At 43.5% G+C, this 120,384-nt stretch overlaps 2 protein-coding genes across 5 annotated transcripts; one reads left to right on the plus strand and one right to left on the minus strand.

The window, feature by feature from the left end:
• The first annotated feature begins 7,403 nt into the window (after positions 1–7,403).
• SIGLEC15 (sialic acid binding Ig like lectin 15) lies at positions 7,404–16,490 on the plus strand. Its single transcript, XM_032768965.2, has 4 exons — positions 7,404–7,872; positions 11,945–12,304; positions 14,005–14,035; positions 16,390–16,490. Exons 1-4 carry the CDS (start codon positions 7,404–7,406, stop codon positions 16,466–16,468), a joined length of 939 nt encoding a protein of 312 aa, XP_032624856.2. The 3' UTR covers positions 16,469–16,490.
• Positions 16,491–36,603: 20,113 nt separating this feature from the next.
• On the minus strand, positions 36,604–118,861 carry EPG5 (ectopic P-granules 5 autophagy tethering factor). 4 transcript variants are annotated; one of them, XM_032768969.2, is made up of 44 exons: positions 118,718–118,861; positions 110,001–110,933; positions 107,024–107,267; positions 105,912–106,048; positions 105,229–105,336; positions 104,720–104,793; positions 102,080–102,188; positions 99,752–99,866; positions 99,101–99,251; positions 97,191–97,346; positions 96,561–96,718; positions 94,781–94,935; positions 93,311–93,451; positions 92,804–92,968; positions 91,754–91,876; positions 91,154–91,413; positions 88,650–88,790; positions 86,232–86,376; positions 85,188–85,385; positions 84,448–84,558; positions 83,602–83,721; positions 82,123–82,289; positions 81,675–81,902; positions 78,007–78,130; positions 76,828–76,972; positions 71,845–72,016; positions 67,077–67,239; positions 65,614–65,756; positions 63,353–63,509; positions 61,518–61,712; positions 60,572–60,785; positions 59,514–59,668; positions 59,158–59,365; positions 58,179–58,254; positions 56,933–57,036; positions 54,654–54,829; positions 52,199–52,384; positions 47,440–47,649; positions 47,163–47,307; positions 45,470–45,712; positions 44,280–44,499; positions 42,676–42,891; positions 40,822–40,936; positions 36,604–38,951 (listed from the first exon to the last, which is right to left on the minus strand). In XM_032768969.2, exons 1-44 carry the CDS (start codon positions 118,778–118,780, stop codon positions 38,769–38,771), a joined length of 7,752 nt encoding a protein of 2,583 aa, XP_032624860.1. In that variant the 5' UTR covers positions 118,781–118,861; the 3' UTR covers positions 36,604–38,768. The 4 variants fall into 4 exon arrangements, 2 of the variants coding, with proteins under 2 accessions (XP_032624860.1, XP_074922936.1); XR_004372118.2 differs by lacking the exon at positions 36,604–38,951 and having other exon boundaries at positions 40,849–40,936; positions 42,676–42,764; XR_004372119.2 differs by lacking the exons at positions 36,604–38,951; positions 44,280–44,499 and having other exon boundaries at positions 40,849–40,936; positions 42,676–42,764.
• Between the last annotated feature and the right edge of the window lie 1,523 nt (positions 118,862–120,384).

Consider the following 120,384-nt stretch of genomic DNA (forward strand, 5'->3'; position numbering starts at 1 on the left):
CTTGTCTTTCCTTTCTCCTTAACCAGAGAAACTCAAACAGGTTTTTTAAAAAGAAAGCTTTTATAAAAAAGAAAGAACAAAGACATCAAATGTATTCTCTGCCATTCAAGATGACAAAGTACAGGGCTATTGCTTATAGAAAATATGAATAAACAGTCTGATTCAAAAAGATATCAATTTGAAACATTCCAGCAAGTTACACACATGGTAAAACACCCAAAAACAACATAAAAGCCGTATATTGTTTTTTCTACCTGTCTTACAAGTTGGACACAGAAGATTAGTAAGAAGAAAGAAGCTTCTCATGGCTGAGAGACAGACAAAAGACTCAGAGTGCCAAAAATTTCCCTCCATTTGACTTTGAAAAAATCCAGTTTCCTGAATTGGTCCGTCTGGTTCAGGTGGTTTGGTTCCCGTTTGTTAAACCCTTTTACAGGTAAAAGAAACATTTAACCCTTAGCTATCTATTTATGGACAGATCGGTCACTGCTCTGCAGGTTCGTGGTGGAAAAAAAATCTAGATGAAGAGTGCAAAAATATGTATCTTTAATGACATGTTACAACCAAGGCTTTTGTTGTATGCCTTGAGGAGGTTTTTCCACCCAACAACCTGTAGTTGTCTGCCTTGTGGTTTCCGAGAAAAAATTTATTGCCACTAACTGGGCAAGGCTTTTCCTGCCGTCTTTTCCTTGCCACGCGGCATGGTTCAAATGCATTCATCTCGAAGAAGTTCACGAATCTGAGGACCAACAAAGACACCTCCTTTATCTTAGCTGTCACTAACTTGGAAATTTTCCACAAGAGGTACTTGAAAAGCTGTTTGTGTTTTGTCAATGGCCTTGACAAAGTTCTTCATCAGATCCAGCTGTGATGTGTCAGGGTGGTAATCCAAAATCGTTCCTTTGATTCAACAAGTGGTGGATAGCTGAACACTTTTCCCCAGGCTCAATGACGTGGTCGGAAGTGGCCAGTCTTCTTGATGGGCATTGGGTAATCTCTTGCACGACTATCCCATTCACAGAAAGAAAAACAGCAAGTACTTTGTGTATTCCAGTCTTGCAGGACCAAGCAATGAAGCAACAACCTTGCAAATCGCCACAAGATCTGCCACTGATGTTGGTTCATAGTTTTGCACCTCAAAATGTTGTGTTCATGTTTGTCATTAGGTTCCTTCATATGGACTTCACAACCAACTGAATTGATAGGCAAAACATTGCCATTTGCAGCGAACAGCTTGTAAGACTCGTCATTCGATGAATCAATGAAGAGTTCCTCCACTTCAGCTGGATCGTGAACGATGGTTGAGGGACTGCCATTCACACCATCGAGTTGTTGCAGGCTACCAAGATCACCTATCCATGGAAGAAAATGGGACAAGATCCTGTTTTTGACGGTCCACGAACATGGGGAAACCTAACATCACCTGCCAGGAGATTCCACTTGCTGTAGTCTGGAGCCCAAGAGCTCTGCCTTACTCGTTGGGTAGTTCCAAATCCCTGACAAGGTCATTTCAGTTCACCTGTGTGTTATGAGGTGTGCGTTCAGAGGAGGAAGATGGAGAACAATGTGGTTCCTGTGACATTGATGGTTCAGGACCAGAAGTTTCATCCTCTTCCTCTTCCGCATCTGACTTCAAGTGTGAATGATTCTGGGTGCATCAGAACCGGCAGTCCTTGTCCGTGGGTACTGGGCGTATAGCTGATGGATGTTTGATAATGCCACAGTCCACTTTTCTTCTTTGACACACCTTTCCCAAACTGGAGCACCTGAGAAGTAACAATTGCTGGTATTTTGATCTGTTGCTCTCTCCAAATCATTGGCACTGCAAAAGGACATAGCATTTCCTTTCCCTGTTCAACCACTGGCGAAGAAGATTTGTTGCACAAGTGTTGCAGCATATGTGGGGGCCCACCTCTTGTCCTGATCTCCAATTTTGCAGCCAAAATAAAGGTGATAGGCTTTCTTAAACCATAGCGGTTAGTACTGCACTTTTGTGATTGATGCAAAGTCACTTCACCACAAACATAGCAGAAGTTATCTGCACTGTATTCACACAAGTTTCGAGGCATCTCTGCTCACATTGCCTAAACAGATATGTGTCCCTTTGCAAAATCCAAACACCTTGACAAATAAATGAGAGCATGACACTGGTATGATTTCTAGAGCTGATTAGTTGGCAATTTGTTTCAGCACAGTGATGTAAGCTTCATTAAATGATTGTATCATCCTATGAATTCTAGGAAATAACATGATGCAATTCATATCATGTTATTGACGCAATACCAGCTTCAGATTGCAGTCATTCATTTGTTTTTGCCTAAAAAGCAAGTACTGTCCAAACCCAGTCATGATTTATTCATAGGTCCAGTCAAAATGTGTTAGTCATTTCTGGTTTAAATTGAGATCCCTTCCCTTTATAAGTCACTTATCCTCCGCCATTCCCAAGTCAAGGGTCATATATACTGACCCAATAGCATATCTTGAAAACTAGAGCCAATCAACAATTTTAAGCATCATTTTCGTTCTCAGTGACCCAGAATTAGTAAAGTTTGACTACATTTATTTCAGAAGCATTTTGGCTGTAGAGCAGTGAAAGAAACACAGACCGGCACGATGTCATTGCTAAGGCATCCTTCTAAACCAGAGATCCCTTTCAGCAGATCTGTGACACTGAGCAGAATCCAACCCATGGTGACATAGTCCATATTCTCCTAGGCTCTACAGAGTATCATGCCCCCAAAGCACTGATCACTGATTTCAGTCTGAGGAGGCAGCCTGAGAAGGAGAGAGACTGAAATAATGAAAAACAGCTACATATTGTGCAAGTGCATTCTGAAGAGCAACAGCCAGCTGTGAGGGGAAGCAAGGATCTTTGATGTAGCTACGCTCCTTCACCTTCTGCTGCACAATGAATCACAGCAGAGTTCCTTATTTGCTCCCTTAACTATCTCCTCACTCCTCCCTGCAGCTGCTTCCTGGACAAAGTGAGTCGTACAAAGAGATTATCTCAAAAGCTGCTTCAGGCCACAGAACTCATCCTGAAAGGCTTGAGACCAACACTATCAGACAGACAGATGGTTCGGGGTTAAGAGAGGGACCTCCGGGATCATTGGATCTGAATCTCTGTTATTTATTATTGTAGTTAGTGTCTAGGGACCCCAACCAAGACGGGAGCCCATTGTGCTGGGTGCAGTGCATACACAGAGTAAATCCACTTTCACTCACCCCACTCGCACAGTCTCTGAATGTCTCCAGTCATGGGGACTTGATTCCTGCGCACGATGATTTATTTCATTGTCAGATCCTCCTGACCTCTATTGTTAAGAAACATTTCTAATATGGGATATAAAGTGTCCCAGTTTTGTCTTTTTAGGTGACTAATTTCCTTAGATCTCCACTCTGTAAATAGCTAGTGAAATATCTCCCCAATCTAAGCAGCTTTGTTCCAGTTTACAGCCCTCCCAATAATACTTTTGCATGTGTTGCGTTCTCCAGTTCTCACTTGACCTGTCTTTGTGTTCTCTCCAAATGTTTTCATGGTCCTTCTGTGGTCTTTAACAGATCGGCTTCCCCAGCCCTCTTCACCAGTCTCCTCCCATTCTGTCCCACTCCTCCTTCCCATGGAGCCAGGCCGTGCTCCGAAGGGGCCCAGGCCTGCCCCTCTTGCTCTGCGCCCCAAGACCCCACTCCTCCCCACCCACCACTTGCTCCTCTTGGCCTGCCAGCCAGCTGGCCAAGGGCTCTTCTACATCCCCTGGCCCCACCCCCTGCTCCTTTCTGCCCCCTGGCAGGACCCCAGTGCACCTCTGGCTCCAGGCCTGTGGGGCCCTGCCTATCTCCCCAGAGCTCAGCCACCTGGGACCAGTGCAGAAGCCTGGCCAGTCTCAGCCGGGAGGTGGACGGGGGAGAACAGCCCCCTTCAAGCCACAGGAGCCAGGGTGCCACTTTTCAGACTCTTATAACTTCCCCATGGGTCAATGGGTTTGGAGCACTTAGGTCCTTTGTTACTTTGGCTCACCCGTGTACAATAAAGGTTACAAACAGAGATGTTCAGCAGAGATTTCTTGGCCCCTCCCACCGGTGGAAAATGATCAGATGTTGAGCTCCCTTTGTGTTTTCCACATGACTGACCACAAAAGTATTTTTAACCAACCCCATCGCCAGCTCTGCTGAACTCACTCATTCCCTCCAGAGAGAGGGAAACCACTGAGGCTTCCATTCCCCAGCCAAACAGCCTGGGACTATACGTCTGACCACTCGGCTTTGGCATTAACAATGCTGGTTTGCTGATCCGAAATTCGTCAATAGTGAGGAGCACCAGAGAACATGAAAGGGTTTAGGCTATTTCTCGCGTGTCTACTTTGCATCTTCAAGAAGGGTGAGTTCTGACTGCTATCCCTGCCTCTGTATGGAACTGTGCAGTGCAATTCATTCGATAGGGACTGTAGCTCCAGAATACTGCTTTATAGTGCCCTGAAATTCGGTGGCAATAATTACAAAAAATGGCTAATAACTTATGGAAAAGACCAATGTTCTGATTCTTTGCGGCCATGAGAGAGACCAAGACTCTGCCGACCATCTAGGGGGTTTAATCCCAGTATCACAGCCAAATTCCAACTCAGGAGTTTATATTTACCTAAATTCCCCCTGCATTTTCAACCGGTTACAGCATTTTTCTCTGCCTGCCCCACTGTTGTGTAGCGTTCCTGGGAGCTATTGTACAATGAACATAGTTTGCTCTAGAGTTGACTGCCCTTCAGTGGTAGGCAAAATTAATGCATGTGCACGCATACCCACCACCCATACATACACGGCGCTGCAATGCAATGCTTACACCTGTGATTCATAAATCAGCTCATCAAATTTAGGATTTCTATGGATGGAGGACATTGTGGCTCAGATTTAGCAAAGCTTTAAAGCACATGTTTAAGCACATGCTTAAAGTTAAGCCTTTCTTTAAGTGTCTTCTTTTCTGGACCGAGGCCCACCTGAGTATAAGATTGTTATCAGTGTGCAAGGAGATCTCTTTTGCCTGATCTTTTCAGGATCCAAGATGAATGCTAACCAAGCTCATCATCATAGGTTTCGATCTGTAACCTCAAAATTAAGACATTTTCCATTGACAACACAGCAGCCTCTAAAATATAAAACACTGCAGGCCAGAGAGAGGCAATCTATAGGAAACCCAATAAAATAAATAATAATTTGCATATATACTTGCCCTTATATTGGCTTTTGCCCCTCAGAAAGCATTCGGTTGGCTGATGCTAGTTGTACAATCCCAGAGATACCTGCCAGGTACCATGGAAGAACATCACGTATGTAAATAAAGCAACCTGTAGTCTCTACCTAACCTAGCTAGGCAGTTACCCCGTGTTCACTAACCCACAAATCCCAGGGAAGTCAAGTGGAGCTGAGAGTGCTCTGCCCTTTGGACACCATTCAGTTTTTCCATCTACCCCAGTCTCTGATACTCAGGGAAAAGTTACATCTGAAGTGAGCTGTCAGGGAAGATCTATAGCAGAGATGGGAAAACTATGGCCGGGGGGCCGCATCCGGCCCTTCAGACATATTAATCTGACCCTTGAGCTCCAGCTGGGGAGCAGGGTCGGGGGCTTGCCCTGTTCTGTGCATGCAGGGCTCTGCTCGGCTCCCAGAAGGAGCAGCATGTCCCCACTCTGCCTCCTACACATAGGAGCAGGCAGGGGACTCCACATGCTGCCCCCACAGCTCCCATTGGCCAGCAACGACAGCCAATGAGAGCTGCAGGGGCAGCACCTGTGGACGGGGCAGCATGCAGCCACCTGGCCGTGCCGCTGCATAGGAGCCAGGAGGAGGACATGCCACTGCTTCCGGGAGCTGCTTGAGGTAAGCGCTGCCCAGAGCCTGAACCCCTGACCCCCAACCACACTCCAATCCCCTGCCCCTGCCCTGATCCCTCTCCTGCCCTCCAAACCCCTCAGTCCCAGCCTGGTGCACCCTCTTGCATCCTCATCCCCAGCCCGACCCCAGAACCCACGCTCCCAGCCAAAGCCCAAACACCCTTCTGCACCCAAACCCTAATTTTGTGAGCATTCATGGCCTGCCCTACAATTTCCATACCCAGATGTGGCCCTCGGGCCAAAAAGTTTGCCCACCCCTGATCTATAAGATACTGAGCCACATGTTCCTGGAAGCATTACCTAGTGCCACAGCTGTTATTGCTTCCACCAATATGAATAACTGAGACCAGCCTTCCCAAAAGCTCTATTTGTGGCAGCTCAGTTATTAGCTGCCCGTCAAGGTGATGACCTCAGATTCTGACACTTTTATGTATATTCCACTCAGGTGAAAGCTGGTTTTGTGGAAAGGTTTCGAGAGAAGGATTATCAGACAGCAAAGATCAAATCTGGCCCTGGCACGGAGGAATAGCTGTTCCCAGTAACTGCAACTAGATTTTTATCAGGGCTGAATTTGGTCCAGAGAGAGAAGGGGGGGGGGATTGTTTCCCGCAACACTTCTGTGTGGGGAACTCACAGTGTAGTTCTGGGGAAAGGGATGGTTTACAGAAGTTACAGGAAGCTGTAGGGTAACATTCCATTGCTGTTGTGCCAGTGCTCTGCCTCTATCACTGACTGCTTTCCTCTAACCGTCAAAGGCCACGTCTAGACTACGCGCCGTATCGGCGCATTAAAATCGATTGCTCAGGGATCGATATATCACGTCTGATCTAGACGGGATATATCGATCCCTGAGCGCGCTTATATTGATTCCGGAACTCCACCAAAACCAACGGAGTTCCGGAATCGACATGGCGAGCCACGGACATCGATCCCGCGCGGTGAAGACGGGTGAGTAAATCGATTTTAGATATTCGATTTCAGCTGTGCTATTCTCGTAGCTGAAATTGCGTATCTAAAATCGATTTTTGCGCGTAGTGTAGACCTGGCCAAAGACTGTCTCTCTCCTTCAAGACACTTGGGGGAAGGTGCTGGGAACTGGCATGCACACTCCAGCCTTGCCATGTTCGTTAAATCAGTATTGCCAGCATCTCTTAAGTCTGCCTTTAGAGCCCATCACTGTGTGGTGACTCACAAATAACATGTCCCCGTGTCGACAAGAAGGTGGACTTCTGGAAATGTTAGAAGCCACAACCTCCCTACAGAGAATGCTGCCACTCTAAATGAGTGTGCAATGAAGGCGGCATATTAATGTGTGCTCTCCTGTTGGAGCTGCTCAACCCATTGTGTGAAAAGGCTTGATCACCCTCAAAAGACAAAAGCATAACATAACCTACAGATCTGTGAGATGGCTCCTAGCACAAGAAAGAGAGGATATAAAATGCACGGAGCCAATGAAGTATCGATAAGCTCACTAAGGATGGATCAGGTAGGACTCAGGATAAGGAGAGGATCTCTTGATTTATGCGGGGGGAAGTCATTCTTCAGGTTTGGGACATCAGCCTTTATGGTCTATTCAGGTTTCTGAAGCCAGTTCCTTTGGTTCCAGGTTTGCAATCCAATGGCTGGTCCATTCAGGTTCCGTCAGATGCTACTGGTGAGATTGGAAAGGGGGTTGTTCTGCCCTGTACTTTCACACACCCCCACAAAACATATGACCGGACTCTCACAACCATTTGGAGGATCAAGGAACCTTACGATGGGATGGTGGTGTTCAAATGTGTTACTCACAGCTTGAGTGACCTCTGTAAAACTGCAGTTAGCTACAAGAACAAGTACAAACTGATTGGGAACCCCAGGCACAATAACCTCTCCATCAGGATCGACAACCTGACCTGGAGTGACAGCAACAGATACTTCTGCCGGGTGGAGTTTTCTGGGGATCTTCATGACAAGTACGAAAGCAGGACTGGGATAAGACTCCATTTGATAGGTAAGAGAACATCAGCTCTAAAGGTGCTACCGACAGAGGTTAGAGAGCTGGAAGAATGTGGAAGCTGGAGGGACCACTCCATGCTAGTTGCCACTGAACTTTACACTGAGACCTTGTCTACAGTACGAGGGTAAGTCGACCAAAGTTACGCAACTCCAGTGACGTGAATAACGTAGCTGGAGTCGACATAGCTTAGGTCAACTTATTGCGGTATCTACACCGCGCTGGGTCAATGGGAGACATTCTCCTGTCTATGTATCTTACTCTTCTTGTTCCAGGTGGAGTACCGGGGTTGACCAGACAGTGATCTGCTGTCAATTTAGCGGGTCTTCATTAGACCTATAAAATCGACCCCCAGAGCATCAGTCACCTGAGTGTCAATCCAGTGGTAGTGTAGACAAAGCCACAGCATTGAACCAATCTAGTCATTCCTGAGGAGCCCTACAACATCAGTACAGGACATTTTCCTGAGCATCTAAGTCCTCAGATACTATACTGACATGTACAGTTTAAGAACCAGAAGAGAATCTAGGGGAAACTGTGGCAGAGAAAAGGCCTGGCTTCTGGCCACCAGGAGTAAGAACCAGATTGGGACACCTGGACAATGCCAGTCTTGAACTTCCCCGCTTTCCCCTCCACAGTGTGAGATTTGCTCCACCTCCCCATACTGGGGGTCATCCCCTGCCTCATACTGGGAAACACGGTGGGAGGATAGCGGTGGCTCAGGGCAGTCCAAGCAGATAATAGAGGACACTTTGTAAATCCCAGAAGCTGCTTTGTGCAGAAGATGTGCCAGGTGGGGAGACAAGATGAGGCTCTCCATCCACTGGGATAACCCTCTTTGTCGGGACTTGTAAGAGCACCAAGTGGGAGCTAGATTGGAGTTAGAACAGTCTTTCAAGAAATTGCAGGGGGGAAGAGTGCAGAAGGAGGCAGAGCTGATGACAGGGGAGCAGAGAGCCAGGAGCTGGGTATATTTACCTCCTGATACTCAGATCAGGATTCTAAGGCTGGACAGACTCGTCCTTGGGGCAATAAAGGTTAAGTATGAAATGCGACATGATGAGAGCTAACTCTAATTGGCTGATCAATGATCCTGAGAGCTGGCAATTGCAAATTAACACCTTCATGGCTGTCAGACAGCTGTACAGAGCCATTCACTCTGACACCAGTGCTAATGTCCTGTCAGACTGTCCTTCACAATGGTGTCTACCATGATGTGTGAAAAAGTTATTTCACCGTTTAAAAATGGGAGCAGGCCACAGTGAGGGCTAATTTGCTTCCCTGAACCGTTAAATCCACAACTCAGCAAGACGGATGAAGAGGAGCCTGCACTGGGCCTCGTTTCTAAGGAGTTTAGCCCTTCCCCAGTTTAAGCCCCAAGACTGCAACGAGCACCAAGCAGTAAGACCCTGCACTTGTGCAGAGGTCTGTTATTAATACTTGTATTACAGTAGCGCCTAAAGCGGGGGGGGGGGCAAACTTTTTGGCCCAAGTGCCATATCTGGGAATAGAAATACGTGAATAACGTAGTTGCAGTCAACATAGCTTAGGTCAATTTTCTGCAGTGTCTACACCACGCTGGGTCGACGGGAGACATTTTCCCGTTGACTTACCACACTCTTCTCGTTCCGGGTGGAGTACCAGGGTCAACCAGAGAGTGATCTGCTGTCGATTTAGCAGGTCTTCATTAGACCCGTTAAATCGACCCCCAGTGCACCAATTGCTAGAGCATCAATCCAGTGGTATTGTAGACATAGTCACAGCAATGAACCAATCTAGTCATTCCTGGGGAGCTCTACAACATCAGTACTGGACATTTTCCTGAGCATCAGATACTATGCCAATGTGTACAATATAACAATCTAGGGGGAACTGTGGCAGGGAAAAGGGCTGCCTTCTGGCCACCAGGAGTAAGAACCAGATTGGTTTGGGGTGCAGGAGAAGGTGAAGTCTCTGGGTGGGGATGTGGGCTTTGGGGTGGGGCTTAGGTTGTTTGGGGTGTAGGAAGGTGCTTCAGGCTGGGATCGAAGGGTTTGGAGGGCAGTAGAAGGATCAATGGGTTGGGATGTGGGAAGGGGTTCAGGGTCCGGCTGGGGGTGCAGGCTCTAGGGTGGGGATGAGGGGTTTGGCATGCAGCAGGGTGCTCTGGGTGGGGATCAAGGGGTTTGGAGGGCAGAAGGGGGATCAGGGGTGGGGCACGGGGAGAGGCTCAGGGGTGAAGGCTCTGGGTAGCAATTACCTCAAGCAGCTCCCGGAATCAGCAGCATGTCCCTTCTCTGGCTCCTATGTGGAGGCGCAGCCAGGCAGCTCTCCGCGCTGCCCCATCTGCAGGCACTGCCCCTGCAGCTCCCATTGGCTGCGGTTCCTGGCCAATGGGAGGTGCTTTGGGTGGGGGCAGCAATGCAGAGTGGAGGCTCCTGGTGGTCCCTATGTGTAGGAGCCAGAGAGGGGACCATGCCGCTGCTTCTGGGAGCCGTGTGGAGCAGCCTCTGACCCTACTCCCCAGCTGGAGCTCAAGGGCCAGATTAAAATGGCTAGCGGGCTGAATCCAGCCTGCGAGTGGTAGTTTGACCATGACCTAGAGCCCCAACTGAGCTTGAGGACTCATCATACCGGGCTCTGAGCAGACAAATAGTATGAGAGAGTCCCCACCCTGGCGGGTCTGCAGTCTAAACAGACAACAGAAAAGACGGGAAGCAGAGACCAGACAGGTGAAGCAATTTGCCCAAGGTCACATGGCAGCTCAGTGTCAGTAGCAGAACCCAGGTCTCCTGAGTCCCGGTGCCATGCCCTATCCACTAAACCATGCTGCAGCCATTGAAATCAATAGGGATTTCATGGATGCAGGGTCCAAATGTACAGAGCTCACTGCAGTATCAGGGCCACAGTTCTATTAGTTCAGTGGTTTTCAGGCTGCATATCCCTTTCCAAAATCTACCGTGTACCCCATCTGAGATAAGGTCATAATATACCTAGGCTCAGCTTGCCAGGCCTAACTAAACAAAGTGCATTGTCCGCCATTACAAGATTTTTCTCAAGTACCCCTTGACCCGTAGAGGGTACCCCTTGACCCGTAGAGGTACGCATACCCCCATCTGAAAACCACCATTGGCTGATAATGCACCTGAGTAACACCCCCGTCTAGTTTCATCTGGAGAAGTTTCTTCACTTCCCTTGCAGTGTGCAGCACTACTGGTATGCATTAGCAGCAGTAATGCACCCCCAAAGACTGTCCAGGGTTCAGCAATGGATAAGTGATCCCTGCGTGTGGCACGCAGTCTGCAAAGCATTTCTGGCTATTTTTAAAAAATAGCAGTAATACCTTGGAAAGAACGTATTTACCTGCACCTGGGTGACATTTTACACCTGAGGAAGGCACTTCACACCCATTAATTCATTCACACAACTCCTCCACATATGGGATACGCTGAATTTGCAGTCCAATCACTGCAGGCATAAGAATCAGGCCGGGTCCCCTCAGAGTTCCAAATGCACTAATTATTGAGGAGAAATCTAGCTTTCATGTGCATAAAAACAAGTTGCGAAACTTATCAAATGCCAAAAAATATACAAATGTCTAAATTTGAAAAAAAACCCTGGAGCTTAAGGCCAAAGCCAAATGGCCCTCCTGCGCCCGCCTCCGATTGGCCTTGAAACTGACTAGTCTATTTTCACTGCTCAGGCTGCATGAAACACTAACAATAAATAAACCAAACCACACAGAGAGAGAAGGGGAAATTAGATTGACGACATTCTTTCTATTTTTAATCACCCCAATAGCAACTGTCGTAATAAAACAGGGAAGGAACTCAGATCCCCTGACTCCGAGGCTTGTGGCCTATTTGCTCGAACCCGGTGCTTCTCTCTGAAGCCCAGGGGTGATGAGGAAATCAAGAGACAGGAAATGTAGAAGGAAAAGGAGTGATGAGAGACTTGATCCCGAAGTTACAAAATCCTAGCAGTCTAGGAATCAGTTCAGGCCAACAAGGGCACTAAATGCTTTGAGTCCCAAACCAGCAAGGGATTTGAATCTTCATTTGATTTTAATCCCTTCTTGTGACCCGCGCAGCTGCTCCCAGGATTGTTAACATCACCATCGGCTCCAACCAGGACCACACCTTCAGAGCGCAGTGTACCGCCGAAGGGGAACCGCTGCCCTCTCTGACGTGGACCGGCCCTCTTTTCAGCAATGCCACGTCGGTCACAAGCTTGAACCACCAGATAACCAAAGAGTTGCACTATCTGACTCACGATGGAAAATACACATGCACAGCCGTTAACAGCCATGGGCGTGCGGAGGGAGCCGTGTACTTCTATAAATTCAGAGCAGCAAGCAGCTCCTTGATTCTGATCCTGATGTATGTAACGCTAGGAATAAAAGTACTGCTGTTGCTGGGGATATTAGGAATTGCTGTTTTTTGGAAGGCAGGTATGTGCTGTTATTTATTTGCTTTCATACCATTCACTGTGTTCAATCAGACTGTTAACTCGTGGGATGACTCAGCTGAAAGAAAAAGATGCAGTCAGCCAGGATTTTCCTCCTCAGGGGATGTTTATAACTGAAAATCCAAGCAAAGTAACATAAGCAAAGAAGGAGAAACGCAAAACTCCCCAGTTTCTAGTTACGAGGTTGCTGGACTGGGCCCTTGTATTTTTTTAAAAGACACAGTACACAGGCGTTTCCATATGTCTAACACTATGGGTGTAGGAAGGAAGATGAATGGCTGGGAGATGCCATTTTAAAACAGGCTAATTATTAATGTTTTGCACCTAGGCACTGGCACAGCTTGCCTTCAGTACACTTCACAGAATGGTTTAATCCTTACAGTATCATCATCCTCAATTCCCAGATGGCAAAACCGAAGCAGAGCAGTTAAGGGACTTGCTCAAGGCCACAGAGAGTACGTCTACCCAGCCCACGGCACTGCGTTTCAGAGCCCAGGTCAACAGACTTGGGCTCATGGTACAGCACTGAAAATAGCTGTGCAGCTGTTGCAGCTCAGGCTCTGAAGCCCAGGATTGGGGTGGGCTTCAGAGCCCAAACTCCAGCCCAAGCGGCAATGTTCACCCAGCTGTTCTTAGCACTGTAGATCGAGCCCGGTTCCGAGACTTGCTGCATAAATGTACCATGGATGCAGAATCACTGTCTATCTGGGTACTCCCATGGCCCATGTCACCATATTAGCTGAGTGCTTCACAGTCATTCATGGATTTTCATCCTCACAATGCTCCAGTGAGGCTGGAGTAGGGAAATATCCCCATTTTACAGGTGGGGAATTGAGACACAGGGTGAAGTCAGGGACATTCCCAAGGTCACTCAAAAAGTCTGTGGCTGTGCCAGGAAAGTCTCTCAAGTCCCAGGCCAGTTCAGCATCCTTATTATCAGGTCCACCCCAGAGAGGAGGAGGCAAGTGGGGCAATTTTCTCTGGGCCCCACAGGGGCCCCACAAGCCCTAGCCGAGAATCCCTTCCCTGGCTAGAGGCACCTTTTTAATTTTTACTCACCTGGCAGTGGTCCAGGTCTTCGGCAGCACTTTGGTGGCAGGCCCTTCACTCACTCCAGGTCTTTGGCAGCACTCCAGTGGCGGGTCCTTCAGTGCTGCCGAAGACGCGGAGCGAGTGAAGGAACCGCTGCCACCACAGACTCAGAGCACCGCCCAGTGAGTACAACTGCCACAGTGGGTAGCGCCTTTTTTTATGTGCACTTCCCCCGCTTTGCCCCAGGCTCCTGAATCCTCTGGGCGGCCCTGCTTCTTATGCTGCGTCAAAGCCAGGACTCATCTGAGGAGCTCACAGCTCCCAGTCTGAGCTCAGAGTAGATCATGCTGCACTCTGAGTCTTGTGGCTCTAATGACACTTTCTTGTGCTGAAGCTGTACGAGAGCCACTAATCACCTTGAAAGATAAAAAGGAAATTACAACAAAGCAAATCATATCTAGGAAGGAGCAGCGAGATGCTTTGCTCCCTGTATTTAGACATCATTCCCACTATATTGAAAGACTAACCAGAATCTAAGGAATTTTTTCCCATTCCTTGTGGTTCAGAAACCCACCATCAGTGCTGGAATCTCAGATCTTCCCAAATGAAATTGGCAGGAAACTAATTTACATCTTTATTCTCACCTCACAGGTCATGTCACAGCCCCATCCAGACTGTGCAGGTAAGAACATCATGTTTTCTGTCACGTTAACCCGCTTGGACTTCCTTTTAAAGCAGGGAACTGCCGCTGATCCTTGACTTGGTAACAACCTTAGAATCTAAGGGCTGGTCTAGACACAGTTTTTGTTCCAATGAAGCTAGATTGCTTTAAAAATAGACTCGAATCAAGGCTGCTGGACTGTTACACCAGTATAAAGGTGCTTGTATCAACGTACCAAAATAAGCTATACTGATATAGGCACCTTTGTATCAGTATCATGGTCTGCACACCGGAGGGGTGAATCATTTTTATTGCCTGCGACCTGTCCGTGACTTTCACTAAAAACAGCCATGACGAAATCTTAACCTTACTGGTTGTCAGTCAGCTCCAGGTAGGTAATGCAATTTTTAAGGCAAATTTGGACACTCCCAAAACACTTGTTCCAGGCTGAGACTTCAAAGTTAACTACAAACATCTGTAGCCTGGAGGCAACTTTTGGGAGTAAACTAGTCTTTAGAAATGTGCTAGCTGACTCCCACTGAAATCATGACTCATGAACTTACTGACAACATGGTAAATATTATGGAAAACACCTCGCTGTGCCAGAAACACGGCTTCCAACCCTGCCAGGAGTGACTCAGCCCTTGACTTTGTTAAGGTTGATGAACTGGATCCTATGCATTTGACTGTGTCTGTGGGCTTGGTCTACACCAGGGGCGGGCAAACTTTTTGGCCCAAGGGCCACATCGGGTTTCATAAATTGCATGGAGGGCCGGTTGGGGAGGGGGTCTTGATCCAGCCCCCACCTCCTATCTGCCCCTCTCCCAGACTCCTGCCCCATCCAACTCCCACTGTTCCCTGACAGTCCCTCTGGGACCCCTGCCTCATCCACACCCCCCCGCTCCCTGGCCCCTAACTGCCCCCAGATCCCTACCCCCCATCCAACCCCTCCTCTCATTCCTGATGGCTCCCCAGGACCCCTGCCCCATCCAACCACCCCTTTCCCTGTCCGCTGACTGCTCCCGGAACAACTGCCCCTGACAGCCCCCTGCCACCCCATCCACTCTCCCTCTCCTTCCTGACTGCCCCCCCAGGATCCCTGCCCTCAATCAATCCCCTGCTTCCCCCCAACCCCTATCTACACCCCTACCCCTTTACCACCACCCCGAACTCCCCTACCCTCTATCCAACCCCCCCGCTCCATGCCCCCTTACCACGCTGCCTGGAGCACCGGTGGCTGGTGGTGCTACGGCCGCATCACTCAGCTGGAGCTGGGCCATGCCACCGCCATCACCATGCAGCACAGACACTGGGTCAGGCCGAGCTCTGCAGCTGCGCTACCCCAGGAGCTCACAGCCCTGCCGCCCGGAGCATTGCGCCGGCAGCGAAGCGAGCGAGCTGAGGCTGCAGGGGAGGGGCCGGGGGCTAGCCTCCCAGGCCAGGAGCTCAGGGGCCAGGTATGATGGTCCCGCAGGCTGGATGTGGCCCGTGGGCCATAGTTTGCCCCCCTCTGGTCTACCCTATGAAGTTTTCTGGCATAGCTATGAGCCTGGGGGGAAAAAAATCACACACCCCATCTGCCTTCTCAGCCCACATTGTTATGTCAACAAAACCCTGGCACAAGTATAACTGTGCCGAAAGAAGAGAGCTTTTGTCGACATTGCTATGTTGTTCGGGAAGGTGGCGTAGTTATGCCGCAGAACAACTTTTGCTGCCATACTCTGCATCTCCAATAGGGGGCTTGGTGACACTGCTCTACTGCCGAAAGCTCTGTGGGGTGGAAACGCCCTGTGTCACTTTATCAAGTATCGGGGGGTAGCCGTGTTAGTCTGTATCCATAAAAACAACGAGGACTCCGGTGGCACCTTAAGGCTAACAGATTTATTTGGGTATAAGCCTGGGTATAAGTGGAATTTTTACTCACAAAAACTTATACCTAAATAAATCTGTTCGTCTTTAAGGTGCCACCGGAGTCTTCATTGTTTTTGTCTCCCTTTAGATGGCAGCTTAAAAACCAAGGTCCCGGATGCTCCACATGAATATTAAAGATCCCGTGACACCTCTCATGGGTGGAGAGGTTTGTCCCTGTGGTCTGAGGCTCCAAAGCTAGTTTGTGGAATGCTTTTGGATCCTTGAGAATGAAAAACACCATGTACGAACATTTGAAACTAAAAAAAAAAAAGAGACGGTAGGACCAATTTCAAATAAAATGGGTTATTATCAAGTTAATTCTGACGCCCTGGAACTGTGATCTGAAATCAGCTGAGTTCTCAAAGATCGCATCATTTCTGAAGCCCTGCATAGGGAAGCCAGCATTTATATTTACTGCCAACGGACACATTAGCCTTTACCTTTCTCAACTCTTTTGTTGGCAGGCAGCAGGCGCAAGACTCCACATATGAAAATCTTGACCGCAGAAACAACTGTGTCAGTCAGAGTTTGCCGACAGAATGACCTGCAGCAACTTGGCCTTTGGAATCTGGACCACATCATTTTCTCGTTTACACATGTTAATCTACTATTCATTACATGTAGAACAAAACAGGTTCTGTTTGTGTATCTTTTCTCCAACAAGGTGCATATGTACTACGGGGCTCTGATGCATGGAATGTCAGACTGGTCATGCGTGAACTGGTTGGCCCCTACTGGCTGCAACCTACCAAAAATATAAGCTGTGGGGAAAGAAAAATGAACAGTAGGTAAAGAGAGTGAGAAAAGGGAAGGAATATCCAGGGCCAAGGAGAAGACTTTGGATGTCACTTCCAATCAACCTGCATATTTTCAGCCTGTACCACTCAGCAATCAGGACATGGTTAAAAGTCAAATGTCCTCCTGCACTTTCCAAAAGAGTCATCATCCTGCATTTTCCAAAAATTATTTTAAAACTATTTTAAAACCACTAGAACTTTGCAAAACACATGCAGCTTATTAAAGACAACAAAAGGACTGAGGCTGCCATTTCAAACTTCAGCCTTTCTTCAGATGTGAAGAAAAAGGTTGTGAATTTTTTTAAGTGGGAGGGAAATGTATTTTTTTTATATCATATATATTTACTCTTTCATCTTAAAAACTGCTGAAAAAAGTTATTCCATCTTTAAAAAAAAAAAAAACCCACCACCACCTTGGCCTCCCCCTCCCAAAAAATACTTCCCTTCCAGCAGAGACTAACTATGTTAGCCCAAGAGGGAAATGTATTCAGAAAGCTGTGGGAGTGGAAAACAGGAAATTAGAATGAGAACTCGATTGCAGCCTTAATTCTAGCAGCTGCTGTTAGTGGATATTGTGTATAAACACACACGTGTATGTAAATTATATGACGTTTCCTCATGATAAGAGGCTCCACAGACTACACAGCAGTAAAACTTGTGTTAGCTATATCAGGGCCGCCCGCAAGGGGGGGGGGGAGAGGCGCCAAGTGGGCCAATTTGCCCTGGGCCCTGCAGGGCCCCCCACGAGAGTTTTTTGGGGGCCCTGGAGCAGGGTCCTTCACTTGCTCCAGGGGCCCCGGTAAACTCTCACAGAGCCCGGGCCCCTGGAGCTTCTTCAGCTACGGGTCTTTGCCAGCGGGGGTCCTCCCAAATTACCGCCAAAGTGGGACCTGCCGCCGAAGTGCAGCCGGGTCTTCGGCGGTAATTCGGCAACGAGGGGTCCTTCAGCTCGGGGACCCGCTGCCAAATTACCGCCGAAGACCCAACTGCACTTCGGTGGCAGGTCCCTGAGTGGAAGGACCCCCCACCACCGAATTATCGCCGAAGACCTGGCTGCACTTCGGCGGTGGGTTCTGCTTTGGCGGCGGGGGGCCCCCGCCTCAAGTCTCTGGGGCACTTTGGAGGCGGGTCCCGGAGCAGAAGGACCCCCCCTGTCAAAGACCCCAGGCCCCCCGGAATCCTCTGGGCGGCCCTGAGCTATATTATCAACCCCCGCCCCCCCCCCCTCTCTTTGTCTCTCCCTCTCTCTCACACACACACACTCTAGATCATAGCTGGTTAAAATTTTTCTGTCCAGCTGTTTTTACAATGGAAAATGGCTATTTGACTAAATAGAAATTTCTGCAAAAAGCTGTTTTGGTTTTTATAAAAAAAATTCAGGTTTTGTGGGGAAAAAAGCCCCAATCACCTGGAAAAAGAATTGTTTCCAGTTTTCAGCCACTGAAAACCAACATTTTTCAATGTTGTCCAAAAAAATTCATTTTTCTATAAAAATTCCAAAAATATTCTAATTTTTTTTCAAAAACAAAATTCCCAGCCAACTCTCAGATGTAGCTGCGTTATGCAGAAAGGTTCCTTCAGCATACTTACCCCACACTTTATATTCTGCTCTACGGTGGTCACTATTAAAGAGTCATCATTTTTGCCAACCAATACCACTGATGTACCTGTTACTTGTTACTACATTTTGATATTCTGGTAGCATATCAAGGCCTTGAATGAGGCTGAGGATGCCAGCATGATGGCTGCTGTGCTAACCTGCATAAAGAGTGTCCCTGTTCTGGATGGCTTAGAGCGTACACTTGCAATCCTGACGTGCTATTGCATTGCATGTAGATACAAACAATCCAGCTTTAATCTAGTTAGCTCAGCCTCATGGGCATCACCATGGCTAGCTGCATGAGTGATTCCCCGGAGCCAGGCAGGCTTGCAGAGCCAGCCTGCGGATTCACGCCTCTGGTGCCCAAGGTAGTTCTGCTCAAGCTGCAATCACAGCCGGGGATTCCAGTAAGGACACACTCTTAAAGGCACAAACAGATGACAGGCTGGGGATAGGGAATAACAAACGAACTAATGACCATGGTGATGACAGGCAGTGTGGTTGCTATTGGCTTTTGCTGCTTTTAATTGAGAATAGAGGGGAGGTAACAACAGGATTCCATATATCTAATTACATGGCCTCCCTTACCCTGGTATATGAGTGCCTCACAATCTTTTTTTAAAGCAAAGTTACAATGAATCATTAACATACAACATCGCCCATGACCTATTCTGGATGAGGTTAATATTCAAAGAACTTGGCTAAAGATTCGGGCTTGCCGGCTTCTCCGCTGAGTATGTGAGGTAGGGCAGGACTGTAATCCCCTTTCAATAGCTGAGGAACAAAGGCATGGAGAGAATAAGTGATGTGCCCAAGGTCACACAGAAACTGGGAGGCAGAGGAGGGACTTGAAACCAGTTCTCCAAAGTGCTAGGCCAGCGCCCTAAACACCAGGGGAATTACCAGGTGTAAGGGAGATAGAAAAGACAGGAATGGGAACAGCGATCGTCACAGCTGGTCACAGGACCCAGCTGGCTGGGTTTTGTAGGCACCACCGCTGAGCAGTATTTTAAGGGGGGCTGTGGAGGAGGAGCAGGGCCGGTGCAACCATTTAGGCCAACTAGGCGGTTGCCTAGGGTGCCAAGATTTGGGGGCACCAAAAAGTGGCGCCCCCCCAATTTTTTTTAAATGGTTGCAGCCGCTGCTGCTGGAGGGGCTGAGCTGCCAGCGGCAGCAGCTGCCTGCAGCCTGCAGCCCAAGGTGTGCCCCGGGTCAGTGCGCCGCCGCCACCTTACACTGGTAACAACACGAGATAGGACAGATTGGCGTGTAAAATCAAAAGGAATTCAAATCAGCTGCAGTGTAATGAGTAATTAAAGCAAGCAGTGGCTCATCCAAAGAATGTGATACGCAGCATTAAAACAACAACAGATACTACTTCACACAACAGAGCCCTTGACACGAGATGTGCATCCAGATTAGTCCATCAATGGCCTATTATCGAGGAATCTATGTGAGGCATGCCCTAAAACCCAGTAGGGCAAGTCCGAGAGGGGCCTGGGACTGGGGGGCAAAAAATGCGTCGGTGATTTGTTCCGGGAGCAGGGTGGAACTAGATAACTCTATCCCGGCCAACCCGGAAGGGTCGAGAAGAAGGCAGGAAGCAACCCCAGCCCGTGGTTCCCCCGAAACCGCGCCGGCCTAAACTGAGGCGAAACGACTGGATGGATTCACTTGATAGGCCCCGCGGTAAGTCCCGCTGAAGATATCAGACACCACCACGTCAGGAGAGAGAACGGCCCAAGAGGCAGTGCTGGCCCAAGTAGCGCCATCTGAGGACAAGGATAAAACAAGAAAGTATGTAAGAAAAAAAGAGACAAAAGAACAAGGGTGGTAGAAAGGTACAGCCATAAACAATAATGAAGCTACACAGAAATGAATAGACCGCGTGACAGCGACGCAGCCAAAGCACATCCCAGATCAGGCTTGCGGCTCAGCCGGGCCCAAGTGAGCAGTACAGATTCGAAAAGTGCTGCGCAAGATGACCACGAAGGACCACTCCCCCCATCATGGACCAGGAATCGTTCGCGCGCATCCCCCTGATAACCGGGAATCATCTGGCCCTCAAGGCACGAAGCGCAGGGAGCCAAGATCCTTTCGACGGGCAGACGTGAGGCAGGCAGCGCGACCACAACAGGCGCTCTTCCTGAAACGTTATAATTGGCGGGCGCTGCCCAAGGGACTGGTCCATTGCCCAAGTGACACACGGAGATCGGAGCAAGGATAAAGGCAACTAGGATTGACAGCCCGGCTAACCTAAGACGTCACCAACAAAAGATCCCGGACCAGACGTCACTCCAGTGCATAAGAACAAGAATAGTACAGATTCCGTAGATGCCACAACACACAGCGCAATGAGCAAACATGGAAAAGTACATAAACCTCATAAGACCAACAGACCCTGGAGGGAAAAATATAGAAAACCATCCTGATTTGAATGAGGCAGAAAGAAGGTACGGAAAAAGGCAGAACGGCCAGTGCACAAAGAAAGGGCACCCAAGGCCCCATGCAAAATTGGATAACAACACACCAAGCCACAGCTGTTGAAGGATTAAAGTCAACGAGGCAAAAAAAAACGAAAGAGAATCAATACAGCACCAGGGACACAACAAACAACCCAGTAGCACTACCCCTCTACACACCCACAGAGGCCACCAAGAATGGTGCTTGAGTCGAAAAACTCGACTGCGGAATCGCACAAGAGAAAGCCTAAGAACACCACGCTAGACGACGGACGTGTCCCAAACGGCGCTACCCTACGTAGCGATACTAGGAGAAAGAGGCGCGTACAGAGCAATAAGACACAGAACAAGTGGGACCGCACAATCGAAGGGGATGGTAACCATCGCAAAGCAAGACAAGCTGATGCTCAGCCAGGTCAGCAAAGTTATTCAGCATCAGCTGTAAGTGGATGCTCTAGGGCCCACAAGAGAGCGTTCGAGCGGCCAGAACAAAGGATTCGCATTACACAACAGACGCGACCCACCGCGGGTCAGGGCTAGCACGCAAGAGCCCACGCTGCACACGAAGAATTGGTACTAGGGTACCGCAGGCAAACACATGCTAGCCACAGACAGGACAAGAAATCGGCGGCTGGGAGGCGGGTGGCTCTCCCTCACCAGACAGGGACCACCACGAGCGCCTTCGGGACGTGAGAGCGGAGAGGAGACGCTCGCAACGTGAATGACGCGAATTTTCACGGCCCACACTCGGAAGACATGGAAGGCATCAGGGACCTAGGCGAGGGCGATTAGAACCAAACGTACCGACCGCACAAATGCTAGCAACCGAGGCGCCCCTTGACAGGGCGCAGTTAAAGCGGAGATAAGGAATCCGAACTAAGAAGACACGATCAATCACTTCCCGGCAGGTCCATTCAAGTGGTGATGAGTAGCTAAACCAATCAGGGCTTCGGTGTTAAACTGAAAACGGGTGAGTTAAGTGCCGAGCTTTAACCATGAATAGGCAAACCAGGGCACCAGGACCACAAAAAACGGCACACTTCGAAGTCAGCAACGGCGCCGAGGAGACGCGCGAGAGCATAGGAAGAAGGCATTAGGCTTGGGCGTGCGACGGAAGAAATAGACTGTAAGGGGTGGAGCACAAACCTCTCTCTAGACTCTATCGTAACACCGAATTAAACTGGGCAATTCGCAAGTGACAGAAGAACGCAGGGAGAGTGTGTTCTGCAAGATGACAAAGCCGCCAGTTGAGCAGGCTAAACACTAAAACGACGCAGTGTGACGACATCGTTGTTTAGGAAGAGGAGGTGGACAGCACGCGAGGGAGCAGGACAGACGAACGAAAGGCGATGTGCAGAGACATCTTCAGGTACATAGGTGTTCTAGCATGAGAGCTAAAATCCCTACGCACCTTCATTTCGGCTGCAGATATTGTTACCTCTTGCAAGCTATTACCATAGAGAGAAGCAGTCCATAAGAGAACTAGATCCAATTTGACTAAGGAGTTGCACAAATGGCTGGAGGCCAAGATAGATGGAAAATGAGGGATATGTAAATTATAAGGCGCATAATAGGCTCGGACCACACTGAGCTATGAGCAGGAAAAAAAAATGCTATGATATAGACATTCACACAGGCTCATGGTAGGGGCACCAATTCCCAATCTGACCCCCATTCATCTGAGAATTGAGCTACCAATCTGGGGGACAAAAATAGAAAATACATATTACACGCGCGATCAAATGTCACACACACGACAGCAAGAGTGAGGCGATAGGTAAAGATAAGGCCATATTAGCAACCATGACGAGTCATATTGAGCCGAGAAGATTAGTGCTACAAAATCGTGTGAAAATATGGATATCAAAACTATCATGGCACACCATGCAAAAGTACAGCTAGAAACTCGGCCAGGACACGCGAGTTCGAGCGAGCAGCTGCAAAGCGAGATTGACATATTAATATATATATATTATATATCGAGAGAATGACAAGACCTTAGGCAGTATAAACATTTACAACACCAAAGTTACAAAAATAGAGGAAATACTGTGTAAACACCAAGGACGGCAGGACGAAGAAAGCCTACGTTGCGCGAATAAACGGAGTCTATCGAATTAAAAATCCTAAAAATTGGGCGCACCAGTAAGGCACAATATAAATAATCTACAGTTGACGGTCCTACAAACACACCTCTTGCCGGGAGATGAGAAACGATGTCGTAACTAAACATGCTTATGTCCTTAATAGAGGATAGAGCAATTTAGGCCACTGACGCGGGAATAATAGTTATCAACTAGTCTTGGTATCAAAAACTTAAGGTGATTGGTAAATCCACACTCAAAGCAGGCTGTAATCATATCGAGTACTGAATTTGAACTTTGGGCTGCATACTCGGTCATCTTGAGCTAGATGAGACAAAGTCTGATCGCCTAAGATACTGCGGGTCTTAGGTAGTCTGATGCCCCTCTAGGCACCGTGGAGGAGTTATGACTGTGGAGTATCACATAAAGCAGCAAATTGCTTGCCTGGCTAAGTCACATGAAAGTACACAAAAATAAACATGCCTAGTGAGAGCAAAAAGAGACATGGAAAAATCGGGAAGTAATTCTCGTGAGTACAACACCAGGCGCAAAGGACCAGAGACTTTGCACATTCTAGTGACACACAGACATTCGAAGCACTGGAATTGTACCACATTCACAAATCGAAAGCACTGGCACTTTCCGTATATTACCACAATCTGCTACAATAAATCGGCGCTACAAGTCTTCGTCTGGCCCTTGCTTAATGGTTGCGACAAGGACAAACGAAGAGCAACTCCATTTGGGGAAGTAAGGCAGTAGTTATCACGCAAGATGTAAAGAAAAAAATTTAAAAAGATACTAAAAAGTGTTAAATTAATAAGTTAGCCCAGAACTAGACCAAAAAGGTCATTCCAAGTAAAATACACTCCAAGAATCAATGATTCTAAAATTCAACATATATGCTCACAATATCCCTCACCAAACAAGAGCAGCTATCAATTGTAGAAACCCCGCTCCCCTCTGTATATCGAGAGAATGGATCGAATAATGGAGATGTACACAATTGTGGTCTGAAGTAAGAGAGTTTGTGAAACCCTGCTGAAGATAATCACACTGAACACACTAAAACTGTCACTAACACTGAACACTAAAAGCACAAGAATGGTCCATCAAGGCTGGCCCTGATTCAAGGGCACCCTGCCTGATATTGGAGCACACTGTACTCGTCACTATCGCTGGATGATAGCGCCACAAGTCATCTCTGTGAGCTCGCACTTTGCAACAACCCTTAAGCACCGTGCATGAGTTTTTAAACTAGGGATGAGCTAAGAAGAATAGGTTGCTTATGACACGGAAATTTTGATATAAAGGGAGGATTTCCAACACACTCTCGAAACAGGACGCACACAGTAGACATAGATGAAGTATCAAAAGCAATGTGGAGCGAAACCGTTGAGAGCTAGCCTAGACGGGCTTCTTGTTTTGTGCCCGCGAGCGCGGTGATAAGAGCACAGAAGCAGCTCTAACTCCTATCTTTATGCATAAATCATACCGACAATAAAGGGATAGAAAGAACCTAAAGGGCAACAAACCGCGCGTCCTGAGTGCTGGTTGAGTACAAGTTGATTCTGAACGGTCTGAATTTGACACCAGCCAGGAGAAATACAAAATAGAGTGGTTCAGGCCATATGTGTTCGCAAAACCTCCCCTTAGGAATCGTCTAATGCACGGATTATGAGAGGACAAGTGTGCTTCTCTGGAGTCGTGGAGAGATCACCTTCACAAATACTCGGCAGTGTCTGAGGCCTACCGAGGCAAAGAGGATTTAGGAAACGAGAGACCAGATACTGCCACCCGCACGGAGAAACAGGACCCGGAGACGAAACAGCGCGTGAGCTTACCTAGTGAGCGCCCAGGGCCGGAAGCAGCCAACCGGAAAAGAGAAAGAATGCACACTCGGAACGCCGTGTAAGAGAGGTGTCTCACAGTGACTCCGCACTAGTGAGCAAAGGAGGGACCCAGTGTTCGTAGTTGGACCAATGGGAACAGACCCGAGGTAGTCTAAACGACTTCGCGGCCTGGCCACACTTTCACGATGCAATTGGAATACTCACTAAGAGCGACCGCATGACCTAACCCAGGGAAAGGGAGGAGTGAACAGGGAAAGAGAGAAGGAATATCCTAGAGGCGCTTGCGCTTGAGTTGCTCCACTCCCAAAGAAAGGGGGACAACGCTGGAGGCCAAACCGCGAAAACACCAGACTGAAAGGTTGCAGCTTCGAGAAGCACAGCAAAGGCTTGAGTTTGGGAAAGACGGGGGAAAGGCGACGAAGAGAAAAGCACCATAAATAAAGGAATTACCATCCGTCCAACAACTCGGCAATCAGAAGAGATACCGTTACCACAGCACCTCCCCCCTCGCCCGAACTCCATCGCTCAAGTCCTACCCTAAGGTAATAGCTGGCACTCATCTGCCCACAGATAGGCGCACGGACCTAGATGCAGGTGTCCCGCCTTTTTGTCCACTGTCACCTCCTCTCTTGGCGTTCACTCGGCCCTCACACCTCCTCGTCAATATCAACCACGACCGGGGAGCACTATACACCGTGAGAGTAAGAAGGTTAAACACGCAGTGTCTCGCTAGCAGTGGTGCGCTAAGGGGTGCAGAAATTGGGGGCCACAATCGTTGTACTACTCCCGGCGCGTCAAGCGTGATTAATGGGCAGCTATTTCCGGACCACACACCGAAAGTCTGTAGTTCCAGCCGCCAACCGCAGTCACACGTCTATACTCAGGTCCCATTTAGTTGTGCGCCCATTGTCTCAACACCACCAGTGGGTTTTGCCCTATGTTCATTTCCAATATAAGCACACTACAACAAGAGACAGTGACTTACTGGTTCAATTGTGGTATCACCTAGGGATATATAATTCATAGTTTAAAAATGGTCGATCACAACGGTATGAAGAAGATGGAGAATATATACTATACGACGCCCAGGTCACACTTACATCGCGATAGTAAACAATCCCATGGTCCCACGAAACGAGAGATAGTCAAGTGATACTTTGAAGAGTGGACTGATAACTGCAGTCTTCGATACAACTGAAGCAATATTTCCACGTTCAAGTTACGCAGGCGAGGCATCAGGGTGAGTTGCTACTTTCGCGCATAGAGCACACTCTACCTGAGATCAACTCCACTTCAACTTCGCACTGCATCTATGCAGAAGCGCGGTGAATTGGGAGCTTGCGAGCGTGTCATTCCAATTTACATCAGATTACACGATTAAGTTACAAATACAAGTCCTAGAGAATTTCACAAAAAGAAAGGGAGGATTTAGCATACAATATATTAGACGCAAACTAATTAATTTCATTGGCACACCTATTAAGAGAAAAAAAACAAAACTAAGGTATGCCTTAAGATTTTACTTAATTCTTGACTCCAAGAGTACCTTTGCGACGAACTGTAGTCCTCAAACCCTTTTCACAATTACTTTGGACAAACAAGCTAATTGTAACCACGTTTCACTGCAGGAGAGAGAGTGATGGAATCCAACGTACACCTGCCACTAAAAGTGGAAATGTGCAGCCTCAAGGTAGCATCCCTAATCTTAGTTGAAGCGAAGTCACCTCCAATATGTTACACTAGACATATGATGTGAGTGAAATAGGATGAGAGAAGGAACTGAACAACATTAAATCATCAGCAGGGACCAGTAAAGAAAAAGTGTCCATGACGAAGTCACTCTACCTCCTGTAGCACACTAAACATATGTAGCGAGTCTGGCCACGCAGTGGGAGAACGGCACAAGATTCACATACGGGGGCTCTAGCTGAAGCGCTTCGCGAATGCACTTTCCGCGCACTTTAAAGGCTTGTACCAAAGTAAAATAAGAGTCTGGAGATAATAAAACACTGAATCACTAATTAGTTAGCTTATCAATATCAATTGGTATATTCTATAATTTCACTGATTTCTTGCACCAAAAATTAGCACGAGCATAACATGAATAGGATAAGCACTACAAGTACATCACGGTACAACAATCAATAGAATGAGAAGAATAATATCCAACATTGCATGTATACTAAAACCAAAAGCCCCAGCATCGGAAGACCCACGGGAATGAAAGGACGTCTCACCGCCAAGCTATGTGAACTGGGCTCGTTTGGCCGGTTGGCATGCCCCCCAGCATTGAAGTCCCAACGAATCGTCCTGGCTGATAAGTAACACCTCTCGAAAGCAGAGTTAAGCCTCGATGATACTGGGTGCTCCAACAAAAAGCAGAACGGAACCAAGTTAGGCAAGCCCTCAGTGCTGACAGAGGGGCAAGATTCCAAAGGAACCCCTACGGAGGTTATACAACACAGGAAACCCAGCAAATGCATACAAGAATCCCCAATGGGACAACACCACAATTAACTCGAAATGATTAAAGCATGCAATTAATCCTCAACCAAACCCAAATTCGCTCTCCCCCCCGGCAGGACGGACCAACAGAACGGAGTCACGGGGTAGGTACGCAAAGGACGCATGGAGAGGGTTGATCGCGGGTGGGCGAAACCCCTGGCTCAGCAGCCCGAATAAACCGCAGCACTCCACGCTTCCTTTCCCTCCGACCTGGGGGCAGCACCAAACAAACTACCCATTCAAGAACACACTGGCCACCCAGCCCGCACCGGAACGGCCTTAATCCCACGGAAACCTCTCCACCCACCCCCGTGGTTGGAAGGACATCCTCTCGCCAAGAATCAGCACCACACAACCGCGGGGTCAAGAGTATACTGTCACCGCCATTGGGATCGGGCAGCAAGAGCCAATCACCGGCTACCAAGCCAACTCCACAAAGGGCACAGTCCAACGTGGAAAATGGGCAGGCCCTTCCCGCGCCACCAAGCACGGCTTGCAACGAGACAGAGGCTCGGGCACCCACGACCGCAGCTAAGCCATTTTAACCCAAAAGTGAAATTGAAATCTCCGAAAATACAGCAACGAGAATCTGTCGTAAACGAAAAGAAATCGAGAGGGAAAACAAAAAACCCGGCAAGAGTTGCTAGTGCAGTGTGCAAGATGGCGGCCGAAACCGAGTAAGAACAGAACACTTCACCAGAGAGAAACCGCCAAGAATATGACTTAAAGCAAAGCACGCGACATACAAGGGCAAAGGCTTGACTGTTAGAGAAAAACACACTCAGGAAGCAAACAAAGGAACGGCAAAAACGCACTGGACCGAAAAATACGGTGTCGTAGGAGTTCGACAAACACAAGCTAAGCAGCCAATTATGTTATAAGATACTAGACAGAAGATAATTACGCATAAAATAACTCGCAGCAGGGGTTACATAGAAATATAATATGCATAACACAAAGTGAACATGAAAGCCTAACTGGCTACATAATCTTTGTCATATCAATTAACCCATAAACCTCATGCGAAGCAATATTTGGTAAAAGCAGAGAGGAAACTTGTCAAAACAAATACTAGCTAATCATTTCATGGCTTACTACAACTAGAAAGTTCTCGTGAGCAGTACCTGTAACTGGGACCAAAGACGCATAAAAGAAAAAAAACAAACAGGGAACTGGAATATAAACAGATATCACAACTTCCACACACACCCCCAACCATTAGCTGTGGCAGACAGACATACCTAATATAAAGATCGCATCCAAATTCTCAAGTCTCATCCGGATGGGGAAAAGAATTAGCACAAAAACTAAGAGTAATAACCAACAAACTTAAACATTAAAAGATCTGACCAATATTATTTTGGGAGAAAAATAAACTTTTGCAAAAATGAAATTTTTTAAAATGAACAGTTTTTAAAACATTTTTCAAATTTTCAAATGCGGACTTTGAAAAACTACCGGTGTTTTTATGGAGTGCATTCTGAGATGACCCTCCTCCCTCCTGGTACCACTGGCAAGCAATCTCTCCCTGCTTCCATTGTGTTCCCTGTGTGTCTACTCCATACTTGTTGCTGGAGTTTCAACTTCGTGTTTTGTTTTGACAGTTACCTTTTTTTCCTGTCTGGGTGTTCCAAAAATAAAAAGAAGTGGCTCAGAGATAATCCAACGGACTAAAGTAATACAACTCTATAGAAGAGAGACAGAAACAACACTGGCCTGGCACATCAACGAGATTGAAAAACAAAATAGTATACAAAACAAAGAAACGCAGAGGTAAATAGAACCACACCCTTCCATAATTCAAGAATATGGACACTTCAAGAAGTAATGGGGGGGGGGGGAGGTTGAAAATTAAAACGATAAATATTTCATCACAACACAATTACCTATGGATCCAGCCAACAGCCATAAGCTCAGTAAAGTGTTTCGGTTTTAAAAAAAAAAGAAGACATCTATATGATATAAACATCCCAAGAAGAAATAATAGTTAAATATTATTTTAAAAAGGATATTGCAAAATTAAAGCAATGGGACTCAATACAATTATTTTAATCTTTAAAATGTACTTGCATGCACACTGTTTCAAATAAGATGGGAAAAATCAGTTATAGGAAAATGTAATTAAATGGGCTCCTCAAAGGGAAATGAGAAACAACAGGACAATGTAAGGTCACAAAACTGTTTATCTGAATAGGCAGTGTCGATTGATCTTCACTGCAGAGAAAAACCAGGCGCCCTCAGTAAATAATGAACCATAAATTCTGGATAGCTACTCCATTAACACACACATGTTAAAAATAAAAGCTAATATTATGTACCCATGAGGTTGGCAAGATTAAACTTGTGCAGTTGTTCTTATTTAGTATGCTATAGTTTTGTTTCAGTGGTAAGCTATTTTAGGCATAAACAGAAAAAATAACTGACATTGCATGTAAAGGATATTATCGAAACTGAAGAAAAATTTGATTCCAAACGGATAAGATGAAAACATGTTTCCTCTGTGTAAAAAAAATAGTGTACTAAGCAATGAAGACCTTGGAGCCATTAACATCCGGGACTGTGCTCAGGGTAGGCATTCGCAATCCAATAAAAATGCAACTGTTTTTTTTTATTAATATTGAAATAGGTTGACTCAGATTGCCTGTCTGGTAAATACAGCCCATAATTCTGGCAATGCAAATGACTGCACATAGTGGACATCCTTAACTAAATGAACAAAGGGCCATCTCCTTCCTGCTCTGGACAATGAATAATTCACTCTGATAAAATACGATGATTGCGAAAGCCTCAGAATCCCTGTAAAACTATAACTGAGAATTATTTGCTGTTTCTTGACAGCCTTCAGTCAGGGCAGAATGCTGGTAGACAGTACAGACCGAAGTCGCACGATTACAAAAATAATAGGACCCAAGAAGCAAACCTGTCATACTCTACTCTACGCAAAACTATGATGCAAATTCTCGCGTGTTTAACATACATCTCCCTTTCAAGTGGTAATCCTGCTCAGGAGCAACGAATTTAGTCCCTGTCACATGTCAGTAACACATAGCCATCCAATAAAAGTAATTAGCTGGGAGATTATTAAGAAGGTGAGGTTAATAAAGAACTGCCAGAGATCAATACTCTTGCAATAACAGCGCCAGGAAAGGTAATTCCCTGATCTTCTAAAGTTGTTTATTCATTAAATAATGTCCAAATCTAAAAGAGCATGGAGAAGTACCGGGTCCCATGAAGTAAATGCAATACTCCAATTAACGTCACAGGGAACAGGAATTTACCCAGATATTTAATAGCTGTTCAGTGTGGTCAAAGGTAACTAATGCGTCCATCGGATTGTCTGCAGAAAAAACATAGCAGCAAAATTAAAATGAAAGGAACCACAACGGACTAAGTATAAAAAGAGAAAATAAACCAGTTCAAGAAGCAATACTAAAAAACCTAATTATCAAGATAGTAACTTATAACCTTATCAAAACTAAAAAACACTATTCCAACGAAACCATCGATAATATTACAAACAATCTAATCCAGTGATTTGTTCATACTCATACCACAATATCAAAGACATCACTCTTTGTCCTTGCATCTCCAGACAACAAAGGACATCACAAAACCAACCAACTAATCACCTTAACCCACCACTGTCAGCCATCGACACCTGAAGAAACCACCACCATCAAGTGTCCACCCTAGATTAAGCTCACAACCAAACATAAAATGCTTCTACAGCTGATCCCACCATGAATAAGACAGCAAACTAGCGGGTGAATCAACTGTACAAACATAATTGTAGATATCTGAATGAAAAAAAGATCACAAACCCGTAAAACAGTGAATATTATCAAACGTATTCATGAAACTCTTTGGGGGGGGTACTATGTGCCCAGTGCAAAATGATAAGTGCAGCCACTAAATCTAGGCACTCAAACGATTTTTTAAAATCATATCTAAGAAATTCTTGCCCGCCCCCCCCCGGGGTCAGGGAGCCGCCGCCACAACCCGGCACCCCAGGGCACCCCCCCCCACCCCCCGGGGTCAGGGAGCCACGAGACCCGCGCGCGGGGCGGCAAAATGTCCCGGCGCCTAGGGCGCCAGAAACCCTAGCGCCGGTCCTGAGGAGGAGGAGGTAGTTGCTGCACAGATATTAATTGGGGAATTTTCCCCTTCGATAAAGGGCATCATAGAAGAAAGCAGGGAGTTGTTTGAAGAAGCCGGTTGAGCAATAAAGGTTGGGAATGTTGGCAGAGTGAAGAGGGGGGGAGGGAGAGAAGAAGGGGTCGATGTTGCAATATGTTACTGTTTCAGGCCTCATTTCCTGCAGTTGTTTCCTTACCTATAGAGCAGGAACTATCTGCAGGATCTGATGCTGCAGTGTGGAAAATGGGGATATTTTGGCTTAATGGTGACCACCGCACAGGATACATTGAATTCCAGTTTGGGGCTCAATCCTGCACCCATTTGAGGCAATGGGAAAACTCCCCGACATCCACAGAAGTGGGAACAGGCCTTAAAAACTGCAGCAAGAAGTTCAATCTTGAGTTCTCAACCTGGCCACCTTCCTACCAGTCCCATATTGCTAAATGGAACAGCCTTAGACAACCTAATAAGACTGTGTATAAAGTCCTATCCAAAACAGTTCAGAAATACCTGCCTCTGATTCAGCGGCTCCTTTCGGTGAGCGATGGCTACTGCTACTTTAAATGATTCACCACCTGAGGGTTGTTTTTTTTAAATCTTTTCCACCATCAGCTGTTCTGAGGTACTTATTCTTCCTCTTTGGCTGATGCCATTTACCTTTCGGTATTGCCCAGGAATTGCTGTGGTTTCATGAGCAAAGACAGTCAAATTAACAAGGACTCAGGAAATCTGAGTTCAACACCAGGCTCAGCCAGAGACTTCTTGTGTCATCTCGAGCAGGTCACTTCAAACGAGCCTGGGCCTCAGTTTCCCATCTGTAAAATGGGGCTAGTTCTTCCCTGTTTGGAGGCTAAAATCCATTGGTGATTGTTAGATGGTCAGATACTATGGTGATAAGAGCCATATAAGTAATTGCATAGATACCATTGATTTAATTAATGTGTTCAACAACAGCTTGAACTCCGTTTTCAGATGCATAGAATGTACTTTCAGTAACTTTGAAACCCTACTTTTTCCAAGCCTCACACTGCACCTTCCTCTTTGGTAACTACCCTCCATAACATTCTCTGTGACTGACTGCAATAACCTACTGTTTGTAACTGCGGTGACTAGAATGGTTGTTATATTGGGTTTCCCTATTAAGCAGTCAATTAAATCTAAAGTACAAGGCGTTTGTGCTAGACTTTTGTGCCGGAGAGCAGATTAGATCTCCTTTACTTCTACATCACCACCCTCTCCCAGCAAACAAAATTCTAGGCAATCTGTCTGCGGTGCATTCACTCTCATCACTGCCTTACAGCAGGAGATGCAACAAAAGGCCCCTGCAGTGAGAGAGCTGCCCCCTGACCCCAAGATACCTACTGGATTTCATTTCCTTCCTCACCTGACTCTAACAAGGGATAGAAGGAATAAGGAAAGGAAGCCTGTCCATCAGGTGGGGAACTGAAGTGTGCACACATTTTGGGAGAGGGACAGAGGAAGCAAATCAAATGCTTTTCCACACTCACTGGAGAATCCTCCCCCTGGAGTGTAGGTCCTGGTTCTGGGGACTCATAGAAGGCAGACTAGATAGTGCCTGTATTTTGCTTCTGTATGATATACTAGCTAGTGAGTATACAGTTCTCTGCTCTAAGCAGATTGCCAGATCTACTCGGGTAGGTGATTATGGGCAGCTATTTGGAAAGAAGTCTGTAGTTCAGCAACAGGCAGTTAATATTGTATTTGGCTTTGTCTATGTTTGTGTTTCAAATTAGAATACAAGCTGTATTTTGTTCCTATTTAAATAACAGTGTCAGAAATTTGAGATGGAAATCAGCTACCAGGGTCACATTATCCTTAACCCATTCCAGAACAGGATTGTTCCTTAACGGGACGAACTGGATCTTGAAAAATACTTCTTCATTACGACTGTTTCTTTCGCGCTTGCACACTGATCCCTCAAGCTGTTCTGCAGAGGGAAAGGGCTCCACTGGCATTAATGTTAAGTAAAATACATTGAAAAGGGAGGACATACATTTTCAGATTATTTCTATAAAGTATAATAGAGTAGTTACTACTGACTCTGTTTTTGCAACGATCACCACCTACCACATATGCACTCCCACTGCCTCCCTCTTACTTAGAGACACATTTTACTAGAATTGTTTATTGGGGAAATGGACAACATTAAATCATTCAGCATGACCAGTAAAAAAGTGTCCATGAATCTATCCTCTCCTTAGACACGAAAAATATGTAGAGTCTGGCACAGTGAGAGAACAGGACCAGGTCATAGGGGGCTCTATTCCCGGCTTTGCAATGGACTCCCTGTGCAAACTTCCAAAGTACATGGAGATCTGCAGATAAAAACATTGTACGTAATTATTATGCTTCATTTTTTCTATTTCACTGCATTCTTGCAAATTACTGCTACACTTAAATTAGCACTAGTAATCAAGGTACCAAAGGACATGAAGAGAAGAAATTCTAATTGCCTGTACACCAATGCCCGTACAGGCTGAGTAACAGACAAGAGGAATGGGAATGGCTCATTTATGAGCATAAATTCAATCTACCGTATATACTCGTTCATAAGCTATTTTTGGTAAAAAAAGTGATGCATCAAAGAGTGGGGGTGGGCTTATAAATGGGTCAACACCAAAATTTGATGATTTTAAACTTTATGGAATAATTGAACTGAACTAATATGTTGCCATTTTGGTTACCTGGAGCATCTGCAAGCATGGAGCTCCTCAGCTCCCTGTGGCCGTGGTTCACCGTTCCCAGCCAATGGGAGCTGCAGGGCTCCGTGCTTGTGAATGCTCCAGGTAAACAAAACGTCCAGACCCGCTAGCAGCTTACCCTAATGAGCCAGAAGCCAAAGTTTGCAAACCCCTGAAATATAGAGTCAGCTTATGAAAGGGTCATTCAGTTTTTGCTATTTTTACCTAACCATCTTGGAGGGTCGTCTTACAAAGGAACGCGCTAATGAATGAGTATATACGGTAGTTGGTATCACTGAAAACTGGTGGGATCATTCGCACGATTGGAATGTTAAAAATCAGTGGTTATAACCTAGTCAGGAAGGATCAGATGAGACAAAGGGGAGGGGGAGTGGCACTCTGTGTCAAAAATGGCATTACTTAATCACTGATACCTCAGAAGAAAATGATCTTGAATGCTTAAGAATAAATGTCCTAAAAGAAGGGGTGTTAGTTGGTGTCTGCTACGGGCCATCAAATCACACCGACAACAGGATGGTCACCTTCTGATACACCTATCTATATGGTGTAGGAAAAACACCTGTATAAGCATGGGGGACTTCAGTCCGAGGGACAAATTCTGGAAGTCTCAGTCTGTCAGTATTAAAACATCCTTGGAATGTCTAAAGATTAGTGATGACAATTCACACACACACACACACTAAAACTTAATGGTAGCTTAAGCTGAACTAGTTATGGCTGGGGGATATGATAGAGGTCTATAAACTCATGCCTGGTGTGGAGAAAGTAAATAAGGAAGTGTTATTTACTCCTTCTCATAATACAAGAATTAGGGGTCACCAAATGAAATTAATAGGCAGCAGGTTTAAAACAAAAAGGAAGTATTTTTTCACACAAGGCACACTCATCCTGTGGAACTCCTTGCCAGAGGATGTTGTGAAGGACAAGACTATAACAGGGTTCAAAATAGAAAAATAACTAGCTAAGTTCACGGAGGATAGGTCCATCAATGGTTATTAGCCAGCATGGGCAAGGATGCTGTCCCTAGTCTCTGTTTGCCAGAAGCTGGGAATGGGTGATAGCCATCAAGTGATCCATCCCCTACCTGTTCTATTCATTCCCTCCGTGACACCTGGCATTGCTCACTGTAAGACAGGATACTGGGGCTAGATGGATCTGTGGTCTTACTTAGTATAGCCGTTCTTATGTTACTGTACTACATTTATAATACGGCCAATTTCAAAAAGCTGAAAACAATTATGCGCCAAATCAGCTGGGAGGATGATAATTGACAATTATTTAAGAAAACCTTAATAGATGACAAAACCCACAAATATTGCAATTGAGGAACAAGGCTGTGCTGGTTAAAAAAAACTGTCCTGATTCAGAGTGGAAGTGAAGGCAGTTATAAAAATTTTAAAAATAGATAAATCAGCAGTTAGGAATTGTATAATATTGATAAGGGAAGCAAAGGGACACGAGGAGAAATCTATGGCCAGCAAAGTTAAGGACAATAAGGATTTTTAAAAAAAATATAATGAGAATAAAAAGAATCTTGACAAAGTATTGATCCATTCCTCAATGGAAATGGTAGAATTATCAATAAGGAAGAAGAGACAAAAGTGTTCAATATATATTTCTGTTCTGAATTTGGGGGAAAAACAGATGATATAGTCTCATCACATGGTGATAACTCTCTTCCCATTCCACTGGTATCTCCAACGGATGTTAAATAGAATGTTAAATAATGTTAGATATTTTTAAATCAGCAGGTCCAGATAATTTGCATTCAAACATTTTAAATGAGCTGGCCGAGAAGCTGGCTAGACAGTTAATATTTGATTTTCAATAAGTCATGGAGCACTGGGGAAAATCCAGAAGACTGGAAGAAAGCTCATGTTGTGCCTAATTTTAAAAAGGGGTAAATGGGATAAGATCTGTCAGCCTGACCTCAATCCTGGACAACATAATGGCGGCCTTCTATGGGACTCAATTAATAGAGAATTAAAGAATTAAAGGAAGGAAATGTAATACAATATGGGTTTATGGAAAATGATCCTATCAAACTAATTTGATTTCTTTTTATGAGATTACATGTTTAGTTGACAAGGGTTACATTGTTGACACAACCTGTAAGGCATTTGACCTGCTACACAATAGAGATCTCTATACAGCGCCAGACAATATAATTTTGGGCTTACACTGCAGAGAGCTGGGCAATTCCCTGAGCTGAGTCTTCCCACACAGAGCTGGTTGCAGACACTGTGTTATTCTACAGCTGGGTGTGTCCTTACCTGTGAGTGCACAGTGAGGGAGCCCAGGCTGGTGGAACAGGGAGGCTCAGTGGGATCTCAGTACATCAGTAGCATCCTGGAAGAGGGGTCCAACCTGTCACAATCTGCTCTAAGAACTCTAAGAGTTCTGTGGACGGTGCTATACAGGAGGTCAGACTAGATGATCACAAGGAGTCCAAGGCTGGAAGGGACCAATGACTTTCCCCTCCCAGCCTTCATTTTCTTAATAGAAATTAGGCTGCAGTCCAGCAGACCACTCACTTTATTGCAATGGACACTGTACAGTTCAAGTTTTCCAAAAGCCACAAATATTGATACTTTAGGGATCAAAACTGCACAAATTAACTGTAAACAGCTTTTATTTACAAAATTGTAATAAATATTACCATGAAGAAAAAGCAACACATTCTTGCCATTCTCCTCCTGGGCCTCTCTTAGGACCTCTGCCAATCATATAACATGGTGCAACGTGCATACAAGGAACAGACTCAGGAAAGGCAACTAACCTAACTTGAAGACTTCAAAACACCCAGACAATACCTTCATCTCCCAAGAACAATAAGTTACACACTGTGGGATAATACAGCTGCTTCTTGTGGCTCAATGGAATTATCGGCACCTTCACCAGGAGTTACTTGATTTTCATTTTTTTTTATTTCACATGGTCTTTGCATGCCTCGTACATTACAAACCCACCATCTGTACAAACTCAAGGGCTGCCACAATGGCTTTTCTTTTAAAACCTGCATGTCCAATATATACATAAAAGTCCTGTGTTTTCACATTTTTTTTACACAACTGAGGCATAACATTACGTCTAATAAAAGTGCTAAAACCAGTGTCTTAAGTCTAAACGAAAAAAGCAGCAGAATTTATTTTTCCAGTTGCGAAGTTCCCAAAAGGGCCTGTTCAAAACATGCAGTAGCAATGGTTGGCTGATGCACAGAACGAAGTACGGGCTGATACACAGAGAACAAAACTGCAAGACCAATTGGAGAATGGGTGTTGTCTGAAGTCCAAACTGACGTGGTTTGCATAATTTGGCAAGAAGAGAAAGGGAAATTACAAAACAAATGAGTCATTCAGTAACTGGTTAGTTCTCTAATACTAAAACTATATTTAAGTGCAAAAATGGTGAATGTGCCGATGATCGATTATGGAAGAGGTTGTAGGTAGCACTTTTCCTTTAGTGGTGACCAGAGCTAAGTGTTTTAAAATGCAGGTGTGTCCTAAACATAAAGGCACTGAGTAATTAGATGGGAAAAAGATATCATGGTTCCTTTGCAAAAATCCTGAGGTATTCAGAACCCACAGCAACGGAACTTTAAGGCCATTTGGAACACATCAGATCCTATGGAGCCAAATAAAATGGCCACAGAGCCATATAAACACAGCTGGGAAGACCTGTTCTCTGCTTTCTTATGAGATGTTCCTTTCATTAATGTGCAAGGCAACAAAGATTAGGATAATTAAACTGAAAAATGTACAGGCCCATTAACAGAATTTTAAGAAGAAATTGTCAAATTAAACACAGTGTCATCTCCGATATCAAGATACCCAACTAGTGACGAAGGAAAGCCACCGCAGTCTCCCTGCCGGTCAATTCAGCCATAAAACAACCAGTCTCTTTCAGCAGCACTGAGGAATTGGAGAGCTAACATGAATACCAATGGCTACATTCCCTTCTACATCTAGAAACTCAGTTCTTGACTTTATCTGTCTTTATAATAGAAGCAACATGGACATGAATGGTTCATTCTAGCAAACGATATGGAATTGGATTCAGTCACATCTGGAAGTTGGGAAAAACCTCAAGTGCTTAGTTAAAATGTCAGCTAGTGCTTACAGGGGTGGAAAAAGATGTAAAAAGGTCACATTCCACCGCAGAGGTCTGCACGATCACAGAGAAGTTCAGTTTTTAAAGAGAACTATCTTCATGGATATAGTGAGTTTCCAAGTTTCAGAATAGGTAGGTAGATAACTTTTAGAGGTGCCATGGTTAAACAATGGTCCAAAGCTCTGCAATGAAGTCTCAGAAGAAGAAAAAGGCACAAAACAAAAAACCCAACTGCTGTATATAAGACAAGGACAAGCGACATTCTCTCAAAGGATTCACACATCTAGTCTCAATTACCCTTTTAGATTGTATTATACACGGGAAGCCATTCAAGTGTTTTCACCAGACAGAAATTGAGTGACTCCATTTAAAGCAGTATGTTAAGAACGTAAACAAAATACCCAAGAGAGTTAAAAACATGCCCGTGGACATTTCCCACCCATGCTCCCCCTTTGATTCATTTTGATATAAAGTACGACTCTCCAATGAAAATTACTTGTGCAGTAACAACTTTGAACGTAAACTGGAGAAAGCCAAGACTGTAAAAAGGTTTCTGGTGATCTCAGTGCTTGCTATCGTATAATGTCCAAGTAATGCACTTCTGGGTACAGAGCGTTCACAAGGAGAGCCAAGAGATTATTTCCATCTTGAAGACAATGATCTGGGTGCTTGATAAACTGGGACACTTGGAAGAGCTGTTCCTGATACTCCGTATATTGTTTGTTTGATGCCATAGATTCAAGGGTATTCAGTGCCTACGAATAGAGGGAAAAATTCAGTTAGCTAAGTATATTCTGTCCCTATATTCTGTCCCTATATTCTGCAGTTATAATTACACCAGCTAATGTTCTGACCCATTAAACAAATATGATTCCATTTACTTCAATGGATCTATATTGATTTACAATACTCGAGGATCTGACCTACATCCACCTAGTGGTTTTATACAAATATTTGTAGAACAAGCTCCCATGATCATGTAACATTCCACATGCACATTTTGTATAGTAAAGTATCAGCACATTAGATTCACACTACATATGCCAATGTTGTTCTCGCTCTGTGGGTGACAGGAACAACTACCCTATCGGAAGTTTCGCATATCATTTATATTTACGTCCGGCACCAAACAGTTAACCTTAGGGGAAAAGACACCAAATACAGCTCATAGTACTCTTGCAATTCACTTCACAATGTTCTTATCAGTCCCCAGGATTTCCATATAAGTATGTATATTGTTTCTGCCCAATACTGTCAGGTTAAAAATCATATGTTAAAAAGAAATTCCTAACCCAAGTTAGCGATAACACCAGTGATTAATTAAAGCTGAAAGAATTCTGAATGAACCTCATTTACTTTTCACTCACACCAAAGAAGGAAAAGAGAGTAGTCAGCTTTGCTTTCATTTCTGGTTAATTCCACTGTCAGGTTCTCATGAAGTAGCATATTGCTGCAATGTGTGGGTTGCAAACACTCTGTAGGAGGATATTTTTCTGCTGTCTTAGTCATTTAAAGATTTGTATCCACAAAACTTAAATGTTGGGCTAAACAAAGCCTGAATATAACCTTTAAAGGGAATATATTAAAGCCGAGGCTGATATTTTTTCATCCCTTCTACCTGCTCTTGCTGAGTTCCAACGTTCCTGAACTCCGCTATTGTGGACATGACAAAGTTGCATTGATTTTCCCAGTGGAACAATTTTAAGCCAGTTAAGTTAAATTGGTACACAAGGCTTCACAGACACACTTATTTGGATTTAAACCAGTCTTATTTAGCTTAGACAATTAGGAATCAGTTAAACTGAAATACACCCCTCTTAAATAGACATGAGAGAGCACCCAGACAGAGGTATGCATCGGTTTAAATCAATTTAAAAATCACACTTTTAGTTAAACCAGTGCATCTTGTCTATACAGACAAGGCCTCAGAAGAACTTAACCCTTTCCTGTCCGTTTTTTATTGACATCTTTTGTATTCTGAAGTTATTGGAAAGGTTTATTTTTGATCCAAAGTTTAAGACACACACAAAATACTGCCAATTGATGTTCCATTGGTAAAAGTGTTCAATCCTCTCCTTCGCCCCACTGCCAAAGAGTATATTTTCCAGTTCCTTCTGTTATCTAGTTTCCATTATTTCTCACTCAGTGTATTGAACTTACTATTTCACTGAAAGCTGTGTGTTTTAAGATTTATAATGTGACAAAATATCCCTGCCAAACAACATGAGTTGCTGTGCAACCAGCTTTGCCTATGCAACTCACTTCCCTGGCCTAGATCACCTCAAGTATCTTAGTCCTGCTCTCTCAAACACACACTAGCAGTCCTGCCACGTTATAGCAAATAGTGCAGTAGTTTGTGATGCAAACAGAAGTTCCTCAAGTAACAAGGATAAGATCAACTAATTTCTTTTGAATTTCAGAATTTAGACCCAGATATAAAGAGGGGGCAAGCACTGAGGGCCAAATTAGGATGGACATTTCGCTCTCACTGAAATCAGGCATTTCAGAGGAGAAGGTAGGCTTAATATACATTGTTTGTAGTGATTCCCATGAGCTTCACATTGCAACTTGATTAGCCAATACAGAGACAGAGGATGCTCGGTGAATCAATGGCTGACACACTACCTGCTGGGCTTTCTGTGAGAGCTGCAATTCTGAACCAGGCTTCAGACGGATTTGATTCTCCTGAGGAATCTGCACCAACAGGAAGGCTGACATACTCCGGGAAACCACACGGAACCTTAAGTGTCAAAAGGAAGAGCGAAATTGATGTAAAATGTAGATGCTACTGAGCATCAGGATTAGATGCACCAAAAATATCACCCTATTATTTCTTGCACTAAACCAGGTGTGGGATCTTTTTTTTTTTTTTTTTTTTTAATGCAATGCACCTCTTGCAGTATAATACAAATTAACACAAATAAACTGGAGATCTCATTAGTACCTAGTTATAGCCTCAAATCACCCCAAAGCACTTCTTTTAATTCTTTGTACTTACATCCTTTGTGTATTTTGAGATGTCTATCACCAGAAAAGGGTGAACTCCTGTTCCCACTCAACTTAATGGGAGCTTTGCCATTGGTAAGGTTAAGGTGCGGTCACTGGCATTTTTAGTAAAAGTCCAGGACAGGGCATAGGCAAGAAACAAAAATTCATGGAAGCCTGTGACCGGTCCCTGACTTTTCACTAAAAAATATCCTAAGGGAACACTAATAGTCAGAGTGATGCTGGGATTGATCTCCAGCAGCCACTCCAGCCCACTGCTGCTCCAGTCCCGGGGGCGGGGGGAGGGAGGGGAGGAGAGCAGCCCTGGGGCTGATCACCACTGCTCCAGCAGTAGTAAGGCTGACCCAACCCCGGCAGCTGCTCCAGTGGCCCCGGGGCTGACAGCTGCTCCAGCCCTGCCCTGGAAGTAGTCACGGAGGTCCTGAAAAGTCACAGAATCCGTGACCTCTGTGACAGAATTGTATCCTTAGCCATTGGTTTCAATGGAGGTAGGATTCACCCAAAAGAAACCACTCACATTCTTAAAGTTATGTTCATGCTTAAGTGCTTTGCTGGGTCAGGGCCAAATATTTCTGGTTTGGATAACTCTCTCTTTCATTTGGATTTTTTTTTTTGTTGTTGTTGTTCTCTTATTACCAAGCTCCCTATCCATCTCTTCAGGAAGGAAACTGCTTAACACGCAAAGTTCGGTGTTTCTTTGAACCACTCATGTTTCCAACACATACAGGATAATATAGGAAAGGCAGAGTGGAACATGAATATACACAGGCTGGTAATGTGAGACATGGAAGACAGTTGACTGCTAGAGACAAGGTAAAAGAAAGCCAGACAAGTACTCTCTTTGATGGATCTCTCTGCAAACACTGAATCATAGATCCATAGAATATCAGAGTTGGAAGGGACCTCAGGAGGTCATCTAGTGCAACCCCCTGCTGAAAGCAGGATCAATCCTGTGCCCTCTCTAAAATTAAGAGATCTGTTTTACATGAAATCAGGCCAACCTAGGTTCACAATCAAGTTTACCGTGTCAGGATTTTTGTAAACAAGTACCTTACCTCTCGAGCAGCCGGGAAACAATTATTCTACACTCCATTTTTAGTGGGATAACCCATTCATCAGGAAGGGCTATCCACCCTCCCAAGAGAAATTTGTGATTAAATTAAGTTCATGGGTCAAACCACAGTTATTAACAGGAATACTTGAATTAGAGATGGCACCAAACCAGAACTCCCAACTTCCCCTCTCTCCAGCACAAATTATGGGAAAGTTTACATTCAGATCCTAATGCGGTCCCAAACTCCATTGCTTCTCTGTAATAGGCCAAAACAAGAACATCCCCAAACCTTCAGGAACTTGGATTCCTAACCCAACTTCAGAGCTTAGTTCCATCCATTCATAAAGTGTATAGGATCTGAGCAAGTCTTTTCAAAATACGTGCTTTCTTAATCAGAGCACTGCTTCCTAAATTCTTACCTGGGTGACAAAGGAGATTTCTTGCCTAGACCAATAACACCCAATATTCCGGACATCAGTCTCTCCTCAGCCAGCTGATTCTGCCTGCCCTGTATTGAGAGCAATATCCGGATGACTGATTCAATCAGGATGGCGTCGTTCTGTTCCGTTTGGAGTAGGGATAACTGCAGGGCTTTATGCCACCAAAGAAACAGCTTTGCCTCTTCCTTCATTGAGCTTTTGGTAGATGAAAGAACAATGCTTAGAAATTGATCTTCCTTCTCCTTCAACATCTCTTAAGCCTGTGGCACTGGAAAGTGTCCCTGTACACACCAGCCCAGTGAGGTGTTTAGTTGACGAGTTTGTGATGGACACTTAGATATACTAGTTTTTATGCTAGAATAACTCCAGTGAAGTGGAATTCCAGAAACTATGGGCTCGATGTATACATTAAAGGGGGAGGTTCAAAGGCCAGTATTATGTAGAAGGTCAAACTAGACTATCCCAATGACTCCTTCAGCCTTTAAATTTATTGATAAATGGTATAAAATCTGGTGTAACAGACTGGTGAGTCAGGCCCGTTGTTCTTTGAACTTGGCTTTGTTTACAGGTATTTGATACTCTGAGGAGCAGTAGATTTTGTTTTAACCATGATTTTAAAACTTTCCACTTTATTGTATAGCAGTGGAAACACTGAAGGCTTCTGCTGAGCAAGGCACACAGCACAAGTTCCTCTGTGGATATTTTTAAAGATTGTTTTAAAACCAAACGGCCTGAAGTCACACTCAAGGTTAATGAACTCAGATATTCCACAGAAAGCATCAGCATAAGAGATCTGCATCAGACTGTGCTCCTGTAACTTCTGTCCAGTCCTTCTACCACCAAAAAACCCCACAGCAATCTTGGAGCATGCATTTAGCATTGGAGAAGGTATTAAAACAGCCTTCTGCAGATTGCTGTCTTTCCCCACTTTGGCAATCAAGTGGATAGAGCTGGAGGGTACTACAGCCATCAGATGGCCAAGAGATCTGAACCGCAAAAAGGAGAGCATGCATTCTCCTAGCCAGGCTTTTTAATCAAGAAAATTTTGCCCCTATTGCCACTGAAATGGAGAGGCATTTACCAGCCAAAAGATTTGTTACATTCTGGATAGCACTGTTGAGCAGCATGTAATACTTACTAGTGCATTATACACCAGCACTATTTGTATTTTAATAACTACTTAGTACTTACAGTACCATAGCATTTTACAGCTTCAAAGCTCTTTATAAACAACACTCAATTCTCACCACGCTCCCTGTTGGGTTTACCCGTGTTTTACAGGGATGCAGGGAAATGAAGATCTCCATTTTCAAAAAGTGCCCACCAATACTGGAAATACTCGGTCCTGAATTTTTTCTCCCAAAGTTGAGCATCCCACATTAGCTTCAGCACCTTCTGAAAAAAATCAGGCCCCTATCATCTCCAATTGAACACTGAGAATGTAACATATTCCAACTTAGTAGATAGCTGAAAATGCAGGCCAAGATCACTTGCTCAAGAAACAGTGGCAGAGCTGGGATTAGAAAGCCTGGCGTATAGTCCTACCCAGACCGAACGACTGTACTGAATCAAATGCTAAATACCTTGGATACATTTGCTCTAGCCATTTGCCAAGAGTTAGCAGCATTTTCATTTCATTGGTCAGAGTCTGCTCAGTGTTTAAACACTGCAGCATGTAGACATAAAGGGTCAGGTAGCTTCCCAAAGATAAACATTCCTGCAGAAATTCTTCCATTGTGAGTTCAGGAACTTGAAGGGAGGCGAGTATAGGGCCCCAGCCTAAATCCTGGTTGAGAGGAAATTCTTAAAACAAAATGAGAGAAGAGAATACAGAAAGAACATGACGTGTTTGTTAAAACAGCTTTAGGACAGAGTAAAGCTTTAGACCTAATCGACTTCATTATGTTCCTTTAAATTAAGTAATTCATACTTTGGCAGCTATTTTCCAAATCATCAGCTTGTCAGAGAATCATGGAGGTTAAAGATAGAAAAGACCTGTTAGGTTATCTCATCCATCTCCATGCAAGCAAGTACATTTGAGGGTGTTACAGCAGTATTAATTTTATATGTCCCAGTGATAGGAACTCAAACACTTCCCTTGGGTGGGCTAAAGGCTTACAGAATTCAGTGGGGCAGAAATAGATATATAGTACCATAGACATCACTCCAAAAACCTACACAATTTGAGAGAGAACATGATCCTCTCTACAAGGTTTCTTATAACCACCCCACAGAATTCTACTAAACAACATAAAATTTGTATTAAATTCTACATGACTGTTTTAAAAAAGCTTTACAGAAAAAATGATCCTTTTCTATCAAATTCTGTACGACTTTTCCATAAAAGGATGGACTAGAATACATAGGAAAAGTCATTTAGGTCACCTCAGCTAGAAAGAGAGTAGCCATCGGGCAAAGCCAGACAGTATCAGAAAGTGATGTGTGGATGGAAACAATTCTAAGAAATCATTACCTTAAGACTGTAAAACAGACAACCAAAGAAATTCAAAAATAAGCAACAACACTGTCCATACCCTACTTGACCGTACAAAGGTATTACTGCAGATACACACACGGAGCACAGTGAGTAACATCAACAACGTACTTCAGGAAAGACGATTTGATTATGAAATTAAAACCAAGTTAAAGCTATTACTGAGTAGCCTGAGGCTACAAGGAGCTCCAACCTAGCAATTAATGTACATTTCAAGTGTAATCTTTAACGTTAGCTCAGAACTTGGCATAAGTGACAGGAGGAGAGGTTCTCTCTTACCTTCATTGAAGTAAGCTGTAATACAAGCTTCCGTAGTCTCTGCCATATGTCTGACCGAGGCCAGGCTCTGGCATGCTGCTGTTAGCAGGGGCATCACTAGCAGACCATGCACTTTGGTGTTGATCCAGGTTTGTAAACTACCCCGTAGCGACTCTGCTGTTGTGATGCTGGCATTATTCATCATCATCAGTGCTTCTGAAAAGAGACTACTGAGAGCCATATGATGAGCCTGCATATCCATGTCTGAAAGTCAAAGAAAAAGATACTGGTCAGAATAAGTCAGGTGTTAAAATAAAAATTAAAGAAGGGAGGAGGGATGGTCCTGTGTTTAAGGCACTGGACTGGGACTCAGGAGATCTGGGTTCAATTGTGGCCATTGCAATAGACTTCCTGTATGACCCTGAAAAAGTCACATTCACTATGTGCCTCAGTTTTACATCTATAAAAAGGAGATGATCATTCTTCCTGAGAATCCACTTTGTCTTGCCGAATTAGACACTTCAGGCAAGGCACTATACCTATTATTTGTACAGTGCCTCACACAACAGAGTTCTGATCTCAGCTGGGGCCTCCAGGTGCTATTATTATTTAAGTGTGGGGGGGAGGGACATTTACTGGGCTCCCACTCAATGCAGATTGTTTGTAGAATAAAGTTAATGAACCCTTTATAGCTGTTTGATCACTTCAGATATGACCAGAGGAGTCCTGGAGATTTTAGCAGTCCCACAGCATTTCCCAAAAATACTAGATTATCCAGATAACCTTGCCAGTCTAAGCATCAGACCCTGAATATCTTTTCATCGTGCCTATTCTATTTCATAGGGACCCCTTCAACAGCAACCACTTATAAACAATTTTCTTTAAAGCAATTTAAACATGCCATTATAATGCTTAGTTCTTATAATCCTTAACTAAAGATAGCACTTTTCACAATTTAATTCAACAATTTACATTACTAAATGGAAATTAAGTATTTTAATACTATTTTTTATAAACCGAACTAACTCAGTCATTAATCCTCACAGCCCATTGCAAGGAGGTGTTACTGGCACCATAGTTCAAATGGTGAAACTGAGGCTAAGAAGTTAAATGACTTCCCCAAGGCCACAGCCACTTAGACCTGGCCGTAAAAAATTTTACCAGACACCTAATGAACCAAAGAATGACAAGAAAAGACAGAACTCCATATGAGCAAGGACCCGGGGCAACGCTCTTGTGAGAAGTCCAGTCCTTCCCACCCCAGCTGCTGTGAAGTGGGAATGTGCTGTCATTGAATGCTGCTAAGGGAGCTGCACCATTTTTTCTCCATCAGCTTCTAACTAGCAAGTGTTTGATAAATCTGATACATGACAACGTGTTGTTCAGCTGCTAAAAGGAGGGCTCTTCCACCATCCATTCCAAACCACCTACACCCAAGAATCTTCTTCCTTTTGGCTGATGAGTATGAGAGGGAATTCTCTCTCCTTCAGTGGTGTGAGAGGGCATGTGTGTTCTTCAGAACTAAGGTACTTTCCAAGGAACATTCATTACATAGTCATTAAATCCTCAGAGGTCCAAAGCCCATCTCAGAAATATTGCATGTATTTTAAATACATGAAATAGTTCAAAAATTATCTGTATCTGTAACTAACCTAACTCTATAAATAATATGTCTTGACAACTGTAAAAAACATGATATTTCCTTAGAACCAACCTGGAGGGTTAAAGATGACAATATCGTCTAAGAGCTTTGACATTTCTTGTTCCAATACCGAAAGGGTTATTTTTCCATTTTGTTCCAGGGTGCTGAGAAACTGAACCACCTGGTGAATGTATGCTTGGCATTTTAGTGTTGCATCCTATTAAAATTTAAAAGAGTTGGCACACTTAGCTCTATTCTCATGCACCATATAACCACACGACACATCCCAACCTCAGCAAAACAAGAAGATGATCAAGAACAGTCCAGAAGAACTGCCAATCATACTTACAAAATGCACATGGCTATCAGAAGAAGCACCAAAGCCTGCAGAAACTTTTAAGAGTTTCACTATCAGTTCAGCTGCAGAATCCTTGGCTAGGATGATGGAAGGAGGATAGTGGCTGCTAAAGTAGCTGATGATGCTTTGATAAGATTCAATGCGCACAAGTTGCCATGGAAGAGAGCTGGTCTGTCCAAGGAGGTTAATCAGTGGTGATTCCTGAAGATTAAAAAAAAAAAAAATTCTCTTTTTATGAACAGTCACAATACTAAATATTGGAAACTAATGGAGAGATCAATCCACAATGTTTAGATCAGAGATGCACAGAGTGTAATAAAAAAACCTACCAAACAGCTGACTGCTAGCAGTGTGGCTTTAATAGTGCATTGTGCTAAAACAATACTCATTGCATTTGTATCTACTATTGGTATTACAGTGGCATCTGACAGCCACAACCAAAATTAGCATGCCAAGGTGTTGGTACAATATGATGGTCCTTGCCATAAACAGAGCTTCAATCTAAACATGTAGGAAAGCGTAAGAGGGAAAACGGAGAAACAGAGACATGACCTGACTTCCATAAGGTCACAACGTTCAGGTAACATATGTCAGTGACAGAGGTGGGAGAAGAACCCAGGTGTCCCATCATTTGGTCCAGTGCTTTATCCACTACACTATAATACCTTCAATACCTTCAATTCTCACACAAGTGTATCTTTAGACGTTTAAGGAAGATTTTTGAAATGACAAAATATCTAGAAGGTCACTGAAAGGAGTCAAAGGTTTCAGAGTAGCAGCTGTGTCAGTCTGTATCCACAAAAAGAACAGGAGTACTTGTGGCACCTTAGAGACTAACAAATTTATTTGAGCATAAGCTTTCGTGGGGTGCAGCTCACTTCATCAGATGCATAGAATGGAACATATAGTAAGAAGATATACATACACCTCTACCCTGATATAACACTGTCCTCGGGAGCCAAAAAAATCTTACTGCATTATATCGAACTTGCTTTGACGCGCCGGAGTGCGCAGCCCTGCACCCCTGGAGCACTACTTTACTGTGTTATATCAGGCCGCGTTATACTGGAGTAGAGGTGTACATACAGAGAACATGAAAAGGTGGAAGTTGCCATACCAACACTAAGAGGACATCTGTTTGCATTTGGAAAGCAAGATGGTATCTGCTGTATCTGTATGAGTTTTTTCATGAAGCTGATGGATTTCCACTCCATATGGCTAAATTTAGTGCCTTGCATAATGACAGGTTTCAGAGTAGCAGCCACGTTAGTCTGTAGCCACAAAAAGAACAGGAGTACTTGTGGAAAGCAGTGCGTCACCTGGGATACTGAACTCCAGTCACTTGAATAAGTTGGAAAATACAATGACTATTGCGGATTAGAGGTTAGGATGAAGAACAACATCATACCTCCTTCAAACACAATCCCATCAAAGGAACTGAAACAGAGTCTGATTATTATTGTTAATAATCTAGGAGCCCCTGTCATGGACCAGCACCCTATTGTGATAGACTCTGTGCAAACAAAGAACTTTTGGGAGACTCACCATGCTACCACAGGGGGAATTTGGGACCTACGAAGTGAGCCATAGCTAATTTGAAGTAAACTTTACTGATATCGATCTTTGACCTTTGTAATGAATCTTTAAAAACCACTTTTGCTAAATGCTTCTCTTTGTGTTTAATGCATTTATTCTCTCTATCGAACAAATATTTAAATGCAACCATGAAGTGGAACTCAGGTGCTGTCGGAGACTAGGATATCTCCAGCCACAAGGGATGGGGAGGGGAGGAACAGGTGGAATAAACTCAGCCAGAGGCAGCTGGTTATAAAAATATTCAGATGGTGCTGCAATCTCTGCCCAGTGAGGAGCCACAGCCAGTGTTAAGCTGGCATAGAGATGAATCAGGCCTTAGGAATGTTACATCACCCTGACCTGCTGCTATAGTTACATAGCATCTCCATGTGTTTGTTCGGAAGGGAAGGTAGAGTTGTATGGCAAGAAATAAATGTTTGTAGAAGCAGCTATATAGCTGAGGCTATAAATAATACTCCAGGAAATGTAAAGAATGCTGATGACTGATTCAATTTGCTTATATCATGCTATAAAAGTACAGAATCAGAGCGTAATTGGGTTTAACAGGATGATATAGGTTTCCATGTTAATTGTTTTATGCTCCTTGGCAATTATGTCTGGGTTCCTGCACCAAAGTTTTAGGTCTTTGCTTAATACTGTTTTCCAGTTTTGAACAGCCCTGGGCCAACCGGGAATAGATGCAGATGTGGGCTGCATCAGGACCAGCGGCAGTTCAAGCTAATTGTACTTAAATATCAGACAGGAAAATGAAAAGAGCTCCTATAGATTTTTACATGGGGGAGAAGGGTAGCCTCTCTAGGAAGAGTCTTCCAGGGCTGCTGGGGAAGAATCACCGGGAGGAGTGAGATAAAGACTCAGTGGTGGGGACAGGCATGTTTATTTGTTTTTTTACAACCCCTACAAAGTCACTGGAGGCTCAGTTGCAGCTAGATCACTGCTTCTTACAACCACTTTGTATGACAGAACAACTTCCACTTAAGCAATACACAAAATATGACGAAACAATCAAATCTCTTGGCCCTTCCTGGACTACAGCTGTTTATTACATTTAAGAGCAGCACACTTCAGTTAATCATTCCCTGCTTGAGAGAATACAGCAGCCTGTCTCCTTGTAGAGGGCTGACGCCTCATTAGAAAGGCTTGGAAACAGATATCTATATGGATTCATCAAACGTGTCTCCCATCTCCCCCAAGCTCTGGACCCATATGTTAAAAACTGATAAATTCAATTCACACAATATAAAAGTCCAGTCTGAATTAAACTGAAACATAGCTATGGCTTATTCTCACAGAAAGGCCCTAACCAGTGAATTGTTCTTATTTACAGAGGCCATGGAGATTAGGGTGAAGCAATAAATTTTATTTAATCCACCAGGGTAAATCGGGCTTCTCAAATGAAGATGTCTCACTGTGGGCACTGGAAAGCTACCTCAAAAGAGGGAAGTGGCCCAGTGGTTAGGGCACCAGGTTGGGACTTGGGTAACCTGGCTACAAGTCCCAGTTCCACTAAACACTTCCTGTATGATCTTCGTGCCTCGGTTGCCCATCTGTAAAATGGGGATAAGAGCACTTCCCTGCGTGTTGAGAGGATAAATACATTACAATGGTGAGATGCTCAGATATGCTAAAGGGAACCAAATACATGTTGTGATGGTGACAGACCAGATGCCAGCTCAGACCAGAGCCAGGTCAATTCACTTGTGTATTAGCATAGATCCAAGTGATTGTTAAATGTCTGAATGTATTTGGTGTTTAAACATAATGAAAATGAATGGGTCACTACTTGCATAGTTTTCAATCATTTGTGTCCTGTTATAATGTTATGGCAAATATTTACATAACAAATACACCTCTAACTAAAGCTGTGTGAAATGCAAATGAAGAGCTTTATCAGTAAAAAGGCTAATTTCAAAGCACATGGTCAGTTTGTGTGATGACCTGAGGTCAAATAGACACAAAATGCATTCGGGTAGCGTCACTGTCAGATGTTGTCTGCAGCGATAGCTCAGTGGTTTGAGCATTGGCCTGTTAAACCCTGGGCTGAGAGTTTAATCCTTGAGGGGGCCACTTAGGGATCTGGGGCAAAAATCAGTACTCAGTCGTGCTAGTGAAGGCTGGGGGCTGGACTCAATGACCTTTCAAGGTCCGTTCCAGTTCTAGGAGATCGGTATGTGAGGTGTTGTCTGTGAGAAGAAGCTGTAGGTCTGGATTCAAGGAAAGATCCTTCATCTCTGGACTCTTTGGACTCTTACAGGGAAGTGTACCAGATGCAAAAGTAGAGATCCCCAGAAATCATCTGGGTCCCGTGAAAAGGTTTTCGGGGAAACAGGCAGTTTATTACATGACTGCAACCATTTGGAATTCCTCACCTGTACTTAGATTTTACCTGCTTTAACCTTTCAATAACTCTCATTTCCTTTTCTTAGCTAATAAAAGCGTACTTAGTTTACTATAGAAATTGACCACCAGCATTGTCTTTGATGTAAGATCTAGAGCACCAGTTGATCTGGGCTAAGTGACTGGTCCTTTGGAGGGAGCAACGTGATGTGGTGTGATTTTTGGCCTAGTGACCTTTTATCACAAAGCTCAGTTTGTCTGGGTGTCAAGACAGACTGAAGGGAATGTCTGTGACTCCAGGGTAAGACTAGTGTAGTGATCCAACAGTTCTCATTTGTCAGTGGATTGTGGTGAAATCTAATTATAGAAAGCACCAGCAGACTGGGCGGCCTGTACTGGTTTTTGACAGTTTGCCCCTAGGCGGGCACGCACAGTTGACAGCCACTCCAGACAGCGTGACATAAATATCTAAGATAGACAGACCCAATGGATCCAGGTTTGGACACAGTTCATGGGATTTCTTTTACCAGTGTGCTGCAGCTCAGGCAGGGTTTAGATATGGTAGACTTGCTTCCCTGGTAATGGCAATTAACAGAGATTAATGGATGCAAGGTATATTTCTGTAAACCTGATGGACCATTCTGTCAGCCTATCAGACACATTGTCTGGCCTCAACCATTAATATGGTGGCTTCCAATTGCCATCTCCCCGTAGGTCATCTGCATAGGTCCCCATAGCACATAGACGTCTAAGCTTTGTTTAAGTTTGTGACAAACTCAAGGCAATCTGATCCATCTCTGAACCTTTTCAAAGTTACCTCTTTGCTTGTAAGTTGTTCCTCCTTTGCCAACAGAACCACCATATAGAGAAAGCAGACAATCATACTGTATGTTTCAGGAACAGGCTTGGGATTCCAGGCATCAGATAGGACGCTGACCCAGTTTACGTCACATAAAATAGAACCCAAGAAAATGAAACAACTCTTCGGGCTGCCTCGTTCAACCTAGGAGAAAACAGACAGGCACCTTTATTTTATTTAAATTTAAACAACTCAGAAGACATTGTCCATAGCGTTAGGCACCCTAGCATCATTAATAAAGCAATTCAACCTCCACAGCTTTAAATAAGCCATTCAACAGGACCTCAAGACAGCCAGTCATCTGCAAAAATTCCCTTCTACCCCTTCATCATCAAGGAAGTATAACCCTCAAGCCCTCTCAAAAACCCCAGTCAAAGAAATGTCTTTTGTAGTATGTCCAGAAGGCCACCAAATTCAGACTATTTCAAATGCAGAGACAATATTCAGGCTATTGTGGACTTTCAGTTGCAAAATTGCAATTGGCTTTTCTCTCTTTGGGGAAGACCAAAATATTCTGTAACAATTTCAGACATGCATGGACAATGCAACACCGGCAGGAAGGCAGTAAAGGTTCTGGAGGAAAAATTCTGGAGTTGCACCACTATCTGTACTACAATTTTAGGGTGCAAATCAGAAGCAGTCAACTAGAAAATGGAAGTACGGTGATCATCATTTTAGTTAGCATAAAACTGGTTTATAATCCACTGATTGATACTACATGCATTGTCTATATATTGATACTTATTTTCCAAAGTCATGTTAATTATGCATTATAAGCTGTCCTTGGCGCAAATGCCTGAAAGCCTAGAGCCAAGCTGACAAAATCATTCTTAGAAAGTTTAATACCTCACTGCATGGTGACAATGGCTAGGCAGCTGGTATGCTGTGACCACTGCCCATGGGCTCCGTCTTTCTGGGGTATCCTCCCATTGTCTCGTGTCTTATATGTAGAATGTAAGCTTTTTGGGACAGTGACCATGTTTTTGTTCTGTGTTTGTACAATGCCTACCACGATGAGGCCCTGGTTCACGAGTAGGACTTATTATTTATATGCATTGTGGTAGTGCCTATATTAACGGAAAGGAAGTGATTCAGTGGTTAGAGCACTAGCCTGGGCCATGGGAGAATTGGGCTCAATTGCTGATCCACCACGCAAATCCTATGTCATCTTGTGCAAGTCACTACATGTTTCAGTTTCCTATCTGTAAAATGGGGATAACAACACTGCCCTACCTCACAAGGAGGTTGAAGATAAGAACACATGAAAAGCCAAACTGGATCAGACCAAAGGTCCATCCAGTCCACTATCCTGAATTCCAACAGTGGCCAATGACAGGTGCCCCAGAGGAAATAAACAGAACAGGTAATCAACAAGTGATCCATCCCATCGTTCGTTTCCAGCTTCCATGTTCTCTGTATGCATAAATATCCTCTGTGTGTTCCATTCTATGCATCCGATGAAGTAGGTTTTAGCCCATGAAAGCTTATGCTTAAATAAATTTGTTAGTCTCTAAGGTGCCACAAGTACTCTTGTTCTTTTTGAAGCTAGGGACAGCATTCGTGCCCATTCTGGCTAATGCCATTGATGGACCTATCCTCCATGAACTTATCTAGTTCTTTTTTGAACCCTGATATAGTCTTGGCCTTCACAACATCCTCTGGCAAGGAGTTCCACAGGTTGACTCTGTGTTGTGTGAAAAAATACTTCTGTTTGTTTTAAACCTGCTGCCTATTAATTGCATTTAGTGACGCCTAGTTCTTGTGTTATGAGAAGGAGTAAATAACATTTCCTTATTTACTTTCTCCACACCAGGCATGATTTTATAGACCTCCATCATATTCCCCCTTAGTTATCTCTTTTCCAAGCTCAGAAGTCCCCGTCTTATTAATCTCTCATATGACAGCTGTTCCATACCCCTAATCATTTTTCTTGCCCTTTTCTGAACCTATTCCCATTCCAATAATCTCTTTTGAGATGGCGTGATCACATCTGCATGCAATATTCAAGATGTGGGCGCATCATGGATTTATATAGAGGCAATATGATATTTTCTCTATCTTATTACGTATCCCTTTCTTCAATGATTCCCAACAGTCTGTTTGCTTTTTTGACTGCCACTGCACATTGAGTAGATGTTTTCAGACTGCGATGCTCAGACATCATAAGTTCAGATAGTACCACTGAGGGCCATACATCAATGTAACAATCTCACAGTAATAGTATCATACTGATAAATTATGATAGCATTAATAATAATAAATAATATATTGTAATAGCAACCCTCAGATTCTACAATAAACCTAACTGATGTACTCTTTGGCTAAATAAACTGCAACAGACATCCATTTAATTTCAAAGACGGAATTAACTAAAGTATAAATGGTCTTATTTCAATACGCATTAGGTGCTTACTTTAAAGAATTCTTCCATGAGCATCTGATCTGGGTGCATCTCTCTCCATGGAAGCCTGCTGAATTCAGCATGGAAAGTATAGAGAATGAATTCTGGCATTTTGGGGGCTGTGCATGAGTCACAATAATGCATCAGATGTAACCAGAGAGCCCCACGGTGGCCTGGCAACAACTTATCTAGATTAAAAGGAAACAGCCCATTTAAAACACAACTCCAGGAAAACCTAGCCAAACATGGACAAATCTGACTATAAAGGGGACACACACACTACCAGTTCTTTCATGGACAGAACATTCAAAGAAAAAGGACATTTTCTAAGCTTTGTTTGTTTCAATCTATAACTCAAGTGCTCTTCTATTGAACATTGCTCACTCTGAAAAAGTTAATTGGACAATAAGAGTTGTAATCAGAGATCCTAGAAATCCGAAAAACGTGGAATTTGCATTTTTAAAAGAGATCATGAATCAGCCCTAAAGACCATGTCACTGAGTTTGGGAAGGACGACTTTCATGTTGATGATAATGTGCTGTTCTGGACTGCATGCAGCAAGGCTGTAGATTACATTCGAAGGCAGACAGTTGTAGAACACATGGAAAGCGCTAAACTGAATGAAAAGAAACAAAAAACAAGAGCCTGAAACGGCAGGGCCATCAACAGCAAAGAAACAATGCACTGTGAGTGGGTCATTCAAACGTTTTACAACTGCAAATATATCAATAAGACGTGTTCAACTGATATATATGTGTGTGTGTGTGTGTGTGTGTGTGTGTGTGTGTGTGTGTATATACACACATACACACGCACACATATACACATACATATATACACACACATACATATATAGTGGCTAGGCAACTACATATATTGTGGCTAGGGAAATTGAAGTTCAGCATTTCGTTTTAATCGCAAAAAAACACAGATTGTTATGCTTTTCTTATCAGAAAACTTTGGGATTTTTATCATGGAAAACTAGGATCCCAGTTCATAATCCACTTCGTTCTGTACGTAGTGAACTGGTTCTTGCATCCTTTCAAAACTGTTAAAGGATTTGGAAACTGTCAAAGGCATCACAACATATTTTTCTTTCATTTCTACTGTCACCAGCCTGAATTCAGCTCAGCCACCCCAAATTATTACCGTGTAGTGGTTGTTTAGTGGCCCTTATAATATGAATTAGTGGTGACAGTTCCATTGCTGGTGGATAAGCATTTACATGAATATAAAAAACACCATGACAAATAGCAACACTGTTTGCAATCTCAACAGCCGTGTCTAAGAATGGATGAGCCTGGAGATGAGGTTGTCCCTCCAGATTAGGGGTTGACACACATTAGCAGGCTAATGACAGGAAGGTCACAGTCTGGGCAGCAGCAGTACATGTGCACTGTTGATAAATGGATGCAGTGAATATTCAGGATGGCCAGTCAGGCACCCTCCATCAGCAGTAGTTACACACAAAGTTTTGAAACAAACAAACCCCCTATTTTGTCTAGAACTGTTGCCATCTATTCTGTGGCTGTGTAATGGGGATATCCTTGTAAAATACCATGGTGTTAAAGTTCAAGCCCAGCAGCACTCATATGCATGTGCCCAGTGGCCATGGCCCACACCCAAGAACTCTCTCACACCCAATGGCTTGCCAGGAATCCTAGAACATGAAAGATTAATTGCTCAAACCCTGCCCAAAGCCCTTCTCACTCCCAGCCCTCAGCTAATGACAACACCCGGATCACTCCCCGTTAATCCTCCTGCTTTACCACCTTTATGACATGTGACCATGAACCACCGTACTAAGGATGAACCCTCCCAATTCTCAGATGACTAATGAACATTTCAGAAAACTGATTTGGGCACTGCAACACCTCGAGTGCCCTCTCATGGGGGGTTCAAGAATGCACAAATATCTGTTTGAGAATATCTCCTAGTGATTCAGGACCAAGATAGGAAGTTCTTCAAACTGCATCTGCCATTGGAACCAGAAATATTTGTGGTTGGTTTTAAATCTCCCTCTTCTCCTCTCCAGGCCCTTTGCCAGAACTTTTTGCTTTCCCCTCTCTAACCTTTCTAAAAATCTACCCTTCCTCTCTGTCCATGCCACTAAAATCTTTTTCATTTCACGAATGAGTTAGAGGACTGTGCTTATAACAGAACAACAGACACAAGCTTGGCTAGAAATTCATACCCACCGAAGACATCCACCCAAAACACTGGTTGAGCTGCTAGGGCAGAAAGTGCAACTGGAGAGAAACAACATGAGCATAAATCTGGACTTCACCCACCTTTAAAGCTTTGGTGTAAAACCAATATGCAATCTGTGAACAACTGTACCATACTTGAGGCTAGAGGAGTGTCACTCTCCAACCAGGGGTAGCATTGCTGTTTACTTCAAAAGACAAACAATGAAGTTGTGTCACTGCATTTATCAAGCCATTAGGAGTAATAAACATTTATGTAATTCAAAAATATCTGCACAAGCCACCCTACCTTGTCCCTGGATGGGAATATTACAGGTGTGCGCACTCCATTCAGACTCAACCATTTACATTCACCTGTTCCTTGCTTAGAACAGGTACACATTATGGGACTGTAGTAAAGCAACCCTTGAGGTCCACAGTATTATCTAGTCACCCAAGCCAACGTTCCCAGATCTCTTTCACAAGTGCCAAGCTACAGAACATGCCAGCAATAGTCAACTTTTCAATTATATGCGGGAAATACATTCACAGCTAAAGACGATCGGGGATTTAAAAGGAAACCGCACCGAAACTGCTAACATGAGAACTGTTTCCCCAAGTGAAAACTCTGAGATGTATTTGAAAACACACATCCCACAGCAGGTATAATGCTAGGGCTGACTCATGCTGAAAAGTAACATGGAAGACATCAGTATTATGGAAGCTGAAGGGAGGAATCTGGAAGCCACTTTTTTAATCTGTGTCCAGTACTAATAGCCAGCATCCATATTTTTCTTTTTATCATCTATGGTTCCACACCAGTGTTGAGTCAAGTGTAGAAGGTCCAGAAAGGACTGTCCTGCTATGGCAAGATATTTTTTGTCCTGACAGTAGCAAGTTATTAGCTCTCAGTATGGACCCTGGTCCCGCAGCCTGGCAACAGTTCTTTTCCATTTGTCCAAGACTGAGTGAAGCAAGTGTAGGACAGTGGATTAAGGTAATTCATTTACTGTGTGTGTTTTTTTAAAGACACTACTGAAAAGCTAGGCGCCTCTCCAGGTTTTATCTGAAACTCAAGTCAAACACAACACTGACTGGAATGAGTGAGAGGACTCTGACCAAGAAATTTTCTTAGTGAAGTGCAATTCCTTAAAAAAATTAAGATAAAAACCAGTGTTCTAATGAGTTCATTGATTAGTTCCACAATTGATCAATGACATGACTTTAAATTATAAACAGGTTTGCTGGTTAAACAGAGGATTACAATGAAGCCATTACTTTAAAAAAATACCCTTTTGTTTAATAGCAACAGTTCATGTAATTATAAAAATTAAATTGCATTAGTGTTTACCTGACATTATCTCTATTTAAAACCAGAATCCATGGTTTAAAGAGTTCAGTGATGGTTGAATGCAAGGACTGCACCACTAAAAAACAAACACACACAAACACACACAGCTTTGTTACTCAAGTATAATGGTAGCAATCAAATTACACACAGCCACCAAACCTGGATAAAAGATCTTAACCTCCTCTGTTGAAGGAGGAGGTTAAGATCTTTTATCCAGGTTTGGTGGCTGTGTGTAATTTGATTGCTACCATTACCAGACTAAATCATGGGCAAATGAAGACTGGAAATAAACTAATAAGTACTTTATATTTTCCAATAGCTTCACAAACATTACCTCATTAAATCTCACAACCCCTATCAGGTAAATATTAACACAATTTTTATAAAATGAATCACTGGAGTGAAGGGACTTGCTAAAGGCAAAAAGGGTCTGTGTCAGAACTGAGGAGTTTAGTTCTCACTCCTGTATTCAAATCACAATGCCATACTTCTTTCTCTGAAAACAGTGGAAGCAGCACATATGCATCTGAAGAGAATCTGGCACCAGGACACACAACTCTCTGCAGTAAATCTAGATTTCTCCCATCACCATAGAGGGGGGAAGTTGCACAGCATGCCTGCAATGTGAAGTACTAAAGACAAAGTGTTCCCACAATATCCTGTCCTGTTTTTTTTAAAATGCCAAATAAAGATCAACCTGAATTTCCTGAACTCTGGATAAGTGCGGGTTGATTATGTTCCCTGGGTTCTTTGACTGCAGCTCCTGATAACTTGGCTCATATGGAGCCTTGGCTCTGGGGAGATCCTAAATTCCTTAGGAGTTAGACTAAATGACTTCACAGCTCATAAGCGACAGCTGAGATCTTTATAAGGCTTGGCCCTCTACTGTATTTACAAATGCAAAGGTCTTCAATAGAAGATCTTAACCCACTAGATTGTGGATATTTAAAGTTGAATAATTTGCTTTTATGCACATTACCTGCTAGAATTCTGCTGCTGCCAACTGGTTCTTGTGCTAAACTGACCACCTCAGAATCAATAAGCCGTTTCACAAGGTATTCCAGCAATGTCTTCACTTCAGTCATGTAGGGACTCCACTTTGAAAACAGGCCAAAGCTCCTGAAATCCAATGAAGCTAACCGTAGCTTGCAGAAAGACTTGCAAAGCCATTCTATTGTCTCTGTAACCTGCAGAGAGTGGACAGCTCTGAATCAACCAAGGAGGATACAAATTCAGGAGAACAGTATTACAGAGCTCTGTTGCTGTTCAATGGTGGATACTGATTTCAGCTGAGAATTACAGTAAATTTCAGAGATCAGCTAGAAAGCTTCCCACCTGTTCTGCAGACAGAAGGATTTTTGCAGCATTTCGCAGTACTGGACTTTTAGTGGAGTCACCCTTGCTCCTTCGTTCACTTTCTGAGGTACCGCAACCCAAAGTTTTAAGCAATGCCTTCCAACAGTCAGGGCTAAGGAGCTGCTCTGAAGAACCTTAAGACAAAAAGAATGGGAGTTGTGTTTTTTATTTAGGAAAAAGACATTAAAATCATAATGATAACTTTAATTCCTCTTTCCTAATATTAGCCATAGGAGCCTGCCATTAGATCGACACGTACAGCCGATCAGAAAACTGTGTGAGAGACGGTGACTTTAATCTTAGGATATTAAAGGTATTCCCCAGATGTGGATATTTTAATGTTCAGATTTAGTGTGAGTGTTATTTTTATTACAGCTTACAGGGCCTCAACTGCAGTAGGGGCACTATGCAGACATAGCATGAGACAGATAATGCCTTCAAGAGTTTACAACCTAACAAGCAAGACAACGGGTGAAAGAAAAGAAGTATTGTCACCCCATTTTACAGATGGGGGAACTGAGGAATAGCGAGATTAAGGAATTCCCCCAGTCACACTGGACATGTATGGCAGAGCTGAGAATCAAACCCAGGGTTCCAGAATTCCAGTGTTTTAACTACCAAGATTAGTCAAAGGTGTCTCAAAAATATGTTGTAACACAATTGACAGCAAAATGGCTCATTGATATGAGACACTCCAACTTTGCTAGTGAGAGAAAGCTCTGCTCTGCTTCCCTGCAGCAATGCAGGCTGAAAAATCTATCACCCCAGATCTGTGGATCTTGGTATCAAAGAAAACGTAGCTTTTTAGTACAGCTAACATACAATTAGCAGAAAATGCACACTCAAATCTGTATTTACTAAACTGTGACAACTCTGAAATCATACTGTATTTGTGGTGATTTAACTGCACTGCAATCTCTCTCCATACCCCAGTCCAACTCTTAGGAGTTTAAATATTGAAGCAGTCTAGTACAGTTCAATGTACTAGTTATTTTAAAATTAATCTGAGGCTTGCCCTGGTTGACTCAGATACTCACTTTGCATGAGCAGTCTTAGAAAGTCACTGTAATGGTCAGGGAACTGGTACTGAAGAAGATATGTCCAGTGCTTGCAGAAAATACTAAATGGCATCAAAATGTCTTCTTCAGGCTCAAGTCCACAGGCACTGAGTGCCAAGTGAATGGACTCCAGAAGCCGGGTACGTTCAGACAGAGGTGGCTTAGTGAGGTTTAGCCATTGTGGGAGGTCAAACTAAAACAGAAGAGAGGCAGTATTTGTTCAAGAAAGATCTATGTTAAAAACAGAGTTAATAAAAGAGCTAAATTTTAAGAATAAAGGACTTGCTGGGACAGAATAAAGATATTTTTGTTTCAAGACAGGCCAGGAAAGAAGGGATGGCTGCATGGCTCATAAGTTTGAAAATGGAGACAGCGTCTGTCTAACCTCTAGGTTATCTGTTCAAATCCAATCTAGGTCAATAGTGACTGAACGTAATCATTACCCAATGGCTGCTCGGCTGCCTCCGTGAAGTGTGTTGGGGCATTCAGTCAGCTTCCCAGTGGACATGTGTCTGTGTCTCCAATACTGCTGTCACAATGGGATTGATTGGCTCCCATTGATTGGATCCTCTTCAGAGGTATCAAGGATGGAATGAGCCAAGCATCCCAAACCTTCCTTTGACCCCAGCTCTGAAGTAAAACTTGCTGAAAGGGAAGCACTAGAAAGCTTGTACTGCTGCGGCCCATGATGGGAAATGATATCTTTATAGTCTCTTATATAGTGTTCACCTCCAGCCCCGCTTCAACTTAGCCACAATAAGAGCAGGGCTGTACTAGTAATATACTCCTAACGAGTAATTCATCACTGCTACTTAAAAATCAGGAATGTATTTCTCTCTGTTAGTATGAATTCATATTCTTTTGGAAAACAGACCTGAGATGCAACCCGTACAACACTATATTATGAGCATGCAGAGCATGTTACCTTCGTCAGCAATGTGAAAACAACATCACTGTTGTCATCACTGAGAAACGCCACAACTTTTTCATACAAATTGACAAATTCATCAGGTGAGGCAACTGGAGTGAAGTAGGGAGAAAGCAGATTACAGAGTCTTCGATTCTGTAGGATGGTTTGGAGGACTAATTTGCATTCAGATTTGGTCCCGCTGATAAATACCTTAAAAGAGAGTCAGTGTCATTAAAGAATTCCTGGAGAATGTAGTTTCATTCTTTCCAGCAGGCTTTTCTAGGGGTGGAGAATTCAGTTGGATTACGATTCTCTCAAAAAAACAGATAATCCAGTGCGTATCTTTTTAAATACATCCCATCAGGTCTGTCTCTGGGAGTACATAAAAAGTACTCTTAAAACGCAATACAAACTGAACTGAGCTCTTTGGGGCTGGGACTGTCTTTTTTGTTCTGTGTTTCTCCAGGACCTAGCCAGTAGGATCCTGGTCCAGGATCTGGGCTCCCAATAATACAAATAAACAAGCATAACAGAAACACCCTCCTCCAAAATCCATTTGTAAAATAAATATGTTCCACCACTGCCTATAGCAAAAGCCCAAGTAACTCCAAGAAAGTGTTACACCACGGTTCTAGAAGTCAGAAATTCTGGCTCAGATGGGCCAATGAGAGAAATGAATTCCTGATTTAAGAGCCCTTCCTCCTGTCACTATACATCTGAAACGTAGGGACAGTAAACAAGAACTCTTCAGCTGATCTCAAATGTGACAGTGGCGCATCGTGAAAGTGGTACCTAAAACAGAAACTATACCAAGTTTAATAAATCAACATAAACACCATGAATTGCTAATGGCTTCTCTGGAGCACTGGTATAATAGGCTTCCTATAGTTAACACTACCAAGCAGTAGGAAACATGTTTTGCATCAGCAGTATCTCCTGACCGGTGTACTACATCAGGGGTCTCAAACATGCAGCCCGCAGAGTTATTTGCTGTGGCCAGCAAGCTCCCTGTGCCCCTCCAACTTATTTCCTGCAGCTGCCAAGTTTTCCCTCCCTCACAGCCACCCCTCCCCCCAGTGCGCCATGTCCCCACCCCTCTGCCTACCTCCAGGCACTTTCTGCCGCCAAACAGCTGTTTGGTGGCGCTTAGCACTTTCCAGGAGGGCAGGGGGACGAGTGGGGAGCTGTGCATTCAAGGGAGGAGGCAGAGAAGAGGTGAAGAGGCAGGGATTTGAGGAAGGGTTGGAATAGGGGTAGGGAAAGGGCAGAGTTGGGGTGGGGACTTTGGGGAAGGGGTTGGAATGGGGCAGGAAAGGGGTGGATTGGGAGTGGGGAAGGGGTGAAGTTGGGTAGGGGTGTCAACGATTCGGCCCTCAGGCCAATGTACTAGTCTTCATGTGGCCCTCGTGGTCATTTGAGTTCTACATCAAGCATACTGCAACAGTTTAATCTGAAGGTGACAAAGGCACAGATGACTGGACAAGTCCATGGAAACAACAAAATAGTCAACCAATGAACCAAAATGCTAAAATGTCATTGTAAGCAGTGCAGCTACCTGGGATTCAAAGGGCAAACTGAAGATCTAGACTTCTTAACTATTAAACTCAATAAATTTCTTCTCACATTGAGCCTGCAGTATCTATAGCAAGCATCTCAGAACAATCTTCATGCTGCTTGTTTGTGACACTACTGAGGTATTACGCAATGTGGTGGTAGGAGAATGAGTGGCATACTTAGCTATGAATTCCCAGACATCTGTGGATTTATTTTAGACCCCAGATATTAGTAGACGGATGGGATTAAAAAACTGTGAAGCATGCAGAATTAGAGCGTATACAAAATAAACTTACTTGGCCGAGGATCTCGATGCAGGAGGTAAAGAACTGTCTTGTGGGTGGATGGCGCTGAGTTTCATCACACACAAAATCTATTACTGCAAAGAACAAGCTAATGCCAACTTTCTGAATTCTAGACGTAGGCTGCATCTTGTAGATATTTATTAAGGCTCTGCAAAAGAATGCATATAAAACTACTAGTCTGTATATAAATTATCACCCATAATAAAATCCATATTACCAGGGCTGGTAATATGACTTTTGGTTTGGTGGGATTTTTTAAGAGTGGTTCTTGAAAAAATGGCTCCCGTATATAAAAGTAGCAACTTAGATCTTGACCTTTGTAATCAGAGTCAGATACAGTCACTTTATTTTCAAAAGATTTTACTGCATTTTACTCATTAGCCATGAAGAACTAGCATAAAGTATAGAGAGGTGATATTACTGTACCTCTATATTAGACACTGGTATGGTTACTGCTGGAATACTGCATCCAGTTCTGGTGTCCACAATTCAAGAAGGATGTTGGTAAATTGAAAAGGGTTCAGAGAAGAGGCACAAGAATGATTAAAGGATTAGAAAATATGCCTTAAAGTGATAGATGCAAGGAGCTCAATCTATTTAGCTTAACGAACAGAAGCCTAAGAGGTGATTTCATCACAGTCTACAAGTACTTATATGGGGAATACATTTGATAATAGGCTCTTCAATCTAGCAGAGAAAAGTAGAATACAAAATGTGTATAATGCACATGTACAAAATGGGAAATGACTGCCTAGGAAGCAGTATTGCAGAAAGGGATCTGGGGGTCATAGTGGACTACAAGCTAAGTATGAGTCAAAAGTGTAACGCTGTTGCAAAAAAAGCAAACACTCAGACGTATTAGCAGAAGTGTTGCGAACAAGACATGAGAGGTAATTCTTCCACCCCACTCCAGGCTGATTAGGCCTGAACTGAAGTATTATGTCCAGTTCTAGACACGACATATCTGGAAGGATGTGGACAAATTGGAGAGAGTCCAGAGAAGAACAACTAAAATGATTAAAGGTCTAGAAAACATGACCTATGGAGGGAAAATTTAAAAAATTGGGTTTGTTTAGTCTGGAAAAGAGAAGACCGAAAGGGGACACGATAACAGTTTTCAAGCACATAAAAGGTTGCTACAAGGAGGAGGAAGAAAAATTGTTTTTCTTAACCTCTGAGGATAGGACAAGAAGCAATGGGCTTAAATTGCAGCAAGTGAGGTTTAGGTTGGACATTCTTCACTTCAGGGCGGTTAAGCACTGGAATAAATTCCCTAGGGAGGTTGTGGAATCTCTATCGTTGGAGATTTTTAAGTGTGGGTTAGACAAACACCTGTCAGGGATGGTCTAGATAATTAGTCCTGCCACAAGTGCAGGGGACTGGACTAGATGACCTTTCGAGGTCCCTTCCAGTTCTATAATACAAGTCAAAAGCTGGAACTTGAAGCTAGATAAGTTCAGACTGGAAATAAGGTGTCAATTTTTAAACAGCGAGAGTGATTACCCCCTGAAACAAATTTAGCCATGGTCATGGTAGATTCTCCATCATTGGCCATCTTTAAATCAAGACCGGATCTTTTTCTAAAGGATCTGCTCTAGGAATTATTTTGGGAAAGTTCTATGGTGTGTGTTACAGAGGAGGTCAGACAAGATGAATACAATGGTCCCTTCTGGCCTGGGAATCTAGGAATCTATTTTTGTGAACCATCAACAGAATTGTTTACCGAGTGCCAATCAATTACACCTTGGCAAACTCTGAATCGTAGCTCTGACTATCAAAGCACTATTGAGTGCATTGGGGAAAGTCCATAAACACTGACATTATAAACACCTATTTTTAGTTTATGGCGGATCTAAATGCTGTAAAATTTTGCTGTGGCCTGATATTTAGTATATCATGTCATTGCACAAAGAAAGTGTTGTCATTTGCTTCTGCAAATGAGTTTGAAAGCAATCGTTATCCTAGTGCAGAGTATAATAAATGAAAGTGTAACATGCAAAACACTATGAGATAAGATCGTCTGGATAAGAAAAGACTACTTCTGTTGTCAAAAGACAGTTACGCCTTTTGTTCGTGTGGTAGAGATCTGTGTTATGAATCAGTAAGTTTGAGGGTTCAAATCCTACCCATGACTCATACCGGTGGGCATTACAAAAACAGGAAAATAGATTTTGCCTTTTCTCTTGGCTGTACAGAAAGTCAAATTCTCGTTGTAAAACACTACCGTATATAGCAGCAATTGCGTTACTTACGTTATAAAGTTTTCCACATGCACAGCTGCTTCCACAATGCTCAGAAAAGGCGGCTTTGTGGCTTCTGCTTGTAGCAGTTTTACTTCTTTACACAGAGCGTGAAGCTGCTGGCTTATTTCTTCATTTTTATGCTTCCCTTCAAACTAAGGGAGATAGAGCCAGTTAACTACAATTTGAGAACCTTTACGAGACAAGTTGTTCTAAAATTCTTCCTCCCCTCACAACAAAAATGAAAAGAAACTGGAACCCAGCAGCAAGGTCCTGAAGAGAGAGGATTTCCTGATTTTGGGCACAGAGCATGTCTCAATCCTGCGGAATGTACTGCATAAGCACACACATCTTGATCATTTTTATAGTTAATGATCACGTAGTAACAAAATTTATGATCCTCTATTTAGTATTTTTAAATACATATAACCAAATGGATAAAACTTAAACCAGGGGCTCTCAAACTGGGGGTTGGGAACCCTCGGAAGGGGTCACAAGGTTATTACATGGGCGGGGTCACGAGCTGTCAGCCTCCACCCCAAACTCCGCTTCACCTCCAGCATTTAGAATAGCGTTAAATATTTAAAAAGTGTTTTTAATTTATATGAGGGGTGGTACTCAGAGGCTTGCTGTGTGAAAGGGGTCACCAGTATGAAAGTTTGAGAACCACTGACCTAAACAAGTAGATAGACTAAAACTCAGTCTACACAACCAGTGAGGTATTCTATAAGCATCCCATTTTGGTTCCGTTATTCCCATCAACAAACATTTCCCGAGTGTCTTTCACCAAAATAATTTAACAAGATTAAATATAAACTTTACATAGGGACCATTTCTTTAGTTGAGGAAATGCAACCACCTCTAGAGTGAAATGTAACAGCTGTACAACAGTGCACATCCTGCACTACCCCAAGTACAAGAACTCTCAACTTGGTGGTTTAAGTCCAAAAGCATAGACTTAGAGCAAGGGCCCCAAAGTGTGGGGAGTGTCCCATGATGGGGGTGCAGAGGAACACCCAGAGAAGTATGGTGGGTACCTCCCCGCCTCCAGCTGTGCACTGGTCCCGTACCCAGTCACATCCCTGGCTCCACGTCTGGCCCCATCCCCAGCCCTGGCACGGCTCCACCGATGGCCCCACATCAGCTCCCAGCCTTGCTGCTGGCCATGGCTCCGTTCCCAGCCCAGGGTCAAGGCTGGGGGCGAGGCCAGACGCGGAGCCGCATCTCACTGCAGGTGCAGACCACAGACCAGCTGAGGCTCCACCCCCAAGCCTTTGCCCCAGTTCCGCCCTCAGCCTTGGCCCTAGCTCCGCCCTCAGCCCCACTCCCAGCCCTAGCTCCGCCCCCCAAGCCTCAGCCCATTTGCCTGTCTTCATCCCTCTGCCCCAAGCTGCGGCCCCACTGGCTCTGGGGGGGCGCAACCCTCAAAGGTTTGGGGACCGCTGAACTAAGAGATGTGAAATTAGATTTCTAACCTGGACTGTCACAAGAGCTGCTCCCTGACAGCTTTTATTTGAAGTACCCGGACACTTCAGCTCAAGGGTAATCTGTTCTTCCCTGTTGATATAGAGTTTGGGCATGGTGTCCAATATTTCACTGTCAAGCGCAACCTGCTGGGTCTCCCGGCAAGCTGCAATTCTGCAAAATATAGACAAGACATTAGCAAAACCTTTAGCACAGAGCTGGGCATTGGAAACTTTAACAGCAAGAATTACCATGACTGCAGGATTACAGGTTTTACAAGGAAACAGGTTGTTAACTATAGTTCTAGATAGTAAATAATCCAAACTTCAGGCAGTACAGAAGTTTACTAAATGAAAAACAGAATGAATAAAAACAGATGTACATTTCACAAGCAGCAATTCATAACAACGGGGAAGTAACTTCACCAGGAGGATCAGAAACTACTCAAAGATAGCACCTAAAAAAAGAGCCTGCGACAATCAAGCAGGAAATTAATTAGGTCACATATTGTAACTAGATATAAATAGCCTTTAAATAGAAAGGCTGGATGGTTCAGTTAACACACCGAAGCCCACTGAGAGTTATTGCTAAAAAAAAAAATTTAGGATTTGTTCTGTATCTCAAGCAGTTTGATGCATCTCTTCTCAATGATCATGCCAATTCTTTGAAAGGGTTAGAGACTCCAGTGACAGAAGGGGCCATTGTGATCACTACCCGGATTTACTGTATAACCTAGGCCATAGAACTTCCCCCAAAATAATTCCTAGGGCAGATCTTTTTGAAAAACAGCCAATCTCTTAAAAATGGTCAGTGAGGGAGAATCCACCAGGGCCTTGGTAAATTGTGCTAATGGCTATTCACTCTCACTTCAAAATCTAACTTCCAGTCTGAATTTGTCTAACTCCTACTTCCAGCCATTGGGAAAATGTTATACCTTTGTTTGCTAGATTGAAGAGCCTATTATTAAATATTTATTCTCTATGTAGATACTTATAGACTAATCACCTTTAATTTTCTCTTTATTAAGTTAAATAGATTAAGCTCTTTGAGTCTACCACTGTGGCATGTTTTCTAATCCTTTAATCATTCTCATGGCTCTTCTCTGAATCTCCTCCAATTTATCAACATCCTTCTTGAATTATAGGCTCTAAAACAGGACACTATATTCCGTCAACCATCACACCAGTGCCAAAAACAAAGGTAAAATAACCATTCTACTCCTATTCGAGATTCCCCTCTTTATGCATCTCAGGATTGCATTAGCTCCATTGGCCACAGAGTCACACCGGAAGATCATGTTCAGCTAATTATCTACCACAAGATCCAAGAATTTTCCAGAGTCACTGCTTCCAGGATAGGAGTCCCACTTTCCTGCAAAAATGGCCTACATTCTTTGTTCCCAAATGTACACATTTACATTTAGCCATACTAGAACACATATGGATTAGACCTTAACTGGAGTATTGTGTCCAGTTCTGGGCACCACATTTCAGGACAGATGTGGACAAACTGGAGAAAGTCCAGAGAAGAGCAACATAAATGATTAAAACATGACCTAGGAGGGAAGATTGAAAAAACTGGGTTTATTTAGTCTGGAAAAGAAAAGACTGAGAGGGGACATGATAACAGTTTTCAAGTACATAAAAGGTTGTTACAAGAAGAAGGGAGAAAAATTATTGTTCTTAGCCTCTGAGGATGGGACAAGAAGCAATGAGCTTAAATTGCAGCAAGGGCAGTTTAGGTTGGACATTAGGAAAAACTTCCTGACAGGGTGGTTAAGCACTGGAATAAATTGCCTAAGGAGGCTGTGGAATTTCTATCACTGGGGATTTTTAAGAGCAGGTTAGACAAACACCTGTCAGGGATGGTCTAGATAATACTTAGTCTTCCCTTAAGTGCAGGGGACTGGACTAGATGACCTCTCGAGGTCCCTTCCAGTTCTATGATTCTATAATTGTTTGTCTGTGCCCACTTAACCAAGTGATCCAGATAGCTCTGTACCAGCGACTTGTCGTCTTCATTATTTACCAATTCCCCAATTTCTGTGCTCTCTGCAAACTATCAGTGATGATTTTATATTTTCTTCTAGGTCATTGATAAAAATGCTAAATAGCGTGGGGCCAAGAACAAATCCCCAGGGGACCCACCAGAAACACATCTGCTTGAGGATGATTCCCCATTTAGAATTACAATTTAATGTGTGCCTTGTAATTTTATATCATTCTAATTATTTTAAATTAAAATGTCATGCAGTACTAAGTCAAATGCCTTCGAGAAGTCAAAGTATATTAGACAGGATCTATTTTCCATAAACCCATGTGGATTAGCAATTTTGTTCTTGATTAATAAAGTCGCATATCAGCTGCTCCATTATCCAGCCCAAGATCGATGTCAGACTGACAGGACTATAATTACCCTATCCGTTGTGTTTATCCTTGTCGTGGTACAATTCCGCACTCTGAACCTTAGCGTCCAAAAGATGGGGTACCAGCATGAATTCCTCTAAGCTTGATTACCAGCTTAGGACCTGTAGCGCTGCCACCAACCAGGAATTCCCAGTGCCTGGAACACTCTGGTCCCCCCAAAACCTTGCCTGGGAACCCCAAACCAGACCCTCTGGATCTTAACACAAGGAAAGAAAACCCTTTCCCCACCGTTGCTTCTCCCAGGCTTCCCCTCCCTGGGTTACCCTGGAAGATACTAGTGATTCAAACTCCTTGAATCACCAAAACAGAGAGGACAATTCGCCCTTCCTCCCTCCTTCTCTTCTCTCCCCTCCCAGCACTCTCCTGAGAGAGACAGTAATCCTGACACAAAGAAAATTAGCCTGTCTCTCCCCTTCCCTCCTTTCTCCCCACCAATTTCCTGGTGAATCCAGACCAGTCCCTGGGGTCTCACACCAGAATACAAAAACAATCAGTTCTTAAACGAAAAACTTTTAATTAAAGAGAAAAAAACAGTAACATTATCTTTGTAAATTTAAAATGCAATAGTACAGGGTCTTTCAGCTAGTAGCACTGGAATACCTCCAGCCAAGTATACAAGTACAGATTAAATCCTTTCAGCAAAATACAAATTTGAACTCCTTCCAGCAATGCACATTTGCAATAAAGAAAACACAAAGCCTAACTCGCTTTACAACTTACAGTTACTATTTGAATTTATATAGAGAGCCTGTATCAGGGAGATTGGAGAGAAACCTGGTTGCATGTCTGGTCCCTCTGAGCCCCCAGAGTGAACAACCACCAAAATTAACAGCACACACAGAAACTTCCCTCCCTCAACATTTGAAAGTATCCTGTCTCTTGATTGGTTCTCCGGTCAGGTGACAGCCAGGCCTACTGAACTTGTTAACCCTTTATAGTCAAAGAGATATAAAGTACTTCTGTGCTATTAACTTTTCTTATCTGTTTATGATAATCCTTTTTTTTAAATGGTCACAACAGCTTTCTTCCGGCCTTCTGGAACTGCTTTGCTGCTCTAAGACTTATTGAAAATCAACATAAAGGTCCAGCCAGTTCCCTTAAAATTACTGGATGCAAATTATCTGGACCTGTTGATTTTAAAATGTCTAACTTTAGTAGCTTCTGTTTAACATCCTCCAGGGATACTAGTGGAATGAACAAGTGTTATCACTGTATGATCAGACTGCATCTGTTTTTTTCCCCAAGTACAGAATAGAAATATTTAGAAAACACTTTTGCCTTTTCTTCATTATTATTGAAAATTCTACTATTTCCAGCTATTAATGGAACAATACCATTGCCAGGATTCTTTGTTCCTAATAAATTTTAAAAATTCCTTCCTATTAAATTTAACTCTGCTAGCCAGAGAATTCTTTTTGTGGTCCTTTGTCATAGTTTTCTTTGTAGTTTTTTGTTTTCCATATAATTGTCTACAACTACTAACTTTATATTCATTACTATCAACCTCCAATTTCTTCTCTTTCTTTCTTAAATATTTGCCTTCACTTCCCCTTTAAACCAAGTTTTTTGTTTTGGAGTTGTGGGGTGTTTTGTTTTGTTTTGTTTTTTTTGTTTTGTTTTGTTTTTACCAAATATGGCCTCCTTCCTCAGTTGTAAGATCATGGCTTTTTGGTTGTCTAGTAAAGTGTTCTTAAATGATTTCACAATTACTATTCACATTTTTCTGATTAAATTATTTCTCTCAGCTGATTTGGCTCAATTGTTTTCAGCTTTGTGAAACTCGCTCTATTAATGCAATAAGTATATTTATTTATTCTGCTTGCACCTTATGAATGTGATCAAGTCAAGATTGTTTCTTAATGGCTAAAAGGGGTAACTTTTTTAAACTATTCATTTATCAGTTTTTTTAAAACTAAGTTCTTCAGCTGCATTTTGCTATGAGAATGGTGACAGAATAGTCTGTATAAAAACAATGTATGAAGTTACCATCACTTGAGGCCAGATTTTCCTTTTGCCGGCTCTGTTGCAAGAAATGGCCACAGCAGGATGACTTGTATCAAAGGATTAGTTAACTAATTACTGACTATAACAATCTAGAGTAGGACTAGGTTATGTCTTAATTAGAATGAGGTGAATGTTCCACTCTTTTCCAGGGAACAGAATAAATCTTAGTGGTTAGTTCTGGTGCTAAATTTGTTAAATCATCAATTAAATGATGCAATCTACAAGAAAAACACAAAAGAGGTCAGTAATAGTGAATCAAATCCCGTTATTTCTAATCATGCTAACGATACAGACAACAGAAGTCATCTGAACATACCAGCAGATCAGAAAAAACATAGCTAAATCTTACTTGGCATGTTGCTGCAAGTTGTTAAGGTCCACGCGCACAAGCTGTGTTGCTTCCTTCTGACTTACTAGACTGGCAGAGGAAACAATAGGCACAGGAGGTTTCACTGGTTGAAGGGGAAGAGGGGGTTTGGGTGCATCATACTTCTTCAAATTACTCAGTATTCTCTCCTTGGCTAGAAAGGAAAGGAGGGGCAATTCTTGTCACTCAAAGAAAAACATGTAGGATATAATCTGACCATACAAATAATTTGATTACTACTGGTTGTGACGCTGACAGACCAGCTCAAATCAAAGCTGTAGGCCAATTCACTTGTATGTGAATAGCAAAGAAATGTTAAGTGGGCTAGCAGGCATAAGCCAATTCACTTGTTAGAACAGAACTAAGGGGAAAGTTATCATATTACATTTACACGGCATATACCCTGGTAATTACATTTACACCAAATTTACCTGTTGGTTGCTATTGTCTCACATTATGTATATCCTTGTACTTAGTTAACCCTATGTCAAAATTATGTATTAATGCCAAGATGAGAAGATGGTTGATGTATAAATTTCATGAAAACTAATGAAACATTGTTCAGACTGCTATAACTAAATGCATTGTGTATATCTCTAACTGGATTATCCATCAAAACAGGACTGGAGCCTTGGAACTGTAAATGAAGAAGCATGCTAACTTCAAAAATATGGGTCACTGTGTTCAGCAATGGGAAATCCACAGACCCAGTCTGCATTTAGTCAACAAGGAAAAGCCCAAGCTGTGATGGAGACAATGGCCAGATTGTTATCCGGGGAAAACAGTTATAAGAACAGATCCAGGGGAATGATCATGAATCTCTGAACTGTTCTGGATTCTAGCAGGATGGAATACTGAACAAGCTGACAGAGATTTACCTTGGGTGACCCTGAAAAGACTTTTACAAAACTAGCAGATTACTACATCTCTCCTATCATTTTTGGACTTACAAACTTGGACTCACGTGTTAATGTATTTTAGTTGCTTTAACCTCTCTAACTCTCACTTCTTCTTCTTAACTAATAACTCAGCCTCCTTGTGTGCATGGTGTATGCATTATGATATAGTCTTTAATTATATGATCACATAATATTTTCTCCCCAAGACCTCTGTCTCATTCACTGCACAAAATGGATGATGCTCAATTAAATATTGTTTTCCCCCTCATTGTTCAGTGTGGAGCTTCAGTCCTTTTTTACTGCACACTATTCAAACCCTGCTCTGAAAACAGATTAGTGTCCTGAAGGGCTTTTCTATGCTGTTCATCGCTACAGTATAAGAGCGCTTGACAAACATTAATGTCTTTATTATCACAACACTGAGATAAGGGAGTATTTTACCAATAGGGAACTGAGGTCGAGAGATTAAGATCAAAAGTGTCCACTAATTTTGGATGCCCAATTTGAGATACCCTGGCTCCGATTTTTCAGAGTACTTAGTAATACACAGCACTTGACACTTTTAGAGCACAACTCCCTTTGACTTCAGGTTCAGCTCAGATTGCTCACACTTGTGCAAATCAGACCCCAAAGTCTCAAGTAAGACCCCAAGAAAACAAAGACACACAATTATTGGCTACCTGTAAGAAGTTTGATTTAAGTGACCTGAGTAGCATCACAGAGGAGCTTTTGGCAGAGGCAGAGATAGAATCCAGCTATCCAGGGAAGGTATTCAGCCACCTTTACCATGAGCCCATTGTGATAGATGCAACACCTACTTTGGAGCAGGGACACTTCAAAGACTAGTACACTATCATGTCTGGCACATAGAACCATAGATTTACAGAACACTAGGGAATTACAGACCAGTCCACTTAACTTCAGTACCTGAAAAGATAATGAAGCAAATAATTAAGCAAACTGCGAACACCTAGAAGATAATAAGGTGATAAGTAACAGTCAGAATGGATTTTCAAGAAGAAATCATGTCAAACCAACCTAATAGCTTTCTTTAATTGGGTAACAAGCCTTGTGGATGGGAGGAAGCGGTAGATGTGGTATATCTTGACTTTAGTAAGACTTTTGATACTGTCTCACATGACTTCTCATAAACAAACTAGGGAAATACAACCTAGATGGAGCCCTATAAAGTGGGTGCATAACTGGTGGTTCACAGCAAGCTGGAAGAGCCTACTGGGTGGAGTCCTGCAGGGATCATTTCTCCATCTGGTTCTGTTCAATATCTTCGTCAAAGATTTAGATAACGGCATAGAGAGTACACTTATAAAGTTTGCAGACGTTACCAAGCTGGGAGGGATTGCAAGTGCTTTGGAGGACAGGATTAAAATTCAAAATGATCTGGACAAACTGGAGAAATGGTCTGAAGTATACAAGATGAAATTCAATAATGACACATGCAAAGTACTCCATTTAGGAAGGAACAAATCAGTTGCACGCATACAAAATGGGAAATGACTGCATAGGAAGGAGTACTGCAGAAAGGCATCTGGGGGTCATGGTGGAGCACAAGCTAAACATGAGTCACCAGTGTAGCACTCTTGCTAAAAACAAATAAAAAAATCATTCTGGGAGGTATTAGGAGGAGTGTTGTAAGCAAGACATGAGAAGTAATTCTTCCGCTCTACTCCATGCTGATTAGGCCTCACCTAGAGTATTGTGTCCAGTGCTGGGTGACACATTTCAGGGAAGATGTGGACAAATTGGAGAAAGTCCAGAAAAGGGAAACAAAAGCGATTAAAGGTCTAGCAAGCATGACCTAGGAGGGAAGACTGAAAAAACTGGGTTTGTTTAGTCTGGAGGAGAGAAGGCTGAGAGGGGACATGATAACAGTTTTCAAGTACATACAAGGTTGTGGCAAGGAGGAGGGAGAAAAATTGTTCTCCTTAATCTCTGAGGAAAGGACAAGAAGCAATGGGCTTAAATTGCAGAAAATGCGGTTTAGGTTGGAGATTAGAAAAAACTTCCTATCAGGATGGTTAATAAATTGCCTAGGGAGGTTGTGGAATCTCTGTCATTGGAGATTTTTAAGAGCAGATTAGACAAACACCTGTCAGGGATGGTCTAGAAGATAATACTTAGTCCTGCCTCAAATGCAGGGAATTGGACTAGATAGTCTCTTGAGGTCCCTTCCAGTCCTACAATTCTATGTGCCAGACACCACAGGCAAATGGGATACTCAGACTATCGTCTCTGTAAACGTGGTATATATCTGTGTGAGCTAGAAAGCGTATTCTAGCTCCATGGAGGAAGGTACAGAGCTTTCTCTAGGAACTAAAGATCAGTGGGGGGAGAAAGGAGTAACAATTACAAAAGATAAACAACTGCTCCATGAAAATCCTCTGAAATTTTGGCCAAATCATAAACTTTTGAAAAATTGCAGTTTCACATGCTCAGTAGAGTCTTGCTAAAGCTTTGCAGCTAAATTCCCTGAAGATTCTGTCCACACTGATCATGCTCCAGCCTGGGTCTGAAGGGATGAAGTTGGACTTTCCCTGCAGTTGTAGCTCTGGGCTACTGTGGGCTGGGGCAGGGCACCACGTCGCATCTGAGAGCAGGGAGCCTCTGTCCCCTGTGCTTTCACTGCTTCCCCTGATGGAGCCAAGCAGCCTGAAGGAGGAAGCTCCCTGATTGGACTGCAGAAGGGACAAGAGCAGACCTGTACAGAAGAGGAGAATGTATTGGGACAAGGGGGAGAGACACTGAACTGGAGGTGGGGGGCGAGAGGGAAGGGAAACTTGGAATTGGGGTATGGGCAAGGCTGATGTCTGAAGATGGATTTTTTTTAAACAACCTAGAAATTACACACACAAAACTATGGTGGTTTGGAATCTTGATGACTTCCATTAACCAGGACAATTGTCTGCAGATGGGTGTGTTTTACCTGTAAGTCTTCCTGTATGTGTGTGTGCTGGCAAGTGAGCAATGAAGTCTTGCAGTGACATGTGCTCATATCATCTGAACTGGAATCCATCTTTAACCTGGTGTCTTTCCATTGAGAAGGAGGGGGTGAGAACTCAGAGAGGGCCAAAGGATTCTCGCCTTATGCAAAAGAGATATAAAAAGGGGTGGAACAGAACAAAAGGGAGAAGAGGAGTCATCATGAAGAATCCCTTAGCTACCACCTGAGCTGGAACAAGAGCTGTACCAGGGGAAAGAATTGTGCCCAGGCCTGGAAGATGACCAGTCTGAGAAAAAACATACTGAAGCATCCATCTCTGAGGGTGAGATCAGTTTGATTCTACATAGTTTTGCGCATTTTATTTTGTTTTGCTTGGTGACTTACTTTGTTCTGTCTGTTACTACTTGGAATCACTTAAATCCTACTTTCTATATTTAATAAAATCACTTCTTACTTATTAATTAACTCAGAGTATGTATTAATACCTGGGGGAGCAAACAGCGCGCATCTCTCTCTATCAGTGTTATAGAGGCCAAACAATTTATGAGTTTACCTTGCATAAGCTTTATACAGGGTAAAATCGATTTATTTGGATTTAGACCTCATTGGGAGTTGGGCTTCTTGAGTGTTAAAGGCAGGAACACTTCTGTTAGCTACTTTCAGGTAAACCTATGGCTTTGGGGCAAGTAATTCAGACCCTGAGTCTTTGCTGGAGCAGACAGGAGTGTCTGACTCAGCAAGACAGGGTGATGGGGTCTTGAGCTGGCAGGGGTAATAGTAGTCTTGGCACATCGGGTAGCAACCCCAAGGGGGTTCTGTGATCCAACCCGTCACACAGGCTACTTATTTAGGTGCCTAAATGAAGATTTAGTAGTCCCCTAATTTCTGAAAATCTTGGCCATTAATTGCATTACAAAAACATCATCCTATTGCAAGCCAAAAGTACTTCAATAAAGAATATATGAACTGCATTAACCCACTGGTTATGATAAACACCACTGTGTTCCCAAAGCAGCCTACTGCCAAAGTAAGCTTTTATCACAACAGTCCTAAATGTACCTTTGTTGCTTCTACAATAGCTTGAACAATGTCGTGTTTGTGGCTTACCTGACAAAGGGTTAGTGAAATCTGTCTGCACTGATAAAGTGCTAGGGGTTGCATGGGATTCAAGTTTGACGTGGAGCCAAAGATTTAGAGCTTCCTGAAATTCATGCTGTATGCGTTCAATATTGACATATTCCATCCACAAATCCTATGGCATGAGAGAAAGCTCAAATTATTATAGGGTACTTTGCACAGCTGACAACGTACAATATACAGTGCACCCATCTCCACATACAGTACAAGGGAGACTGTACAATCATTGAGCAGAAACCAAGCCCAATATTTTAAAGAAAAACTTTTCCCAGAAAAACTGAGCTCCCAAAAGAAAAAAGCTGAAGAAAAGCTGCAGCTAGAGATAAACCTATCTAGGCACTCATGACTATCATGGAAGGAATCTAACAGATAAGCTCAGGGAACTCATTTATAGAAGTTCCTCCCAGAGCCTAAAGGGCTCCATTCCAAGCCCAGTTCAAACTGGACCCCAAGACAGTAGGGCAAGCACAACTCAAACAAACAACTGCTTGCAAGAAACGGAGAGGAAGCTGCAGTTCCTTAAGTATCAAGGGCATAAGTTATTGAAATCTGGTAAAAAAGGGCTGTATTTCCCAGACTTTATCCATACCCAAAATGAGCAGGGGGGAAAAAAAAACCACAACTCTAGCTACAAGGAATAACTTTCAAGGATTTGCCTGATCAAAGAGCCCTCAACTAATAGGGGCATGCAAGGTTTCACATGCACAGAGTATAGAATAATGTAAGCATCCCTCTGGCTCATTTTTGCCTGATCAGGAAATAATACATAATATTTCAGTGACAGCAGGTCTGAGGTTCAAGTGTTTTATTTACTGTCTAAAATCCAGTTCTGGACTGTCCTCAAGGCCATTTGAAAAAGCATAAGTAGGTGCAGAATAAGAGCTATGTTCCTGTTGTAGCATGCAAGAACTCTGGGCCTGAGCTCTGGCCCACATACAGAGGGAGGCTGTTTGGGTCAGGAGTCTAAGAAAAAGTCCACTCGTGCTGGAAAGCCTCAGCTTGCAGAATGGACTGTGCTGCAGACTAGAAGAGCATACGGTGCACCACAATTTAAGAAGTTACTAAGTGTCTCTTAACCAGTGAACTGAATTTTGGATCACAAATCAACCCAATCCTGCTCTGTCAGTGATACTGAAGTCTCTGTTTCACCTGCTGATTTTGCATGATCTTAGCAAGTCTGTACACATCATATTGCTTTGGTAACGACGGAATGTATGCATCTCCTTTCTGAAAGCTCTCTTCCTCCAGCCACAGAACAAACACATTAAAAAGCCTAAAAGAGAAAAATGAGGGGAGAGAGGGGAAGAAAAAAAGTTAGACGTCTACAGAGTGTTCTCTCTTCCTTAATGGCACATGAACACACACACACACACACACACACACAGTGTGTATTCACAGCAGCTCATGATCATCACCATTCTGATCAACACTAATGATTGAAATGGGAACCTCTGGAGCTAAAAAGAATGAGCCTTTTCAACTTGAGCTAAAAAACCAGGCTCAGTAACTGGGGGATGTAACCAACTAATATCCTTTATGCATTTAACACAAAGGGGGATACACACCGACTGGTGGGTTACATCAGAGCCTAGCTCAATGGCCGTTACATTCCAGTGTGGAACATGGTCTGTCAGCCTAGACTGAAGTATGGGATAGCAGGAGGAAAGAGCTTTGGAGAGTTAATTTTCAAGGATTAGAGGGGACCCTGAAGAGGGATGGGAATGAGGGAGGGGGGAAGCAGGGTAGAAAGTAACTGAAGGGTGTAACCCTGCGCCACCGTATTAAGGACCCACCGGTCCAAAGTTATAGACACCCACGCAGGGAGGAAGGAAGAAAGGCGGTTAGCAAACAGAGGGGAGGAAGGATCTGGAGAACAGTCTGGTAGGCCACGCTCGGGCGTACCCTCAAAATGGGAGCTTGCCCATCTGCTTACTGTGGGTCGAGCCGGCCTGGGATGTAGACGGAGGTTGGTGGCCAAGGAGCCTCTTGTAGCTACCGAATCTTCTGTGGTGAGGCTCCTAGCGAGCGAGGGAGGCTGCCCTGGCTCCAAGACTGCTGTGGCTTAAACCGCTTGTGGACAGGGCCAGGGATGTACAGGCCCAGTGTTTTTATGGTCGTGCAGGAATCTTTCAGGCCATGGAGTTTAATGTCTGTCTGTTCTGTGAACAGGCCGTGCCCATCAAAAGGGAGGCTGTGCATCAGCAGGATGGGGCTGATCAGTGGCTCTGTCCCGATTGGTTCCAGTCACTCCTCCCGGAGTTGGATCTGGCTGACCTCGATGAGCACCTGGATCCGACTCTCGGTGACCAGGAGCGCTGGGCAGATCTGCAATGGCCCCGAACTGGTGATCTACGCCTCACACTTAATGAGCGGTACCGGAATGTGGAATGGGACTGGGAACCAGAGGGGGCCTAGCATCATGAAGATGAAACTGCACACGGTGACGCCACCTGGGGGATTGGCCACAGTCCGGATAACGGTATCATCGGTCCCTCGACCTGTCCCTGGAGCAGTACCGGTGCCCTGGAGATTTCGGGCATCAACTCCAGAGGTCTGCACCCGGTTACCGGCGAGCCGCACCTCGAACCTCTCTGCCCTTGTCCGAGCTCCAGAGACTGCATGGGGTTATGAAGCTTCTGCCTATCACAGTCAGAAGTGTGTCAGCTGCAAGAAGGCAACCATCGGCGAAATGTGCCCTGCCATGGGAAGTGTGGCTGAAAGGTGGAGAATACAAAAGTGCCAATGCAGGTTTACCCCAGGACCAGGACCCCGCAGGGGCCGTAGTAGGAGGCACTGAGAGGGACATAATTTCTTGCGCTGCTTGCAAGGCTTCTGCAAGGACAGCACCTGGAGCTGATGAGGACCTCCACCACTAGACTTGTCTTTTCCCTTGTGGGAAGCTGGAGACCTTCTTTGCCTCATCTTCCTGGGCTTCTTGGCTGGAGCCACAGAAGGAGACCGGTGCCAGCTCGTAGATGGTACCAGCAGGGTGCTGCGCACCAAGGTCATGGTGCCCGGCACCGAATCGGAGCGCTGCTCCGACACTGAGGTAAAGGCAGACTCCATCAGGAGCACCTTCAAACAAATGTCACGCTCCTCTTCGTCCTGAGCTTAAAGGACTTGCAGATTTTGCACTTATCACTAATGTGATCTTCGCCCAAGCACCGTAAACTACAGTAACTCCTCGCTTAACATTGTAGTTATGTTCCTGAAAAATGCTACTTTAAGCCAAGTGATGTTAAGCGAATCCGATTTCCCATAAGAATTAGTGTAAATAGGGGGGTTAGGTTTCAGGGAAATTTTTTCTGCCAGATTAAAAAAAGGCTATTTTTTTATATATATATATAAATATTATAGACATACACACACACACGCACAATAAGTTTTAAACAAACAATTTAATACTGTACACAGCAATGATGATTGTGAAGCTTGGTTGAGGTGGTGGGAGTCTGAGGGTGCGATATTTCCTAGGGAATGCCTTACTGCTAAATGATGAACTACCACTCAGCTGAACCCTCAAGGGTTAACATGTTGTTAATGCAGCCTCACACTCTACAAGGCAGCATGAATGGAGGGAGGGGAGACAGCATGGCCGAGAGTGAGACATACAGCCTGGGTGTGAGAGAGAGATGTGCACTGCCCCTTTAAATATGCTGACCCCACTCTAAGTACACTGCTGTAGCTCACGAAAGCTCATGCTGAAATAAATTTGTTAGTCTCTAAGGTGCCACAAGTACTCTTGTCCTTTTTGCCCTTTTAAGTAGATCAGCAAGTTGAAACAGCAGCTGCTGCCAGCAAGCTCCCTCCATCCCGAGAACCTGTGATGTCCTCCCCACTGCTCTGTGGAGATAGGGTAAGCTAGGGGGCAGGAGCAGGGGGGAGAGGGACACCCTGACATTAACACCCTTCTTTCCCCCCGGCACAGCAAGCAGGAGGCTCCCGGGAGCAGCTCCAAGGCAGAGGGTGGAAACAGCACATGGCGGTGGGTAGGAGACCAGCTGAATGCTGGCAATTGATAGCCTGCTGGATGGCTACCGCCACAGGGAACTTAGGGAAGCAGGAAGCTGATAAGGGGGCTGCCAGTCCACCCTGGTTACAAGCCCCCACCAGCTAGCTCCAATGGGCACCTCTTCCTGCAAGCAGTGGACAAAGCAGGTGGCTGCCAAACAACATTATATGGGAGCATTGCGCAACTTTAAACGAGAATGATCCCTAATTGATCAGCGAGGTAACACCAAAACAACATTAACCGGGACGACTTTAAACGAGGAATTACTGTATTATGTGGATTGCTAATGGGCTTGGCCTTTTACAGTGATCATGGGGTTTAAAGCCTGAGGACAGGGGCATGCCCCATCCCAAGGCAAAGTCCCTTTAGGGACCTACTAAGTCTCTAACTTAACAAATCGGTTGAACTAAACTAGAGGGAAATATATACAATAAAAGGTGCAAGAGGCAAATGAGTTTGAACGAATGAAAAGCAACAGCTCTAGCCTAAGCAGTACCAGTTCCATGCGCCATCACTGGTGGCAAAAAGGAGCTGAAGGTGGAGGGGGCCAGCGGCACCCTATATGCCGTGGCATATGCATGCCACTCCAGTGGGCACCAGAGCCAGTCCCCTACGGATACTGCTGAGGGAAAAACTTCCAGCACCAGTGCATGTGGTGAGCACACACACCTAAGTTGAACGGACATGAGCAATCACTCAAACAAGAATGTGTATGGTACATACTAAATAACAGTAGGATCTCAGTAAATGCTACAGTGAAATTAGCTGTGTCAACCATGACTGAAACGGGACTGGCTTTCTTTACCTGACAAGTTCTTTATGCAGTTCTGGTGAAGTCAGGTAACCTGGTGAGCAGCTCCCCTTTTGTAACAAGCCTTCACTGCCATCTGCAGCACTCTCTACTCTAAGCGCTTTACTAGCTGCGTGGTGGAAGTCTGCCACCTCTGTCAAGCGCTGCTTCATTGCACTTAATAGGTTAACCTGAGCTGGACTCTGGAAAAATCTTCTTCCAATACAGCCATCTACAGGTAACCTTCAAAACAAAAGTCTTGTTGTTAATGTCAAATCAACATCTCTGCACCATAATCTGGTTTTTGCTTCACGGAGATGGCTGACACTAAATAGTGCTCTCACCTGAGCTCTTGGCACCATGGAAAAGGGGTTGTACAAGGCACTTAGTAATCTCATTTATACTGGAAACACAAACGCCTGCCACTAATTATTTTAGAACCTTCAACGAACAACAAGCTCACCCATACTGTGGCCCTGGTCGGTGAAGGTAAAGGAGGAAAAATTTTTGCCAGATGAGGGGCAGAAGGGGGTGATCTGCAGGAGTAACAAGAGCCTGATGAGCCCAACGGTAGATCATTAGTCTCTGGAGAGAAGGTACAATAGGCAGCTTCAGCTGGGCCTGGGCTTTCTGCAAAAGAAGTGGAGAACTCTTTTCAACAAGTATTCTAGGAGGCCCATTTCCACTGCAGTTCCCTACAACAGACTAGGTTCTAATTTATTCCTACATCTTTAATTTTGATTAACAGAGCAAGGATGGTTTGAGAACTGTGAATAACCTACAGTTATTAGATAGCAGTAACCCATGAAACAGACACGCTTCTGCAGTAATGTTAAGGCCAAGGTGCTCAACTCTCAGCTATAGGCCCAATCCGGTCCACTTGGTTTGCTATTAGAGGGTCATATTATACCTTCGATCTTCATGCAAACATACCGCTGGCATCAACAGAACTGCTGCGGACCAAAGGCCACATAAGGGACATAGGATTTAATTCGAAGTGTAAGCTGATCTTCTCCACAGAACAAGTTTGACATTTCTGTATGGGAGCATATATCCCCATGCCATCCTATAGACAGCAGCAGACCATATATATTTTGTGAGGTCCAAGAAACCAACAGGGTACTAAGTAATGTAACAAGTACTAAGCACTTTCAATAGTGTTTTGCAAATTTAAGGACAGCTAGTGCAGTGGAGCAGTACTGAATGGAAAGCTAACTTGTTCACTAAAAAGAAATTGCATCAGCTTTCCCAAAGATAGATGAGACGAAGGCCAAGCAAAATGATACAGGTGCGTCCACCAAGCCCTGAATTCTACAAACATAACACCTGTCTCAGTTTCATATTAGCAATAAGCTATTTTTTAATCCAGGTCAATATTTATGACCAATGGTTTAAGGCTCACTCAGTAAACACAATTACATTTACGCTGCAATAGTTGAAGGAAGGAAGGTACAGTGGTTAGGGCACTAGCCTGGAACTCCAGAGACATGAGTTCAATTCCCTGATTCACCAGACTCCCTGTGTGAGCTTGAGCAAATCATTTAGTTGCTTTAACACCTCAGTTTCCCTATTTGTACCAAGAGGTTAATAGCATTGCCCTATCCTCACAGCACCCTTGTGAAATAAATACACTGAAGATTGAGAGGTGCTCAGATGCCGTAGTAAATATGCTCTGTAAGTATTTCATACACAGATAGAAGAGTTACTATAAAAAGACATTAAAAATAATAATGTATTAAACAATCAGGCCTTTGGGATGCTGGTTTTAAAATGTTAAACTAAAAAAAGAGGATGGAAAATCATTTAAACCTTTTTATTTCCCTGTAAACCAAGCAAATAAGGTCTTATAGAGATACACTGGTGTCTGTGCAAGCAAAATTGCCAGGAACGGTTCAAGAGAAGACTCAATTTTCCATGTATGAAGGGGTAACTGTTCTCTTGCCTTCAGAGCCTGATCAGGAGTTAAAGCGTTGATGACCAATTCACCCTCCACAACTCTGCGAAGTTGGGAATCTTCTTCAAATATGGACTCCATATTCAGAACCATCCATGAAAACCAAACCTGTAAGATACAGTGTATAGAAAATCTTGACTAAAGAGGAAATCCTGTTTTCTAAATAATTTTTATAGATCCTTATTATGAAGTTTTGAAAGCATCACCACATGGAGCCAGGAAGTTTTATGAACAGATACCCTATTCCCCAGGTTTATGCAACCAGACTTTCTATTTCACTGCTGACCTATTAGAACCAGAAGAATCTTAGCTGACAAAGGGGTACAATCCATAGTTACCATTATCCATTCAGAGAACTCCAGATAAAATAACCAACCCACATATTTTATCATAGGAACTCTGCTTCCACACAACACATGCAAAAAAGATCTCTGCTTAGGGGCTTGTTACATGTTGCAGGCAGAGAGGAGGGTGACCAGAATTTATAACATTTGTCAGACATGGCAGCCCAGTCTCTCACACTGAAGCCTACAAGGGATTATCTGGGGAGGGTACACATTATGTAGTACTGACAGTCATGTTAAATGAGTTTTTGGGTACAGATTTAAGATTTAAATTGCTGACTTCCTCACGCCCAAAAACGTCAGTGCAAAGGCCTGCGACATCTCCAGTCTGATAAGCCTGCAGTGCTCTCTCAGACTAGATTAGAACTTCATTTCATCCCAAGAGACCTTTTGCAATAAGGAAAAAAAAGGAATCACAAGAGTAGAAGACAACACTCAAACAGGCGTCATGCGAAAAACACAGCACTTTTGAGTCACGTTAACTGCCTACCTGCGTGGAATTCGCATTGCCCTCGATGAAAGAAGGGGTCACATTTCCTGCCACAATCCAGCTGACCAGTGAAGAGAGCAGACCTTTGTCACAGTGATAACCTAAGGCATTCTGCATGGGAAGTTTGCATAAAATAAAGAACGAATGTGAGAGAGTGATGGGGAATTTACTTAGCTATGGAACTGTCTCTGTGCCTTTCTCCAGCCTGCCCCTTATGTGTGCAACCAACTCCCAATCCTGCTTCACAAAGCCATCACTGAAATGCCAGCTAAAAATCTCATTTTCTCCAAGAGGTTCACAGGAGGCCAAATAATAATGAATATAATTAAATCATCCTAGTTTGGAAAATCCAAAAGCAAGAACAATGCATCCTGTCTTATGTCTTTTAGGGCTGGGCCTGTATATTGTTGTACCATGTAAAGCACTGAGAACAGCATAAACACAGTATTAATAAGTCAGGAAGCATAATTTAAAGATACAATAAAACTCCCTTTACCCATATTCCATATTTCAAAATTCCCTATTTGTCTTAATGCCAGTGATGCCCCCATCCCAATTCACTCAGTACCACAGTACCACCCAATTAGCCAAACCTCAATTTACTCAATTTACCGACATCCCTGTTACTTTTCAGATAAAAGGCTCGTATGATATACAGAACAGAGATTTATTTGGAACTGATAATCCCAGATCTAAGCCTTTAGAATTTTTCTACAGCTGTACTAACTCATCTGTTTTACCTTATGCTGTTGGTAGAGCAGTTTTTGCACACAGTCCTCTTGACTATACTGAAAAGCTGCTTTGCATAGATGATCCAGCAGGTAAAGCGTTGCTCTCTCTCTGTGCCACAACTGTTGAGCAGTGAGAACTTGCACCCAGAACTCCAGCACTGCAGCTGGCCACACTCCATCAGGCTGACGGCTTATAAAAACGTGGGTCTGCCAAGTTAAAGGGTGGAGTTAACAAACAGCATCCAGCCTGAATTACTAAAGCACAAAACTTTACTGAACAATTGTTTAATTTCCATCGGTTGATTTCTGTGACAGCATCAAGGGCTCTAATGAGATCCGTTTATTTTCAGAAGGACACAAGTGACGTCACTGTAAAGGGTTTGCTATTTTTGTTCTTTATCCGTGACCACAGAAATTGTCAGGATAAAGAGATGTTGAAGCAGGGGGTCCGTGAAGCTTACAAACACTGCTGGAGAAGAGACCATTTCTAAGGTTTCTAACTGCAGGAGAAGAAATAGTCACTGAGGCCATACATTTGAAACCCTGCAGGCTCTCAGCCTCGTAATGCCGACTCTGTAGTGTTCGTTCTGCTCTTCTTGCAAGGCAGAACTCTCGATGTCATCATGGGTATCAGTTTATTGTCTTTTCTAAGCCTAGTATTTTCTTCCATTTAACTCCGTTGGGGTCTAAACTTCATGACCTGATAGGGCTACAGATACTTTGGCAGACCAATGCCGATTCTTTCTAGACCAGCACCATTTTCCAAATACTCATCACAAACCAGCAATCAGAAAGGAAAACTTACAAACCCTAACAGTAGCAAGATACACCTCTTAATTCCTGCTCTACCCAACCCTAATGTCAGTTTGCAAATTATGCTTCATACTACATTCTAAGCAACACTGGTGAGCACTCTCTCTCTTTTTAACAATCAAGAGTTGCAACACTAAGTTAAAAAAAAAAAAAAAAAAAAAAGAATTAGCACTGGAGCACTGCAGACCCATCTCCCTCTAGCCATTAGATGTTCAGTCCATTCATGCTTCTTTTTCTGACCTGGATCATGCTGTTGAGAAGCTCAACATTTTCTCCATAGCTTGCTCCTGTCAAGTGTTGCGTCACTTTGTGCGTAACCTGCTGAGTCACGCCTTGTGGAATTCCACTATCCAGGTGGAGGAACAGCTGGATGTAAGATAAAAACCTAGAGACCACAATAATCACAAATGAAATTCATTCCATTCTAAGATTTCTCCTACATCATATATAAAGGGCTGGGTCGGTTTGTTCTGAGGGATTTAAGTGTCATAATACCAAAGGTTACAATGATTAGACTTAAACCCAAACCATGATAAATAAATTTGCATTTTTTAAAATCAGTATGTGAACATCTGAACTATCGTCTTGAGTTTATACCATGGTTTTAGTCTCAACCCTTCCTAAACAACCCGCTGCTGAAATACGGCAGCATCAGGAGCCAAAGGCCTGAGCCACTAGAACTTGTAAGGAAGGAAAATTCTGACCAGAGACATCCTACTCTAAAGATCTCAATGTGCTTTTTATAAATATCAGCAAAGAGCAGACAGGAGGCAGGCTTTTACAGTCTCATCTGACACATCAACAACATGTTGCAAATGGCACGGGACCAATTTATACTCCTCACTGCATCAGAAATGCACAGAAGTCACATATGAGCTGCCTCAGTCTAATTCAGAGATTTCAGATGCGACCTCCCCTCAAATTGTATAATCTCAGATCAATGCAATTTCTTTTTCAAAGATGTTTGGACTGCCAACTCTAGATCAACACTGCTAGTCTATAAGGTGCCACAGGACACACTTGCTTTTTACAGATCCAGACTAACAAGGCCACCCCTCCGATACTAAATCATCACTGAAACATTTGGTAGAAATAGTGTGTTTTCAAGAGACAGCTCAACTATGAAGGGAAGTTGACTGGTGCGTGAAAAGACGGAAAGAATTCCAGGAACAGGGACCAACATGGAACAAGGCATGAGGTGGTGTGTGGGACAAAGCGAGGAGAGTGATATTTAGGAAGGCGAGTTGCATCAGTTTGTGTAGACAGGTCTCAGATGAGATCTTAAAAAACTGAGGTCCAGTCTGCTCTACAGGGATTATGATACTACTTATAAGAGACACATTTGCCCAACTGTTGTTAGCCAAAATTCCACATTGCCTTGTGTTGCACAGTGGACCAGTGGACTGCCACCCTCTACATTAGAGGTTCTATAGGCAGAGTTGGTAATACACTCTGCAGTGCTATAAAAGTACAGGAGTGCCTGACACTTCCAGACTTGTGCAAAAGAAAATGAGAAGAACAGGAGAAAAGCTAAAATCAAGAAAGCACAGTATGGTATCACAACCTGGAAAGGCAGTGGGGCAGAGAAGGACCAGCCTGTTAAGAAAACCTGACTGTGCTCCTCAGACAGTTTGGATAGTATCAGTGCACATTAGTCTTGAAGAACATCTGGAGAGGTGTCTGACAAGAACTGACATAGATCAGTAATCAGGAGAAAGGCACCTGGGACACTGGTGGACGGACCTGTTTATATTTCAGGATTTCTCTGCAGAAGTTACCCTGCAGAGGAAAGCACTCTCTGAAGTACTCTTTGAAAGAGACTGAAAACTACCCTTGTCTGCCCCATGAGGCTCTAAGTACTGACCAGTCAGTCCCGGAACAGACTACGTTTCAGCATGACAGCAATGAGGACTTGGGAGGGGACTGATTTTGGATAGAAGGTTATGCAGCCTGGCCTAGTAACATAGCAATTAGTCATGACAGGGTATTATGTTAATAGGCCTTTGGGCCACGGCCTATGGAGATTCTGATTGGAACTTTAACACACTTAGGGCTGATCTAGACTACGGGGGAAAATCGATCTTAGATATGCAACTTCAGCTACGTGAATAACGTAGCTGAAGTCGAATATCTAAGATCGGATTACTCACCCGTCCTCACCGCGTGGGATCGATGTCCGCGGCTCCCCCTGTCGATTCTGCAAACTCCGTTGGGGTTGGTGGAGTTCCGGAATCGATGTAAGCGTGCTCAGGGATCGATATATCGCATCTAGATGAGACGTGATATATCGATCCCCGAGCAATCGACTGTAACCCGCCGATACGGCGGGTAGTGTAGACGTAGCCTTAGCAGTAACGGCATTAGCCGCTTAACACCCAGAGCGTTACCTGCTCCTCTGCCTAGCCCATCCACAGACAGAACGTGTCAGGCTGTCCAGAGACTGCAGAACTGTGCTACAAGCTACACAACTGGTCTCAGCAGGATATCTGCACACACGGTGATAGCACATGTAGTGGGTGTTTCCGCCACAGCTGTGCCACTGATCACAATCATAAATAAACAACTTGGCAAATATGCCAATTATGTTTCTAGCCAACTGTTGCCACATACAAAAATCGCTCTGCCTTGGCACTACAGTTAAATAAAGATCATACTTACTGTTCGTTCTTCAGAAGGTAGTACTGGCAGGGATAGAACAAGGGTAAAACTTTATCCAGTACATGGACTACTGTTCTCAGATACCTAGACTGCACCAGTATGCCCAGCAGAGGGATCCCTTCAGCACAGAAGTTTTCAATGCTGCAAGGAGAGAAACCAAAACAAACAAAATGACCAACGAATACTAAATAGCATCAATCGTTGTGAATTTATCCAAGCAGTTTCAAGTTTCTCCATCTCATTCCCTCCCAAAAAAAGGAGGAATTTAAGGTTGGTGAAACTTCCTGGTTTGTCAGCCCTAGAGAATTAAGGCCTCTAACCACATAGGTATTTGCTGCAGATAGAGATGGGGAGCCATTCGATAGCTGGCAATGCATTTCACTACCGGAGATGCCACATGGAATTCCTGCTCTTATCTTGCAGCAGCCTCAGACACTGCAGGGAAAAGGGATGTCTAGGAAAAGGGAGCCTACATTTCATTCAGTGCAGTTCCTGGTATCAAGTGCTAGCAGTACAAACACGCAGCTCTGGGGCAATGTCAAAGGTAGCGAGGATAACATTTCAACGCCCAGATCTTCTATGCCAGGAAGACGTAACATTAATATTAAACACCTCCACTTTCATAGCTCTTTACTTTTTCCATTTGCTTAAACACTAATCAGCCTTCAACATTCCTGTGATATAAGATCAGTATTAGCCCCCATTTTTCATATGGGAGATGGAGCAAAAGATTTTCCCAAAGCCACAGTGAGAGTCAATATCATAACACCTCAGTTGGATCATTTATGCAAAGTACAGTCAAGAGGACTATGTGCAAAAACTGCTCTACCAACTGCATAAGGTAAAACAGATGAATTAGTGCAGCTGTAGAAAAATTTTAAAGGCTTAGATCTGGGATTATCAGTTCCAAATAAATCTCCGTTCTACATATAGCACGAGCTTCTCATCCTATGCTCAGATCACACCACCAACTTTCTCAAGCTAGAACCGATCTTCAAAGACATGGAATCAACCTGCTCTAACCCTACTGGGGAGCACATGCAAGGGAGGCAGAACATAAGAATGGTCACACTGGGTCAGACCAAAGGTCCATCTAGCCCATCATCCTGTCTTCCAACAGTGGTCAATGCCAGCTGCTTCAGAGCGAATGAACAGAACAGGTAATCATCAAATGATCCATCCCTTTTCACCCATTCCCAGCTTCTGCCAAACAGAGGCTAAGGACACCATCCCTTCCCATCTAGGCTAATAGCCATTGATGGACCTCCATGAATGTATCTAGTTCTTTTCTGAACCCTATTATAGTCTTGGCCTTCATAACATTCTTTGGCAAAGAGTTCCACAGGTTGACTGTGCATTGTATGAAAAAATACTTCCTTTTGTTTGTTTTAAACCCGCTGCCTATTAACATCATTTGGTGACCCGACCTCCCGCACCCCCCGCCCCAGTTCTTATGTTATGAGGAGTAAATAACACTTCCTTATTTACTTTCTCCACCCCGGTTATAATTTTATCAACCTCTATCGCATCCCCCCTTAGTCGTCTCTTTTCCAAGCTGAAAAGTCCCAGTCTTACTAACCTCTCCTCATATGGAAGCTGTTCCATAGCCCTAAACATTTTTGTTGCCCTTTTCTGAATCTTTTCCAATTCCAATGTATCTTTTTGAGACGGGGTGAGCAGATCTGCATGCAGTATTCAAGATGTGGGCATACCATGGATTTACATAAGGGCAGTAAGATATTTTCTGTCTTATTATCTATCCCTTTCCTAATGATTCCCAACATTGTTAGTTTTTTTGTCTGCCGCTGCACATTGAGTGGAGGTTTTCAGAAAAGCAATAGGACAATTTCTCCTCATAAATTACATCAACATTATATGCAGAAAGCAAAATGGCTAAGAGTTGGAAAAAGAGTGAAAATATTGAGGCAGGACACAAGTAGCATCACTTTACAGTTTTGAACTAATCAAAGGAGAAACTCACAGTGAGCCTAACCACAAAGTGGCTGAGACTACGCTAGAAAGGACTGTTTTGAAACATGTTTAATGCTAGGTTAGGATGTTCATTAACATTTTGATTGAAGTAACAAGCATTTTACCAAGTTCTAGTACACAAGACGGAAAATGTTGCTGCAGACTAATACGGGAGGGAATGCAAGACAGCACTTTTTGGTTAGCAGGGTTAAGAAGGAACCTCTGTCCACAAGGGCTACAGACATTACGCCAGCAATTATTGTTTTAACACTGTCATCACTTAGCACGGTTTCAACCATAATGTGAAGAGAGCCTAAGTTATAACTGAGGAAATGAAATAAATTAGCATGTTACTGGAAAGCATTCTCCTGAGGTGGACGGAGAAAACGGTTTTCTATCCCCCTCAGCAAAATACTGAGACCATTTGAAGATGAACAAGAAGAACGTATTAGCCCTCCGGGTCCATTACCATTTAGGATGCTCAGCCCACTGAAGTTACCCACTCCTCACAAGCACCAGCAATGCACACTTACCTATGACCCAGTGCAGTCATTGCCAATGCAAGGTAACAGCCAATAGGGATGCCGGATTTGACAGCCTTCAGTAGTGGATGAAGCGTGACTGATTCTGTCATGTCGAGCTTAGTGCCGAAAGCAGGAACTGCAGGCCAATGCTGCTGCACACCATGATCATTTCTGTGCAGCTTTAACCTCAAAATCAAGCCCCATGCCCACTGATTAAAGGAGGTCTCGGGTGTCTCTCCATAACGAACAACACTAGCCAAGTAGGAGACCTAAAAACAAAGAAGTAACATGACCAGAGAGGAAGGAAGATCCAGGAGTTAGGGTATTAGACTAAGACTAGAGGCTCTGACTCAATTCCCTGCTCACCACAGACCCGTGTGACACTGGGCCTTGACTTTGCAATCTTTATAATGTTCTTTTAACATAGTCTTTGTGTGTGTAACAAATACCTTAGCTCGAGCATCATAACTATCCTTTCAGTCATGAAATGCCCAATACAATGGCCTGAAAGTTTGGGTTTTTTAAAATTAAGCTTGAGGTTCCCATACTACACATCTTTCATCTACAACCACCAAAAATTCAGAGAGGGAGGGAGAGGGGGAGAAGTACCTGTTTTATGCTTTCAGAAAGCAGTCCACCAGACGGTTTTTGAGGGAGGTATTTCTGGTATGCTTCTAGGACCATTAATGCAACTTCAGCATGGACAGCTGGATCGAGGTGAAGAGTAGTATCCTGTTAAAGTTTGTTTTCTTTATTAAAGAAGACCTATAAAATTGTATCATCATTCTCACTGTAATGTACCCTCACCTGGCTTCGGGTTATATCACCAAGGAATGTGTAAAGACAGTGTAAACACAAAAAGGAAAAAACGTAACTGGTGCATTAGATTAGCCAAATGCTTGGTCAGCAAGAGGAGTCTTGCACCGTACACTGAAGGATAATGAACTCAGGCTCAGAGACTTCTAGCCACACAGAGTTCTACAGCTGAGGACCTGTCTATAAAGAATGACCTTCCTAGAGACCCCAAGAGTTTATTGATTTGTTTTTGAGTTTCCTGGCCCCATCCTAAAAAAAAAAAAAAAAAAAAAAAAATCGTATAAAAACCAGTTCAAAAGCTAAAGTTCCTATACAATATTTCAAACCACAATTCCAAAGACTCGTTTCCAGTTTGAAGGACTTTTCCACAACCACCAGCCAATCATATCATAACAAAAAGACTTGACACGCTCCTCCTATAAATCCATCATACTCCTTAAACGCAGGAAAGGAAAAGATGATCTATGCCATGCACCTGAAAATCTGAGTACTGGCAAGCCCAGGACAGAAGCACATTCCAGAGTTGTCAGGCCCTCAGAAAAACACACTGCCAGTTGCCGCCTCTGTTTTATAATGAGGGAGCTCTACCTCTGCCAATCACAACTTTGACAGTACGGCAGGGGAACAGAATTGGTTCCTCCAGTAGCATCTTCCAAAACCACTGGGATACCTGTATTCTCACAACTTCAAATGCACACAAAGCAATCCATCCCATCCCATCCCAGTAGAATGTGTTAGACCTGTTAACTGATCTCCAGCATTCGTGATTAGTTACAATGCTAGCTGAATAACAGTTTTTCTCAGGTCTGACTGAGTGTCAAGCTTTCAATTTTTAATACATACATGCTCACCAAATCCCCAGTTTAGCCCTTCTAGGATAATGCAGGCTAGTTTATTCTCCACCGTGTTCAGATTGTAATTCAATAGCCAGTCACGGATCAGCGCTATCTCTGAGGAAGAGGGCTCCCAACGGTACAATGGCAGCTCTTTAAACAAGTATAAGGAAACCTGTGGGGCGGGAAATACACATATTACAAATCAGTGGTTAAAGAGATTGGTTTCTTTAGTGCTGACAATGTGCTCAGCACTGTACAACACACAGTGAAAAAGGACTGACCGTTACTCAACACTGATCCCAGCACCCCTCATTTCCCCCATTCTATTTACTTCCATCTGAACACGCTGAGCATATTTGCTCACAGTCCCAGCACAACCAGTTGCTATTTGCGCCACCTAATAAAGCACTGCATGCCAAATTTCTGGTTATTCATCCTTAATACACTAGGTCATAACATCCACTTTAAGCTCTTAACACAGTGGCTGTTTTAAAGGACACAGATCGGCTCTTACCATCCCAACTTTTTCAATGGTGTCTCTAACTCGATCCAAGAGCACCGAAATGATCCCAGTATGGACACCTGTGATTGCTCCCAAGAGTTCTCTGCCAACCTTTGAAAATGTCTCTCTTGTGGAAATGCTGACATAAGATACCTGAGAAGGTGAGAACAAAGGGGTGGAGGGGACAAAAAAATCTACACATTATGATTAGGTTCATGGGCAGTGTAGTGGAGAATACAATAAAATAATATGTATTTTCTTCTACTGATCCTGGACGGTGGCATTTACAAACTGCAAACTCCAGTCCAAGTTCTTCCAACTGTTTATCCTGACACAGCATGAAAAATTATTGGCCCACACTGCCTAGGCTGCATGGATTCCATGGTTCTCAGAAAATTAAAACTGAGCACAGATGGGTAGTAATAAAATTGGAGAGAGTCAGAGCTCCAGCTCAGTCAGTTCTAATGCACTGCAGGCCAGCTCCAACAGAGAAAGGGAAGGAGGAAAGGAAAGGAAAAGATTTCCCATGTCCTGACTTTGTTCATTCCAGGCTGGTCTACAGAAGTGATGTTCCGATGTAGCAATGACAAACAAGCCATCCAGAATACTTTGTTTAATACTCTAGGGCTGAAATAATCAAGCCAGGAGAAGAGAATAGCTTGATAGGGTTATAAATTAAAGCCTTAATCCCAATAGGTGCTGAGTGCCTTGAACTTTCCATTTAACTTAACAATGGAAGACTGCTCAGTGCCCCACAGTAGTGTTCAGCATCTCAGCGTAGTAAGAGGAGGCCCTGAAACAACCTCTTGTGTCAGAGGCCCAGTCTGAGGACTGAAGCCTGAACCAAAGTACTTCCAGGCATTGCAAAGCAAAAGCTGGGCTGTGAGCCAGAGGCAGGCCTCACTCACAGAAGTGGCGAGAAGAGGAACTTGTGCCAAGATGACATCAGGACACTTCATCGACATAAGGAACAGGCAGGTGCATCTTAAAGACAGGACAGCATGATGGATAGATCTGTCTGTCTGGAACAACATGATCAAAGAGGAAACAACACTAACGAGCCAAGGGTCTGTACCTGAATACATCAGTAGGGATAAGTAATCTGTCCTGTAACTGTATAAAACTACGTTCTGGAGAGCGCATCTTTGTTCCGTCTAGGGGGCAGTGAAAAGTCCCGCCACTGACTGAGCTGTGTCCATTGCCAGGGGGCACATATTTGTAGTATGTCCTGTAGAGTCTATAGGAAACTATTACTGTGCTTCGTTTGTCAGTAAACCTGGCTCGGGTTCCTTCATACCTTACTAGAGTCTGTGGTCTTTGGGGGTTCTCTCGGGGTCTGCTGTGTCAGCTATCTGCACAGAGCCGGAGCAGCACACAGAGGGAACACGCACGCAGCTGGCTGATATCAACACTGAACAGCAGCAAAGCACCACACCGGTAGCTACTGACAACACACAGAACTGGCCCCATGACATTGCCCACCTCATATATCTCCAGTACAATGACTCTGATGAAGTCCTCGTCTATATCAGCCCTCTTGGCTTGTGCCATCTGAGCAAATGTGGTGAGCAGACAAATTTCTTCCGAGCAGTTCATGGACGTAAGATTCTTCTCAAAGTTTTCAATGTGTTCTGGGTCTACAAATCACATGCACGGAATATAGGTCAGTATAGGTGAAATGGTTAATTGCCTCCTATAACAAAATGTATATTTTACCTTTAGTCTAATGCCAGGAACAGAAACACAGACATACGAACTTCCAAACTGTATCAAACCCAGTGGCCCATATAGTGCAGTACACTGCCTCCAAAACTGGGCAGCCCCAGCCCTCTCAGATAAGGTGCAAGAAACCCAGCAGCAGATAGCTATGGAATACTCTGCCCACCTGAATGGTTCCTTCCTAACCTCAATAGTTATAGGTGCATTTATGTCCTGAAGCATGAGGATTTATAGTCTTTCCAAAACTCCTGGGTTGGGGGAAGAGGGGTGTTAATTGTTATTACTCTAACTCTGGATGCTCATTATTCATAAAAATATTCTGAGTTTTTTAGAATTTATTAACCTGTTGGCTTCAATGATATCTTGTGGCAATGAGTTTCACAAGTGAACTACAAATTGTGTGAAAAGACCAGTGATGGGGTGAACTAGGTCCAGAGGCTCCCTGCTGGAGGCCTCACAACCCTGCCTCACCCCATCCCAGAAAAAAGCAGAGGAGAAGTCCTCCAGGCAGCCAATCAGAGAGGCTGCTGGAGCAGCCACAAGAGCCATATAAAGGAAGCAGCACAGGCAGGGCACTCAGTTACTGCCCAGAGCTTGAAGAGGGAAATCAGGGTGCCTGGCTGCCTGGAAAAGCAGCCACCAGCAGACAGCTACACCTCAGGCAGGACTGAGTCCAGGGAAGGCTGCCAATGACCAGGTGCCTGGCTGGCTCGAAGAGCAGCAGGACCATCGATAGGTCAGTGCAGGCAGGATTGAGTCCAGGAAACTGAACGCAGAACCTAGGCGATTGTACTGCAATGGGCCCTGCCAATCTGACTGAAAGCTGAGCCCGGGCAGGGGCACTTGCACTTGCAAGAGGTGAGTTCCGGTGCCATTACAAGACCTTTTCCTTTTATCAGTTTTAATAGCTTATATAATCAGTCAAGGCAAGATCAGAACTGGGGAGAGCCAAGCAGAGCAGGTAGGTTTCAAATAAGTTCAGGGATTTTGCTCATCCCATATACCATGATTTTAGACAGCAATTAAGCTAGTGTAGTCATTCTGCACTGATTGAAAATTAAAGTGAGCACTGGAAAGCTGAACCCCAAGACGAAGCAATGTCCAAGAACTCTGTGTTATAAAGCCTGGGGGAAGCTCTGCTTCTCCCAGACATAGACCAACAAAAGTGATTGAGCCTTGTCCTGGATTGAAGACAACATTACACATCTGCTGAGTGTTTAAACTGAAGATTTCAACTTTGGTTTTGGAAAACTGTGTGAATGCAGTTAACTTTGCCGTAACTCAGAAGGGCACCACCTCGTTATAAGAACTGAAAGAAAGGCAGGCTCACACCCAACCAGAAAGGAGGCGCCCGCAAGAGGTGGGTGCCGCCCTGTTCAAAACAGTGATTGCAGTTACCAATCAGAAGGGGCAACATCCTTGTTCTTTGGAATTCACATGCTTAGGCACTGGAAAAAGGGTTGTGTTTAGCTACAGATCCAGAACAGAATTCAAAACACTGCCCTGCAGGTTCCTTAATTCATAGCAAGCAAAGGAATTCTACCTCTGAGTTTGTGCTTGCAGTCGGCAGGCTGCATGGTGGAGCAGAGATTTTCCAGGTGCTCATTTTCTGCACAATGCATGATGAAGAAGAGCTTCCAAAGCATGCCACTCGATAACGTTCCATAAGGCATCTCAGACATGAACTGCCAGACACCCAGCCTGTTGGATTTTGAGCCAAGTAGAAATAATTTGCACAATAATAAGCCTCAGTGCCTGAAAAGAAATTACAGGTCCAGACCCTCTGCTCTGGCTGAGGAGCCCACACCTCATTTGGGAAACAGGAGAACAAGAGTGGGCTTTCTGTTCTCTTGATCCCACTTTGCGCTGGGCAAATCCCCACAGCATAAGTTACATCAGCCTGTTGAGTTCTAACCACTCCCCTTTTTGGTAACCATCTGCATGTTTAAGGATCTTGCATGCTACAGTCTAATCTGAATCCACAGAAAATATTGAATCACTTAAAATATTAAGTCACAATCAGATCAAAGCTGTCCATGCAGATTCTGGATTCTGCAGCCTGGGGTGCTCTGATGCAGGGTTTTATCTGGTCTCACCTCTAGACTTTCACCCTCCTATTGTTTTTCACAGCATTTTGGTGAGAGTTTTCACATCCTTCACTGGGATTTCCTACCTTTTTGCCTTCAGCACATGTAGAACAGCCCGAAGAAACAGTTCATCAAATTCCACTTGCAGTTTCTCCACAGAATAGGGGTGTATTATTGATCCATACTCTTTATTGCAGCTAACATATTGGGCCCAGTGGTCACTCACGTAACAAACTGTCATCCTATGAGATAGGGGTTAAAGGAAAGGAGGATAAAAAGATCAGAGAGTACATCATCAGTGTCCAGAAACAGTAACTCTGATCACAAGCAAGAGCCAAAAATTCAATCTTCTGTCCTAAAGTTTCAGAGCGTCTGGCACCATACCCTCAGAGTTTTCTATCTGCTGAATACTTTAGAGTCATAATAACTTATCTTTCCTTGGTCTTACAGGTAAAATAAGTTGACATTTTACTAACCCATATAAGTTAGGACACATAAGCTTGTGTGTCAAATACATCCCTTCCTTACGAATTGGCAGTGCACACAAAAAAGCCCACACATCTAATAAGAAACACCATTAACTTGCTCAGCACTGAACAAGTACGAAGGAAGCCATAACATTTGTCCTAAAGCAAGTACAATCTAGATTAGACAGTAATAAACACATGGACTGAAGTAGCAGAACTGTAGAAGGGACCATGTTGAGTGGCTTTTGGTTTTCAGCTATGTCCATTCACTACAACAACAAAGAGCTTCAAGTAATTAATTGAATTAAATCACCTGCCATGGTTCTGGGTTAGCATAGAGAAAGCATGCAGAACATCCAACTGTATCATTAACCCAAAAGGGAAAGCATGAATGAAACACTTTTTGAAATACATTTCATCCTGTAAAAAGTGACAAAGAGTCCTGTGGCACCCTATAGACTAACATATGTATCGGAGCATAAGCTTTCATGGGTGAATACCCACTTCATCAGATGCATTTCATCCTGCGGCTTGCAGTTTCTCTTGGTGCACCTTTGAGAGTTTGGCAGACAGGATCCTGCACACATCATGCACTGGCAGTTTCCATCCTGCACCCTTTTCTCTATCCATTTTCTCTCTCTTTTACCTCAGACACACACAAGGTGGGTGAGAGATAAAATCTTTCATTGGACCAACTTCTGTTGGTGAGAGAGAGACACTTTCAAGCCACACACAGCTCTTCTTCAGGTCTGGGAAATGCTCAAAGGCCTGTTCTACACTACAGAGTTAGGCTGAGGTAAGGCAGCTTACATTGACCTCTCTCTAAGCACCTACACTAAAATGTAGTTCCCATCAATGTAAGTCCCCCACTACATCGACTTAACTCCACCTTCACAAGAGATATAGCAGTTAGGTCGATGTTGTTAGGGCAACGCAGTGTCTGTTACTTACATCGGCTATTGGCTGTCAGCACTGCACGGGGTTCACAGCCGGAGGGCGCCCCCTCTGCCAGCCCCAGGAGCTGACAACCTGAACCGTCAGCCCCCCGGGGGGGAAGGGGTGCTTTTTGGGCTCTGGCTTGGTGGTCTCCATGTCAACAGACTGGTATATGCTGCATAAGCGTATTATATTTATTTTATGTATTAAAAATACCTCTGCTCCATTATGCAGTGCCTTGATCTCTGCTGAGTAGCTGTGTAATATTATTGAACCCACAGGAGAAAGGAGGGACATCAGGTATATTCCAAATAATTACCTGTAGACCGTGTGAACTGATGGTCATGCAGCTTTTCTTTGCCCCTCTGTGTAACCTCCATCCTATGAGTCTGGTGCCCTCTAAGGGTTCCTAGCCTATATGCTGAGAAATATTATCACTGAACTTACTCTAAATCACATTCACATACTCACATACATTATATGCCTATACACACACACACACAAACACAGCTAGATCTACTGCGGCCCCTGTTAAACTCCAAGATCTGTCTGTGCAGATTCACATGACAGAAGAAGAAAGCTGCTCCTCTTACCTGATCAGATGACCAATTCGTTTCACAAACTGTCTGTAGCGTGCTCTATTAAATGTTTCCAGCCCCACAGCTAGCAGCTCCACTAAGGAGTTCGCAAAGGCAAAAATCTTTATCATCTCCTGAGGGGTTGTTTTTTCAGGGAAATAATCACCTACAAAATCAAAACACTGAACCATAAGTTTCACAAAAATCAGCAAGTTACCTAGAAATTTAGAAATCAAAAAACATTAGAAACAATGAGGGAATGCATTTCTATTCCACTATCTAGATGATTTATTTCATACGGCATGAATACCATTTTATAATGGACAGATTCACGGTAGATTAAAATCTAACTGTGCAAGTACAAATAATTTATGTAAATTGCCTGCAGGAGATCTCGTAATCTTTTCACGTGGGTGAACAGAGATGGAGAAGAGTTTAAGAAACAGTGATTGAGCACAAGGAGTAAGGTGTTTATAATTTATAGGCCAGGGAAAAGAGATAGGATCTGAAAAGCAGATCTACTGCCAGTTACCAGAGATCAGAATGAAAGGAGAGATAAAATCTAATCCTTCAGAGGACACTGGAACAATATAAGTCCCCAACATGTTTTACATTTAAAATCATTCCTTATCCCCTACAAGTCTATGTATTTAGCAGCCAATTCACCTTTAGAGTTAAACCCAAGAAAATGCTGAAACAGTTCATGAAATGGAAACTGTGACAGGAGGACAATCAAGTCATCTTCCAAAAGGAGAATCCAGCTAGTTTCGGGATCTTCATCCTACAAAACAAAGAAACATATCAGAGTGGATTTTATTACCTTCCCCCAAGAGGAGAGGGGTGCAGATAATGAATGGACCTGGCTATTGTACTATCTACCTCCAGTTTTCTTTTAAAGGAAGAGAAAGAATGTAGCAAAGGGATACTGGTCTTCCTCCCACTCCTCACTGTGACACCAGAATGTCAGTGCCAATTGGCAAGGGGCACAGAGGGGGTGCATAGGGGCTACAGGAATCTCGTGAGGCAGATATGTATATTCTAGTTCAAAGAATGCTATGTAAGGTTTCCAATAGAAGTCTATATTACTCTGGTCATCAACAACATTGTGATATGTCTGTACAGGTAATATGTAAGGAGTTATGTACATGCACTGAAAATTGTAAGGTTTGGGTTTAGGGACAGGTTGCCAGCCAAGGTGAAAAACCAGTTTCCTGTCAGACAAGAAATGTTTTATCTAGTTGGCTGTTTGAATGGAAACTAAATAGAATACACTTCACAATCAGTCTCCTATCATCAGTGTGAACTGAATGCAAATGAAGGATTGCGGGGACTTCAGAAAGAAACTAATAGGAAGAGAAAGAGCAATGGGAAGAACCCTGTCTGAAGGTGCACATGAAAGGCTCACTGTACTATATTTGTGGGGGCAAAGACGACACCTTGTCACCCTTCACTGAGGAAGTAAAAGGACGGTGATTCTGCCTTACGGAAGGGTCTCAATAAGGCCTGGCTGAAAACAACCTTGGGCGACAAACTTCTATAGACAGGAGGTTAACCTGTTTGTTGAGTTTAGTCTCTTGAAAGAGACAAAGGCTTACATATAAAATAAAATCATTAGTTTCCAATAGTCTTACTCACTGTCAATGGAATCTCTGTTCTCGGATAAAGGAGTAATTCTTGTTTTCACTATAAACATACCTAAGTCCCGTGGTGTTAAGCAAGGTGGTGTGTATGGTTCCTTTATGAACAGCAGGTGTGCATGGTAAGCTAGTACGTATGGTTCCTTTGTGAACAGCAGGCCTGCTAATTCAGTGTGTGTTCAATGGATAAGATGCTGGGCACTGCAGGCAACATTCTAAGGATGGGGGTTAGGAGGCGGTGTAGCGGGGTGGGTTTGGTGTGCGCCTATTGTGTCCTGCAGAGGCCTGGAAGGCAAACCTTGTGCTGCCAGAGGCTGGTGGTTTCAGGGAACTGACTCACAGCAGGCTCAGACAAGACTGCTTCACGCTAAGGGCAGGTGTGGTGAGATACCTCACAATGCTGGGTACGCTTAGGAAGTATCACACTCACACATATATTTTCATTCCCCCTTTCTGTGTGTGCCTATATGACGGCAGCCATCAACTATAAAGAAGTGATAGATACCATCTTCAAAGTACGAGGGAAAAAACATCGTAGCCCCCAGCGCAGCACTATTTCCATGATGACTGAAAGGAGGAAAGTTCCCAAATGGGTATCTATTTCTGCACTATTAAATAACAAGGGTAATTTTATACAGTTATTTTTAAAACAGTCTATTCTATTTCCCTCCTTCCCGATTAAATTACCTGAGGTATTCGCTCTCAGATTTATATTACTGAAAATTTAATACTCTATGACAGTGATACTCAAACTGAGGCGCCCAAGCCACAAGTAGCTCTTTAATGTGTTTCCTGCAGCTCTTTGCAGCACATGGTATTAAAACACCGTGATTTAATTATTAACTTATCGATGTTATTAACCACTCCGAATAACTTAACTGGTTAATAACATAATGAAAGTATCAGCTTGCACTAAATTACTAACTTATTTGCAGTAAGAATTTTATATAACTAAATATTTCCCATCATACTGTTTAAAAATGAGGAGTACTATGGTAAATGAAACCATGAATGCATAGTGTGTGGCTCTTTTGGGTAACGTTGATCAGGGGGCTGGATCAATTTGTCTAATGAGGATGCTGAATCAAACTGTAAACCCTGTGTATAATGCAAACAATTTCAAGTTAGGGGGTGCAGCAGCACCCTCAGTTCCCACAGCTATGATGTTGATGGCTAATTTGAACAAATGAGGTCCGAGTATCACTGTTCTACGATGAAGAGAATATAATATTTATTGTTTGAAATGGAACTCCATTACAAGTGAATATTTCGTTTTTCCCTCTGCCAACCCTTCAATAAGACACATACAACAGGCTTGAGGACAAACATTAAGCAAAGCAGTTTAGTTTTAAAGTACCTCTTCTCCTCCCTCATCTACTAATGTCCAGTTCCCAGATTCTTTCCCAGAGGAGGTGGAAGATTTTCTTTCACTTGGTGTCATGTGGCACATAAAGTCTGCTCGATTTCTGGGGAATACAAACTCATTTCACATAAAAGCCAGGCTTAAGTAAATTAGAGGAACAAAGTAAACATTCAAGATTCGCAGTACACCTCTACCCCAATATAACACGACCCAATATAACGCAGTAAAGCCGTGCTCCGCACATGGGGGGGCGGGGGGGGGGCGCTACTCCTATTCCTCTCTCCATCCCAAGCTCCTTCCTTCCTCCCACCACATCTTACAGTCCAAGTATAAGATAAGATAACAGGTGGATACAGGCAGACAGGAAAGCACAAAGAAATAATGAGACAATGTTGGTGAGCATGATGGGCAACAGTTTAGCACTCACTGCCGAACTGTTGTCAAGTGTTTTTAAGCATCACAACAACAGAGAGTTTTAAAGATGGATTTGGAGCATGACAAGGCAGTGAATGTTTACAAGGAGTTCTACCCAAGTGTGAGGGGAAGCATGGGAGACAACACAAAGGTGCTTGTTTGAAAATGTATCAAGTGGGCAATGAAGGCTGGCATCATGAGGGGAAGGATCATCCAGTGGATCTGAGCACTAACCTGGGATCCTAATCTGACCTAGGTCAACTCCCTGCCATATCAGAGTTCCCGTGTGACCTGGGGCACACCACTTAGCCTCTCTGTGCCTCAGTTCCACATATGTAAAATGGGAATAATAGCACTGCCCAACCTCACAGGGATGTTGTGGGGATAAATTCATTAAGGACTGTCATACTATGGTAATGGGGGCCATAAAAGTATCTTAGATGGATTGATCAGGAGTCTATATCTTGATAGTGAATGACAGATGGCCAGAGGTGTGGTGATAGGCCATGAAGGGCCTTGAAAGTGAATACAAGTCATAAGTTTATAAATCGAAAGGACTATAACCAAATATTTTATATGTCAACTGAAAGCTGGGACTTCTCCCATGGTATGAAGCACTCATATCTAGCTCTGACAGCTCATGAGGCACTGGACCCTAAACTCCTCATTCTGGCCATTCTGTTTTTCTTCATACTTCCATTTCAAGATTATTTTAGTGGCTGCTAACTTGAAAGCCTCTACAGACAGACTCCCATATTTTAGATCACTTGATATCCTGAAACACTGGTTTACAAACGGTGTACACGATTCATTAACTGTACAGGTGATGTCAGCTGATACTTCTACCTCAGAAATGAAGTAGAGGGAAAAGCAACATAGTAACCAAAATATGATATGATCTGACAGTCTGACTTCTCTCAACCTGTCAGGACCAGCAACATGTTGGTGAAACATTACACATGCTGTCAGGATAACTACATCTTCTTTCAGTATCCAAATCAGAAAAAAGAAAAGTTGATAGCTGTGAATTCATACTCATTAAAAAGAACAGGAGTACTTGTGGCACCTTAGAGACTAACAAATTTATTTCAGAATGAGCTTTCATGAGACACAGCTCACTTCTTTGGATGCAATACTCATTAAGACACTAGATTCACTGCTACTGTTACTGACTTGAAATAGCTACAGTGCAACTTTGACTATGCAAGGTTTTAGAGGACACCCAAAACCCGGCTCAACAGACAGGATCAGGGGGCCAGATCCTCAGCTGATGTACTTCAGTAAAGCTTCATGAAGGTCAATGAAACTTTGCAGATTTACAAGGGCTGAAGGATCTGCTTCAGAATTTTCAACCTAGCCTGCAAACTCTGAGCACAGACATCAAAATGTGTAGGCCAATTTCTTTCCCACACTGCCTCAGTCAGCTCAGCTTAGTATATAAATCCTTACGCACTGAAATCAAACCTTCAACAGATGGTTGGAGTTTCAGTTAATTGGAGTTCAGACAATCCAGGTCTGACTAATATTAACTCTAAAAATAACTCATTCCAGCTCTCTCTTTACCCATTTAAAATATTTCTGTAGAACTGCTTCAGATCAGTTAGGCTCAATAGCTACTATCCAGACAGTCAGAAAACCAGTGGCTTTAACTCTCATAATGCAGTGAGCACACACAATCATAAAAGTCACATTAACTTTTATTAATCTAACAGAGCAGGGTGAGGAAACAGGAAAAGATTGTGGTTTTGATCAGAACATTTATTTCCTCTGAAATATGTTTCATTTGTTATCATTGGTCCCTGACTTCACTGTTTTCATCAAGTATTGTAATTGTTTTTTCTGAGTAAAGTTAGAAGTATAGGGGAAAAAATTAAACAGCATAATCTTTGCATGCAACAATTGTTCCAGACTTACTGACTCAGGAACTTCTTTTTCATCCATGACAATTGTTCCTGCAAACAGTAGCTGAGAACTTTATTTCAACGTTGATAAGAACAATAGGGCTATTGCACATTCATCATGCTAAATATTTAGCATCTGAGAATAGTGCTGCGGCTGTAAATAGGGGATGAGTGAATAACAACAAGGCTTTAGACTTCACCCTGCCCATTTTGACAATTTCTCAATGTCATCTGAATATCCCTAGTGCCATCATATGTTTGAATATCCGAGATAAACATTGTCAGAACACGTGTACAAATTCTCTCCTTTCCCACTTACTTGACGGGAGACATAAGCAAGGCAAGAGACTGCATAAAATGAAAGACTCCTGATGGGTTATCCAAGACTTTGATCTGAAATGAAACCAAGATTTCAGTCTAAGCAAACCAGAAGCCTTAGCTAGTTTAGTTTCAGCTTCTAAATAAAATCTCTGAATTTCCATGATCTGGCTTTTCCTTTAACTTCCTAGCATTAAAGGAAAGTCTTGACAAAGCCCACTTGCTGATCTAAGCGAGAAATAGGTCTTCAAAGAAGACACAGCTTTTGCCTTTAGCTGCAGATCTCACTAGGGCACAAGATTGGGAGGGTTGAAAATCCAGCCCATTAAAGCCCCACAGAATGATTTTGGCTTCTCTCCTTCCTAGGTCCCAAAGCCATATTTCTGGAATCTGTCAGTTAGTCTAGTAATAGTCTTATGGTTTCAAGCAGGAGAGATTCTCTTCCTTTCTCCCACCCACTCCAAAATCTCAGCCAAAGAAAGCAAAGCACACAGGATTAAACATTCATACCTGAATGAACGAAGCAGCCCATCTGCTGACACCTGCTGGGCAACGGAGGATGTGGTTTAAGAGGAAGAGGTGGTCCCCTGGACAGCCAACTCTTTGCAAGACTGACACCTAAACAATAAAGAGCATCTTGTAAGGGAATTTCAAGGTTGGCTCCTTCACAGACTTTTCTATTATTCTCCTTGCACTTTCCAACACCCAATGGGTTTGTACAGAGAATGCTGTATCACCAAAAGGCCGACAGAGACAAGAGTGCTCTCTGACAAGCAGGGGCAGCGGCTTGATTTAACAGCTACAATACAAAGCAGTTTTTTAAAAGAACTGATTTATGGGGAACTAAGTGATGAAGAAAGATCACCAGATGGACAGTGATGAAGACCTCCATCTCCAACATGAGTTTTCCCCATGCTGCTCTGTCCTAATCCAAACCAACCACCTTTGAGTTCACAGGCTCCAGTCCTCTCAACACTTGGGCTCTCAGTTGATTCTGTCAACAAAAGAGTCAATTATGCTAGTGGTTTCAGTGATGTGGCCATTGTCTGCTAAGAACTGGAATGAAACCACCAAGTTCTTTTCACTCAGGACACCAAACAGCAAGAGCAGTGGTGAGGTTTCCAGGGATGGCCTCTGGGACTGATTCAGTTCATTTTAATAAACAGCAGTTACTCCACACACTCCTCCCTTACCAGCCTTTGCAGCCAAAGGAGGAGGTCACTCTGGAACTGAGGATCTTCGATAATTCTGCGCGTGAAACCAAAAAGAATGCTGACACATTCTTTCAGGTGACCCAAGTCCGAGGAAAGGTTTTCTGACTGCTTAGAAGCTGTGAATTAGAATCACAATTAGAGCTCTGACACTGCTGACTCTTAAGAGCCCTGCTAGGCTGACTAATGCCTCACGGCTTTAGGGGTTCTATACAAAATTTCTCCTTTGTCCTTTACATGTACAGTAGAACCTCAGAGTTACAAACACCTCGGGAATGTTGTTTGTGACTCTGAACAAAACATTATGATGGTTCTTTCAAAAGTTTACAACTGAACATTGACTTAATACAGCTTTGAAACTTTACTATGCAGAAGAAAAATGCTTTTAACCATCTTACTATAAATGAAACAAGCAAAGTTTCCTGACCTTGTCAAATCTTTTTTTTAATTTCCCTTTATCTTTAGTCGTTTACATTTAACACAGCACTATACTGTGTTTGCCTTTTTTTTTTTTTTGGTCTCTGCTGCTGCCTGATTGCGTACTTCCGATTTCAAATGAGGTATGTGGTTGACCAGTCAATCTGTAACTCTGATGTTCGTAACTCTGAGGTTCTACTGTATATTATTAAATCCAAACAAATACTCTGCTACTCTCTAAAACTAAGACACTAGTTTTTTTTAAACATCTTGTAATCACTAAATAGCAACTCTGATATACATCTTTGTTGCTTTAAGTTAAAGCCTCCCTTCTGCCCACTTCCAGCATGCAGAACGAAAATATTTTTCTGACATAGGCAAAGCCAGTGCCACTACATAGATCAGACAGCAGGGGGCACTCCTGCAATCTGCTGCCAAAATAAGCTTAAGCACTTGACTTCTGCAACTTGGCTATGCTCCACGAGACTGAAGTGAGAAATTCAGGGTGCTTTTGATGGACTGGGATTTCATGGCCACAGAATAAGCTCTCCTTAGTTTTTGGTGTTGAAAGAGGGTTCCTAATGAATACCCACACATACAACTCCAGATTGAAAGTTCAAGTGTCGTATTCTGCACGCTAGAGACACCACAGGCAGAAACTCAGATTGTGGACACACCTTGCTCTTGTTGTTGAACAGCCACAGATCTCAGTAGGGATGAGCTATTAAGCAACCCATAGATATAAGACTCCACCTGCAAGCGGGACAACATCGAAGTGTACGAGTGCAGCACCAACGTCTGATGCACATGCTCCGTTTTGGCTTCAAACAACCTCTTTAGTTCCCCCAACACACTTTCATTCATCTCTACTGTCTGGTAGCGATGGTATTCAGACACTTGGCACTGATCTGCACAGATACCCTGCAAAGAGAACAATTATTTTATACATTTTCTTTTTAAAATGTGTTAAAAAAATCTGCACTTACCTAGAGCTTCTTAGCCATAGATTTCAAAGCTCTTTGAAAAGGCAAGTCAGCAATGTTCTGCTCAGATAATAGATGGGGAACCAGAAGCTAAGACATTTTTGAAAGCAGATTCTGATTTTGGATGTCCAACTTGATTTTCAGAGGCACTGAGCACTGGAGCTGACGACTGCCCAGCACCTCAGAAAAAATCAGGCCCTGCAAACCCCTCAAGTATCCAAAATCAGAAACCACTTTTGAAAATTTTGGTTTAAGTGACTTGCCCAAGACCATGCAGTGAGTCAGTGGCAGAAGTGAGAATAAAATCAGGAGTCTCAACTCCCACCCTCACACCCAATCCAGTAGAACACACCTGCCTCACAGCCTTGGTCCCATCTACTCTTAAAATGTATATATAAAAAAGCATACAAAGAATTTCCACGCAGACACTGATCTTATTTTAAAGTCACAATACGTACACAAGAGGAGTATTTTTCTAGACTCCAGCCCACCTAACCTCAATTTGTGACAATATATTTTAAAATTATCCAGACTTGCCAAGCAGTGAAATGACTTTCCTCAAACTGCAAATCAAATCATTGAGTGGAGTCTCTCCTCACCTCATCCAATGTTCTTTAATACAATGAAGTCATCGTTCCATTCTGCCCACGCTATTGCTTCACACAGCCATGCAACTAAACTTCAAAACACACACTTAGAAAGTTTGGTTTGAAATTTGTTTGCACAACATGCAGGACTTTACACTAAGAAATCAGTTATATTCATGTAAAAGTCTGTGGATAGAGTGTAGATGCAGTGTATTGCACATAAAAATGGATAAATACAAAATTTAAGAGACTGATAAAATTAAATCATAATTAAAAGTTACAATGTTCATTTACACCACATTCCTCTAAAAAAAGAGTAATATACAGGGAAACCCTGCTATAATGTGCCCCGCAATAACGTGAATTCGGCTATAACGTGATTGTAACATGGCTCCTGTCACCGCAGGCCAAAAAAAACAAACCGCCAGAGCACCACTGAAGCGCAAAAAAGAAAAAAAAAAAAAAAGAGGCTGGAGCGCACCCAAAGAAGAAAAAAACAAAAAATGGAATGTGCCTTCTCCACAGCTTCTTCTCGTCTGCCCCCACTTACCCTTTTGGTGAGAAGAGCCGTTCTCCTCCCCAGGTGCCCCTCGCTCTTCCTCTGCCCCTTGCATATCTCCCCTGCTCTCCCCAAGTGTTTCCCTCTCTCGTTGCATGGCTGAGAGCCCCCGCTGCTGGAGCTGCACCCTTTCAGTTACTGCTATGGGCAGTTCACAAATGAAAGTAGTTTTCTGTCCAACAGAAATCGACCGGCTTGAAACTGACCAGCTTGAAATGGTAAACCCCACTATACCACGACCCCGCATTTAGCGCGATCCAATTTTTTGGACCCCGATCATCGCGTTATAGCAGGGTTTCACTGTATCTACAATGGGGCCCTCAAGTCTCATCTAGCGTAGGAAAACAAGGACAGGGAATTCACCAGCCATGCAGCTCAACTCATGGGAGTAATAGAGGAAGTTCTCCAATAGGCATTCTTACTACCTAAACTTGCTCTGGGAAGGATCAGACTGAATGGTAAGAACATCTACACTGACTATAACTTCCACCACTGCTGAATATCTCCAATTTTTCCTAGTTGAAGACAGGGCCCTATAAGACCAAATCCTGCAAATCAGCACACAGCTGGAACATCAAGCTGCGTGATGGGGTTCTCCAGGAGACATGAGCAAAACAATCCTTCCTCATTAGGCAACTGTTGAATTACAAAGGCCTGTCTACACTGCACTGCAATGTGGACTACAGGGGTGTGAACTGCACAGTGCACCAAAGTGTTGCACTGTAACTGCCCCACACTGAAGCTGCAAACTAGAAGGTACCTAGCTGGCAGTAACACAGTCCTTTTGCAAACAGGACTATGTTAATAGAAGTCGGTACCTTCTTTACAACAGGGTAGTTGAGTGCAACACTTTCTTGTACTCTGCAGTTCACATCCTGGTGGTCCATACTGCGATGTAGCATAGACAAGCCCAAACATACTCAGGGCTGCAGTGGCAGCCACAACAACAGGAATCTCTGTGCTACATAAAGGAAGCAACAACCAATGCAAGTAGATCTATCTCCTCAGTCCCCTTCCTCCAAATAATCAGGCTGCTGCGCTGTGTCCTCAAATCCTTCCAGAACCACTGAACCAAGACTACTGGACATGGGGTCATCCACACCCAGGAAGAAGGATGGACAGGACTGTCACAATCACAAAATATTTCGCTCACAGCAGATGGTCATTCTAAGCTGAATTCCGGTTTTCATACTGCAAAGCATTGGAACTCTCATTCCAATTCACTATATACAGGAATTTTAGTCTATCAGAGCTCACTGCAAGAGAGACTGCACTCCACTACATTAGCTACAAGTTTAAAATCAAGGATTCAGTGGAATAAGTATTTCTATGTAATGAACTTGACTTAAGCAGTGACAGGTTTATTTTCCTTTGAACAGAAAAAAAAAAAAAAAAAATACATCATCCAAGGCAAATAAACCTCTCTGTACAAGCCAGCTTAAATACAGCAAACATCCACATTCAGCAGACCACGTGACTGGGATTGTAGACTAGCCATGATCAAAAGCAACTTCAGTTACACCACCTTGACAGACTGCTGTTCCTCCTTAAAAGTCCACAACCTGTCCTTGGCACTTTGGCAATCTGATGTCATGGCCTGTAGCTCCGCCTCAGCCAACAAGAGCTGCTTCCTACAGCGCCAATAGTTCAGAACCAATTCATGAAACTCATGTCTATCCTGATGAGCAATGTGCTCAAACTCTTCCATGTAGGAATCAACATTCTCCAGCCATGAACACGGCTCAAAGATTTTCAGCTGCTCTTTGGTAAATGGCACTAGTTCTGGCTCAGAGGGAATCTCTGGATACAGCCTCTCGTTACGTTTTACCGCGAGTGTGATCAGTCTCTCTTGGGACAATTCAGCCGATAAATCAGGATACAAAGTTTTCAACCCAGAAGGTTGAGCACACTCTTTGGCTTCATTAGAGAGCTGTGACAGCACAGGTTGTGCCTCCAAAGAAAGAGCAGGATTTGCAGCCTCTTGTACCTTCTCGGTTCCTCTGTCCCGTACAATTCCCATTAGTGACTGAGTGCAAGCAGCACTGCATTTAAAGGTACTTTCTGCTATGCCAGAGTTTTCTGATTGATTAGCAAGTGCTTCCATAAAGCTCTGGGGTTTCTCCAATTTATTTCTAGCATCTTCTTCAGACCTCTCCAGGCATTTTTCATGTACAAGACTAGCTCTGAATTCTTCTCCTTGTGTTAGTGGTTCTAGGGTAGCTGATCGGGATCCTTCATCTGCTAAGGTTAAAGAAGTCAAGGGGATATCATACATATCATTCACATTTTTTCCATCTTCTACTTCATCACTGAGCTGAATCTCTGCAAACACTTCAGGATGTTCCACCTGCACCTCGCTAGCTTGGGAAGTCACCTCTTGATCTCTAGCTTTGTTGGGGAGGAAGACCTTGTCCAAGTCCTGCTTCTGGGGCTCTTCACTGCATCTTTTCTTTTTTTCCTAGAAACAAAAGAAAAGACAGCGTATCAGGAATCTGACATTCATAAATGAGTAACAAAAGAAAGTCAGCATTTGTCTTGCACTGCAATGTACCTAAAGCTTATGTCACCAGCCTAATTTATGTAGTTATGAAGGTATGAAATAAATGCATATTTCAACTCGCATGTTCACATGCAATAGGTATACTTGGTGAGCCAGCTCCAGTCACTAGGCCCCGTGTTTCATTTAATCCACAAATGAAAAAGGATTCTGCTAAACGGAGCATATTTTAAATGCATCAGATGTCTACTGGCCATGCGGACATGCCAAAGGCACCAAACACTACATATGATTCATGGTTACGCAGATTGTGTTCCTCTATTCATTTCCTCTTTTTTCAATTCCTCTATTTCTTACTCAACATCTTGTTTGGGAACTAAGCATGTGAGTTAATACACAGGCTGAGAGAAACTGTCCAAGCTGTAACTTTCAGTCTCCACCATGCCTGACATACTCTCACTCTTAAACTTCCCTACCTTCCCCCACCCCCTAGTCCCAAAAGATAGCAGCCAGTGCCCTGTCAATTTCACTTCCCTGTTTCATGTCTTGGAATGATGCTCACTGTGTTGTTAATGAAAAACTGTCAGCATTCAGGGGCACGGACTGTCTCTGAGCTATATGCTGTACAAATGAGTAAAGCAATGGGGCCCTGTTCTTTGACTGAAAAACCTCTAGGCTCTAACACAATATAAATACATTGAATGTGTTTTTAATTTCACGGAAACATGTCTAATAGTCTTCAATTCTGTATGAGCTTATTTTCACAAAACCTACATTTTCAGCTGATATTGCTCTTGCAATGTCCAGTTAATTAAAGACTGACCCTGCGACGCAATCCATAAATTAGAAATTAGCAGTTTCACTAGGAATTCTGTCACCTGGAGAAGTAGGAAAGCTGAATAAAACGAGAGGTGTGAATTTTAAATTGATTATTCCCTATTTAATTAACATTAGCTATTACTGAACAGGGATGGTTATGCTTGTGAGGAGACAAACAGCTAGCCCAGTCTGAAGTATATTTTTATGACTTTCTCACCAAAAAGACAAACTTGTGGAATAATCACATGATATGACAATATAACCAGGATACGATACAAGCACTCCTGGGCAAATGGCTAAAATCCAGAGTTCTGCTCTCATTTAGTCTACTGAACTGAGAAAATACCAGGAAAGTTAGCTTATACTGCTCTAATTTCCCTATATTACACAACAGATTGCCAAAATCATCATGTGACAGAAGTCAGAGAGAGGGAATTAATGAAGAGCCCTCAGTCCCTGCTCAACACTGGAAAAAGACTAAGTAACATAAGTAATGTTCTGAACGCTTACTGAGTTTCACACATTTCCTAGCAGAACAGCTGACTGTGCGGTTCTGCCTTATAAACCAGCTAACAGACAACAATGGATATCAACGCCCCAGCTAACCTAGCATATTTGTTTTCACCTTCCCACTGAATACCTTTTAATTGCAGCTTCTTTATGAAATGGCAATTTATTTGGTTTGCTTTTAGATCCCACATCTCCCACTCTCCTGTTCTTCTTTCGTATGGCTTGGGTAGGTAGCAACAACTACAAATTTATATCTAAGCACGCTGCTGCCGCAATGAGCTGGTTAATGTCCTTCACGTCCCCAGCAAAAGAACGAAGGGGACATTCAGATATGATGTGCTCTGTCGTTTGTGCCTGGTGACCACAGTCACAGACGGTGTTTGCCTCAATTTCCATTTAAAAAAGGATACTCTACTTTATACTCTCCTGTTTGCTTCTTTCTATATGATCATTAGTCTGGACTTTACAGGAAAATAAGACAAATTCCCCATGCTCCTTGATACTTAAAAATCCAAAGACACTATCTTGCAGTTCTTATTCAGGTGAAACCAACCCTTCTCTTATGTGAGCACTTTATACTGTTGCTCACCACCACCACATCTGAGCACCTTCCCCATCAAATTGACCGTGAATTCCCCGGCAGATTACACCAAGTCTGACATTTCTTCCTTTTCAGGGTAAAAATTCTACAAACTCAACAGAAACTTCATCTGAATAAGGACTGCAGGATCAGGCTCTAAATTCAAATAAGAACATAACACTTGTTGTTTCTCTTTTTATACTTTGAGTGTAAACTTATCAAGCAGGAACCATCTTTTCACTGTGTCTGTACAATGCCTCCTAGCACAGTGCAGATAGGCCTCTAGGCACTACCGCACTAAACAACAGATTACAGCCCTAACACAAGGCAGGAAGGTTTGGTTACTTCCACGAAAAGCAGACTGAGTTGGTTACTATTCTTCTTTTTGGATATTTGTGGGCTATTATTATTTAAAAGGTGGATTTATTGGTTTATATTCAGTATTAGGCTGGCAACGGTTAATGTACTTACTACGTGCAATATTTTTAATTCCCTCCTCAAAATGAGGTGTTTGACTGGTGCGGCAACCTCCATGATCTTCCGCAAGCATTTGGGGCAGTACAGAAGAACACTCAAAGGGAAGAGCTGAAGGAAGATACAAAGGAAGCAACTACATAAAAGGTTTGAGGGGAGCAAACAAGGAATATGTATAGGAAGAAAGAAGAGCAGAGATGTAAGAAAAAGCAGAGACAGCCTGAATTTAATGCAGATGACAAGAAGAAACCAGAGGAGGGATTTAAAGGAGAGAGTGATGTAATCAGAGTGGCAGGACAGGAAGATGATTTTCACAGCACAAAATGGTTTGGAGAGGAACAAATTGGAACACAGAGATGCCAAAGACTAAGAGTATGCAGTAACTGAGGTCGGATATGACAAAAGTACTCAGTGCTCAGAAATTAAAGCTTAGGTTTTAGACACTAAAGGAAAAGCCAATAAGATCTGGCCAGAGCCTGGGTGTGGAAAGGGGCAGAGGAGTCTAAAAGTGACTCCATGTTGCCTGAGTGATGGGACAGAGTGCACTTAAATGTGACAGATGGTTCAGGGGCCAAAATGAGTTCACTTTCGAGTTGTGAGGGGACTACAGGACGTCCTTCCACCCCACAGGTGATTTCATGCCCCACAACCTGAATTCCATTGAACATGCTCCCAAAAAGACACTTCTGCTATATAAAAGACGACTTATAGTGACAAGACTGAACCTGGCATCTGAAATATATTTGGTTGTGCCTATTAGGTAATTTACGTTAAAAAAGTGGGGAGGAGGATTATTTACTTTATGTCAAACAGAATTAATTCCAATAGCAAGTTACGTATGGGTTGGGTTTTCTCTATTTGAAGATTAAATAGTCAATATTAAAATACATGAAGTCTAATTCTGTATGGAATAGTTACACACTTATGGGTCATTTACTTCTAGGACATCCAACAGTGTAGTAAGTCAGGAAAGTAACTCAAATACTTTCCTGATGAACTGTTTTTTTCTAAATGGACAACCAATCCTAAATTCTCAATTACTTGAAGGACAATCTTCACTCATTGATATATTTCACTGATATATTTTCCTTTCCTCCACCAACTCTCTGTATAACTTTTTTCATGAGTAATGTAGCCGAATACTTGGATGCTAAATATCTAAACTGTAGTCTTAAATTCATTCACCTAAATGTGGGTTATTGCTGATTATGCACTATGTCTTACGACAAAAAAAGAAAAAAAAAGAAAAGAAACTTTGTATTTGTGGATAACCTAAGCACTATACCCAGACGTACAAACACTCTTTTCTCAACCTGTATATGAGATAATTTTAACATTAGCTTTAACAAAAATTTTAAATCTGTTCTGAGTCATACACAGTAATTAAGATTTACACAGGTGCCAGTGGTAAACTGCTCTTCAGCTCTCGCAGCTTCAGTAGCTTTGCCACCTTATTGAGTTTTGTTTCTTGTTAGTGATGTTGTATGTACTAATCTTTATTTATTGTATCTTTTGTAAAAATGTGACACTTAAAGCTCTCTCTGAAAACCTCAGATTCAGTTTCCTGCCTTCTAGGTCTTGGTTACACAATTGAGCAAGTTCAGCAAAGGATGGATGCCTCATCTCCTGCTCCCAAGAACATCATGTTATCAGATATGCTATCCCAGAGGATCACATATGGGTCAGTGGGTTACGAATGGAAAAGAAAATTCTGATGTGGTTGGGCCCCAACTTGAACCCTGATATTACCCTGGATGTAAACAGAGACAGTTTTTCTGCTAAGGATGAAGGTTGATATGTTCTGGCAAACTTGAGTTCCCATGCTGCCCCCACCTTTAACCTCAGATGTACTGCATCACAAGAATTTAGTCAGGAAATGATCAGCAGAGATCACTAGCTATAGTCTCATCAAGGAAAGCAACTTATAATTTTCTGGCAAACTAGAGGTGAACAAATATTTCCTGGCATTCTTACTTCCTAGGTGGGGTGTCCAAAATTAGTAGTGAATTCAGAAACACCCCAAGACTCAATACCTTCTTGATGAATTGACAGGAGATGCCTTTGATGAAGGGGGAGGGCTGTGTGTTCAAAGGATTTCCCCATTCCAGGCAACATTACTTCTGTCTTGAGTGGTTCAGGCAGAACCACAGCTGCTTTTCATCCATGTGCTAACCTTTTAGAGGTTCTCAAGGCTGAATCCCTACTCTGTCACTCCGAGTGCAGAAGTGGGGGCCCGCAAAGATTTTAAAAATTAATACTGCCACTCCAGGCTTGTATTACAAAGCATGCAGAGAACAGACCAAGAGGGATTTTACAGCTAACTGGCTGGCTGGGTGTCCATCAAAGGGAGCTACTTCTCCCCCCACCCGACCCAATGCATCACAGAGATACTGATACTTTTCAAGCCATCACAGATTTATCTAGCAAACAGGAGACAGAACTGTGAAATATTAGCAAGTTTCTGGCAAAGCAGCCCAGGGTCTTTCAAACTCTCCAGAGTGATGAGTAGTAGTCCCATTTGAAAGGATAAACGGGAACTACTATAACATTTGTCTGCTCACTACAGTTAGATCTTGGGGTGCAGGTGAGCAGCCCCAGGGTGGATAAAAATCAATGATTTAATAAAAAATCTTTTTTTTGATAAAATGCTTTTTGAGGAAAAAACCTATCTAAAGATAGTTGTAATTAAGATATCTTTGAGCTATAATGTATCTCATCATGGAACAGGGATTATAAATTCTAATTCTATAGTATGAGACAATATATCCATGTAATGTTTAAGAAAAGTTTTGTAAATAAGTAAATGGATTAGGGACACAATCTTATGGGGTTCCAGGGGCGTCTGTATAGATTATTTAGGTTAATCTTTCTATCTGCCCAGTTGGACTCGGTGTTAAGTCTAGAAGATACCAGAGATGATTAGTTTTGCACTTCTCAAACTGTGGATTCATGTCTCCAGAGAGAACATGCTTGTTAACAGCAAAAATGTTTTTAAATAACAAATAATATAGAGGTGAGAAATAACAGACCTCAGCCTTATTGTCCCTCTGCAAATTTGTGTACACAGAGTCAATTCCTTACCCTCTCTCTAAAAGTGCAAAGTTTGAAAAAGTTAAATGAATAGAAGATTGTTGGGAGAGGAATAGATCTGGACAAGAAGTCTGGAGATAAATGTGAGAAGGGAGGGACAGGCAGTAGAAACAAAAGTGAAACTGTTTGAGCAGTATATTCTAGACGTCTTAAGGTCTTTCTGAGTGCAGCCTTCATTAATTTGAGATCTATCATACCATTCTCTCACTAAAAGAAAAAACCTATAACGGAAGCAGGTGGCAAGAGAGACCCAGTTTGGGTCTCATCTATCTCAGAGTTGTAAAGAATAAGTATTAAGGTTATAACAATAATATTTTTAATCCCACTTAATTTTTTTGAGTTAACTGCGATTAATCGACATCCCTAGTTTTAATGTGTTGATATACACAAGTAGTTACAATGCTCCACCCCAGAGATGACTGATGTAATTCCGGTATGTTTATCAGTTTGCTAGGCAAAAATAAAATATCCCTTTCCTTTAATTCAATCCCCTGTTAATCAAAGCCTCATTATAATTTGATCGAAACTCCAGCAACCCAATAATTAATATTAGAAGTTGAAACTGCTTTCAGGTGGAATTACGGGATAGTTCTTTCAGTGACTAAAGCAGGCTGCTATTTAAATCAGTAAGGAAAGAGGCTCAAACACTGAACGAGAGCCAAGATCCTATGGCAAAGCCACGTGACAAGTGATGCCCATAGACAAGTGGTGTTAATTATAATTACAGTAACTCCTTATTTAAAGTCATCCAGGTTAACATTGTTTTGTTGTTACATTGCTGATCAATTAGAGAACATGCTCGTTTAAAGTTGTTGAAGCCTTTCTGGCACACCTCTGACCAAACTGCCTTGTTACGTTGATGCTTTTTACATAAGTCTGTGATTGGGGACACAATGTCACTGAACCACTCCACAAACCTCCTACAATAGTTTGCCAAGCCTATAAAGGATTGGACTTGCCTTTTAGTTTGTGGTACGGGCTGCCTACTTTGTCCACTGCTTGCAGAAAGAGCAGCCCACTGGAGCCAGCTCGTGGGGGCTTGGAAGGGTCGACCGGCAGCCCCTCATCAAATCCCCTAAATTCCCTGTGCAGCAGCCACCTAGCAGGCTATCAGTTTCTGGGCAGTTCAGCTTCCCCCGTCCGTCTGTTGGTCCCCCCACTGCCATGCGCTGCGCAGAGCGGTAGGAGTGCCAGTTCATCATTTAGCACAGGGGTGGCCAACCTGAGTCTGAGAAAGAGCCACAATTTCCCAACATACATTGCCAAAGAGCCACAGTAATATGTCAGCAAACCGCCCCCTCCATCAGTGCCAGAACCCACCACCCATTGGCAGCCCTGCTGATCAGCACCTCCCCCTCCCTCTTATACCACCCAACCAGCTGTTTCATGGCATGCAGGAGGCTCTGGAGCAGGCGGACACAGCAGACTCAGGGAAGGGGTGGAGTGGGGACAGGGCCTGTGGCAGAGCCAGAGGTTAAGCAGTAAACACCCCTCAGGCTGACAGCTGTAGCTCCAGCCCCTGAGTTGGTGCCTCTACACGGAGACACATATTAACTTCATGAAGCGCCGTAGGTTGGCCACCCGATTCAGCAGTAAGGCACTCCCTGGGAAATATCCCATCCTCTGACTTCACTACCTCAACCAAGCTCTACAATCATCATCGCTGTGTACAGTATTTAATTGTTTGTTCAAAACTTATACTGTGTGTGTATATACAGGTGTAGTCTTCGGTCTGACAAAAAAAATTCCATGGAACCTAACCCCTCCTCCCCCCCCCCCCCGCCATTTACATTAATTCTGATGGGGAAACTGGATTTGCTTAACATCGTTTTGGCAAAAGTCGCATTTCTCAGGAACATAACTACAACGTTAAGCGAGAAGTTACTGTATTGAGGGCGAAGCCTGTCACATGCTATGGGAACCAGGACATACCCCGGAAAACAACATCAACAGCTCCGCCCAGTCACAGGGAGGGGAGCGGGGCTGAGCCACCTTTAACTAGAACAAAACAGCACCAACAGCGGCAGCCCCAGAGGCCAGCCAGGCAGAGCCCGACAAGGACAGCGCCCCCCTCCCCCACCCCGAGCGCGCAGCCCAGGGACACCGCGCAGCGGGCGGGCTCGGGGCCGGAGCAGAGGGCGGCTCCGGGGGCCGAGTCAGCTCCCGCAGGGACACGGCCGCGCTGTGCTCCCCTGCCCCCCGGGACCGGCTCTGGGAGCAGCCGCCAGCCCCCGCCCCGACACCCCGGCCGGGGACCAGGCGCGGCCCGTACCTTGGCCTTGCCCCTGCCGGGCTTGGGGCGCTCCCTGCGCGGGGGTCTCGCGGCCTCCGCCATCGCCGGCGCCCCCCTCGCTCCTGCTGCTCACACCGGAAGCCCAGCGCAGGGGCGGAGTCACATGACCGGCCTCTCCACCCCAGCCAATCAGCGCCGCGGTGGCTATGGATTGCGAGGAGGGACATATTCGTTCCTCGGGACGGAACGCGGCTCGGCCGCGGCGCCCCCTAGTGCCGCACAAGGCAGCGGCAGGGCGCAAAGCCAGACAGCTGATTCCTAGCTGAGCCGGCGCTGCTAGGACCCTCTGCCAGGGCCCACCTCTGCCCTGCCCCTTGGGCCCCCAGTGCCACTGCTGTCCCTACACCTGCCAGAGCCAGCTGCCCAGCATGATACCCGCCAGCCCCGTCCTCCCTAGGGCCCAGCCACACCTCTGCCAGCCCCCTCCATCTCAGCCACCCCACCACCACCGATACCCGCCCTGCCTACACCTGCCCATGCCATCCCCACCACTGCGGCTGCTGCTGTGGCCACCCAGTGCTACCCCATTCCCAGCCCCTGCTCTAGCGCTCCCTAACGTGACATCCACCCCGTCACTTTTACTCACCACCTCACCTGTGAGTGTCACCCCCATCAGCACCTTAGCCACCCCAGGGCCCTTCATTGATACCCACCAGCCACCTCACACACCACCAACCCTTGCCATCTCCATCACCAATAGCCTGGTCACGCCACCATCAACACCTGCCAGCAGCAGTGCCAGCCGCATAACCCCTAACACTATCCCAGGCACTTGCACACACCCAAATCCTTGCAACTTCAAGTATACCCTGCCCTGCAACAGCGCACAGAACCAACCTGACAGACTACACTAGACCAAAGGAGTTTTGATCACCTTGATAAGTGATGAACAATTTCACACAGACATGTATCATGGCCATTTTATTAACTATTCAGAAAAATGATAGCAGGGAACTGCTAGTTTTTAATTAACATGACAAACAAATCATTACAAGTTTACAAAAACAATCCAATAAAACACCAAAACAGCCCATTCAGCACCCATTTGTTATCATTTATAGCACTGCGCATCTTACTCAGCACAGACAAATCTCATCACACAAATAATTTAACAGTCAAAAATCATTTGTTTTCTATTAACAAAAACCAATTCTGTACAAGTATTTTGTAAGGAACTCTCTGCAAACAAGCAGGTCTGCTGTGTTTTCCAAACAATGAGACAGTATGTCATTGTGATGTTACTGGAGAGCACATTTCCCCGCTTCCCCAGCCCCAGCATTCCAGCAGCGTTTGATCTAGCCACACTGACCCACCACATGGTGTTCAGGCACAGGTTAAACTGTGTATGCATGGTTGCTAAAATCTGCAGCAAGGTCTGTGGACACAAGGCCTTAAAATCCTAGCGCACCACGCAATGGGTATAATTCAAAGACTTTGGATGGAATCTTTGACGGATGTGGCGTGTTTGTGTCTTTTGTCCTTGCACCAAAATCCTGGTTAGGAAGCCCATTAAAGATAGGAAAACATACGCAAAAATAACTTCCACTAATTTACTTCAAGCTTTTTTTTCCTCTCCTTTACTGCAGTGGTGAGTAATATCTTTGTGACATGTTAACTGATGTCCTATTCTGTTCCACAACAGCTTA

This window comes from Chelonoidis abingdonii, chromosome 6 (assembly GCF_003597395.2).
Source record: "Chelonoidis abingdonii isolate Lonesome George chromosome 6, CheloAbing_2.0, whole genome shotgun sequence".
Lineage (NCBI taxonomy): Eukaryota > Metazoa > Chordata > Testudines > Testudinidae > Chelonoidis > Chelonoidis abingdonii.

Bases quoted from the DNA above. Each gene is read 5' to 3' on its own strand.
- SIGLEC15 (XM_032768965.2), top strand. From the start codon at position 7,404: ATGCGGGGGGAAGTCATTCTTCAGGTTTGGGACATCAGCCTTTATGGT. The intron at 12,305-14,004 runs GTATGTGCTGTT...CTCACCTCACAG, and splicing joins TGCTGTTTTTTGGAAGGCAG to GTCATGTCACAGCCCCATCC. The intron at 14,036-16,389 runs GTAAGAACATCA...TTTTGTTGGCAG, and splicing joins GCCCCATCCAGACTGTGCAG to GCAGCAGGCGCAAGACTCCA.
- EPG5 (XM_032768969.2), bottom strand. From the start codon at position 118,780: ATGGCGGAGGCCGCGAGACCCCCGCGCAGGGAGCGCCCCAAGCCCGGC. The intron at 99,867-102,079 runs GTACTTTAAAAC...TTTGTTTTGTAG, and splicing joins TAGATGAGGGAGGAGAAGAG to GATGAAGATCCCGAAACTAG. The intron at 92,969-93,310 runs GTAAGAGCCGAT...CCCGCCCCACAG, and splicing joins CCATTGAAAAAGTTGGGATG to GTTTCCTTATACTTGTTTAA.